The sequence below is a fragment of the Ostrinia nubilalis genome, chromosome Z (assembly GCF_963855985.1).
Source record: "Ostrinia nubilalis chromosome Z, ilOstNubi1.1, whole genome shotgun sequence".
In the NCBI taxonomy this organism is placed as follows: Eukaryota; Metazoa; Arthropoda; class Insecta; order Lepidoptera; family Crambidae; genus Ostrinia; species Ostrinia nubilalis.
In genome coordinates this window covers 1011015-1112634 of record NC_087119.1, presented here as the reverse complement: position 1 = coordinate 1112634, position 101620 = coordinate 1011015, and the positions used below count along the sequence as shown (strand labels likewise).

The 101620-nt window shown below is 38.5% G+C and overlaps 2 protein-coding genes across 8 annotated transcripts; one reads left to right on the top strand and one right to left on the bottom strand.

The window, feature by feature from the left end:
• Positions 1-7886: 7886 nt before the first annotated feature.
• On the bottom strand, positions 7887-25450 carry LOC135086898 (transcription initiation factor TFIID subunit 4). Its single transcript, XM_063981722.1, has 10 exons — positions 24635-25450; positions 23340-23504; positions 22819-22968; positions 22396-22605; positions 21881-22027; positions 15602-15951; positions 15022-15217; positions 10936-11109; positions 10278-10433; positions 7887-9281 (listed from the first exon to the last, which is right to left on the bottom strand). The coding sequence occupies exons 1-10, from the start codon at positions 25448-25450 to the stop codon at positions 9153-9155; spliced, it is 2493 nt and encodes an 830-aa protein (XP_063837792.1). The 3' UTR covers positions 7887-9152.
• A 2167-nt stretch (positions 25451-27617) lies between these two features.
• Positions 27618-101230, top strand: LOC135086820 (H(+)/Cl(-) exchange transporter 3). 7 transcript variants are annotated; one of them, XM_063981617.1, is made up of 18 exons: positions 27618-27773; positions 37771-37849; positions 58820-58979; positions 59593-59622; positions 63051-63080; positions 63764-63900; positions 68143-68346; positions 68418-68568; positions 75471-75629; positions 76344-76483; positions 77013-77195; positions 77778-77992; positions 78329-78537; positions 79096-79236; positions 79315-79525; positions 92010-92173; positions 93889-94102; positions 97501-101230. In XM_063981617.1, exons 2-18 carry the CDS (start codon positions 37781-37783, stop codon positions 97589-97591), a joined length of 2508 nt encoding a protein of 835 aa, XP_063837687.1. In that variant the 5' UTR covers positions 27618-27773; positions 37771-37780; the 3' UTR covers positions 97592-101230. The 7 variants fall into 7 exon arrangements, with proteins under 7 accessions (XP_063837687.1, XP_063837686.1, XP_063837689.1 ...); XM_063981616.1 differs by lacking the exon at positions 27618-27773 and adding an exon at positions 27827-27893; XM_063981618.1 differs by lacking the exon at positions 27618-27773 and adding an exon at positions 31471-31581.
• Positions 101231-101620: the final 390 nt, after the last annotated feature.

Below are 101620 nucleotides of genomic sequence, written 5' to 3'. Positions count from 1 at the left end.
GAATATTGCAACACTTTTATCGATTAAATCCTTGACAGTAATTTTTATGAAGTTGCATCACTACGTGTCACTTTTTTCAGTTCGACTTTTTTGTAGGAAATGGCAAGGGCATTAAACTATGCAGCCAAACCTTCAGGATTGTACAAAATAATCTTTTTTAATTATTTATCTAGCTTTTGCCCACGGCTTCATTTGTCACGGATCGTCATAAATTATACTCAGGCTTTATGTTATTCTGGGTTATGACTGTAGAGCAGTCTTTCCCAAAGTGGGCGATAACGCCCCCTTGTGGGCGCTGCAGGCTCAAACGGGGGCGGTAAGAGACCCAAAAAAAATCGGAACGTTGTGTAGAGGCTTGGGAGGCGTCATCTGCTAGGAGGACTCTTAGACACCGACTGATCTCGACTCTTGACTACAAAAATGGCTAAAAAATAATTTATTCTCAAAGTGGGCAGTAGACTAAATAAGTTTGGGAACCGCTGCTGTAGAGCAAAGTAATACTTTTGCTACAACCGCAAAATTATTTTTATATAAATGAGTAATAAAGATGTTGTACTGTACCTATAAAGGTCAAAAGACCTTTATTACTCCTTTAAAAAAATATTTTCGAACAATTAATGGAATTATCCTATCTCTGTATTTTTGTTTGGCTTAACTTTTCTGTGGGTATTTAGGATTGTCTATGCTTAGGCCCATATCTCCAGGGTCAGTGTGACGCACTCATATTGGGACACCCTGTATACATAATAAGTTTCAAAAAAAATGGGTTTCAAAGGTATTAATAGGTACTTAACTTGACCTGTGATATAATCAAAACCATGTAAGGACTATACTCCAATATAAATAAAAACCAAACTTTCCCATACACTTTATTTGTTCATGTCAATAAGAAAAGAAATTAAATTACAATAAAAACTTAATAATGTACAAACTTGATTGGTAATAATAACCTATAATAAAAAAATTACAGACGTTTCACAATATCGGCGTTAATAATATAATAAATAAAACATGTTCTCTATCCATACAATGTGTGGAAAATATAATTTATTTCCTAAGGCATGAATGATGTTCATAGAACGAACGGGGTGACTCAAGGGCCATTATTATCTCCTTAACTTTTTGGTCTCAATGTGTTAGTAAGGGCGTGTGTCGACGAGCCGGTTACTGGCCAAGACATCGATCCGGACCGCGACTTACCCGACTGGGTAGAAAGAAACCGGCTCGTCAACACACACCCTAAAAGATCGTGTCACTTGCATATTTGAGACAAAAACTTATGGAGTGGTATTTACAATTTACATAATAACAATTTATTTATGAATAACCTAAAGTAAACATTATTTCTACAGAAGCTCAATTTTCGTGGCGATTATGAACAGAAAATTTCACTTATTTCAAGTGATAATCAAATTAGTCTTAGCAGGGCAATGGTAGTTTCCTTGACGTAATTTATTAATTTTTATGCATTTTGTTATTCTGCACGGTAGGCTAGGAGCCCGATGTAGAAATTAATTATCTACCCGCCAGCGGGCTCGGATATGCGCTACTTTCATTGCACGGACTCTATACAGGGTGTTTGGTAAATGGGTATATGAGCCGACACTAGCCCATGTTAACATGGGCATATAAATGGTATGGTGAAGTCAGAAAATTGATATCTTCATTTTAATTATTTTAATTTTCATACAAATCGGAATTTATAAAATTTATTTTGTATTAAAATTAAAAAAAAAAAAATGATGAAATCAAATTTCTGACTTCACCATACCATTTATATGCCCATGTTAACATGGGCTAGTGTCGGCTCATATACCCATTTACCAAACACCCTGTAGATAGTTTTATTTTGTCTTTTTTATCTATGCCGTGATGGGAGAGCGATCCGCTTCTTCTATAATCTTCGCGATAAATATTGTCTATGCAGGGATGACTCCCAATTATGAACAAAAAATGAAAACATTTGAACATAACGGACTTTTCAGTACACCTGCCTCTTTATTGCACATTGACAGCACACATTTGTTAATTAATCAATGTGTTTCAATTAATTACGTGACTGATGAACTCACATAAAGCAATTAACATTTCTTAATTAGATAACTTAATCCTGTTCTAAAAAATAACCAGAAAAAATGGAAAAAAGCTAGCTAGTCTGAATCAGAACTTTGACTATTGGGTAGTTGAACCTCGCAACAAAGAATATGCTCATTACTACATAGTACTATGTATTTCCATAAAAGCCCTTCGTTAGCAAAAATAGACATGGTTTAAGCTTTTCTAAGATTTTAATTTTAATGAAACTACATAATATTCATTAACCAAAAAAAATCATAACACACCATTTCTTCACGCGGTCCTACCGTCTCAATAGTTTAGGAATATTTACTTAACTTCTATTCATTTCAATTTTCAAAAATATAGCTTTTGTTTTTGTTAAATATACAATTGTATGCAAAATTTAACCACTAATTAGAATGAGGATAACCATTAACATTATAAAATTAAGACTAATAAATGAACGGACAACTCTTTATATACAATTTCCTACGAAACACTGAACAATGTAATAACACAATTTCTGTGATATATTCAGTTTCAAAGTTGGTCTACTATGCATTTATAAATACCTCATGATTATAATAAAATTATCCAAAGGTCTCCGAGTAGTATTAGCGCAGGGCCTCACACATGTGCGATCCGACCTTGTATTCAAAACTAATAGCATAAAGTCCGGTCACCGAGCAGATAGAATTTCATACAATGACCCCAAGCTACCCATCCTTATCGCTCGCGCGTAATTATATTGCTGTCCCGCTCGCAGATTCACTACGGCCGCCCGTCGCACAGTGAGTGTGCAAGGCAATAGCAATATAATTACGCGCGAGCGGTAAGGATGGGTGGCTTGGGGTCATTGTACGAAATTCTATCTGCTCGGCGACCGGACTTTAGGTTTAATTATGTTTTATGTCTCTATTTGTGTATTGTTGTTGTCACCTATAATGAAGCTTACACTTAGCATGAAACCAAATGTTATTGTTTCTCATATTATTATCTAGTTTAGTGTAATGTGTTGGTGAGCATTTTAATTAAATAAATAAATTATGACGTTGTGCTTAATGTATTCTCTTTTATTTATATTTTTGCTTTTGTTGGCAATTGCTAACAAGAACAAACAAATAGGATTTTGCAAGGGAATCAGGCCATTAAAAATTTTTTGATTTTGGATAGGTAATTGTATTTAAACAATCTATAAATACATAATTTTTTAGTAATATTCCTAGCGCAGGTTTAGGTGCTTTAGTACTTTGATACTTTGCCTCTTCTTACACTCTATTGCTTCACTAAATCTAGTGATAGCCACCAATGGCCATATACTATCATAATAGTTTCATACATTTGATACAGTCGTATTACATACACTTCTTAATCTAATTCAGCAAAATCCATAAAAGGATCTCAGATCACACACATATATCATATGCTTAACAATTATACTATTCGCTCAGTTATCATATCTATAATATATGAAAAATAAAGAATTTAAACAGGACAACTAAAGTTAATATAACAATGGAATAATAGTTTAGTGCATAATGTAGTTACGATAGTTAATTATTTTCTTTTATGTATTCTAGAAGTTAGAAGAAGATTGTTTGTGAGTTAATTTAGTCCTAAAGAAGGTTAATAATTACTTTGAGATCAACCAATTTTTTTAGATAACAGAAGGAGAAAACATCTACTTTGTTAATCATGACATTCCACTGATAAGGCATAATTCAGTAATAACATGTCGTTTTAACATTAAATCTTAGTGCTAATGCATTATACTAAATACCTTCACTTAAGGCACGCACATAATTACTATTCAACTACCCCTCGTATCTAACAGCTAGATTGATCAAAAGTAATTTTCAAATCGCAGAATTGGTGCCATAATTTAAGTTTTGGAGGAGGCCTTTGTCCAGCAGAGGACGTCATTTGGCTGAAACGAACGAATGTTAAAATTATGGCACCAATATAATAATGGCACCAAAATATTTAACAAATGTTTTGTTACATATTTTGTCAGTAAAAAAAATTTACATTTTGCATAAAAAGCATGCAAACAAAAAAATAACAAATAACTATCAATCGACTATGTTGGGAATGTATTAGTCTTGGCTACGTGGCTTTTTATTATATTAATTTAACTATTATAATAATAATATAGCTTTGGTTCAATTGAGGCTTCTTGACAGGAAAGTGAAGCATCATGTTGAGCAGTTTTGTTATATTTCCTAGTAAATAACTGACTCTTAATATGTAATATTATAGGATAACCATTAAACATGTGTTAACATAATGTAAGTGCAGGCAAATAAAACAAAACAATGGGATATCACTTAACATTCTCTCAAGAAGTCAGCATGAGATATCTGAAATGTTTTTTTTATGCATAACAAGGCAAGTATTTGACCACACGCAGCTGGTGTTAAGTGGGATGCAGCCTAGGATGGTACATTTTTACTGAAACTCAAGAGAAAGATGGGATTATCCTTAATTTGACACTGGTTTTATTTGCAAACTGCACAGCCACAATTGAAAAAAAAAGAACAAAAAAACTTTGGTAATAGTACGCACTGCATACCAAGTCAACAAAGGACATTGTCAGAAACCGCCTAAAAAACCGCCCAAAAACATTAACCCATCATAATTATTTTCTATTTTTTTTAATACATTAAGCACCCTTTCATTCTAATGGACACTTAAGCATTGAAAAATTAAATAAATAAGTCTTTTAACGTTTATTCTATAATACTATTACAACTTCCGGACGTTTTGGTGCGTGGCATGGTCTAAAACCTATCAAGTTCCATAATTTTTGCCGATAAAATCTGTACGAGGCATTACCGTACTTTATTGCTGGGAGTCCATGTATAGTGATGTTCCTGCGGCCATCATAGACAATAAAATATCGATTTTGAAAATAAAATAAATCGATTAAACTGCTTTGAAGACTAGATTTGCGTTAAAAGCTAAAAAGATATTGACAGTTTGACACTATTACAAGAAGATATCTAAAGTGTCCAACTGGTCGAAGGTCGTAAATAAAATAAAAATAATTAGGACCATAAACTGATATTCATGGTATCATAACTGTAAAAGTGTCAGAATCCGATGTTGAATCCAATGCCAGTTGAAGTGTGAGAAACATATATATTTTTTTTTTGTGACAGGAGGCAAATGAGCAGACGGATCACCTGATATCAACCTAGTATAGTTGCCAGTCTCTCATAATCTATGCCAATGAGGGTTTTCGCGATTGAAAAATCCGCCAGATGGCAATACGTAGACGTGAGGTCCAAATGCTGCATGATTGGTTATTTTTGACATGACATTGACAGATATCCACCAATCATGCAGCATTTGGACCTCGCGTCTACGTATTGCCATCTCGCGGATTTTTCAATCGCGAAAACCCTCATTCATAGCACATGTATAATAATAGACCAAATGAACTTTTATAGATTGTGAAAGAGAAGATAAAGATTTTATTATTTTATTAAAATCTTGCCACGAGGTAGTTTTTCAGTAGAAACCAGGATTGGATAATCGCTACAGGCAAGTATCAGAACATTTTATAAATATTTTTAATCGATTATATCCATGTGAATCGTTTTAATAAATTGTCATTTTACTTTTTCAATTAAAACTTTTTCAATCCCTAGTCTTGTCAAACTGTCATAATGTCAACAAATTATAAATGTCACGTCAGTTGACTCAATTTCAGTCTTCTGTGCGTTTATATTTTTATTTCAATGAAATAGTGCTAAAGGGTTAGTACTAAAACTGAAAGCCTTTTTTCAGAAAGAAAACCAATGTGGTGCCCTTATTATTCATGCTGTTTGAAAGTTACAAGTCAGTGATACAGAGTTGCCGACATTATAACTCCGTAGTGATACCATACCAAAGAAGAAGTTTTCCTAAACACTTGTTGTTTTTAATATGTGATCGAATAAAAAGGATTAATTCTACTGCTCAAATGGAATAACTTATCCCAAGAGACCGAATATAAAAAAAACCTCTCCATAGAAATTATCACCATCACGAGGATGTGAATTTTTTTGAGAATTTGATATTGGTCCTGTAAGAAAAGTAGTTGTATTTCAGTAGTAGAATCAACCCTTCTTGTTTCATCAGCAAGAGTAACTATAAAAACGCCCTGTAGGTAGGTATTATTAAGCTGAAGAGTTTGTTTAGTGTCAAAGACTGTCACACAGTGTAACTTAAATTGGCATATTATGATAATGAACATAAAAACTTAAATAAATATTTATGTTAATATTTTTTCTATTTATTTATTTTCCCAAAGCTTCACAGTGACAGCTGAAACAGCAATACTGTTAACAAAACAGTAAAACTAAACTTGGAACAAACTGTTACAAATATGAGGGGTTTAATATTTTACAAATTAAAATAAAACCGCATGTTGCTTTACTTTCTAGTATAGGTAATAAATGTAATTAATGGCTAGATTATTAATGTTACTTTGTTACCCTCAATAGTGAGGAAATCTTATAAAATGGTAACCCTGATTTTTATTGTCATTCAAGTGCTCTTTCTTCGCATAGGCTTCTGTGATTTGGCCAAGGGCCACACACATTGCGATAACATTATGCGACATTGATTTGACAGCAGCGGAGTGAAGTCTTGCGACTATGCAAAATGATACCCTGTAATCGTAGCGCATACAGACATAGACGGGGCGGGGCACATAGCTCGTAGAGCTGATGGCCGCTGGGGCAGGAAAGTTCTTGAGTGGCGACCACGAGCCGAAAGACGTAGCGTGGGCAGGCCTCCCACTAGGTGGACCGACGATCTGGTGAAGGTCGCGGGAGGTGCCTGTATGCGAGCGGTGCAGGATCGGTCTTCGTGGAAATCCTTGGGGGAGGCCTTTGTCCAGCAGTGGACGTCTTTTCGGCTGAAACGAACGAACGAACGATACGTATTACCACTATTTACCAGACATTACTATTTATTGCATACTCGCCGGATTACACGTAGGAGCACGCGCGTAACAGCTTCGGCCTTGCATTATTATAAGATCTTGTTCCGCCTTTTTACGAACTTCCTCCGTGAGGATATCCCCGCCGAATTCTATGATGAACCTATCAAAAGTCATATTCTGCAATGTCAACCCACCACAAGGTGGACCGACGACCTGATAAAGGTAGCGGGAAGGCGCTGGATGCAGGCCGCTACCAACCGTGCGATGTGGAAGTCATTGGGGGAGGCCTATGTTCAGTAGTGGACGTCCTGTGGCTGAAATGATGATGATGATGAAGAAATGAATGAAAATGACAAATCTTCGAACGTGTATAATACCGTGCCAAAGTAATCATATAATTTTGGCACCTTAATAACTATTGCCGTTTTTGTTGTAAAGATCATGCAGCGCTACTTGCGGATATTATTGGAAAGAAAACTATGTGGGCTCTAGATCTGAAGCCGCTTTAACGAACACGAAGTGCTCATACAATGCGGCGTATTTTCTTCCAGTCTTTAGTCAGGACTTTAGTCGAATTAAAACCCCGGTTGAACGTGATATAGCCGCACTAGAATACGATGCTTTTTTGCATAATCGCAAGACTTCGTTCCGGTGTCGACCGAATGTTATCATGATGTATGTGGCCCAGGGGTTACCGTAGCCGCTAAGGTTTGAAACTTCTTGCTTAAAATATTGTAGTCTTTGGCATAGACTACGATGGTAGTCATGGAGATAGGAGTTTGTTATCTCGTGTCAGATGTAAATGGTGAAAAGAAAACTCATGATTCGTGGTATTTTTATGTAATATGTAGGTATTTTATAAAAGTGGAACCCCGAGTGATCTCCAAAACCCATTCTATTATTATATACGATTCGGCTTCGATATCTATAATACAATAGGAGTTTATTTCATGTGTCAGATGACAAGGGTGGAAACAACCTACGATTCATGTTGTTTATTTACGTGCAATATGTGGGCATATTGTAAAAGTGGAATGCCGAGTTGTATTTCTAAAACTTGTTCTATTATTTTATACTATTTGGCTGCGACTCGGCGTGACGACAATACAAAACATTTTTCGCGAATCGGTGTTCATACATTCACACAATACATTAGACGCCATGTTGTCATAAACGACATATTATAAAATCGCTGTGATTTAATATTCTTAATCATTAATTTTATGGCAAGTGTCCATCAGGAATCATTGTTCTTACACACAGAATCGTATTATTTCGCTTTCGGGTAGTAATATGTCAAAATTGTTGGTTCTTTAGGCGAACAATGTATGGAGAACGAACATTGTCCTTTATCAAAACAATACCTAACATGGAATTGATTTTTAACATCACTTACCAAAAAAAGGACACAGTCCTAAGCTAGTAGAGAAAAACAATTATTTACACATACAACTACACGATATGTACAATGTACATAGGCAATACAATAACAATGTATGTCTTATAAAATACTGATTTATATACATATCTAGTTATTCTAGATATTTTTTTTTTCCTAATTTTATGTTATTTTTAATCATGTTTTTAGTTTAAGATTTCCAAATTTTTTGTTGCATTTAGTCGTGCTTCAACTTTATAATAAGCTAATAATCACTTATGATATTGCACATCAGTTAATGCAGCTATACTTACCTACCATATATGAATATTTATAGTTTATATTATAATAGCAGGATTTGTATGTATACTTGTAATTGGAGATAAAAATATTATCCGTTCTTCTACATGATTTAACTAATCATTTTCTAGCCTGAGCTAGGATAAGTATATGGTGCCCAAAAATTACTTTTGATACAAAACACACTGTCTATTGTATATTTGCTAAATACAACTATAATATTGAAAAATATTATTATTTATATACAATAACACTGCCTATTGTGTACATATTTCCTAAATAACTAAAATATTGAAAAATATATATAATATACAATCTGTTCTCTACATAAATATTTCATGAAATCCTGTTCACTTACTCACATTCTGTTCAATCACAATGTTTAATTGGTTACTTAGATCACTTTTCACAGTTATAGCACGTGTTCAATCACTTAGGCTTGCCGCCCTTGGCCGGGTGCCGCGTGGCCCGCGCTGCCGGGCCTCACTTGAGGTAGCTGCGGTACAGCATGGTCGAGTGGGCGGTGTCCCTCTCCTGTTCCAGCAGGAATATCATGTCGCGGTGGTTGATGCGCTTGAGGCGAGTCCGCAGCGCGAGCTGGCTTCGGCCCGTCTGGAAAGTCACAAGTTATTTATTTCTTGCAAGTTGTTTTTAGATCGTTTTACCCACGAAGATGCGCCCGACCATTCTTCCGCTAATGTTTGAGTGTTACCGGTACACGCTAATGACGCTCGGATTGCTCGGATCAAACTGCTCGCACCCCGCGCTTCTCTCGACCAAAAAATGGTGGGGTGCGTCTTCGTGGATGAAACAATCTATACTACCTGCTTGTAAAGTTCACCGCTGATAGTAATGATCCGCAGCAGTTCATTCGTTAAAAGTTCGGACAAAGATATCCCCAAGGATTTTCAGAATGACTGGTCTTGGACTTGGTCTGCTCGCATCCAGGTACTTCCGGCTACCTTCACTAGATCGTCGGTCCATCGCGGAGGATGACGTCTTTCGAGTCCGTGCTCGAACTAGAGAACTTTTGTTCCAACGGCCCCATCGGCCTTAGCAGGGTACGATTATAACCAGTTGTACTCGGTTACAAGTTAAAGTTACATTCAAATATAGCTATCATAATTAACTTTAAAAAAAAAACCGACTTCAAATGCGTGAACACAAAAAAAACTAAAAATTAAAAATATAGCGTATAAAAAAGTTCATCCCCAATTTTCCACCCTTGGGGGTGAAATATTTTCTTCAAATTCGCATGAAAACACCCTTTTGATAATACCTATTCAACAAAAAAATAATCGTTCAAATTGATTAATAATCGGTGGAGATATTGCGTATAAAAAAGTTCATACCCAATTTTCCACCCTTGGGGGTTGTTTTTTCTATTATTAAATTTAAATGGGACCACCCTTGAGGTATTACCTATACGCCGAAAAAAGATTTGTTCAAATCGGTTCATAATTGGCGGAGTTATCGCGTAACAAACATAGAAAAAAAAAAAACATACGGGTCGAATTGAGAACCTCCTCCTTTTTTGAAGTCGGTTGAAAACATACAATGTATGTACAGCCAGTTCTGGTTACTTAAAAAGCAGGTTTTTACACTTACGATGCCTCCGCTGCCGTGCGCACTGGTACCGGAGTCGCCGGCGCCCCCGGGGCCGTCCAGGCGGGGCTTCTTGCGAGGCCCGATGGCCTGCAGCGCCGTCAGATTCGCCTCGCGCTGCCGAAGCTCTTCAAGTTCTGCTCGCTGCATCTCCTTAGCCTGGCGGATTATGGGACCATTCATTTCCGATTCTAGTCTTATTTGGTCCTTATTTTCTTCGGTAAGAAAATAATAAGGACAGCAAACAGGCATCAAACAAAATATACAGTTCAAGGTAAAAATACTGAAAAATTCTAGTCTCTTGTTTAATTTGAAGAAAATTAGGAATCTTATCTAAGCACAAGAGTTAAGATTGATCAATATGCAGGTATATTACAAATCAAGTGCTTGTGGCAAATAAGCAATTATTACTTTATGTAAATAGTCTTACAGAGAAAAATACTTGAGTAAAGTTGGCGTTATATTGATAATCCAATGGCGGATTTACACTATGCGGAAATTAGCAGAGTCAAGTAAAAAAAACAGAGGAGTGGGGACGAAATTCATTCATTTTTCATCCCCACCCCACTTTTTTTTTGACTTGACTTGGCTAATTTCCGCGCAGTGTAAAAGCAGCATAACATCACTGTTTTAAAAATCGACTGTACTGCATTAAACTTACCTTTGCCTTCAGCTTAGCCTGCTCGGGATCCTCGTTCTTGGAGCGGGACTTGGCAGCGCGAAGGAGGATCTCCCTTTCAGAATCCTCTCGTCGTTTCTTGTCCACGCGGTCCAACTCCTCAAGGAACTTGAGTTGCCCTTTCACGTCCTGAGTCACTTCGTACCGGGAATCAGACTGTGGACAAGGATAAAGGTCCTGTTAATATTGAGGATTTGTTTCTATTTGGACGATGAAATCAGGGAGATTCTTTTGACACGCAAGGTGTATATCATTCCAGTTCCAAGAGAAATTGTGAATGTATCAAGCTCATCATCCCTACTAATATTATAAATGCGAAAGTAACTCTGTATGTCTGTTTCGCTTTCAAGCCTAAACCACTGAACCGATTATAATAAAATTTGGCATAGAGATAATTTGAGTCTCGGGAAACGACATATGATAGTTTTTATCCCGGTTTTTGAATCAGGGACGCGCGGGATAAAGTTTTTCTGTGTCCAACGAAATTTCACGAGGGCGGAAAGCTAGTTTCATTATAACTTAAGAAATGCTGTAATAAAACTGACTGCAGCACTGCACAGGTCTTGATCGAATCGAAAGCCTTCTCAAAGTCAACGAAGGACAAGCATAGTGGCTAGTAACTATCCTCGGTCTTCTGTAAAACCTGCCGCAGAAACTGGCTTGTTCGGGACTCCCAAACACGTATGCGAACGCGTAGGTTCGCGAAGAACCAGCGCATTCGAAAACAGCTTGTAGACAGAAGCGAAGTGATGGGTCTGCAATTCTTTAGTAAGAAGAGCACCATCATGCTTCTGTCTATTCCTCTGGCGTTATTCTCTTACGTAGTATGGAGTTCAAAAGTTTCTGAAGGACTTTCGGTATCGATTTTTTGCAGAAGCTATTCCGTCTGGTTACATTGCATTCCTGATCCTCAGAGTAGCCAAATGGTACTCGGTGAAGGTGATTCAGGTGTAGCAATGTGTAGACGACACATTCAGATGAAGAAGTAGAAGCCATACATACAATTGAAACTCACTTCAATGTTGTTATGGGGGACTTCAACGATGAGATTAGACTTCATCATGATGACCACAAAGCGACGAATATTTAATGTCTCCGTGATCAACAGGGTGAAAACCGGTAGTGATCACCAAATGGTTAGAGTAGAGGCATACTAAATATTAGCATTAAGCTGGAAAGGTCCGTTTGATGAAGTCTACGCTCTCCGACCCACATTTATTGCCCCGAGAGCTTTCAACTCGAGTTGTCAAATAGCTTTGCATGCCAAAAGAACTGCGAGTCAGTGGACGAGCTCTGAATTACAAATAAGTATCTAAATGGCCGTGTGGTGACGGCAGAGTAGAATACATTTGTCACCAACCCCTACTCTTCCCGCGGGTGTCGTAAGAGGCGACTTAGGGACTACACATCAAACAGAGAATGGGCAGCAGCGCTCTCTGAAAAACATCAATCTTTTAAACTGCGATCTCCAACCCGCCTGCCAAGCGTGGAGATTATGGCAAAACCCTCCACTATAGTGGAGGAGGCTCATAGTCCAGCAGTGGACTGTAAAGGGCTGTTGATGATGATCTAAATGGGTCGGTTTGTAAAGCAATTAAGTTCACTACCTACCGATATTTTACGTGGCAAAACACAGCTTCATTGGTGTTCATGGCATTGACGTAATTCGACATTTACATATCATTCGCAACGGATACGTGATAAATTATTTAACTCAATACTTCATGGAACAGTAATCGGAATTCGTTACGTATTAAACCATTTCGACCTTATTTCAGCATTCATTTTTCACATTTCAGCATTTATTTCAATGGAACGGTAGTTTCTTGTATATTTGATCGTTCGTTTCAGCCGAAAGACGTCCACTGCTGGACAACGGCCAAGGATTTCCACAAAGACCGGCCCTGCGCCGCTCGTATTCAGGCACCTGCCGCGACCTTCACCAGATCGTCGGTCCACCTAGTGGAAGGCCTGCCCACGCTACGTATTCCGGCTCGTGGTCGCCACTCAAGAACTTTCCTGCCACAACGGCCATCAGCTCTACGAGCTATGTGTCCCGCCGCCTGCCATTTGTTAATTTTAGCGATTCTGCGGGCTATGTCAGCCACTTTGGGGCCCATATTAAGCGACCACGTCTCAGATCCGTATACTCAGATCACTGGCAACCCACACTGGTCAAAGACTTCTGTCTTGAGACACTGCGGTATTTCGGACGTGAGAATATCGCGAAGCTTTCCGAATCCCCCCATGGTTACTACTAAATTGAAATAGTTCTAATAAGCTATAGCTTATTCTTTTTCTCTGTCCGACGTGGCTTAATCTGACTAATACTGCTTGGCGTACCCTCTGAAGCTCAGTATTTTTGTGGACAATCAATTCGTTTCAGAATAGGCTGCAATGTTATTGCAGAAATGTAAATACCCCGGGACCCGACTCTTCACAAAGACATTGACTTTCATGCTACTGAAGATATACGTATCGCTCGCACTTTATTATGAGCAGATACGAAAACCTATGAATGTATGATAGTATTTCCTTCGTTTTGAGTATAACCTCACCTAATGCACAAAACAACAGAGCAATTTCGCATCACGTCAAAGGCAAAAACAGTCATTATACATGCATAGATCTTGGCTGATACTCGCAGTAGTCTCTTGTTTGCTTTCATGGCTTTGGCTGAAATCCTTCGCACAGTGCTTTCGAATTACGCGTATAGCATCTGCTAAATAGATTTTGAATATTTTGCATCCACACTTCATGTTCTATTCGAATTAAGAAACTTATAATTTATATTCTAGGATTCGAACCCAGAACACAAAGAATTGAGTGTAACTTCGCAACTTTTGACTAGATGTCTGAATACTTTTGGCAACTTCGCTATAGCTTTGTTCAAAATTTCGCTATCAGATTTAATTCGCTCGTGCGGATCACGACATTGCATAATATCTTTTCGCCTGGGAAATATTCTTTGCATTAGAATTAATCGTTTCAGAGATAACCTTTCGTTTCAATTGACCTAAACGCGCATTGACTCTTTCGTTCCATTTCATCAACAGATTTCATTTAAAATATTCTCATAAACATATCGTTTCGCATTAGCATGTTCGTATTCGCATTAGTTTCGAACACAGCAGAAAGAAAGCAGCATACTGAATGAAAGCTTACATAAATAATTGAATTCAGGAGACCTATTTGTTTACAAGGTTGTCTAATATCAGTTATTATATCCCATACAAAGAAGGACAAGAAAAGAGACCCGAACAAAAATTATATTAAATGCTTGAAGAAAACGGTCAAGGGTTTCCTCGGGCAAATTAGGCATAACTCTGAAAATGACTGACCTTTACTGAAGGATAAGACCGACCAAACAAATGATACATGGAATAGTCGATATGCGTGGCTCAGTCATACTTGGCTACATTGCATGAAGGCTTATAGTGTTTAAAAACAAGTTTCAGAAAATATAAATTAACACAAATAGATTAATACGTTTAAAAAGAGACAAGATGAACTTATTATTTTCTTTTTCTTTTCTTTTTTATTAAAAAAGATTATTAGCAATTTGTATTGCCCAAATTACTATAGTCCCGTTAGCCCCTCGTGTTAAGCTAAATGAGCTTGTGTTACGAGTGGGCTCACCACAATAGTCGAGCGGCGCGGTGGGATATTTTGCCAGTAAAGGTCTTTAAGGTAGTGATGGGTAGTTTTTTTATTTTTTATTTATTTAAGGCAACATACAGTCATGCACAATCAATAGTACTATAGTAAAGATGAATATGATTAAAGATCAAATTAGTGCCTATAACATTTATAGCTATTACAATATTGGTTACAAATGAGCCACTCTTAGGACTAAAATTTTTAACAACAAGCCAAAACCTAGTGCACAGACAACAGCATATCGAGCCAACCACTATGGAATCTTATGTAGTTGTAATAGTTACTTTTTGCAACTAAAATATATGTAGATATAGGTCCGACATGCTGTCAGTCGGAAACAAAATAAAATAAAACAGAAAAATAAATGAGGAACACAAAGATAGTGACAGATTGGAAAATTTAGTTTACCTTGATGTAGAGATCGATCCTGTGCTGCGCGATGACGGCGAGTTTTTCCGCCAAGTTCTTGAGGCGCTCGTGCACGGCGTGGCTCAGCAGCCCGGCCAGCTCCAACGCCGGCTCGTCCAGCCCGTGCCGCGCCGCCGCCGCCCGAAGCCGCGCGTGCAGCGGGCCCGTCGGCACCAGGTACTCGTCCTTGCACGACCTGGAAACCACCGGATCATCGTCCGCGTTCAAAACAGGATCCTCTTCCAAAAACGACTCGTCCGCCACGAACCCATCGTCCCCCGACTTCTCAACCTCCTTCAAAAACGAAAAATCGCTCTCACTGTCAGACATTTTACTTTTTATTTCAAATTCAACTACACGTTAGTCCGCTATGAAGAATCTATCCCGAATGGGCAAGTGGACACAAAGAAGTTAACTATTCATTTCATGCAAGATAATATTGCGCATTGCGAGTCAATGTATAAATGTATCGATTATGTGGGACACTTTAGGTGCAGGAAACTGAATAAATCTGTGTTGCATAAGCAGGCACAATTTCTAGAGGCATTTCGCATTCATGAAACCGTCGGAGCTTACATACCTAATCTGGGTGCCGATGAGCTCCGTGGAGCCCAGAATCCTTTGCGATTCCTCGGCCAAGTTGACCCCTCCCATCGCAGCCACGTCGTTGATGTCGTCATCGCCGGCCATCTTGTCGTCGGCGAAAGGCTGCGAAGAATACTGCATTTTCTTTTCCTTGTCCTTGAGAAGGGATTTCCCAGGAGTGAGGACAGTGGAGAGGGCAGCGGACGGGACCCCGGAGCGCGCGAAGTTTGCCTTGCTGTTGACGGTCATGGACTTGCCGACTTTGCCGACGTTGATTTTCGTCTGCACTGGGATGTTTTGAAGGACCGCGATCGAACTCCCCGGCTTTGACGCGGGCTTTTGTTGCTGAAAGTGTGAAAAAATGTGAACTCGTGGTAAGCACATGACTTGCCAGCGCACAGCAACAAAGTACCATTCGGCGTCTACTAAATACTAAAGTTTTGTCATGCATGTTTGATGTACAACATTGGATGCATACAACGACAAATACTTTAGGTTACTAAAATAAACTAGTTACTTTCGTCAGGTGGATCACGGAAAACATTTGAGAGAAATGAAATTGTTCAGCTAATAGGCAAGAATGAGTCATTTTAATCGTTTCATATATTAATTATAGTGCACGATTATATGTGCCTCCAGAAGACTTCAATTTTTCCCAAATATGTTCCATTGAAACTAAAATCTAAACAGTAATATTGTCTACTTAACATTAATAAGTGAGCATATTGTTTCTACTGCGGTCATGCAACATTGAATCTATTGATAACGATAAATCTATAAACGGTCCAACTGTAAAGATAACCAAGTCAGTAATAGCGCGGTTGATTCTCACGTATGTACACGTAAAATAGTGACCTCGTGACTATCTATAAGTGGCTGAAATAAAATTGTTTAAACGTATAATAAATTAGAAAAGTGTGTACAGTCCAATGGCTTTTTTCACGTTACAAAAAAAAAAAGGGTGCCAACGTGAATCTTATTTTTTTAAAGCTGTTTGTCTGTCAGACAGCTTGAATCCTAACTTGTAGATACTTGAACACAGATACTTTTATGCAAATCCGAGAGAGTTTGTATGCGTATCATTGTGAAAAGACGCATTTATAAGGTTTTGAGAGTATGCGAAGCCCGTTATTCTGTTGCGATCTTCAAACTTAACCATTAAAACTACCCATTACTGTGCGATACATACGTAAAATTAGACCGACATTGATTACTGATAACAACAAGTACTACAGAAAGCCTTAAAATCTATACTTAACCTAAAAATGTTGAACACAATAACTAAGAATTTATCTTTATGTGCATTCTCGCTACGGTATTTTGTAACAATAGGTAATAAAAATTGTAATACACCTAATAATAAAGAAAAGTGGGTTACATAAATTTATGTAGGTACTCATGCAAATTATTCTACGTTAATATGACAATAACATTCATTACACCAAATTCTGACGATTCTAGAATATAAATAATATAACATAAAAACAGTTATGGTAAATTGGTTTACAACTTCTTACTTGAATTTTCAACCTAATAGGTTATGTTCATGTTTTTAAAATTATGTTAATCATTGCGTTTTGTTACTACCTCGAACAGACGCATCAAATAGAATATGAAAACAGAATATTTTGCCTAATTTATTTAGAATTGTAGCCAAATAAATGAGTTCAATGGTATGAACGTAAGGTAAACTAGATATTAATGTCATGAACATTATTAAATATAGTCAAAATAAAAGCTTTTATTCGGTACTTAGGCCTTCCAGGGCGCTTAAACATGTCCCAAATATAGCCTGCCCTACCTTACTTCGGGACAACATATGGGTTGGTGGTGAGAAGTGACGGATGAAAAACAGTCACCTTTGTCAGCCTCTTTTTCAATTAGATTATTATAAATTAGAATGGTTCGAAATATCATTCATTTTGTACGAACATTGCTATGCATCGAGTGACTACATATTAACAACATTTAAAGATGGACGAGAAAAAATACAGCAAACGTTTTGTTTGATAAGTGTGGTGGGATATTGAATAAGTCAACTGACCACCCAAGACCAATTTGTAACCTTGTATTGCATTAAGCAATAAAAAAAGAAAACGAAACGCAAAAGAAGGCGTGCAAATCGTATACACTAGTGGACTCTGTATTGATCCGTTCGTTCCGTCTCGTTTCGGAGCCTTCCGTCACATTGTTTGTTGTCTAGTGTATACGAGGGTTTGTAATTCACCTTTGGCTGACTGAACATTGGAGTCGTGACAAAAAATCCGCCAATTTACACTCATAATCGACCAAAGATTTCATAGACAACAAAATCGTTGTGGTTGAAGTGCAAGTGTTTTATTATCAAAAGTTGCAGCGATACGTAGTAGACATGAAGGGATTTCCACTTTTTCTCCATCGTTTTCTTCGATTCTGGCCATGAACGAGGAGCATTCCCAACTAAGGCATAAGCTCGTCTTTGCAGTATTTTACGTAATAACTTTCTTGATGGAACAGAGACTATACTTCATATTCTGAAAGGGGACATAGCTCCCTTCCCCATGTCTCTCATAGTTCAAGCTCGAGTATAGACGTCAAGAATTGGCGGATTCTTGCACGCTCCTTGCAAGCGTGATGCTAAGCGTCCGTGTGAACAAACCTGCGCGGGCGCCGGAGCTTGGACTGGCATAACGTTTATGGGTTTTGGCGAGGACATCGGCGACACCAGCGTCATCGGCATGACTGGGGGCAGGAGAGGCGTGAGCGTGGGGCTCTGACTATCCTCGTCCAGCTGACAACACAACCAGCTTAGTGACCGGCCGGGGAGCGCACGCGCACACACATAGGGTTACCATACGGCAGGATTACAATGCGTATTTTTTAAATTTCGAATTTAAAATCAAATAATCATTAATGTAATACTTATTCGTGAAAACTATTTAACAATTTTGATTTTGAGTAGCCACACGGAACGATTTTGACTCCTGATCTAAAGAATCATGCACATTTTGTAACAAATTACATCAAATACTAACAACTGAGGATCCAGCCACGGTATACCGCTTTACGGTTTCTTCCAAAAGACGTCTCCGCTTGAAGATAACTCGGCAATGGATAGGCCGGTGCGTGAGTTCGATTAATAATGACTAGACCCTATTAAATCGTCTCATGTGAACTGCTCAAGTTGTATGTCCTGATTTGTAACGACATTTAAAACGTACTGCTGACACTTTTTTTGCACCGTTATGGTTACCCTACAATAATATGCGTTCGCCACGGCCCTCAAAGAATACACCAACAAACATTATAATCATCAAATTACTACAATAATGACAGAGGACAAAGCCAGATGATACAATAACGGCATTCAACAAATTAAATATAACGTAGCAGCAAATAAACAGATAACTGAACAAAAACAAAACAAGCCGAGGATGCTTGGTTTACTCAAATAATAACATTTATAGAGAGCGAGCTTCTGCTCGCGAAGGAACAACTGCTGTACGAAAACAAAACAAAAAATCAAAATGGCAGTAAAATAAAACATTGATTTCAGAGCTTAGGGAGTCTCATGCGAGATGGTACGAACATTAAGTAAGTACCAGAAGGTTTAACACACCTGAAACGGTGAGTGTACCGAAACGGCGCCAAGAGGCATGGGAGAAAATACCGGCACTGCCATCGGCATTAGGGGCGTTAGGACAGGGCTCGACGACCCATCGTCATCAGAGAGCTGATGGAAAACCAAAACACTTTAGCTATCCCCAACGTACTGAAAAACTCAAAACACATGTCGTTGTGACAATGTCGTAACACATTTATAACACATGAATATTTTTAAAAATAACGCTTTGCTCCACTTGCCTTGTAATATTCTGTGTTACATTGTGCTTGGAAATGTAAAATGCAATTAAAATTCATCGGTAATAGCTAGTATGGATTGCAACCCGGATCGATCGTCAAATATTAATTATTATTGTGATTTTAGTTCTAGATTTTTCTGATCTTCCTTCAATAAACTGTGATTATATTCACAGGTTTACTGTTATTTTTATCTTCTATAGTATTATTATGTCGATGACATTTTTTATTGTTTTGAATACTCCAGTTACCATCGAATATTACCTCAGTTTTCTTGATGATCCAGATTACACTTAATTAAAACTTAGTTAAAACTTAATTAACACATAGATCTTGGATTGCTTCCAGATATCATAAAAATTGCAATCCCTAGCTATTACGAGTATTCAGTCAATAAGTATTTTTCGGTCGATTTTTCAAACCAGTTGGCTTCTGTTATTAAACTAGTGTGTTTTGTCACTGCCAAAACTTTTTTCAATCGTCGTATAAAATAATATATTGCCAATCATATTTTTAGATTTCAAGTCACCTGGCAATAGAAAAACCGGCCCATAATCATTCAAAAAATGTATTGTTGATACCGCTAACCTTTTTTAGTGTATTCTTATTATGAATACACCACCATGGAAGCGGAGCGCTATGATAAAGTTAGCGGTTCGATTATGGGTACAGTCGCTAAAATGGTCTTTAAAACTAAAAAAAAATATCTAGTATGTTTCTTATCTCCTTAGTGCATGAATGGAATCACCCCTATTATAAAACCAGTATTCATTTAATTTAGTTTTACACAAGTTGATGACTAAATTATAAGGATAATGTGACAAGGATTATTAAAATTACTTTTTCAATTAAAAAAAAACTGATAAAATAAAAGGTCTTAGAACTAAGTTTAAAAGTGGCTGCACGGAATCGGTCCTATTGACTCTAGAGTCAGAACTTTGGATATTTCTAGGAACATTTTGAGGTGATGACACCACTCAATTCATTATGCAGTAAATAAGAGATTAATACATTACAAAACCATAGTTAATTTTCCGTACAAAGATTGTCAGCTCATTTAAAAATGCCATGGTGGTGTCATCATGCCTTTTCGTCATGAAAATGGTTTCAGTTTGGTGTTATTAACAATACAGTGTTAAAACTATTTTAATGTTAAATCGAGTTATTCTAGGGCTAGGGCTGCCATATACCATGGTGATAAGGGGTTTCAATATTGTCTAACTGGTCTTTTGTTTCTAATAAAAAAAAGTACCATACATAATAAGATGGCAAATTCATGGTCATTTCATTTGCAAATGGCAGTTTATTTAGTAGTTCCTGTAGCTTTAGCCGTTTTTTAAAAGAACGGGATGAAAAATACCACTCTAATTGGACAGGGACTTATGGCAGCCCTGGTCTATGCGCATCACTAAACTTATAGTTGGATATAAATATTTATATTCTCCAGTTTGTCTATATCTAACCTAAAGGTTGGGCCTCAACAATACAAACGTTTGGGCGTCCCTCAAGCAATTAGGGAACATAATACAATCAGGAACAAAAGATACTTCTACTGATAAACCATTGTAAAAATAAGACCACGTTAACCTAATCAAGAAAACGCGTGATCTTATTTTTTAAACGTGGTCTTATTTTTTAAACGTGGTCTTATTTTTTAAACGTGGTCTTATTTTTTAAACGTGGTCTTATTTTTTAAACGTGGTCTTATTTTTAAAATAAAACCACGTTTTAAAGGTTAATCCGATCAGGAAAATGTGATCTTTTTTAAGGGATAGTCTTTTTTTAAGGGATAGATTTATTTACAGTGTCAGCAAGATATTTGAGACTTAACGATTGTGGAACGTGCCCCTATTGTATGGTTGAGAAACGCCCGACAGACGCCTGTATGATCGGGGTTCTTAAATACTTTACATCAGAGCCAGTGTACCCTAGCGCGTTATGGAAGCTATAAAAAGGATTGTACTAAATGTTGCAAGTAGACAGATGGTAGTCTGTCATTATTAGCTTCTACTCTAAGGGCGCTAGTGTAAACGTTATGGAAAAAGGAAGGCTCAGATTATCCGTACTTGCAGAATATATACTATGCCTGCATCAGATACTTAAGATTTTACGACAGAACCTTTCATATGGACTTATGACACTTTTCATAAGAATTTATTTTATTATAGTGTATCATATGAGCGCTTTACGATAATATAGCTGCGCGTGTAATGCACGCACACTAATTTTTATACAGCAAACTAGTAATCACACTAAGGTGTCTCTGACACTCGTGGCATTATTGCAGACATTTTAAAGTATGTTTTAATCGGATTGTAAATCTATCTTCTGGAAAATTTCCAGATAATCTAAGCCTTTCTTTACAGACCTGTAATGTAAATGGTTAGTTAGATTAGCCACGTACACACTACAGTTGGTTTCTAGTTCGACTTACCATGACGTTGGGCGTTGCAAGGACCGGCTGCGGTGGCGTAGGCAGGGAAGGGATCGTGGAGAACGCCACGTGAGCTGGCGGTGGATTGATCCCCTCAATCACCAATTCTTTTGTGACTAAGGATTGTCTCAGTAGTGGTAGACTCCTCTGAAAATTACAGACATTGAAAATTGTAATCAAGAAAACTGCTAAGAGATTCTTTTTGGAATCGAAGTGGATGAAGTATCAGTTCACCACTAGAGAATATCATACATTATAGGAATCATGACAAGTGGCATGATACATAATAATATATCATAACCTTTTTAATATCAACGAAGAACTATAGTTTAAATTGACATTTAGTATGAAAATGATATTGTAAACAAGTGTTCATCCCGGGTTAAATTTTTTTGTAATAAAGCCCTTGGTGTATTTTTTGGTGTATAGAGTAGGGTTGCTTGAATCTATACTCAAGAAATGATTCTAACTTGTGATAGGTTTTAATACTTGAGTATTACCGTCGTGACGCATACCTTTAGGAAGCCGATGAGGCACGGCTGTGGACTAGCATTGAGCAGTCTTTCGAGTCTGTCGCAGAACTTCTCGGGCTCCACTTGAGCGTCGATCAGCTCCTGGATGAGATTTCGCACGTTCTCCTCTACCGACTTGGGCTCCTTGCTCGACAAATCCAGCAGGTTCGCGAGAAAGTTCCTGCACTTCTCCTTGGTGTTATCGTTTGGTTTCTAAGGAAAATACGGTACATATTAGGGAAGTGTAAGCTTTTCCTTAGCAACATTGATTTGTAGCTCATTTCTTCCGCAATTTCCCCAAAGCCAAAGGTATATTAGGTACCTACATCTGAAGTATTATTTTATATAACACTTTATCAAATAAGATTTATGTTTGCTAAGCATAAAGTTGCATTTCACACAGTTCAATGAATATGAAATGCTCACTTGTGTGGTGACGGTAGGCGGCTGCGGCGCGGCGCCTGCCACGTTGACGGGCGCAGGGGCCACGACGGGCGTCGCCACCGGCCCCTGCGGCATCTGCGGCATCGGCCCCGGCTGCGCCATGCTCGTCGACACCGTCGCTACGCCCGGGTGCTGCGCAACAAACACACGCCTTCAAACAACCGCCGACAACACACCTGCCACTGATCAAGCACATTCTCAAGCCAACACGGACCAACTACTTTAGCTTCGCATATTCATGTTACACGCATTACACATTTACTCCGAAAATGCAAATCATTTATCAGTCTCGATGCACTCACAATTAACAATGATGCAAACAGAATTAATCAGGGTTAATGGATACACAATGACACTGAAAGTTCCGATTAGTTCTTACCTTGTTAATTACCTTAGGACATGCACCTTCACCACAATAGTACATGCATGATTGATTATTTGAAACCGGACAATGAACGGTTGTCCGGCTTCAGTGTTGTGGGTGTGTGGCTGTGCCTACTTACTGCCGGCACGGTCGACAGCCGGATGGTCTGAGCCTGCGGCGCCGCGAGCGAGTTGGGCGCGGGCGCTGGGCCCACCCTCAGAAGCTGGTACTGACCCGTCTCAGTCTTTAACAACAAATGACCCTGCTGCCCCGGTTGTAGACTTTGCAGGGTTTGCAGCGTTATCTAAAAATGAACGCCTTGTTTCAATTTTATTTGACTCGCAGAAATCCAAGTGATTTATGTGATTTTACATACTTCGTGATACAATGACTTTGATAAAACCGAGAGTATGATTTTAAAGCAGGTCATTTGTTAGATATAACTTGGTGAGGATTAACTAACATTTAGGTGCAACATCAAGTGAAACGGTGCAGGCAGGGTATTATGCACTGTTTATATTAGCATAGACAAGCTCAAGGATACATAGATAAAGACAGCAGATGCCAACAACATTGTAAATTCTTTTATCGACAACATAAAAAGTTTGGATAATAATTGCCACATGTTATCCAGCCAGATCAATTAACTTATTAGATACTTAATATATTTTAGGTGATTAGTGAAAGTTGTCTAATGACTTTAAACTTGAAGTAGGTAATTAACAATTATTAATTAACTAATATTTTCCTGAGTCATTAAATATTTAAAGAATTCGCATAAATTAATAAATGCTAAGTATGTAGAAAATGTTCAGAAATTATTCTTAATCATTTCATTGAACAATTAACAACTAATGTTAAAATAATATGTACAAATTATTTTTGCTAGCACTTTAAGAATACATTAAAATTACCATATAAAAGTAGTAATAAAGGCATGGTATTATTATTAAACCAGAATAATGATCTTCAATAACAACATAGTCCCAATCCTAACAAGCTGTTTTAAGTGAAATGAGAGATGTAGGATGAAATAATACCACTCATGCAACATGAATCATAGAAATCCAGCACTCGTGGTCCATCCAATGGTGATGTTGAAATACCAGACACTAAACAGATAAGAGGATTACTGTATAATGCAGTATTTACAAGCTGTATTACACATTCATTTCACTGGATTCTTGCTATTATACAAAAGCATGTCACGGTGAAAAAGCAGGGTTCTCAACTTGAGAAGTAAATGTGTTAGATTTACAATAATTGTGGATAAAAATGTATATGAATTGAGTCGTCTAATAAATACCACTCTCAAGAAAAGACCCTGAATAATGATAATAATATTACTTATATGGGAGTTAAATGATGGTTTAGTGACTTATTCTAACAGCAACTTTAGAGATTCATTTGAGTGGTCGAATAAATTTAACTCACACCAGGAGCAGCGGCCCTCGCACCAACCACTTGCGGAGCACCAATCACCACACGCGGTGACACTGTTGCCACAGACTTTTGAGCTGCTACATTAGGGGCACCAGGCCTCATATTCAGTATCTGCACATTAGGCATGATGGTGGGCTGAGCTGATCCCAGATTCTGGGTTGTCACTACGACATTCTGCCCTCCTGGCTTGTTTAATGTCATCACGTTGGAGATCGCGCCAGGCATGCTGGAGTTGACAGACATGGGGACTGTTACCATTCCAGGCTGCATACTGACTTGACCGCCCGACGACCCTGGCTTAATCACTAAAGGTGGCTGCATAGCAACACCCTTGTTTACTGACTGGACCAGCTGCGCCTGACCAGATGCCAATATACAACCGTTGGCGATAGACTGAGCGGGAAACGTCACACGGTTGCTGGGGTTACACAAACCCTGAGTCTGCGAATATATCACTTTCAACGATTCCCCCGAATTAGACGTTAGCGTTTGAGACACGTATGAAGACGGGACACATTGCACATTGTTGTACGAGCCACTGCTGTTTACAATCGCAGATTGAATTCCAGTCACTACACCACTGCCACTGATTTGGTCCGTGTTATATTTTTGTACACCGATAATAGAATTTCCTCCCGATACTATATTAGAAAGCTGACTTTGAACACCGTTTAAAATATTACTATGTGAAGACGGGGCCGAAACAGATGTAACTAGCTGATTTTCAAGGGAGCCCACAATCGCGTTCACTGCGTTCTCATCAACGTCTGTAGACAAAGCTTGCTCTAAAAACTCGGCTGACGCCATTTTATACAAATCGACGAGACATCACCTACGATTTCAGTAACCGGTGAGAGTATTAAAAACCGATACCGCGTGGTATTTATTTTTTTTACCAATGTGATAATTAATTTTCAAACTAAAACAAAATAAATTAAAATTAATTAAAGTAATTTTACTATAATGTTATTTTTACGAAACAAATAAATACATTAAATAAACTTTATTTTGGTGGACCGATAGTGATGTGCTGTACGGACAGTCTCTGAAGCACTGCAGTCATACAATGAAGTGCAAGCTGAAATTCATAGATGGCGTTCTATAGATATGCGTTTCAAAAATTCATGACAAATGTTTTATTCAATTTTTCATCTTAGGAAATTGTCCGAACACTGGCAAAGATGGCATCTTAGGAAAACATCATATAATTTTGAGACTGTATTGAAAAAAATCATCGACGGCACTAATGTAATGTCAGTAAGGATCGGAAAATGATGCCGAATGCTTTTACTGGCTAATAAATAACTGTTATCTAACAATACCCATCTCTACAGCTTTTATCAAGTACGAACGGCTTTAAACACTATTAAAGCACATCCAGTGGGTCTAGACAAAGTGCAAATTAATAATCGCAAACCAGTCGAAAAGTGGTCGAAAAGCCCACTGGGGGGCTGCCCCCTAGACAAAGAGCACTTTTTGATCGAATCGAAAATCAAATCCGTCAAAACTCCATACAAAAAAGGGGCTTTTCGACCACTTTTCGACTGGTTTGCGATTATAATTTGCACTTTGTCTAGACCCACTGATCTTTCTCATGTCTTTCTCAAACCAAATTTTTCACGTGTAGGTAAAAAAATTCCAAGCGAATAAATTACCTACTCCAATTCAATAAAGTGTAAACCGACATTCAGAAAAGACTTACCTACCTACATTTTACTCATATTATCTACATAATGCTGAATGCCTTTTTTAGGGTTCCGTAGCCAAATAGCAAAAAAAAAACCTTATAAATTCGTCACGTCAAGATTGTCCGTCCGTATGTCCCAGCCACTTTTTTCCGAAACTATAAGAGCTATTAGTATTGAAACTTGGTAAGTAGATGTATATTGTGAACCACATTAAGATTTTTACACAAAATAGAAAAAAATATGGGGGTCCCCATACTTAGTAGAACAGCCCCCCTAGACAAAACGCACTTTTTGATCGAATCGAAAATCGAATCCGTCAAAACTCCATACAAAAAAGGAGCTTTTCGACCACTTTTCGACTGGTTTGCGATTATAATTTGCACTTTGTCTAGACCCACTGGTAGAACTGAAACTCATTTTTTTTTTCATCAAATCCATACGTGTGAGGTATCTATGGATAGGTCTTCAAAAATGATATAGATGAACCACGCTGAACTGTCCCACCAAACTCAATGACAGGGGGGCGCTACCATCGTTCAACTATATGGTTTCCAACATGGCTAAAATCTGAACCAGCGATCCGGTATTGACGGTGGCGCCCCACTGTCAATGTCATCGACAGGACAGTCCAGTATTTTGGAACTATATTGAGGTTTCTAATGTTATTTTTTTTCTAAACTGTTTGTAAATAGTTTGTATTTTTTTTCTAAATAGTTTGCGCGAGAGCCTACTTACTCAGTTCTATAGTTAGTGCCTTTAAGCTGTAGCAAAATCATAACTTACTTACAGGTTTGTACGGAACCCTCGGTGCGCAAGTCCGACTCGCGCCATTACTTTATGTACTTACTAACTTGATACTCAGTCCGCAACCTCTTAATATTTTAAATGTACTTTTTAAAGAACATGACGTATCTATTCCTCAGCATCCACTTTCAAATCATGCAAACTTACAACCCCCTTTTTACCCTTAAGGGAGTTAATTTCTAAAGATAAATTATTTTCTTACCCCCTTTAGTACAAAACCGATTTGGATGATTTTTTGTGCGTGGCAGTGAGTGCTAAAGAAAACTTTAATGAAATATTGAATAAAAATCACAAGAGCGTCGGCACCTGCGTTAAAATAATAAAAAATCGATTGAAATTAGCAATAAGTATTAGTAGATTATAAATTAAAATAATTATTTTGATTTGTTAAAAAAATTAAACTGTATTACACAATTCCCATGCCAACGTTTCCGAACGAATCATCGTCGTCCCGATTGCTTGGTTGAGTTGAGTGAGCGAGCTGTCACTTTCAATGAAATGAAAACTTGTTTGATTTTCTACGTATTTGTGTTCTTATTTATTGTAATTTATTAACCTAATTTGTAAAAGTCAACGAAAACACGTGAATATTTATTTGCACCCTCGTTTGCCAACCAAAAATGTTCGAGTATTGCTAGGTTTGTAAAATTTTACTATTATTTCATCCTGATTTCGCTATGTGGACATTTTAGTCAATTCACAGCTGTCCTTTTTAGTTCCTGTTGTGCTTATGCCGAAAATATCTCATCCTTTATGTGGTAAGTGATTTGTATCTGTGTTTACCGTCTAATTCTTGGGGTGATTGTGGGGGCGCAGCGACGACATTCATGGTGGCTACGTATAAGTATCCGATTGAATGAGCAATTATTTCGTTTACCAGCTATCAATAATATTTGTATCACACGCTGTCTGTGTGATAAACCATTTGAATGCGAGATACTTCTGTGTATCCAATACTTTTAATAGCGCGCGATTTAGGATGTTTGCTTGTGTTATTGCAAATTCACTGATAAGGCGGCCGCTAGCTCGTATTCATTCATCCATGTAATAGCTGGAATTATATTGGATTTATAATGTTCAGTTGCTTTGTACCAAGATGGTAGGTGTTTGCATCCGTAAATCTACCTAAGTTTGTCTTCTAATTAATAATCAGGGTTTCTTAATGAAGTATTAATAAAGTAGTATTTTCAGCAGCAAAATCGTACTTATAGATGCAAAAAAAAATACCATTTTCTAGAAAATCTCATATAGAAGCTACATTATAATAAAAACACAATGAGGCATTGATAAATAATTCTTTAATGTCCTCATTTTGATATTTTTCTAACAGCATTGTTCTATTGTTAGTATGATGCCGCTGACAAGCCTTTGTTAGGTGCAGGTGTCTAGTTTCAAGACTAAAAGCCTCCTATCATGTTACTTAAGCCACTTGAGTAAATGCTCAAATATTTCTAGACAAATTTTCTCAGTGAAATATAATATTGGCTATCAGAAACATCAGTTTATTATTAGAACAGTAATCCTCTTCAATAACATTTTGTTATGAACTGATTTTCAATATTGCCCACTCATTGTTAAACAATTAAATTTTAAGTATTGGTACATATCAGATAATAATTGTTTTCCAAAGCTTATTAGGTAAGTTAGGTGTTTCAAGGAGTTCTTTGTATTAGTTATACTTACATGTTGTTAATTCACATCATCACTACATATTATAAAGTTGCTGCGCCATGGCTGCACTGTCTGTCTGTCCCTATGTATGCTTAGATCTTTAAAACTATGCAACTGTTTTTGATGCGGTTTTTTAAATAGATAGAGTGATTCAAGAGGAAGGTTTTTTAAGTATATTACTTTGTACCTGTGCGAAGCAGGAGCGGGTTGCTAGTGCTTGAAAATAAAGTAATCATGTAATAATGCCGTTTAAATGTCTGTTTTTTTCATTAAGTCCTTTTGAAGTGAAACAGTTCTGGCTGAATGATGTTATGTTGTTATTATGTAAATACATATTTTACCCAAAAAGTATAATTTTACACTGGGATTTCTGCGTTTTAATCCTTAGTGTATCTGTATGTACCAGCATTGTCCACCGACCCTCCTTTGTGACCCTAATTCATTTCACAACTTTCATTCAAAGGGATTTCATCTTTTCAATATAAGCAATGACAATATAATTTCTCCATATCAAGTATCCATTATTGTTGGTAACATTGCCGTGAAATTATAAATAATTCAATATAAGGGCCATTTTGTCCCTCAAAATTTTATTATTCAATACAGACGAACAGTAAAATGAAATTGCATTTCTGTCAAACATTTGGGCACATGTATGAATAAAATTTTGCCCCTTTTTAAGCTAATAAATGTTTATGTTCATTAAAAAATATTTAAGTATTAATAAAATAGATATTTAATCAGATATAAAGTATCCCAATTTACTTTCAATAAACTTCAAAATCAGTGTAAATAATTTGTTAAGTGGAATAAATGATGTTCAGTGCTAAGTGATTATTTTGTGCGCTTAAATAGGTACTGTGTTGTAATAAAAGTAGATCATACCGTTTGACGTTAGATGCAAGGAAATACTACTTAAACTCTGAAATATCGATCGGTGTAGCTCTTACGTAGCGTTAGTGGCTGTAAATATAGGTTGAGGATCTAACGAAGTACTGGTGGTTGTATAATGAGCGTATTGGCCTCTGCTTTCAAAAATAAATAAAAAATCAAAAGTCAAAAATATTTTATTCAATTTAGACCACAAGTGGCACTTATAAACGTCAAAATATAGTAAATAAAAAAGAAGGTAGCTCTTATGGGGCACTTTACATGTCTCCTTATCTTTTGGTGCCTACCAGCGCTTCGAGACAAACATAAAGGCAAGTGCTGAGAAGAAACGCCGGCACAAACTCAGCAGCCAATCAAGTTGCTGGTCGAGTTTAGTTAGTCTCGCAGATGTAAGACCAGCTGAGAGTTAAGTGGACTGCTGAAAAGACTAAAAACCCTGGACTTTTTGCTGTAGGCAATTTAAAAGCCATGGCAAAGGACATATTATATGTGTCTGATGATAGAAAGAATAGATTAAATCGTAGCTGAAGTGACCTATGGTTGCTTCGTGCAGTAAGAAATATCTCTTCGGTATTGGTAAACAGCATCTGGACACCACCTATCTTTGCAATTTAGGCTGTTTTATTGTTAGGAAGCGATCTCTAACTAAACAAACTAAAACAAACATGCTGCTGATTAGAAGAAGTATTAATGTATCTACATAAGGGGGCGTCCATTAATTACGTGAGACAATTTTGGCAAATTTTCAACCCCCCCGCCTCCCTTGGTGAGATTTGGTGAGATTTTTCCAGACCCCCTCCAAATCCCTCCCCACAATCTCACGTGACATTTCTTAAAATACATATTTGCAATGAAAGGGTTAGCTTAGATTAGGATTTAATATTAAAAAAAACCGTTTCTCCTAATTTCTTTATTGTTTAGATGGTTCAAAATTATAAAAAAATATTAATAATCATTCGTTATCATCTTAAAAAAAATATATTTTTTAATTTTAAATAACCCAGTTTTCTCGCAATTTGACCCTTTTTCTTGCTGAAAAAATTTACGTGATATTTGTCGAGACCCCTCCTCTCCCCTACATGAGATTTAGTAAGTTTTTTCTTGACCCCCTCCCTCCCCTAAACGTCTCACCTCATTAATGGACGCCCGCTAATACGAGTAGTAGGCCCTTCCATTTGATACGTCAGATGATTAAATTAGAATTGGAATAGTTTTTATTTATCAGATGAAATAGCAAATTATTTGTTTGTTTTAAAAACAAAAGAAAATAAAGTTCATAGTTCTCGAGAAACGGCTGCGTCTTGAGAAATTAGAAAATATTAATATCTGCATACAATCAGTTTATTTATTTTAAACGACAAAATGCGGACGATTGCTTTGTTGTTCGTATGGCTCTAGCCTGTAAACCTTCAATCAAGTAGTTTCGCTGTAAAACACTTAATCAAAATACACTAATAGAACTCGACAACTGAGGCTCATATATCGCGGCTACTTTCTGCGATTGTTTGATAATACCCGATGTAGCGTTACGTGCGTTCGCAATAAGCTGTACAGACGACGGCATAAAGCTAAACACTGCACCTTACGTGCTGGTAGTAAGTGCTAGTTTTCAACTTGTGGTCTGACTGTATATGCGCGGGCGCGGTCGCATACAATTTTCCAATTGATTTTCAACAGTGCAATATCTACCTCGCTGCACTGTTATGAATCGCGTTAGTGTTATTGTGGTTTAATAAAACCTGTGACGAACGCTGGATTATAGTTCCGCGATGAGAACAGGCCGGTCGTGTTAGTCGCAAATTATCCTCGTAGTCCCTGATATAGTGATATTAATTTTGGTGGTTCGAGTATAGTACGTTCGGTAGTTAGTCGGCTATGAAGCTGGTAGGTGGATCGCATAGTAGATGTTTCAGTATTAATGCTACCGTTTTCAATTTTAAGTTAAAAATTATATGGCATGAGTGATTTGATACTTACTAAAATTTTATCGTGAAATTGTGCTGTTACGTGATGATCACATAAAGGTTGGCCTTGAATTTACAATCGTTAAATTTTGTGTATTGAATTTCCTATTAGATAAAATTTATCATTTAGTTCACACAATTACGGAAATTGGCAACACTTGGAGAATTTACTAAAAAATGTAATATGAAAGTTTATAATATGAAATGATAAGTTAATTCTAGAACATTAATTTGTATTTGTGTGAAAATATTAATCGATATTTAGCTAAGATTTATGAAAATGATGTTGCTGTTAATAACACAGATAAAACAGACACAGAGAAAAAAGATAATAACACAGAAAAAAATATTTAAAAACTATCTTACAGGACAGTTGAGTTTTTACGAAAATTAGTGGCAAACATACAATACAACTAAAGATCATAATCATAATCATTTATTTATTGCTTCATAAGTGTACATAGGTGGTGATCTTAAACTTAGTCTCAACTTATGACCCTGTAAGGGTGTTGCAAATCTTGTATCGTAGGTACATTACTAAATATTCTACAATAGTTAGTAATAATTAATATTGATAAATTATAAAATTAATTAGTTTACATAATTTTACATTACAATTAAAATACAATAATATAAAACATGGCAATACGGTTAAACAAACATACAATATTGTGACCTTAGATCAAAAATTCTTATGACACTGCGTTGAGTTATTAAAAAACACAATAATATGTATACAATTTTCATAAAAAAGCTTTTTTCTTATACTTCTATTGTTATTTCTTCTACATTCTTCTTTACTGTCGTGCATGCACCACGCAAGTACCCCAAATAAGGAGGAATTTGCCGTGTCCATTCGGGCAAATTCGGCCTTAGGAGTAAGTGTAGTGCAAATTAAGTTATCTTCATTATTCCAGGACCTTTCCAGAAGTAACTCTGTTCTTCTACGATTCTTCCTTCTCTGGTAAACGACGCATGCACCACACAGGCTTCAATAGAACCATTTTTTGTCGGCTTTTATCAGACAAAAAAGGGTCCTATTGGAAATAGCGTAGGGCATATTTTGGTGAGCCATCTTCTTCCTTCTAAGTTCTTCGTGGCGTCTGGTCGTCACATAAAACACACATACCTTGTCGACCCCAATTTATTAGGGGCTAAGGTTACATGTAGGACGCTAACATACATTTTAGAGCATCAATCGAATTATTAGCAAAATAAATACGGTTGTTCTTTCTTCTAAGTTCTTCTTTGTCTTGATCGTTGCAATCATGACCACACAAACCCCTCTAGAACCGACTCTGCCACCTCACAAGGCAAAGCTCGGATCTACAGGGTAAATGTGATGCATGGATATGATGATGAGCACCACAATAAGTATTATTAGTTAGAAGTGTAACATAAATACAAACAATGTTTTCAAATTGAAGGTATTCTTCATTCTTCTTCTCTATCGCAGTTTTCTTGACCGCTGAAGTGTATGCACCACACACACCTCCGTAGGCCCGAATTTGTTGCGTACACATAACAACATTCGGAACTACAGGGTAGGATGTAGTGCAACATTCTTGGCGCCGTCTTAATCTCCAATTAATAGGCTATTTCTACCTTTTTCAAAGCCTTAAGTAACTGAAAAGTTTGATTACAAATAGTTTACACTACCTCAAAACATTGAGAATGTGAAAAATATTTGTTTTATTGTAAAGTAGGAGTTGAGTTATCTTCACAATTTTCCTAAGAATTCTTTGAAGTCACTGATCCGACCCGTGAGCCGATCATTAAAACAAAAGAGTCATTCAGTACAAAAATCTTTTACACAACCTTAGTATAAAAACTTGATTCCTGTACATTGTTCTTGTCTTGATTTTGCAGTACATGTTCCAAAACGTACCTTATCGACCCCGATTTTGTTAGCCTCACCGTTAACAAAATTGTGGTTGATAGGTAACGAGTTGGGCAGTGTCATTCATATGAATTAGTATACAGTATTTTCTTCATAAAGTAGGTTGCTTCTTCTTTATTTCTTCTCAGTTGTGGTCTTGCCCGACGCAGCACTTGCACCACATAAACCTCTCTAGAACCGAATTTGTTGTTTTACACTCAACAATATTCGGATTCTACAGGGTAAATGTAGCGCAATATTCTTGACGCTAGCTTATCCTTAAATTATTTACCCTATAGATACTGTTCCGAAATATTTCTGATACATATTTCTGTAAACGTGCCCCACAAGTGGCTTAGCATAACCAAATTTATGTTGGAAGAAAACAACAAACTTGGGAATGCCAAGGGACGTGGAGGGCAAATTAAACTTATACGAGACCCTTTAAAATATAATAGAGACACTTTAAATACTTCAATCTTCATTAAAATATTCTTCTTTCCTCAGTATCTTGACTGTGGCAATGCCTGCCGCACCCGAACCTCACTAGAACCGAATTTGTCGCGTCTTATCTGACAAAATTTCGTGTCTGCAGGGTAGGGGGGCGCAGGATCTCGCACTGAATCCGGGATGTGGTCTTGCCAGTTGTAGTACTTACAACACAAAAACCTGTATGAGCGAGCTTGTCGATGTACAACTCTGACAGTAGCCCGGGTCGTACAGGTAATCGTGCTGCAGTAATGTCGATGCGTGCGCGCAGCTAACTAGAGTCATTCGGGGTAACAGCACGCGGTGGGTAAAAGTACGCGGTGGTCCGATCTCCGACAGGGGTGGGGGAGCAGAGGTCTGTGTTTGTAAAATAGAGTGGAGCTACTGTCGTCGTTTAGGAGCCAAGCGCCGCGCCGACGCAATCTAAGTACTGGTCGCGACACGTCGCCGAATACTTGTAGCACGCTTATTTCGTTTAATTTTTATGCCACGGAAAAGTGTGCTGTAGTTAAATGGATAGCTCTGTGCCAGTAAGTATACTATATTTCTATTGTTCATTTAATGTAGTTTTGATCTAAGTTTATCATATTCGTAAAAAGTATTTAACGTGTGTGTTGTGACTGATTATTTGGTATATTTGCCGATTGGGGTAAGAGTACGAGATTAATAGTACGCACGCGTACGTTTACCCCCGTTGCGTACCTACTTATACCCCAAATGAAATAAAAATATCAAAAATTGTTCAATCTTTCAGAATACCTACACCAAAATGCCGAGAAATTACTAAGGAAGGCCCCTCAGCGGATCCTCATCTCATCTCAGATGACCAAATAATGAAGGCCAATTATTTTGATCTCAAAGTGTGACTATTGCCAATATAAATAATTTAAGACAAGATTCACATTATAATAGATACAGGGTGGAATTTTGTAATGCCACCTGGAGGGAAAGTACTCTTAGTAATGTAGAGCAATCGAACCAACTAAAATTTGTTAAAAATTACACCCTGTATTTTTATTGCATCGATCGTTATGGTTAAGTTTATGGATGAAATCTATCTAACAAACTTGCTTAAATTAAATGAAAGGAAAACCATGAAATCTTAAATTACCTATTTTAATTATTTACAAAAAATTGTATGGTATGATAGTGAATTTTCGTAAAATTTTCAAAAATCTTTGAATGGAGTTCTCTTTGTTTTCAAAAATTAAGGAAAGTTTTATTTGAGTAAAATTTTCTATCTACAATATTAAGAGTACTTTCCCTCCAGGTGGCATTACAAAATTCCACCCTGTATAATACAAAGAGTTCTTATTTTTTTTAATGTTAAAGTTCTTAAAATGTTATTTACAAGATTAAATAAATATTGATTATTGCCAATCTTAATTGTATTCTCTTAGAAATCTGAATGCGTACGTTTACCCCGCGTGCGTAACTTTACCCTAAGACTTGCGTAATTTTACCCACACATCGGGTCAAGAGTACGCATCGGAAAAGTTTTCAGTTAAGCCTATGTAGGGCTAAAACTAATTAATCTTGATGGAAATTTTTCTTAAATAGTGAAAATTTATTAAATATTCTACAGATTTAATATCATAACATGCCAATTATACAATTCTTTATAGGTCTGGGAGGCCATCAAAAAAAAAGTGCGTGCTCTTGACCCGAATGACTCTAAATGCCTAAGTAATTCCAATTTAAGGCTAAAAAGATATTGATGTAAAATTATGTAATTGACTAACAAAGTATAACTTTAACGGTCTTACATTTTTTTATATGAAGAAAAGTTACTGACAAAAATTACAAAAGGCAAAGTCAAACATTGAAACTTTAAAATATAAAATTGAATTGCATGAAGAATTTCCTCTTTTCAATTAAGTTGAATACATGTCAGTAGTAGTAGCAGTGGTAGAGCATGACATTCTGATGCCCCGCTGCTTGTCTTGAGAGCCATCTGAAAAAGTTCAGTTGACAAATTTAAACTCTCATTTAAAACAGGTCGAAAAAACCTAATTTATTTCAACCTCGTCGAATAATATTCTAGAAGCTAAGCAAACTTCTACGTATTGTCTCTTAAAATGCGACTAGGTAATAATATACATATTATTTTTACAATTTTGAATATAAAAAACTAAATAATATGATGTGATGGTTTTTGCTAAAATCTGAAACTAAAGCGCTGTTATTACTAAGTATAATACTACTACTGCTACTACTAGCATACTCGTATATCGTATCTATAAATAATTAAAAAGATAAATCATTCTAATAATTTACACTATTCTTATACTTAGGTGATTGTGGTATTTTCTTTATACATACTTAATGCCTAATAATATGATTAGTACTAGTATATTTCTTAATGGAGAACTGTACAGAATAAAATAGGTCGTCCAATTAATACATCAATTGCCTTTACCCCGGACCAAGTTATACAGGGTGTTAGGTAAATGGGTATATGAGCCGACACTAGCCCATGTTAACATGGCCATATAAATGGTATGGTGAAGTCAGAAAATTGATATCTTAATTTTAATTATTTTAATTTTCATACAAATCGGATTTTATAAAATTTATTTTATATGAAAATTAAAAAAAATAAAATGATGATATCAAATTTCTGACTTCACCATACCATTTATTTATATGTCCATGTTAACATGGGCTAGTGTCGGCTCATATACCCATTTACCTAACACCCTGTATAGCTACTTACTAATTAACGGACTCAATAATATTTAAGTAGATACATATTAATGTAAATATAAGTTAATAAAAAAGCAACAGCCTCTGATGGACTGGCGGTTTTTTAAGTTATCAGTAATTGGTAGAGATTTTGGGGAAAATGTTTCTATAAGTAAACCAGCCCAAAAAGAAGGGTGTTACAATTTTTGACAAGTGCATTTTGTGTATATGGCAATATAAATCTCATGCGAAAGAATCATCTTGTTAGGGGAATAAAACTTGAAAGTTAATTAAACCACTGCAGGATAGTTTATAAAGCTGTTAATTAATACGTATCTATCCCCCGACGAGAGACGCTTAGATAAGTAATATAAATATATCACTACTTAAACTAAACATGATAATGGTTATGGTGGTTAGTCTTGATTTTCCGTGGGTTTGTGAATGCACCAAATGAACCTAAGTACTTGGTTTTGTTGTCGAAACTCGCACAAAACTCGAAGTGCTTAGATAATCAGGTATTTACTAACAATGTTGTGGGTGATGCTGATGACTTAGAGACGGCAGCAATTTGTAGGCCTAGGATTCACGCCTTGATAAACTTTTGTCGCACCATTATATCGATTTTAGAGATAAGCCCATACGTTTGTCGTCTAAAATCGTCGATAAGATTTTATCACGGCGCGCATCCTAGCCCGGCTAAGCTCAATTCTCAAGTGTATTAACGGAATTTGTTGTCTTGTCGCTCCAAAGCAAAAAGCGCATCAGTAAATGCAGCACTACATCGTCGTCAGTGATGATGCGATGATTTAAAGCGCACTTGATTCCTCCGCTCCTCTTGATTTTAGGTGATTTGTGAGAGCACCTCATTTACCATAATCGCGTGACTTTGTAGTCTTAATCACAAAGTCACGCGATTTAGGGTAAATGTGGCACCTTCATTGATGATGGAGGTGTCATTGGGTCCAGTAGCCTAGGGTTAGAAAGAGGTTCGGCAGAGAAGGTTAGGGGAAACCTATGTGCATTTGTGAGTTAATAAAAGCTTGTTTGTTTCAGTGAAGAGGCCATGGAACGGTTCCCCTTAAAGTCCTCCGCACCGAAAATGAGCACAACGTACCAGTCGGTGTACAAAAAGGTGAGTTATCTTAAAGATACATTTTCATTTACATAATAATAAAATTTAATATTGTAGTTGTATACAGGGTGTTTGGTAAATGGGTATATGAGCTGACACTAGCCCATGTTAACATGGTCATATAAATGGTATGGTGAAGTCAGAAATTTGATATCGTCATTTTTTTATTTTTTATTTTCATACAAAATAAATTTTATAAAATCCGATTTATATGAAAATTAAAATGAAGATATCAATTTTCTGACTTCACCATACCATTTATATGCCCATGTTAACATGGGCTAGTGTCGGCTCATATACCCATTTACCTAACACCCTGTATAAAGTAAACAATAAATTCTTATTTACAAAAAATAAGATAAGCCAAGCTCATCTTAAATTTAAATACTTATTAAGATTCACGTACCACTCATAATAATTTGCCATAATGTAAAAAATCAGATTGTCTGGCTGGAATATATTCAACCGATTGTTCAATAGTTTATTTACACATGAAGAAATGCTTATTTTCAAGCGCGTATGTTTGCAGACCACCAAAGTCTATGTAAATGGTTAACGCCTACTCCGAGGACTAAAATAGAAAATGTAAAACATTTACTTGCGATACCACGATTGATGTTTACACATAAACATTTTCACTTACACCTATGTAACAGAACGACAATTAAAACGATACAAAGATTCAGCCGCACGTCAACCCGACGACTGAGCCACAGACTAGCGCCGAACGTCAAAAGCCCTAGCTATGGATTGAGCTGTCTAGGGCCACGATATAAACTATCGATTTTGACCCGCATCGAATAGTACTCGCGAGCGCCACGCGCTGCTATCCGAATTGCTTGTATTCGAGTCGGAGTGCTTTGTTACATCGCCCTCCGCTTCACCTGTGAGTGATATTGATTTTGCATCGTCTAGACTAAGAAATATTGGAGCAAACTCGTAGGACGCCGGCCTATCATTGTTGTGCCAATGTGACTTTGAATTTTTAATAGATACAGCCGTTGTAGTTGCAACGTGTTATACAACGTGTTATTGCAACGTCCTAAGAAGTCAATTTTCTGTGGCTTGACTGACATTTAAACTTCGACCTAGTTTAAGTAATTAGTCTGGAGTTAGTAAATTATTTCCGTGTGGGTTCTAGTGCTGCAAGGGACAAAAATATAATAATTATGTGATGGGCATGACCGCTCATAAGTAAATGTTTATTTGTTATTTTATTATTATCATCGTCCAATCTAATTATTTTTGCTAATCGGACCGTTTTCGCTGATTATTTGTGTTGCGAGATGATATCCGGGTTCCTTTTTGTTGCCAGGTTACTAATTAATTTCACCCTAAGTAAACAATTATCTGGTTATTATTGGTTGTTTTTCTCGATAATGACCCTCTTCTGATACTCTTCGAATCTGCCAATTAGCTTGATGAATTTTCCGCGAGCTTCTACCCTCCTTCCGGTGTGTCTGTGACTACCGATAAATTAGAGGACTTCGAAAATATTCATAAAATTCGAGTTTCGATTACTTATAAAATTAAACAAATTCATAAAAACCCATGGATCGTGGCTAATCGCCATTATTGTTAATAGGACACTGCTTAGAGGAACGAAAAAGTTATCAAAACCTAAACAGTGTTATACTTTAATATCAGTTATGAGGAATATTGTTATGAAGTACGATAACACAGTATAATGAAAGAAAGCACATAGAAATTTAATGGCAAGTTACTACTCGCACATTAAAGGTATTTGTATGCGAAATTGCAACCGCGTTTTAACACAATTTTCTCAATACTTCTTTTTAATTAGTGTAACAGGGGTACTAATAATGTAGACGAATTAGAATCAGCCCCTAGGGGCGAAATTTTCCACTGAATAATGAAAGTCTGAAACATCGCAGTAAATAACAGGGCTTATTTTTAAATGTCATTGGAACAAGATCCAAGGGTACCTAAAATCTCTTTTCCAGACGCTCATTATTTTTGCATTGAATAAGATATTAACTTTATTTACTAACCAAGAGACGCGACGTAAACAAGCCTACGCCGTTACCCGTTCGCACTTGAGTTGACATTTTATTCAGTGTTCAACATCGTCCCACGCTTGTGAAATTTTACCAGACACAAAGGTCTCGGAATTTTTCCAAGGAATCGTGTTCACCCGAGTTTTAATCTCGTCTGTCGACATGGCAACCTTCACGTGCGCGCGGTACGGGGTACGCCGCGTCCCTTCAGTACAGCCTTTAGCGTTAGTGCTCAAATCGTATCTATATCGGAGGAGGGGGCGCGCTGGAGGGGGAGGGAGTCAGACAGGGGGCAGGGGGGGATGGGCTGCTGCCTGTCTATTAATGTTTGCACGGCTTTATTCAGTAATCAAATCAAATAATATTTAAAATGGATCTTCAACATCGCCGAGACGTCAAAGGCTATGTAGAGATGTAGTTTTATCGAAATGAATGCAATTTAACTTGAAAAAGTCTTCAAGCCAAACTTTGTGAATTTCTTCTCTTTGAACTGTTTGTCAAAGGAATATTAAATGTATATTGGGATTTTGTTTACTTTGAAATGTAACGTGGGTGCATTCTAGACGTTTATGTTTAGTAGGTACTGTTTAATTTACTGAGTGTTTAGAGGCTTCTAGCAAAACCTATTGTATGATAGCACAAAGATGATCCTGCTAACCTCTTAGGCCGTGACAATGTGTTGTATGGCGCTTGCTTATTTAAATTTAATGCGCGATATTAATCAGCTGGTAAACCAGAATACAATGTCTAGTTTTAGCAAACGGTGTTTCGAAGAACTATGTCCTATAAAATGTAGAGTATTTCGTAAGGTAAAGCGCCATAGTTGGACACGAGTAAGCGCGCGTTATTTTATGAAAATAGACATGTTGACACCACCAATCAATTGACGTACTTTTTAAAACTGTCAAAACGAAACTCCCATAGATTTTGTATGGCACTACAAGCAAGTGACGTCACTATTTTGTCAACTCAATCAAACTACTTTTTTCAATTACAATGCGAACAAAAATCGTAAGTTACAGGTAATTTAAAATTAATTAAGTTTTTAAGACCAGAATTAAGGGTCTTTTTAAAAAAGTTGTGGTTTCAGTTTATTGGGGTTTAGTGTCAAACTGTACATATTTAATTAATTATACGAAGCAAGGCCAGCGCACGTGGCGAGGGATTTTTCTCCGTAGTTACCATGAGTCGAGGCGTGGGTGTCCTGTTTTCCTATTAAATAACAGAACAGGACCCTCTTGCCTCGGCGACTGCTCAGTGCTATGAATAGGAAACGGTTCCTTTGTCATATTCTTAGTATTGTTTCTCAAACTTTTATAAGCCTTCGCGAACACACAGGTGTGAGACGCCCTCCACCGCGAACTACTTTAAAGTTTAAAGTACACAGTTTTATAAATAGTATTCTATTCAAAGAGCTTGTGTATTCATGAATATTAATATCCTAGCGGTCCTGCTTTTTTACAGTAACCTTTTTATTGGAAAATTCCATGTTTACATAGCATAATAGGTTGTGGTTTTGATGGATGTGAAAGCTTTTAGCGGTTTATGGTTAATATCATCAAAGTTGTATTATACAGGGTGTTAGGTAAATGGGTATATGAGCCGACACTAGCCCATGTTAACATGGTTATACAGGGTGTTAGTTAAATGGGTATATGAGCCGACACTAGCCCATGTTAACATGGGCATATAAATGGTATGGTGAAGTCAGAAAATTGATATCTTCATTTTAATTATTTTAATTTTCATACAAATCGGATTTTATAAAAATTTATTTTATATGAAAATTTAAAAAAATAAAATGATGATATCAAATTTCTGACTTCACCATACCATTTATATGCCCATGTTAACATGGGCTAGTGTCGGCTCATATACCCATTTACCTAACACCCTGTATAAATGGTATGGTGAAGTCAGAAAATTGATATTATCTTCATTTTAATTATTTTACAAATCGGACTTTATAAAATTTATTTTGTATGAAAATTAAAAAAATGAAAATGATGATATCAAATTTCTGACTTCACCATACCATTTATATGACCATGTTAACATGGGCGGGCTAGTGTCGGCTCATATACCCATTTACCTAACACCCTGTATTAGCAGCTAAATAAAAGTGCTAAAGTGTTGTGGCAACTATAATTGGCTGGATATTAAATATTAATTAAGTACGATACAAGTACTGTTGTTGGCATCTACCGTCTAGAAATGAGTACATTCGGCCGTCATGCAAACGTGGCTGTTACTGAAAGTGCTCGCAATAAAAATGTGTTTAATTTAGAGAAAAAATAGTAGTAAAGTAGTTACGTAGTACGGAAAATTCACCTTCCTTGGAACCGGTGGTGCTGGTAAGAAAATTACTTAACGCGAGACGCGCAAATTTTCATAATAAAAATTAAAAATTCCACCCGCAAGCTTGGTTACCGAAACTTAATTGCAAATGCGTTTACCATTATTGGTTAATTATTTTATTTTTTCTATAATTTTAACGCTGAGCTTCATAAATTAAACCATAAAAGAAAACTCTTATTAAATTTTATGGAAAGATCAATTAACAAATAATTCAGCAGTTACTCTCGCATTAAAATTGTAGTATTTCGCATATAGCCTATTTTTAAATATTTTGAAATATATAAATTCACAAAATTATAATAATTGTATGTCGGTATACCTTTGGCCTTGGGGGAGGCCTTTGTCCAGCAGTGGACGTCATTTGGCTGAAACGATACCTTTTTCAATAAAAATTAAGTAAAATAAAATTGCGATGGTGGCTTGGACAGCACAGTGTGTCAGAACTGAATTTCGATCTAAGGTGAAGCTTAACTAGCTTTTCCAGCTTTTTTAATTGCATTTATTGTTTACAATAACAAGCAAATAACACACGTTTGCGGCAGCGCCGGCTTTAGGTACAGACACAGACGTCGCAATCAAAGTTGTCTTATTAAAACTTTGAACTCGCATCTTATCCGCACGACTTTAGTATATCGGAAGGGTACCTATATTGATTGCGTATTGTTGACTGCTTATTTTTGTTTACCGGTTTAATTTGAATATTTGATACATTGTAGCATAATTTATATTTATAGACACATTTTTATTGCCGGCACTTTCAAAACACAGCCAAAGTATATTACAATACTTAATATTAATAAAAATATTTTATAAATAGGATATCAAAAAACACTTACATTGAGTAGTTCAGGGCCCAGCAACCGCGCGCGTGTCCCCGTCTGCCGGCAGCCTTCGTTCGCGAGCGCGGCGCTCCACTGCCGACGCGAGCGTATTCTAACGAGCGCCTCCCGAATAATGCCCGGTACAGTCGCGCACAAGTGCAATGACGGCGCGCAGGGTGGCTCGGATGCAAGCGGACTGTCTAGCGTACTAACTCGTACTGGACGCCGCCATCCGTTGTCTGCCAGAAGTTCAAAACAAACTTGTTGCGCACTAGAGTTCTGCGCAGCAAAGTTTCCCGGCCCGATCGCCAGATGCACTCTCACATTTGCAAATCTGAAGGCGGACTCGATAAAAAGCCTGGAGAGGTCTGAAACTGGGAACGATTGAGTTTGTTCTCAGTTAACAGAAGCTCAGCTGTTATTAGAGAGCGCTTTATAAGCTGTTTTTGTTACGTTTGATTAATGGAAAGCTCTGCAAATCTGAAGTTGATGTTTAATTTGATAGTTTTACGCGATGGCGCTGATTGATAGTTTTATTTTATCCAATGGATCATATTATTTAAGGTTTTCTAATTTAATTAGTCTACGCCAGAAAATACTTTAATAATTTGGGGAGAGATTTCTAAATTGCTTTATAATTTATATGACAGTAAATAGTTGTTATATTTTACACTCCTAATAAATATTTCACTTGGTCAAAGGGCATATCCTGGGCAACCGAACCCGTGCCCTCCCGCTAGGGCGGCTGCGCGACCACTGAGCTCCAGATGGAGGAGCTGTTGTATTTTATCAGTTTTTCAAGCGCAAGCGCTGGAAAATCGAAGCCGACGTCTCCTCCCGGGCGAGTCCGAACACGAAACCAATAGACACTTATAGCACTTATAGCTAAAACTACTACGTTTTATATCATAGTTTCAGAATTAGAATCATAATTTTTTCTCGTCTTTCCCTCGTTCATTTCAGCCAAATGTCGTCCTCTGCTGGACAAAGGCCTCCCCCACGGTTTTCCGCCTTGTCTTATTATAATTATTTATTTCACTAGCTAACGCCCGCGGCTTCGTCGGCCATTCTGCGACAGAATTTAATACCAAACCGGATTTATTACGAAAATCAAAACGAGGTTTCATATTAACATACATGAAACATAATAGGCTTCCTCACTCACAAATTTTCATCTCCATTTTCCGTACCCTTGATTGCCTTATTTATTTTTGTGACAAAATAAAGCTCTAAGTCGAAGCTCATTAATGATTCAGAGGTTTTTCGTCCACTTAAGCGTGAAAACGTAATCGAATTGTTTTATAGCATTCGTAAAGTTCGAAGAGCTGATGGCCGCCGGGGCAGGAAAGTTCTTGAGTGGCGACCACGAGCTGGAAGACGTAGCGTGGGCAGGCCTCCCACTAGGTGGACCGACGATCTGGTGAAGGTCGCGGGAGGTGCCTGGATGCAAGCGGCGCAGGACCGGTCTTTGTGGAAATCCTTGGGGGAGGCCTTTGTCCAGCAGTGGACGTCTTTCGGCTGAAACGAACGAACGATTCGTAAAGTAAATTTTTATGAAAACTATTAAATGCGGGGTTGCTTGTGTCTGGAGTAATGCCATCAAACTGTTGAGGTGGCAATAACGTGCTCGCAAAGGCTTCTCCATTTGCCTTCGTTTCCGCCGCGCCGTGTTTACGGGAACTTAATGCATTTCGTTCGCTGACTTTGCTTGCCGTCAATAATTTTTCCAGATGCTTAGGAAATTGCTACTTTGCCCTTTTCCATTTCGACTTTGTCACGTGTGTTTTTACTTTTTAGTTTTGATTTGTCAGATTGCTCCTTTGAAAACGAATTTCACGATAAACATGTCCAACCAATATTACTTAGTAAATTGGTTTCAATTTTCAGTTTTTAATTTCCAATTTCTTAGCGTTTTTAGTCATCATCGAGGTTGCGATTGTCATAGGATTCTCAGACTTATGATTAGTTGTATTTTATAATATTCAAAGGTACTTTCAAATTTAATTTCAATTCAAATTACTATCCAGGTTCTGCTGCCTGATTATAGCCTCCCACCCCCCGTCACCTTTAGACTTCCCGCACACTGCAGACTTTGTCGGCAGGTAGTTTAGTCGGGCTGTTAATCGGTATGAACAACTCTACGAGTGTAGAAGTGCGCACATTACACCGATTTGGTTTCGGCCGATTCCTGACCAAACTATCGGCCGACTTTTTAGTCAATAGTTTATAGTCTGCGGGGACTCTTATGTCACATTACTATGACAGAATATCTTCTTCTCATTCCTCCAACATATTGCATATTGTCGTTCAAGTTGAAGCAAATAAATAAATACGTTATTGCCGTGCTCATGATCAGTCGAACTTAACATCGCAACACGTTATAGATTTTCTCTCCCCCATACTACGCCTAATTGGAATATTCAGTACGTATTACAGGTGTGCTAGTGTGCGTGTGTCTGGGCATTGCATGAACTACATACGTAATAAATCCCGTGTCTATCAACAGGACTATATTAATGTATGGGTGAATTGGCTTTTACACGGTAAGATTGCTCTTACGTCTAATGAAAGTCATTAAAGTAATTTGCTTTTTTGTAAATAGGCTTTTAAAGTGCTTTCACAATAATTTAATGAGTGTGTCGATTTCCATCAATTTAAAGTTTAAAGCATACTCATCCCTCATTATGGCTCCCCCCTCTTCTCCCGGAAGGTTTTGTTACCCGGTACAATATGTATTATGCAATATGTATGTATGTCGCCTCTGTATTCGGTCCGCTAAATCAAATTGTGTTATTGCTATTGGAGTTAGATTACAATAATTTTATTTTCAGATATTTCAGCTAGGCTAATTAAAATACTTAGGCTTTTTAAAATCGGACATTTCAGTGAGAGAGATGAGGCATTTTTCCTGTCATGCGGATATTGGCATGCGTGCGGATCTGAAAAACATGCATGAAAATGAAATAATGATATTAATGGTAATAATATGCGGGCGGCGTAGTCAGACCATATCCGCACGCGTGCTAAAATCCGCATCACAGGAAAAATTTACCAATTGTCGCATTTTGAGCTTTTTTTTGACTAATTTTAAATAGGTAATTATTTGCCTAATTTACATTTTGAAAGAAGTGATTGGTCCTTTTTCTTTTTTTTTTTAAGAATATTTTAATAGTTAGCTAGGCCGGATTCAAACATCCTGGGAATTTTTTTACTTATTTTAATCTATATCATCTATAAAAGGAGAAACTGACTGACTCACTGACATATCAACGCACAGCCTAAACGGCTAAACTTAGGCACTTGAAATTTGGAAGGGACGTAGCTTAGGTACCGTAGAGGTGCACTAAGAATGGAATTCCCGAAATTCCCACGGGAATGGGAATTAGCGGGAAAATCCTTTTGTATGAAAAATCTATACCGATTGGTCGCCGCCGCGTGTCGTCGTCGATCCGTCGTACGCATTTCCAGATTCCAGACGTACTTAGTCCTCCCGTGCAAACCCGCGCCGCCCAAAGTTGTGTGTGGATGTCATATGCATGTAGCATGTCGGGCCTGGACTGATCCGTCACCCCTCGCCCACCCATAGACCAGACTATCGGATTAATTTCACCGAGGTGCATTGTGGCTAGCTTTTACACTGATTTCCACTGTAATTTTTAATTAAAAATGCGAGAAAATGATTTTTCTTACACGAGTTGTCATTGAAGTAGGTTACGTGTATTCTGTGCTTTACATGTGTCAAATATTATACAAAAAGTTGCACAGACATAACTCTTTTGGTGAATAGATAATCGACCGAATTGAATTTTAAAGCGCCAGACACGATTATAAATGAAGTATATTTTTAGTGTCTCCTTTTAGATTTGTTGCGTCTTTATTGCTAATATTTTCGGACTTTTGTTAAACTGTATTCTATTGGGTCGACGACTTGCAGGTGCCAGCAAAAGGCAAGTTTCCTAAAAAAATTTTTTTAGTCCGTCATGTTTAATATCAAAAAATATTGGACACATATATTTTTATTTGTCAATCTAACACATAATTACATAGTTATGGTGCGTTGAAGTTCCGCACGACGCCGCGACGTCACAACGTGCGGCACTTTTATGCAAGCATTGACGTCACGGGCCTCTTACTATGAACTTTGGCGCGCTTTATCTCTTTAAATTTTCATTAGTTTGAAAAAGTGAAAAATACGTGTAGAGTATTTTTTGATAAGTTAACTGACGGACTAATTAAAACTCTTGCTTTTTGACCCAGGAAACATCCCAATGGTAGGAAAAAAGATTATTTGATAGTTATTACTAAATTAGGCAGTACTGGTGACGTAGTAGACATCATCACCATCCTTCCATTCCGTGTGCATGTAGTCCGCATAATAGAAAAAATATGTATGAAATAATGTTATGTAGACGAGATCCGCACGCATGCCGAAATCGCATCACAGGAAAATGCACTAATCTATACTTCTATACTAATATTATAAATGCGAAAGTAACTTTGTCTGTCTCACTTTCACACTTAAAAAACTGAACCGATTTTGATGAAATTTGGTATAGAGTTAGTTTGAGTCCCGGGAAAGGACATAGGATAGTTTTTATCCCGGTTTTTGAAACAGGGACGCGTGCGATAAAGTTTTTCTGTGACAGACAAAATTTCACGCGGGGGAAAGCCGCGGGCCGAAAGCTAGTTGTCAATAACTTGCACAGCTCGTGACGACATTATACGTTACTTACACAAAATATCTGTCATTCTCTAATATTAATTTAGGACCAAACTCGACCGAAGCCCACGCATGTAAACAAACCACGCGAGTAACCTAAAGCCTCAATCAAATATCAGACGCACGCGAGCACTAATTGCGCGCTTTTGCCCGATCCTTTGTGGCGGCAACTATGGCCGGTCCCCGGTTCGACCCTCGCGAGGGTCACCCTCCGGGAGGGGGCCCTCCGGCTGTTTGCCCGGTCTAATGGGTGATTTAACAATCGTCTAGGACTAGGTGCAAACATTTGTAATAGTGTGGATGTGTGTGGATTAATATACTTACGAGCAAAAGTATGGAATCACCCCCTTGTGTTTTGTTTCGAGCCATCTTAAGAACTGAATGCCTATGAATGTATCTATGGTATCAATTTAAAGTATATAATGTCACCTTTAAAATGGTACCATTTTTATTTATCTTCTATGTCATTTAGTTCTTACGATCGATCATAACAAACTGGTGATTCTATACTTTTGATCGCGAGTGTATAAGTTACTAAAAAAATATTAAGTACCTAATAGTAAGAAAATGCTAAATTCATTCTACGTTAATCTGCCTTGCTGCTTAAGTGTTAATTTATCCTTAATTTCAGTGAGTTAGATTTAGTTTTAGGACTGCCAATTCCCTAAAATTCTGAAATTTTGGAAAGGAATGTTGGTTATCGGGTCTACAAGAAGACAGTTTGAAGAAATTAGAAAAAAATACTGAGTATGCTATAAAGTTACCAACGTAACAACCTTCTCCACATTAAGTATCCAGATAAACTAGTCAGAAACCCTGAACCTGAAATAGAAAAACATTGCATTTTTCACGGAAACTTCCAAGTCATAAGGGAAAATCATGTGAAAACATATTACAGCAGTACCTATGTCACAGTCGCGAGCACGCAGCTGCCTCAATTTTATCCTTATTAGATGTGCCCGCGACTTCATACTACGTGTGAAAACAGTTTGAATAATTTTCCCTGTCCCAACATTTTAGCCTATAAGCCTTCCACGATAAATGGACGAGAATAGCGGGTCCTAACAAACTAAAAATCTTTTCAACTTCATAATATTGGTAAAATATACCTCCTTTCTGACAAGCAGGTTACCTTCCTTACTGACTTCATGGAAACCCTAATAAGGGGAATTTGTCGAATTAATTAATTAAATACATATTTTTTACCTTTTTTCCTTACTGACTCCATAGGAACCCCAATAAGTGGAATTCGTCGAATACATTTTACCTTTTTCAACCGACTTCAAAAAAGGAGGAGGTTCTCAATTTGACCCGTATGTTTTTTTTTTTTTCTATGTTTGTTACGCGATAACTCCGCCAATTATGAACCGATTTGAACAAATCTTTTTTCGGCGTATAGGTAATACCTCAAGGGTGGTCCCATTTAAATTTAATAATAGAAAAAACAACCCCCAAGGGTGGAAAATTGGGGATGAACTTTTTTATACGCAATATCTCCGCCGATTATAAATCAATTTGAACAATTATTTTTTTGTTGAATAGGTATTATCAAAAGGGTGGTTTCATGCGAATTTGAAGAAAATATTTCACCCCCAAGGGTGGAAAATTGGGGATGAACTTTTTTATACGCAATATCTCCGCCGATTATGAACCAATTTGAACGATTATTTTTTTGTTGAATAGGTATTATCAAAAGGGTGGTTTCATGCGAATTTGAAGAAAATATTTCACCCCCAAGGGTAGAACGTAAAGGGTAGAAGTAGAACTTTTTTTTGTTTTTTTAATTTTTATTTTTTTTTGTGTTCACGCATTTGAAGTCGGTTTTATTTTTTTTAAAAAGTTAATTATTTCTTCTAAGTAGCTTCTTTCAACTGTATGTAGTAAACATTTCCGAGAAATGTTTTCACGAATGGGCACATTACTTTTCAGACAATCAGGACCTCACATTTAGTCTAGGCGCAGACCACCAACTTTTAGTTGGCCGATAGTTGGGCCCGATTCTAATTTGTATGAAGAATCGGCCGATACCAAATCGGTTTAACGTGCGCACTCTCATACATCTCCATACCGATTAACAGCCCGACCCAACCCAACTTTCGGCCAACTAAAAGTCGGTGGTCTGCGCCTAGGCTTAGGTATATGAGAATGTGCGGTAGAGGTACCTTTCAAGTTTATTATTTAGTAAATATTTCCCAGCTTTTATGTTGTTTTTAAAAGCAGCATCAATCTAGATGAAAAATATTAGAAACGTTACAAAGTACCAATACCATAATTAATAACTGAAGGCGTATTATAAATATTTCAATCAGCAATTCTCAGGGCTTCTGATTGCTTCTTCCTTAATAACGTAAAGTTGAAAAGTAGAAAGAAATAAACGAAATATTGCCTCGGGCTTTGAAATCCCGATTTCATTTAGAATCGTCAAAGCTTTGATAGGAAAATTCATTGCATGCAATTGCAAAGCGCAATATTGCAGAATTGTCCCTTTGATCGAGAAGGACTTGCAGGGATGCAGACATCAAAGGTGAGGTTCATATTGCTATCGAGGTTGGAGGGGTGGACGCGCCTTATTTGTTTTGTACTTGTTATGTACCTGCCCATGTTTAATTGCACTCGCTATGTACCTGCCTGTATAATTGTGTAGGTGGCCATTTGTCCCCGGACTCGTGAGAAGTCGAGAATAATTTGCAAATTTGCGAACGGCGTCGCCTGTTTGCGAACTCCCGCTAATTGACTACACGCTCTTTGAAACGGGATCTGTCCCAAGCAAAAGTTAGCTGCAACATCGTTTTATGAAGCTTAACTAGCAAACTTATACTTCCTAGTATTTAAATGAGATGTCGGATACCAGTTTGTGCGATAGTTTGTTACGTGTTTCAGAACCAATTTACATGACGTTTGGTATAGTGTCAGATTAGACCTTGGACAAAAAGTTGTTTCTAATCTAAAGGCTGTTCTATGTCTATGCTACATATCTCTTTCACTTGTCTGCTACAAATATTGTACGAGTGCAACGCAAACAATATTGTGCCCCGGCGAAGACGGGACTAGGAAACGCGGGGCATATAGTATTATGTACTTACCTCCCTTCACTTACTTTTCTTGAAGCGTTACGTCGTACTTATACACCTTTATAGATTCTGTCTGGATAGTGCTGGAAACTAACTGCTCAGGATATGGTGTCGATAAATCGATCAATACTCATTAAAAACTAGCTGTTTGAAAAAATTGGTCGTAAAATCATTTTTAGGAAAAATTTACACTAAACGTACTGCCGCATTAAACTTAATATTACCAGGTTTATTAAAACCAGCTTTTTGGGAGTTCTGTGTGTAATATTGAGTAGGGTCTGTATGCTCTCTCTGAGCCTATTTGTACTCCCTCGATCAGATGAATAACATTTTTCCGGTATTCGCCCCCAGCAGAGTTGAAAGTGCGTTTATGAGCTTTTATTGACTATGGGTATGACTTTAGATGTCTTTGACACTTTTTTTCAATTGATCCCACCAATTTTTAATGGGATTGAGAACAGGACTCGCCACTGCACTGGTCGGGGTAAAATGAAAATATTGGCTTCAAGGCGTGCTCTCTGTGGCACGGGCCGCATATGCACTAGCATTATCTTGCATAAAAACAAATTACCTATCACCACTTTTTATGCAAAAATGGGATGCCAAGATGTCAGATTATTTACGGGACTATTCCCACCTCTCGTTCCCACCACTGCAACTCCTGGTGTAGCCAGATTATTTGTTCGATGTGATTGGCTGCAGGACCTGAGCCTTCGTTTAAATTTACCAGCTCTGTTTTGCCCAACAAACTTATACCACTCACTATTCCAACAATACTTAGATTAGACGGTGTAGTATGGTCCAGGCGGTCGCTTTGTGGCCCAGGGGCGCATTTAATCGGATGTACCGATCTGCGTGTACTTGTGGTTCGATTTCTGATTGAGCCACGTCTTCTAGCTACATTGCCTATCTCCAAAAATCCAAGGGGTCAAAAATACTTCGAAATTATTTCTTTAATATTACACACGGCTGTTGAAATATCAGTTCCTTTTTCTTTGAACGTGGCTGGGCATAGTGGGCATGCTAGCTACTAGATGTTTAGAAATACTGAGGAACAAAAAAATACTCGTAGCTTAATCTGCCTCCTGGTGATGTGAAAATTAGTTTTCTAGCCGAAATGCATGCTGAAGTATACTTTGCGGCGATCTACGCCTAAACTAGTTTATTTTTGTAGGATAAATGTTTTTTTTTTTTCAGAATATGAATAGGGAAGAAGATCTATACGAAATCGGCTATTAGTCGCAGTATTTCTAATATGGTGGCGCCCGCTGCAACGATAGGAGGTCGCAAAGTCGAAATTCGTAAAGAGCGCATCGAAATCTATATAAATACCAATTTTCATTACTCCCGGAAAGCTTTCCAGGTAACCCCATTATTTTGTACCAAATGACTGGACTTTTCCTTTGAATTTTGTTTATGTCAGCCAAGATGGTCTTAAGTTATGAGATTTTGTTTTGTCTTAAAATTTAAGTGATAGATTCCAGACTTGTTGTGTTGTAATTAGGTCACTTAACATGACAAAAAAATGTCTGGATCAGCCCAGTTGATACTTTAGATGCCACTCTTGAAAGGTCTACTTGGGTTTTTAGTTGCATTAACATTCTGGGTACCCAAATTTCCGACACCTAGTTCTTGTGTAAGTTTTTGCTTTAGATTCTATAAATACTGTCACGTAAACGTTTAATCTTTGTGTAGGTACTCATCTAAGGAACCATCTTCCTTGTTCCTTTCCTTATGGTCAGTTTTTGCCAAGTAATACCAGATCTTAAACATTTTCACATTTTTTTGGGGAAGTAAAATCTCGTAGTTTACGATGCTCATCTATTGTGGATGTTCTTGCTAAGTTTTACTTCTCGCTTGCTTCTTGTGGGATAAGTAGATTAATGGCACATTCACCCAATGTTTTAATATGTTTTTTTCCGGGCAGAAATATTTATTTTCAGTCAGGGTAACTAATAGTTACCAGTCTTGTTATATTATGGAGTCTATACTATCGTTCAAATTGGTACACAATAACAATTCCTAGACACGTGTAAAACGGATCTCTAGACATAATATTTTACGAGGTCTGTTGTAATCAGACAACCAAAGTATACGGCTCCTTATTTACCTTTTATACCTTTGAAATACAGCTCAACTTATTCTGGACGACATCGTCGTTACGTGCCAACTGTCTACTTTAAGTTGAACTCCGGCGTTTTTAGGATTTCGTAGATGCTTAGATTGCCTTAATCTGGTCCTCATATACCACCTGTTACTATCTCCAAGTTTTGCCAAACGGCGCGGCGTGGGTGTACTAATTTTTATTGGTAATTTCGTATTTCTTTGGAGTTACTTCTCCGCGATTTCGCCAAGGAGCTGCTACCTTAAATCATGGACTTCTTAATAGCTAATAATAAGTCGATAAGTCGTTTATCATAGGGATTTTTTTGGACGCGACGAATTTATTACCTGCCGATATAAATAAATCCCATCAAAAACAATACTTGTCAAAAAAACCAAGTCTCGCAACTCAGTTGTTCTACGGTAAAAAGTTGTGAGATCCATGTAATACCAAGTCCAGGCCAGGAAATCTTTAACGTTTTACATAAATTATTGACTTGGCCATCGCACTAAATAATTTAATTTACACGTGTTTTCATGCGATGGCCAAGTCAATATATTTATGTAAAACGTTAAAGATTTCCTGGCCTGGACTTGGTATTACATGGATCTCACAACTTTTTACCGTAGAACAACTGAGTTGCGAGACTTGGTTTTTTTGACAAGTATTGTTTTTGATGGGATCTCATTTCTTTTTGTATTTTGTAGACAGCAGTTATGTATCTAGAAAACTGGACCGAAATTGAAAAAATTTACTCGACTTGGCGGTTGCACTACCGTGCCCCCAAATCTCATTTCTTTTTGTATTTTGTAAACAGCAGTTATGTATCTAGAAAACTGGACCGAAATTGAAAAATTTTACTCGACTTGGCGGTTGCACTACCGTGCCCCCAAATATTTTAGTTTTTCCTTGATTCATACACCAAACACTACTTATATTCCAAATTTGAAGCTTCTAGGTCTGCTAGAAGTGCCTTAGAATTTTGATGATCGGTGAGTCAGTCAGTGAGTGACAAAATTAAGTAACTTTGACCCGTTATAATTCTTAAACTACTGGTTCAAATTGAATGAAATTTTAAATATACCGTGTCTTTACAATGCCTGCATAGCTAATGAAAATTCAGCCTTCTAGTTTTATCCACAACGAAGTTACAGGCGGTCGAAAATGGCCTGAATTGCTTCGAGAAAAGGATGGTACGGCCGTGCCGCTTTTTTGCTCGACTTGGTGGGGGCACTGCCGTGCCCCCAGATACAACGGAAGGGATAAAAGGGTGGCGGGGCCGTCTAGGGCGGTGGGAGGGGGCCGAGGGGTGTTGCACCGCCCACCGCCCGCTGCATACATTGACAAGTTAGGGGGATATGCGTACGATAATATCCCCTTTCAATTAGTGCCCCTCAATCGACCCCATCACCGCGAGCCCGGATGCAGCAAGGCCTGGCCAGTCTCCTGGCAGGCTCGCTCCGGAGCGGTCGACGTCGCGCGCTCTCGCTGCGTTATAGTGTCTGCTCGGCAGCCGCCTGAGACAGTTTGTTTTGGAGCTCCGTTGCTCCCACGCGTCTCCCATTCGCACCTTTTTTCGTTGGTTAATATTTCCAAATTAACTTGTGAGTGAAAAGTTCGTGACAAAGAAGCGGCGCTGTGCCGCCTTGCTGATGGGCAGCTTTACTCGTAAGCTGATATTCAAGTAAGTGAAAAATAAAAAAAATAACGGTAAAGGTAATAAAGGTTTTCATGGTAATGTGATTGAAATGCTGCAAAGAAGATGGCGAATCGTGTCGAAGAGCGGCTCCGCGGCGGGAAAAGGTAAGCGTTGTTTTATTAGGGCTTTTCCCTAGTTAGTGCTGGCATTTGAACGGTGGACTGTTTTCAGACGCCGCGGGCCGGAGCGGGCGCCCGGGCCCACCTGTTGTCATGGCGTCGCGTTCTCCCGGACAAACAACCATGTGCTCGATCCATACGAAGTCTACGAATTATCCTCTGCTGCTGGCTGGCTGGGTGTATTAATATAAGCTTTATTAGTTATTAAGTAGGTACATAGGTAGTTTTAGAAATAATTTAAGTTTCTATCAGAACTCAACACGAGTCTCAGAAAAATAAATATATTTCTCATGCGTATTATAGCCTCTTTTTTCCCTTTCCTGCTGTGTTTCATAATAAAGATTTTTTCTATATCAAATGTGTTTTATTTCCCTTGGTGTATCAGTTTTTTTATAAACAATTTGAAACTGTCTTCCGTTATATTTTCCATAATAAGTTTTTATACTCAGTTAAATAAGTTGATTTCTTTTGTTTTAATATTAAGATTGGCTGTTTTAATAAATAATTAATTTTCTTTGTATTTTATTAAATTATAATGAGTTATTTTGTATGAGTTTGTCCTTTTATCAGTTTTATAGTTATAATAATTAATGTAGCCATAATAATAAAATAAGTAGTATAATCAGTCCTTTGTTCTATTCTAATGTTAGCATTCTATGTAGAATTGTAGATATTTAAATTGTGTTTAAAAAGGCCGAATTTATATTATTTATTTGATAGTAAGTAAGCTAGCTTTAAGTGTTGTAAATAAAATATTAATATTTGTAATTTTTTATTTTCCCTGTCACCTCCATAAATAAAAAAACACCTTTGTTTTTTTTCCCTTCAACTTTTTTGAAATCCCTTTCAAAGAGAGGATTGTTTACGAATCCTACGACGTTTGACGTATATATTTAATGTGACCTCTTTGTCCTGGCGGGGGGTGGGCGCTCCCCCCGCCCCGCTTGCCTGGATGCGTCCCCCGCTTGCAGCGTATTGATTTGTTGGTTTACTTAGTACTTGCGCATCCAGGACCGGTGCATCCTTGGCCCGGGTCTGTTCGGCTCGCGCTCGGTCTGTGGTTAGTCGTGACAACTCGGGATCTCATCGCCATGTGAGTTGATCTACATCGATCGTTACTCTTAGCCAGAACACAATACACATTAATTACACGCACTCGCGTTTTGGAACTAGCTTATTTCGCCGTACAATATACACAATTTTTATAAAACGCTTTTTTATGCGCAATACTAGGACGATCGTATTTGAAAATCACTTTCGCACCATCTTTACTCACCTTCTCTTCACATTACTGTATCTGGTATGATCCTCTTTCTTGACCCCCGTTTATATCCAGTTCCTACTTACATTCTTTCTCTCTCGATCCTCTTCCTAGATCGTGATGTGCCCGCGATTTCGTGCGCGTGAACATTGTTTGAATACATTGCGTTTTTACACGTTTCATGTATGCTCCGCTCCTATTGATCCTAGCGTGTTATAAATTAATAGCATAACCTTCCTCGATAAATGGACAATATTTTTTAAAAACAAATCCGTACCTAGTTGCTAAAATTGTGCATTGAACACCTTGATTTTGTTTGTAATTAGTTGTACACTCATTATGTTTAAATTGAAACGTTTCTCAGGAAGTGAATTATTGTTAATTCTTATGAGAAATAAAGTTCTTAAACCGTAACAAATCGTAATCTGTTTTGCGTCTTTAATAAATTTGAAAATATTTCAACAAACAATCAAACTATATGTACTTATAATAAAAAAGTAAGAAATAATAATAAATAATAATATTACGATAATAATTTATTAGTATCTTACAATTAACCTAATTTTAATTAGCCTAATTGTACCTTGTGTGTTCCTTTTCTTCTGTTATGTTATTTGTTTGGTGTGCAATAAAGTGTATTTATTATTATTTATTATTATTAACTAGCGGCCCTCCCCGGCTTCGCACGGGTATAATAAGTATTTAACAAAAATGTTTGCAGAAGCAACTTTGGGGATGGTCTAAAGTTGGATGGGTGACCGAAAGTTAAGCAACTTTTACAATAGTCCAAAGTTGGATGGGTGACCGGAAGCTAAATAACCTTCATCATCATCATCATTTCAGACATAGGACGTCCACTGCTGAACATAGGCCTCCCTCAATGATTTCCATGTCCAATGATTTCCATGTGCAATGATTTTCATGTCCAATGATTTCCATGTCCAATGATTTCCATGTGCAATGATTTTCATGTCCAATGATTTCCATGCCCAATGATTTCCATGTCCAATGATTTCCATGTGCAATGATTTCCATGCCCAATGATTTCCATGTCCAATGATTTCCATGCCCAATGATTTCCATGTCCAATGATTTCCATGTGCAATGCTTTCCATGTGCAATGATTTCCATGCCCAATGATTTCCATGTCCAATGATTTCCATGTGCAATGCTTTCCATGTGCAATGATTTTCATGTCCAATGATTTCCATGTCCAATGATTTCCATGTGCAATGATTTCCATGTGCAATGATTTCCATGTCCAATGATTTCCATGTCCAATGATTTCCATGTACAATGATTTCCATGTCCAATGATTTCCATGTCCAATGATTTCCATGCCCAATGATTTCCATGTCCAATTATTTCCATGTGCAATGATTTCTATGCCCAATGTTTTTCATGTCCAATAATTTCCATGCTGTTCGATTGGAAGCGGCTTGCGTCCAGCGTGCAGCGTCTTCCTGCTACCTTTATGATGTCGTCGGTCTATGATAACAAAGTCTCTGATCATGTCAGAGGAACTAGAATAAAAAAAAACCTTGACCGTGATCAAAAGTTGAATGGGTGAACGAAAGTTGGAAGTTAGACAACTTTGGGAATGATCAAAGGTTGGATGTGTGATGTGACCGAGCATTAAGCAAGCTTGAGAGTGGTCAAAACATGGATGGGATGAAATTTCCAAAGGTGACTGACTGACTCACTGACTGACATAGTGATCTATCAACGCACAGCCCAAACCACTGGACGGATCGGGCTGGAATTCGGCATGTAGGTAGATGTTATGATGTCATCCGCTAAGGAAGGATTTTACGAAACCACCCCTAAGGGGGTAAAACGGGATCCACGCGTACGGAGTCGCGGGCGGGCGCTAGTTATAAATAGACCCATCGAGTGGGCATCTTACACGTGGAGGAAAAACGTGGAAATATATTATGTGAAATATTTCCCTTGGTCATCGCATCACGCGTAAACGGCTGAACTGATTTCTCTAGTTAATTCTTTTTTTGTTGTTTGTTATCGTCAAGAGAAGGTTCTTATAAAATAAATTGAGAAAGTTGTGCTTTTTTACGCATACGAAGTCGCGGGCACTGCATTTTTGTTTTACTTATTTTTTCGTACAAAATAATAGCTAAATAACCCATGTAAAAACCTAAGGTAAAAACACCTTAGTTAATAATATCAAATTCATCGTACCGTTACATGTTTTTTACTTTATCAAAATTAATTAATGTTTTCAATAATCTAAGATAACATTGCATAGAACACACTTAGAGACAATAACAGAACATATCATTTTTTTTCGTTCGGCCTGACCATCTCTTACGCCATCAGGCTAGATCGATAAAAAATGTTACGTTCAGTTATTGTCTCTAAATCTGTTCGATGTTATGTAATCTTAGAGGATTGCAAACATTAATTAATTTACAATAAAAAGTTAAGAAACATTTCTTTCAAAAATTTCAAAACGAGCACGTTGTAGATAGGAGAGAGAAAGAAAGACAAGTAAAAATATTTTAACATCCGCGTTTGTTTATATTTAGAAAAAAAATCTTATTACAAACTACACCAACTACACAAAACACAACAACATAGGAAACATCAATTCGTCATAACACAGACAATATTAAGAAACACTCTAATACTCAAATCAACTGGTCTTACATTATGGCAGTTTTACATTAAATACTCGTAGTAGTAACTAGTAACGTGGTGCCTGAATTTTAATACTCAATTGCATTTAAATCATAAAAAAAAACCTCATTTTTGCAACTGGTAACACTGAAGATATTTTACCAGGGTGGTGGGGGTGCGTCAAATGGGCGCAACATACACTCTGAAGATGACATGGTAGATATAACCCCTGGGCTGCAGCAGGCCGCCGAGACAACCCCGACCAACCACGGCACTTTTCAGCTATACGAGCACGGGGGCAGAAATTCTGCTGCCAGCGCTAACTGTAAGTAATTTTGTTTTCTTGACCTCCGCCTGCCTACTTTAAGTGCTACCATCTTTAGGTAAGTACAGTTTGCTTCTTCAGCCAACACATCAGCCTACCACATAATGACGAATTTCATCTGCAATAGATTTTCTTCTTATTTTTTTTACAAGGCTTGAAGATGTTTGTCACTTTGTGATCGGTTGATGTTCTTCTGAAACTGCAGTCATTCAGATCTGCAGCTGACACAATAATTAATAATTATGTCGCTGTATTATACGCCTTTTTCAGTCTTATTTGTAAGAGTGGCTTTCACGATGCTGTAATATCAATACAGTGAAAGTTGCTCGTGTAAAAATTAATGTTATCTAAGTATAAATAAAATTCATTAAAGGATTTTTAAAGTTACTTGTAACTTTTTTGAACGTAGCACTTATTTACTTAGCTAAATATTATTTGCACTATAGCATACATAACACATTGTTAACTTTTGTTAGTGCGCCGTTATTGCTATGAATGACAATATTAAAAATAATTAAGTTTTTTTTTATTCAATATGTATATTTACCCCAACTCTTTCGGTTTAAGTAGCAACAATATTCTATACGTAATCAATTTTTTTTTCTATTTCAAGCGTACATCGCTCAGTACTTCAGTTCTACTGGTAAGATTACATTAGTTGGGCTTCAGATAATTAATTAACCACCATAACGAAAATAACTTTATCGTACATTTAGCATTAGTATTATCATAACCATCAGTTACAGATACTTCCATTCTATTTCTAGAAGTAGAACATAGCTTAAGCAAAATAGCACATAGCGTTTCCTGTAAGGAGTCAAACCGGTGCGAGGTGAAAAGTGAGGACCGTAGCTGTCTATCTATTTAACCCTCATGTATGTTCTACGAGTTTTCGTAGTTTAGGAGTTATGATTAATTTTATATTTATTCTAATTATTTTCAACTTTTTTCTAATTTTTTAAAATCTTTGTTTCAGGTTGACTCTCATAGATTTATTTTTAAACAGAATCGCTATCAATTGTAGTTGTACCGTTACATGTTTTTTACTTTCTTAAAATTAATTAATGTTTGCAATAATCTAAGATAACATTGCATAGAACACACTTAGCGACAATAACAGAACAGATTTTTTTTTTTCGTTCGGCCTGACCATCACTTCACCATCAGGTTATATCGATAAAAAATGTTACGTTCAGTTATTGTCTCTAAACCTGTTCTATGTAATGTAATCTTAGAGGATTGCAAACATTAATTAATTTACAAAAAGTAAAAACATTTCTAATGTCCGATTTATCACTTTAGTGGGGCGAAAGAAACAGTGTCCTTAATAATTTTTTTTAGGGTTACGTACCTCGAAAGGAAAAAACCGAACCCTTTTACTATAAGGATTTAAGGCTTATAGGATCACTTTGTTGTCCGTCTGTACTCTGTTTGTCAGTCTGTCAACTTTGTCACCCTTTTTAGTGTGCCGTATTCCTGACAAGGAACGTCTGTCTGTCTGTCCGTCCGAGGTTTTGCTTGAAAACTATAAAACTATTGGCACTAGAGAGCTGTAATTTTGTGAAGGAATGTATATTAATTACGCCGACAAAGTGGTAGAATAAGTGAGGTAGCAAGCTGATATTCATCATAATATCACACCTATAAGCTGGATACTTCCAGACGATCTACAATCAATTAATTTTGGCATGAAGCAACGTTTTATAGCACACACAAAGGAAACATCACATCTAGTACATAAAATAATATGGACATTTCCCTTGGTCATCGCATCACGCGTAAACGGCTGAATCGATTTCTCGAATTTTTTTGTTGTGTTTGTTATTATTTGTAGTTTCTTATTTTAAAAAATGAGAAAGTTGTGCAGAATCTTAATTTTTTTACGCATACGAAGTCGCGGGCACACTGCTGGACAAAGGCCTCCCCCAATGACTTCCACATCACACGGTTGGCTGGCACGCACGGCTAGTTTTTCATAATTTATTAAGACACATTAAGCAAGTTATTTTTTATAAGTTGAAAATTTTATAATGTTCTACTAAAAGTATATTTTTTAAAATTTTATCTAGCACTAAAGATAGGAAAAGTCAGTATTTTGTCCCACAGCTAAAATATTGATAGCTATTTTTTTTTAAATATGCGAATATTCCAACCCGAAAACATACTAGGTACCTACACATTTAAAGCCTAAGGTCATTTATCATTTTTAAAAATATAAAATGAATGATAACTCATAAACTACGAACATCGTAGAAAATATGCACATGGCGGTTAAATCGACAGGTATGGTTCTCACCTTTCACTTCGCAACTACATGACATCCTACAGGAAACCTCCTGTATAATGCATTACTTATGCCTTCTGTAGGTAGAGCGTATTGAGTAGCGTCCTGCGTTCCCACATCATTGCCCAATACAATCAGCAATAGTAAACAATAGTTATACTGTTCCTAGTCGCAAACACGCTCTGTTCATTCATCATGGAGTTAAATTATTACTGTGATTAATGTGTACCTACTACACCTTCGATCATTATTTATTTAGTTGTATGTAGTATGTCATTAAATAAAATAATATATTTAAGGCAAAATATTAAGGTAGGATAGCTCGTGTTACAAGCAATACAATAGTGCCTCACTGAACTCGACCGTACAGGAGGTACGGTATTTTTAGTGGCAATTAATTGTGTAACATTCTATGAGAAGTACATCAGCAATGTAAAATAACAAGAATATGCTATAATTGTAAACACGAGTATGGGTATATTTGGTCTAGTTAATGAGTTGTGTGCGTTTGGAAAGAATGTACGAATAATATTATAAATTATAACATTCTTCTATAGTATTCACAACATTATTCTCAGAATTGCACCCGTTTTATATTAAAGGTCACATTTTAGGGTTATGCGTGTCTCCCTAATTAGACTTGCAAACCCTAAGGTTGCAAAACTGACCGTATCCCGTAAACATCATGTTTTTAAGGTGATGTAGGTAAATGAGAGGGAGTTAGAAGGACGGATACGGAACCAGTGTACCTACAAGTCCGACTCGCATGCCGGTTTTTCATAATCAATGTATAATAAATAATCTAAAAATCAAGTTTCTTAAAATTAAAGTGTAATTATGTTCTTTTCGGATGAGACCTACTAGGCACACATGAAAAATTCACTTTCATGCTTGTTAAAATATCAATAATAATTGTCATGTAGCAAAGATAAGATTAAAAACATGATTCAATGAATTATTAAAAATTTGTTATCAGTTTGTGTTGACTATTGAAGTAACATACAAGTGTACTAAGTTTTTAGATGATTTATTATCATGATGGTGGAAACCGATAATAGTGAAACTGAACCGTTGGTCAGCGATGTAGGTAAAATATCTTTGTACTATTAAGTTAAGCTTCCATTTCGTAATTACGCGCTACAACTTATTGTTTTATGTGTTTTAACGAGAACGTTCCATTCCATTTTGTATCTACCCACTAAGACTTTCATCACTCATTGTATGTATAGCATAGCATACAAATGAAACGGCGGCACAAAAATAAACAAGTCTAAAGCACGTGACTAGAACCGTAGACGTCACCAGCCACTCATAGCTCCAAGCGCGGTGCACTTTAGCACACTTTAGGCTGCGAAATTTGAAATTATGTACATAAAAGTTATATTTAAATTATTATTAATGTACAGTTTCACACTATTTCACGAATCCTATTTCGTAAGTATATTTTTTTACCCTGTAATAAATTTACCCTAAAACGCAATGGGTGAAATTATTATTTCATACAGGCAACACTTGAGTTGACGTTTGTGCGTCGAAAGTCGATCCTTTTTGCACCATTGATTGAGGTGTCTATTTTCCTTTGTTTTTATTAAATTTAATCCAGACTTCGTGTCTTAACAGTAAATTAGTTTATTAGTGTATAGATTTGACGACGCATTTGATGCTAACTGTGCAATATAATTAGCGTAGTGCATTATTATAGTGAAAAAAAGTCGGAACAATTTGTAGTGATGAAACTGGTTTCTTCGGATCGAATTAGTTGATACATTAGTGAAATATTGTTACAGGGGACGCAGTTATATTTTCCGGAATGCAAGGTTAGTTGAAATGCCAACAACCATTGAAGGTTATCCCCTAGCACCTTGCCATAGCCCGCTTTGTCAGACATCAATATTCATTCTCAACACTATTTTGTGTCGACATAAAAAGTCCCTGAGCATGAGAAATATCTACAAATTCAGTAAATGCTACTCAGTAATCCAATGCCTGATAACTTACACGAAAAGCCACAAAAATACCCAAGTAATTATCAACTTAGGTTTCATTGTTCAGTGTTATCTCTTGCATACTAATCAACTTACCTTCCTCCCTCCCATAAATGAATGTTTCATTTCGATTTTCAGCAGTGTTATGGCCAATCATGTCAAAACTCACGCTGAATGAAACTAATAATACTGATAATCAAGCAAGTCACACTTTGTGTTTTAAAGATGTTCCATATTCACCCATATATTTTCCTAATTGATACGCTTAATGTAATTCGCAGTTACCAAAAACGAGACTTATTTTTAATGTTTAAAGCAGTTTTAGTTGTAATTATAACGATAAGTGTGAAACATTCTTTCATTTTGACCGATTCATCATATACCAGATTATAGCATAAAAATACTAACACACTGGTTGTGGGTAAATATTAACTTACAATTTTATACAAATTCAAATGCGCTTACTTTGGGTTACATCGGACAGTATGTTGTCATTTTGAAAAAATACTTTACAGGAGACGATGACATTCCCGGAATCGGACAGTATGATGACTTTCACACAATTGATTGGCAGCGAGATATTGCTAGAGATCGGATGAGGCATCGATATATTGTTAAAAAGAGGCAGGATTCACTATGGGATTTAATAAAAGTAAGTTAAAACAAGTTAAACCTGACCATGTTTGTTACATCAAAAATGGAGTAAACTATAGTTAAACATGAATGATAGCAAACATGTATAGAAACTACTGTAATGCTGCTAGCGTCATGAATACCAGCAGTGTCATATGATGAATGGGATCATCAATTTGAAGATTTCCTGCTGCGTAACCTGTTTGCTGAACTTGGCAAATAAGTCAAGCCTCAGTCAAGAGGAGAGTTGCAGAGGTGTCAAAGGATAAAGAGTTATACCACAGAATAATAATAAGTACTACGTACAGAAGTTTTTCTTCGCGAAGGTATTCAAAAAAATGTATGCTCAATGTCATCAACAATATGGTGTAATTTAGCTTGTCTTAAGAGTCGAGCACCGTTTTGTTGACATACGTCAGTGATCGGTACTGTCTTGATGCCATAGGGCTGACTGCTACAAGAAGCTACTGTGTCGCCATCTAGCGCACCACACTTGCATTCACTGCTCTTCGCGGCAACGCGCAGCTACATGCGGCCACCAGTTATATAGTGTAAGAGCTAGCACCTAAATATTTTATAACACACATCTTTTTTTTTTTTTTTTTTTTTTTCCCTTATTCTATTGCAATCTGTCTTCTGGAGGACATTTAGCAATATTTCTGTTTATTATTTATCAGTGGAAATTGGGATGCATATCCTGTGACACACATAACTGTGACAATTTATTTCACGTGGGCGAAGCCAAAAAGCTAGTAAGAAATAAAAATTCAATTCAGTAGGTATTTCAAACCAAATTTTATTACATAAACAAACATTATACTAATTTCATTATGGGCCCTTAGTATGTGAAAACTGCAATTGACGATATTTCGCACTGTTTTCAATATCTGCCGTACCATCCTTTTCTCGAAGCAATTCAGGCCATTTTCGACCGCCTGTAACTTCGTTGTGGATAAAACTAGAAGGCTGAATTTTCATTAGCTATGCAGGCATTGTAAAGACACGGTATATTTAAAATTTCATTCAATTTGAACCAGTAGTTTAAGAATTATAATGGGTCAAAGTTACTTAATTTTGTCACTCACTGACTCACTGACTCACTGACTGACTCACCGATCATCAAAATTCTAAGGCACTTCTAGCAGACCTAGAAGCTTCAAATTTGGAATATAAGTAGTGTTTGGTGTATGAATCAAGGAAAAACTAAAATATTTGGGGGCACGGTAGTGCAACCGCCAAGTCGAGTAAAATTTTTCAATTTCGGTCCAGTTTTCTAGATACATAACTGCTGTCTACAAAATACAAAAAGAAATGAGATTTGGGGGCACGGTAGTGCAACCGCCAAGTCGAGTAAAATTTTTCAATTTCAGTCCAGTTTTCTAGATACATAACTGCTGTCTACAAAATACAAAAAGAAATGAGATCCCATCAAAAACAATACTTGTCAAAAAAACCAAGTCTCGCAACTCAGTTGTTCTACGGTAAAAAGTTGTGAGATCCATGTAATACCAAGTCCAGGCCAGGAAATCTTTAACGTTTTACATAAATATATTGACTTGGCCATCGCATGAAAACACGACTAAATTAAATTATTTAGTGCGATGGCCAAGTCAATAACTTATGTAAAACGTTAAAGATTTCCTGGCCTGGACTTGGTATTACATGGATCTCACAACTTTTTACCGTAGAACAACTGAGTTGCGAGACTTGGTTTTTTTGACAAGTATTGTTTTTGATGGGATTATGTATTACAGAACGTATGTGTGATGGGATGATATTTTCGAAAACACGATTAGAAAAAATTTTTCTCGAAAAAAAAAAACATTTACCTCTGGATTTTTTTGTAAAAGTTTAATATGACCGTGTTTTACAATAAAATTCCTATATAATCACAAAGGTATCATGTTTGCCTCTTTGATTTCCTGGCTGTTTTAGATTTCAAAAACCTAAATATATTAATTTATTAACTTTCTGATAAAAATGTGAATGGCTCTTACGATGTCCCCCCCTTAAATCAAAATGTCTTTATTTGGTCTATATGCCCATCATCACTACGTAATAATTATAAAAAAAAAAGTCGCTTTCCTGTCTGTCTGTCCCTATGTATGCTTAGATCTTTAAAACTATGCAACAGATTTTGATACGGTATTTAGGGTTCCGTAGCCAAATGGCAAAAACGGAACCCTTATAGATTCGTCATATAGTCTGTCTGAACATAGAAAGTTTTTGTGCACTTTTTAAAATGAGTTAACCAAGTATATGGCTATTAGACTTGCACACGTCCGTCCGTTTTTTGTAGGATTAATATAATTAAGTAACATTTATTTTTTGCATTCGGCTCTTGGTCTAACCCAAACGAAACACGAACAACTAATGAACTAACAATGAAAAAAGTTGATAAATTAGTAATATGTAAATAATGAATTTGTTTTACGAGCTGTCCCGGCGTACTTCGTACCGCAAATTAATATAAAGTTGAAGTGATTTATAAAATCACAATACTATTTTTTGAAAGTAGTTTGTTGCAATCTATAATGCCTAAGCAACAGTTCTACCTTAATGAAAATGTAATTTAAAAAGTAGTGAGTTCCAAAAAATTACGTAAATGCGCGGCCTTACACCGGTCACCGGTACATTGCAGAAATCATCGCGCTAGAAAAAAAACGTGCTGACAGGAAAAGTTTTTGGCACCTATGTCTAATTGATAGCATTATAAACACAATTTTAAGTGTTTATTAAACTTCTTCATACAAAATTAAATCTTAGATGACTAAGGGTCATTTTCAACAACGTATCGCCTTTTGTGGCATGGAGGTAATAGTGGAGAGGAAATATAGATCTATACAAAAATTCGACAAATTAATGACTAACAGCTGTTTATCTCTTTCTAACTTACCCCTGGTGATGTATAAAAAAAAGAAATAGATAATGTTTGGTCAGTACTCATTCTGGCAACATTTTCATGTGACGTCACTTACTACCTGACTTGTGCCGAGTAGGTACCTACATACAAGATTTAAGAAAACAACATATTTATAGGCAATCAGCTGACAACTACACGCACACACACACACACAAATACCTGTCAGCTGATTGCCTATATTGCGGCCATGTTGTTTTCTTAAATCGTGTATGTATTTATAATGCGTGTAAATGTGTGCGTAATGTACCGAGTACGTTTATTTTAAAGTTACGCCAAGTCCATGAGACATTGATAATATTGATATACGTCAGTGTTTTGCGAGCTGTCATTGCCCTTCGCGCACTGTCATCGGCGAGGCAAGGCGTTTACGTTACGGTGCGGATTGTGTGTGCGTTGCAGTATGGACTTTAGTTGACTGCCTTTATGAGCACTCGAACGACATAAAATAATATGATACATTTATGTAAGGGTATTTTAAGATCACAAAGTTTTCAACTCCGATAGTTGGACGAAAACCAGCGCAAAGACCCTATCCTGTTTGACACCTATAATAATTGACAATAGCTGGCTCGGCGAACTTCGGCAAACTAATGTGTGACGTGAAGTGCCAAATCGCGGAAAATGTCGGAAGAAATAGCTACATGAATTTGCATGAATTATCCTGAGGAATTATCATGAATAACAATAACTACTTATTTACCTCTCAGTGTCTTCAGGCAACTTAAAAAAAGTACATTGTGTGTTTTTATTATTATTTAGGCAGTAAAATACTGCACAGTATTTTTTACACAGTATTTTTTTATTTTTTTCCATAATACAAGAGTACGCGTGCGTGTGTCAATGCTCGCTCGTATCTCGTATGTGACGCCTTGTCGAATCGCCTGTAGGTGGGCTATCGTGCGTGTTTTGTTTTCGATGTGAACTCGCGGAGATGAACAGGCCTGGTTATACAACTTGTAGAGAGTCAAGAAATGCACGCGGTGGAGTGCACGCTGCCTTGCAGTCGCAAATTCCGCGTGCGTCTCTCAAGATTCGGCCAGGTTAAGGCCATGGGCTGGTGGGGGGATTTGGCACCTCTAAGGACCTTGAACTGATTCTCTTCAACATACAGATTGAATGATTGTGAATGCAATACTACCTAGATACATCTCTTCAACTTAATGACATCCCGTTTAAATGTAACCAACATGGTCATCAATATCATGCAATATGCAAGATACTTAGATTCGTTTTATGATACACATGCAGCTATCACAGCTATGAATTGGCGAATGTAAATGTTCGCATAGCTTGAGTGCTGGATCAGAGAGCAGTTTAAATCACGTGATGTGGTTGTAGGGCGCACACGACGCGTGGTCCGGATGGGTGTGCGTGCTGCTCGTGGGTGTCTGCACAGGCGTGGTGGCCGGCGTCATCGACATCGGCGCCTCCTGGATGACGGACCTCAAGTTCGGGATCTGCCCTCAAGCGTTCTGGTTCAACCGGGAGCAGTGCTGCTGGTCTAGCAACGAGACGACGTTCGACCACGGGAACTGCTCGCAGGTTTGTGGTGCACCGGAGGCGCAGGCGGGCGGCGGTTGAGAATGGTATAGTGAAGTTTGTTTATGTCCTAGTGGATGACCTGGGCGCAAGTGTTCGGGGAGTCGCGCGACGGCGCGGGCGCGTATATCATCAGCTACCTGTTCTACATAGTGTGGGCGCTGATCTTCGCGGCGCTTTCGGCGTCGCTCGTGCGAATGTTCGCGCCCTACGCGTGCGGATCGGGTAAGTCGGACACTACACACTCACCACCCTCACTAATCATAATACACGTACCTTTTGGCGTTGTGCGATTGGCTGTTAAACCACAGGTCCACTTAGCTAAGTTACTAGTTTAAGGTTAAAAGTGTTTTAAGGGATTTTTATGCTGGATAAGCGAAGTTGTTTTTAGTATTTTAAGCTGTTAGCTATTATTAATAATTTACGCGTCCTAAAATAAAACATTATACAAAAATTATAAAAAAAACTTTCAAATAATATTTAAATCAAACTTATAACATCCCGTCGTTTTTTCTTCGGGGGATAGAAAATTACAAATAAAATAAACTACATTATATTTTCTTGGAAAACACAAAAAAATAAAACATTTGTTCACTGATACTGCAATAAAATATTAAAACGTGGAAGTGACTCTCTTTAACAGATTAATGGAAAAAAAATTAGTAACCCGTTGTACAAGATTACTATAATACAGGAAATGGAAATGAAGAATGGAAACAAGCTGAGTAATAATAACATTTGATGCCACCAAAATATAGTATTTATCTTTTTGAAGTAAGGTAAGTTTGTGGGCTCCAGTAAGTAATCTTGTCATGGTAATTTTGTAGTGTAATTAATTTGTAGCATACAAAAACAAACCATTTACTTAAGTATTTTCTTTCATGGAAAATATTTTTAACCTTCTTCATATAATTTGTATAATTTTATTTATTAAATTATTTATGCATTGTTTTGTCTTTTTTCATCCCAGTTTACATTTCGTTAACAAGTGACTAAGCATTCCTTAGGTAAAGGGTGTTCTTATTTAATTACTGACAAATTAATTTGTACTGGTATGGTATGAGGATACGGTAATGGTTTAGTCAATTAATATCTTGTGTGTGTGTGTAAATGAGGCCTCAGTTCTAGCAATTGATAATGTATTTTTATTTTACAGCAAATCGAGTTATTCGTTGTGTGAGCCGTATCCCATCAAAAATATTTATTAAAGTTGCGCCAGATCGTCTAAGACGTGTCTGGACGAAATAATCATAATGTTCTCCGATTCTGATGAATTCAGACCTAATGTTAATCAAAATTAAATAGGTGTTATCATGTTATGATTGAATGTTTGTTGTTTGCTATTTTAAGTCTTATTTTAAAAAGAGAAAAAAAGAATGTGTTAGGTTAGTGCTTGTGCATGTTTGTGAATTGCGTTAACAAAAGAAAAAAGATGACAAAAAATATATACAAGCTGTCCCAAAATTAGCACGTCACACTGAACTCGAGGTAGCTGAACAAGCCTAATAATGTCAATAGAAAAGTTTCATATGATTTGAGATATGGCCAATAGACAATTTGACACCATTCCCCAAAAATTCGAAAACATAACTTTTCTTAAAGGACACTTCATTCTGGTCTTAAAAATTTAATTATTTTTAAATTACCTGTAAATTACGATTTTTGGTCGCATTTTAATTGAAAAAAGTAGTTTCATTGAGTTGACAAAATAGTGACGTCACTTGCTTGTAGTGCCATACAAAATCTATGGGAGAGTTTCGTTTTGACAGTTTTAAAAAGTACGTCAATTGATTGGTGGTGTCAACACGTCTATTTTAGTCATTGATGTCCATAGAAAAGGTTTTTTTTATTTTTTTTTTATTTGGTTGATGAGTTTTGAAATAATATGAACTACCTATATTAGTTATTTTTAAAAATGGACTCTATAGACTCGTTTAATGCGACCCAAGCATATAAGTATAGGTCTGGTGTCAGTTTGACGTGCTAGTTTTGGGACACCCTTTATGTATGTGTGTGTGTATGTGTATGTGTGTGTGTGTGTGTATTTGAGTGAGTATTTATGAAACAAAACTTTGTTTCAATACGTAATAGTCCAGTCCTTTGCTACAAAATAATAGTTTTACCTGGAAAGTTTTCCGGGAGTAATGAAAATTGGTATTTATATAGATTTCGATGTGCTCTTTACGAATTTCAACTTTGCGACCTCATATTGCTACCGCTCGCGCCGGCATATTGGAAATTTGTTGCCTAATAGCAGTTTTTTTTAAATATTTCCTTTCCAGGTAAAACTACCAAATGACTGGACTATAAATTAATGTACTTGAAGAAGAACAAAATTGTGGCAGGTTAATGTAGTTGTTAGTAACTGACCAAAGGTCAAATGAAAATGAATGTAGGTAATAGTTTCTTAACATCTTGTGAGTAAAATTATCATAATAGTAGTAATCATTGTGTTTCTATAGTTTAGGTTACGTTAGTGATAAATTGGTGTGATATTAACGAGGATTTTTATTTATTACGCTTTTTAACTGATTTCCAAAAAGAAGGTTCTTAGATTTAACTATGAGTAGTTTTGCTTAGTGTTGTTTATACTAATGATATTTTATCTTTCTTTTTCTTGGTAACCGGTAATGACGATTTTTCCTTATTTCAGCTACGCAGCAGCAGGAAGTCAACCCTCTACAGGCCATGTTCATGTATTTTGAGGATGAACCCATGGCTGAAGGATTCAGGGGCGTTAACCGATCGTATAGATATTAATCAAGCTTTATTTCATTATATTAATATTAATCAAGTAGTTGGTGGCAGTCACAGAGTGGAGGTGACAGTAAATTCAATTGCGCGTTTGTAGCACTAAGCGTGCTCCATCATTTAGATGGTACGGTCTATGCCAATAGTGTATCACTAGATAGTCCCAGGCATTGGGATAAACGTCAAAATGAATGCTAACTTAAGGTTTAATTACCTTTATGCTAACCCCCTTACTAATATATTACCTACTTTTTTCAATCTTGTGCTATAATTCCTCTAATTCTTTTTCTTTATATTTCGATTTGATTTTGTCAGTAAAAATAACCTTTGTCCTAATTTATTGTCATCTCCATAATGTGTTAGTTATTGTATGTGGTTACTATATGTATTATTATATTAATGAATACTATACTATGTATTAATAAGTACTATACTATATATCAATAATTATTACTATGCTATATATCTTATTATCTAACTGTAATTTTAGTAAAAAAAAAGAGATGTAGCGGTTCTATATAATATACATAAATCGTATTTATCTCTCTTCTAATGCATAGTAGCAATTTAGCTAAAACGTTGTTGACGTATCATTTTGCAGTAATACTGCTGTCTTAATAACATAAAATATTCATACGCAAAATGGCACAACTATCATCATGACCGCACAACTTGAGAAAATTATGATTAAACTTTTTTGTATGTTTGTCCTAAAAGCTAACGGAAAAACCATACAAAATAAGTAATAGCCGAGGCTTTTATTTATGCACTTCTTGATTAGTTGTGCATTTTGTGGCTTATCGAGAAAATAAGTGTCTGTGGTAGTGTTGTTTGTATTGTGTAACAAAATAAATTATAAATTATAGGTAAGTGTCAGAATGTATTCGTTTTTAGTGAGTAGTCTTCGTGACATTAAAGCACTTTATTGTCTATTGAATTTATTGAAGTTATACAGGGTGTTAGGTAAATGGGTATATGAGCCGACACTAGCCTATGTTAACATGGTCATATAAATGGTATGGTGAAGTCAGAAAATTGATATCTTCATTTTAATTATTTTATTTTTCATACAAATCGGATTTTATAAAATTAATTTTGTATGAAAATTAAAAAAAATAAAATGATGATATCAAATTTCTGACTGGGCTAGTGTCGGCTCATATACCCATTTACCTAACACCCTGTATATGACCTGTTTATACCTGATGTTTCTTTCACAGCAACTTGACGCGTTATTTACTATAATACTAATAAAATAAATGATAATTCTATTCGAGCACAGCTATTCTATATAAATCACTTGTGTATTGTAAAGGTAACAAGGTGGAGGTAAAGGTAATGGTTTTTCTTACAGAGACGCAATGGATCGCCCTGAAGTGCGCTACAGATACGTTAGGATGAAAAGCATAAAGGTGAGACTGCCGGGAGAGAAGCTGTGGCCCCGCGTCGTGACGATCTTCAACGGTAGCGTCTCTTTTTACTTAGTGTAGGCACACACTAGACACGCGACAGCGACAGCTCGGTGACTACACGCATGTTCTAGACAATTTCATATTAGCTTGTCGTCGCGTCTAAGTCGCCGAGCTGTCGCTGTCGCGCGTTGCCTAGTGTGCGCCTACGCTTAAAGTGGAAGATTTTTTCAACATATTTTCTGTTGCTACATATTGTTGTTCTTTGCAGAGGCATATCTCGTCGATCCCGTCGAGTTCGACGAGCCCGTCGAGCCCGTTGAGCCCGTCAAGCCCGTCGAGCCCGTCAAGCCCGTCGAGCCCGTCAAGCCCGTCGAGCCCGTCAAGCTCGTCGAGCCGCCATACCGTATTCGCCTGGTCAGCCAGCCGGGCGAGCGGACATGGCGGCGATATAAGATTTATTATTAAAAAGGGTAAGCCTTTGATATTTTAAGATTTTGCAATGACATGTTCGACTGTATCGATCTAAGCTCCTAAATAAAATAAAGAGAAAAAAAAAAAAAAAAAAGATTTTGCAATACATTTTCTATTACTCCTTTTATTTATTGTATGCTATACTAATATTATAAAGCTGAAGAGTTTGTTTGTTTGGTTGATAAATCTCAGGAACTATTAGTTTTTTTTTTGTGTCGGATAGCCCATTTTGTTTATTGGAATGCTATAGACTTTAACATCACGATACGACCAATAGGAGCAGAGAATTAATGAAAGTTGTTGCGTAAACGGAAAAAAATATTCAAACGATCTTTAGATACGCGTATGAAGTCGTGGGCACAGTTAGGTAGTATTTTTTATAATGGTAAATTGATAATACTTTAAATAATTTTAATGGACCTACCATTTACAGTCGCAGGCCTCATTCTAAGGAAGAGGCCTATGAAACAGAAACTTATTGTAATTTTTTTTTGCAGACCATACATCTGAAGCGTAGCAGAATGGTCCCTTTCCATTGCAGCAGCTTCAACCGAGTTTTATTTGGTTTTCATGATTGTGTTCTTTGTGTTGACGAGTAGGTCAAGTTATTGTAACTCTTCGGCCCTGGCATACGTAGTAGTCATGTATTATTCACGTTAGTAAGCCAAAAGCAATTAATGTCAAAGTTTAGTTGCAAATTAAAGCAGTGATAATTAAAGCGTTTTACTATCCCAGTGGTTCTCCAGATTACTTTAAAATTTGGCAGGAAATATTCGTTCATGTTCTTACATTATGTCCATGTTCCAGAATGTCTCGACGCATTTATGAAAGACCGATATGGCCTTAATCAATATACGAAAGGGTGTAAACGTTGAATTTTCTCTGGTGTCGAGATAGTCACCCCACAATCAGATTAAAATGGTACTGTCACTTACTACAACAACGGCGTTGCTGATAGTAAAATAAAATGATCGATTTATTTGTTTCAAGTTGGTTTGTTTTGTTATTTTAGTTATAAGCATAAGCGAAGGCATTTAAATAACATAGATTGTTATATTGTTTGTGGGTTTGTTATTTTCGTACTTTAATATTAGTACGATGCTAGGTTCTACAGGGTGTTAGGTAAATGGGTATATGAGCCGACACTAGCCCATGTTAACATGGTCATATAAATGGTATGGTGAAGTCAGAAAATTGATATCTTCATTTTAATTATTTTATTTTTCATACAAATCGGATTTTATAAAATTTATTTTGTATGAAAATTAAAAAAAATAAAATGATGATATCAAATTTCTGACTTCACCATACCATTTATATGCCCGTGTTAACATGGGCTAGTGTCGACTCATATACCCATTTACCTAACACCCTGTATAGTTATAAGCAAAGCGAATGTGTTTTTCTATACTGTTAGTATTAGTAGTTGATTAGCTATAGCTTTTAGTATTTGATTAAACTGCATCGTAGCAATCACCATTTCATTTCCTCATTTGGCCAAGGGCGGGTCCTTTGGTTTGTCGTCAGGTCTGCCGCTGGTAATAAGGTAATATGTTATCAGGGAACTTTTTATGGGGAGAATCACCCATTTGGCCCGGTCTCCGTCAAAGCGGAGGCGAGCGGAGAGGAGAGGTGGTAACTGGTATGGCATCAATTTGCAGAGGAGATGTTCGTGGAACAGCGGTGTAACGGGTGGGATGCCCAGCGCCCAGCCAGGGCGGGGTGGGGTTGGCAGATTCCTGAGGGTCTTGTCGAGGGGTGGGCGCCGGGCATACGCTTCGAATGGTAAGACATCGTCGAGCTCCGCTTGAGTGCTGGCCGCGGGAGCTCCGCACAGGGAGATGTGGCAATAACTGTTGGGCTAAATCCTCTCCTCTCCGCTCTCCTCCGCACTGGCGGAGACCGGGCCTCGGTCGTTATTGCCACATGTCTGCGTAGCGTCGGCGGGCAGTATTCGAGCGGAGAGGTGTCGCGGTGTTCCGGGCGTATGTCTGGCGGAGCCTCCACGCCCTACCTGGGTCTCGGGGGCTCTGGAGCAGCTGTGTCCGGGACTTGACCCACCGCTCTGGCAGAGACATCTCACCCGCTGCGTTGCTTTCCCCGTTAGTTTTAAGGTTGATTAGAGATTAGATTTAGAATCACCCACCATAAGAAGATAGATTGTAAGTTAGGACCTTGTAATTAAAATGTGTTCACACTAAACCGTTGTTGTCATTTGATCATAAAATGTAACAATACAAATACCTGTGGTTTAACAGCTGTGTACGTACACCCACCGTCCACCGCCCATTTCATACTGTACATTTTCCATTGTTTATTGATAGTGCATAAGTTTGCATTGAGGGTTAAAAGTTCGCATTCCACCTTAATGCAGTCCTGTGCACTAATATCATAGTACTGACTAACTTTATTTTAATATTAACATGGTAAAGTAGATTGCTTTGCGTTGTCAGGTAAGGTAAAATGGGTTTTAAGGTAAGGTTATTCTCACAGGTATCCCTGAGATCAAGACCATCCTGAGCGGGTTCATCATCCGCGGGTACCTGGGCAAGTGGACGCTGATCATCAAGGTCGTCGGGCTCATCCTGTCCGTGTCCTCCGGCCTCTCCCTGGGCAAGGAGGGGCCTATGGTCCATATTGCTAGCTGTCTAGGTGAGTCTTTCTAGCTTTGCTGCTTTTTACAAACTCTTTATAATGTACTTCGTTTTATGCTAAAGCCTGGTTCGTGAGCACGTAGAATTTTGTCCAATGACCCCAAGCTACCCATCCTTATCGCTCGCCCGTAATTCTGTTGCTGTCGCGCTCGCACACTCACTGCGGGCGCCCGTCGCACAGTCGCGACAGCAATTTAATTACGCGCGAGCGATAAGGATGGGTAGCTAGGGGTCATTGGACAAAATTCTACGTGCTCACGGACCAGGCTTTACTCAATTTGGCACCTAACAGTGCCATCTACCATCATCGCTACGAGTCGATCAAGTTCTACCAAGGAAACGTAAGTGAGTTCTGTACTGTTGCCAAAATTTTTATTATGGTATTCTTACATTATGTATATTTTCCTTGAATTGTTCGTTAGTGGTTCCTCCCGTTTTGAATGATGCAGCATTAGCCCCAGAACAGACGGTGAAACGCGATTACAACGAAACTGCAACTGCTTGTTACTTTTGAGTTGCATCTAAGTTTCTGCCATAGCGTCCGTTGAGAGACCACACATGACGCGACCAGTTTGAAACTTTCATTTTCAGTTTCATTCATCAGAATCATCAGAAAGTTGCAGTTTCGTTGCAGTTGCGTTTCACCGTCTGTTCTGGGCCTTAGTGTAAGTTGCCAACAAAGCCGCAGTACTGACAGGCAGTGTTTCCCCAGGGAATATCTTGTCGTACCTGTTTCCGAAATACGGCCGCAACGAAGCCAAGAAGCGTGAGATCTTGTCGGCAGCCGCCGCGGCCGGAGTCTCAGTCGCCTTCGGAGCGCCCATCGGAGGAGTCCTCTTCAGCTTAGAGGAGGTAAGTCACATTCAGTTCACCTCTCATTGGAAGTAGAGAAACCATAAGGCCTCAGCCTCGAGTTTAGCGGGCAGCGGGGCGGGAGCGGCGGCGGCGCGGGAGCGGCAGGATCTTATGCGTAAAATCAAATAGACCGGTTCTCGAAAACAGCGGGGCGGGAGCGGGCAACGAGCGGGCAGCGGCGCTTGAGCGGGCAACGAGCGGGCAGCGCACTCCTTCTTTTGCCCACAATAAATCGAGCGTTAGAAATAATTTGAATCGAAATAAAATTGTCGCCGTTGTTCAGACATTTCGTTTGCGAATAAAAACAAATATCTCGACAACACAACCCCGAACACAACACTTCGCCGCTAAAGCGCCGCGCGAGCTGCCCGCTGGTTTCGAGAACGGGTCTGCGTTGCCCGCCCCGCTCCCGCGCCGCCGCCGCTCCCCGCGGCCCCGCTGCCCGCTAAACTCGAGGCTGAGGCCTAAGTAACAGTTCTGCATTTTATTGACGCTTCGTGATTTTAACTGAATCCTGTATTTTTAGGTATCGTACTACTTCCCTTTGAAGACACTATGGCGTTCGTTTTTCTGCGCTCTGATAGCCGCGTTCATCCTGCGGTCAATCAACCCGTTTGGCAACGAACACTCCGTCCTGTTCTTCGTGGAGTACAACAAACCGTGGATATTCTTCGAACTTATTCCGTTTGTGGGGTTGGGGATAATAGGGGTAAGTGCTTTACAATCTTAGCTATTTAAAGTCTGTTCGCCGAGAGTTGATAAATATTATGAAATGTTTTGCAATAGCGACTGTCGCTTAATTATCGCATTCTGTATGGCGGGCGTCGTTTGTCACAACGCGCACTGAGTACCATGGTACGAGCCACGCAGCTGTCGTCAAGCGCCCCAGCCGGCGGGTCGCAATGTGTGAAACGGAATAGATTTATTTTACATAAGACCGAAATGAATGGTATGACAGTGGGTAGGGCTTTGCCCAACATTGGGATACACTATAAGCCACTTGATAATAATGAAATACTTTTTATCCAACACATGGACGCCACGTGTTTGATCCGTATCCCCACGAATGCCCTAACCGGAATAATTCCCGTAAATTCAAAAGAGATAATAATGATAATCTACCAACTTTTTCATTATATCGACAAAAATAATTAGCGGGCCGCAATTTATAATGAGTTTAGAACCTCTGATATTTAATTTTTTTTATTAACTCTCGGCGAACAGACTATAGAAAATCTTTTCTGTTTTCGGACGGTGTATTGACTTATGAACTGTGTATTTTCCCAACCAGGGGTGTATAGCCACCATATTTATAAAAGCGAACATATGGTGGTGTCGGTACCGCAAGTACTCGAAGCTTGGTCAGTACCCGGTCACGGAGGTTCTGGTGGTGACCCTGGTCACAGCGGTGGTGGCCTATCCCAACCCGTATACACGCATGAACACCAGCCAGCTGATCTATCTGCTTTTCAACCAGTGCGGGATATCCAATTCGGATCCTCTATGGTGAGTCAAGAATCTTTTAGCTTAAGGCCCGGTTTCTACCAAAGAGAGAGGAGACTAATGCCGGCTGCAGACCAAGAGCTAAGCTAAGTTAGTTTCGTTTAGCTCGCATAGCTGACGCAGTTTCCCATAGAATTGGCATAGTTTTCAGTCTACACACGACTATGGGAAACTGCGTCAGCTATGCGAGCTAAACGAAACTAACTTAGCTTAGCTCTTGGTCTGCAACCGGTATAAAGATGTGAGCTCTCCGCTTTGGTATTAACCGGACCTTAACCTTGACTGTCTTATCATTTTTTATGAAGGTCACGTGTATCTGACTGTCAATATTTTGTGCAGTGACTACGATCGGAACTTCACGGACGTGAGTTCAGCAATAACTCGAGCTCCAGCCAAGCCCGGGGTGTACAACGCGATAGGACTGCTGTTTCTGGCGCTGGTGCTCAAACTCGTGATGACAGTGTTCACCTTCGGCATCAAAGTACCGTGCGGCCTGTTCATCCCGAGCCTGGCCCTCGGGGCCATAGCGGGCAGGATAGTGGGAATAGGTCAGTATCAGTACCTGTACAGCTTACAGCAGTGAATCACAGTTACGGTCCGGTATCTGGTGCCGCTTCAACTTGTGCATCGCTGGAAAAATCTATAAAATCAAAATCAAAAATATTTATTCAGTTTAGACCACAAGTGGCACTTATGAACGTCAAATATAAAAAAGGTAGCTGCCCTTATGGGGCACTTTACATGTCTCCTTATCTTTTGGGCCCTACCAGCGCTTCGAGACAAACAATGGCAAGTGCTGATGAGAAGATATTGATGATGACGATTGATGGTTATTGATATAGAATTATCAATAACCATCTTTCAGTCAATAGCAGCAACAATAACCCACAGTTGGTGACCGGTGGTGACTGGTGGGTCCAGGTTCCAGTTTCGTCTTAAATTCGGTGCCACTGAGGGTTCTGCGGCACTTGCCACAGTCATGATGTGTGGATCTGACCTCCAGTCCTGCCCAAGATTTTTTTAAATATTATATTAGCCTTCGTTCTTGTCCTGACATAGCTTTATTGTTCTGTCACCATTTAATCTAATACGATTGTTTGTAACAGGCGTGGAACAGCTAGCGTTCCACCACTCGAAGATTTGGATCTTTTCTGGGGAATGCTCAACGGGAGACGACTGCATAACGCCCGGCCTGTATGCCATGGTTGGAGCCGCGGCCGTGCTCGGCGGCGTGACTCGCATGACGGGTAATAATAATATAATAAAGACCTGTACTACAATGCTTTTCTGTCGGACCGTTTGACATAGTATGCTCTCTCCCGCAGTGTCCCTAGTGGTGATAATGTTCGAGCTGACGGGCGGAGTGCGGTACATAGTCCCGCTGATGGCTGCCGCGATGGCGTCCAAATGGGTGGGCGACGCGCTGGGCCGCCAGGGCATATACGATGCCCACATTGCTCTCAATGGATATCCTTTCCTGGACAGCAAAGATGAGTTTCAGCATACGTCCCTCGCGGCGGACGTAATGCAGCCCAAGTGAGTACAACCAGGCCTGTTCATCTTCGCGAGTTCACATCGAAAACAAAACACGCACGATAGCCCACCTACAGGAGGCGAATGGACAAGGCGTCACATACGAGATACGAGCGAGCATTGACACACGCACGCATACTCTTGTATTATGGAAAAAAAAAAAAATCTGTGTAAAAAATACTGTGCAGTATTTAACTGTCTAAATAATAATAAAAACAAACAATGTACTTTTTTTAAGTTGCCTGAAGACACTGAGAGGTAAATAAGTGGTTATTGTTATTCATGATAATTCATGTATTTCTTCCGACATTTTCCGCGATTTGGCACTTCACGTCACACATTAGTTTGCCGAAGTTCGCCGAGCCAGCTATTGTCAATTATTATAGGTGTCAAACAGGATAGGGTCTTTGCGCTGGTTTTCGTCCAACTATCGGAGTTGCCAACTTTGTGATCTTAAAATACCCTTACAATCTGATGAAATGTATCATATTATTTTATGTCGTTCGAGTGCTCATAAAGGCAGTCAACTAAAGTCCATACTGCAACGCACACACAATCCTCACCGTAACGTAAACGCCTTGCCTCGCCGATGACAGTGCGCGAAGGGCAATGACAGCTCGCAAAACACTGTCGTATATCAATGTCTCATGGACTTGGCGTAACTTTAAAATAAACGTACTCGGTACATTACGCACACATTTACACGCATTATAAATACATACACGATTTAAGAAAACAACATGGCCGCAATATAGGCAATCAGCTGACAGGTATTTGTGTGTGTGTGTGTGCGTGTAGTTGTCAGCTGATTGCCTATAAATATGTTGTTTTCTTAAATCTTGTATGTAGGTACCTACTTGGCACAAGTCAGGTAGTTAGTGACGTCACATGAAAATGTTGCCAGAATGAGTACTGACCAAACATTATCTATTTCTTTTTTTTATACATCACCAGGGGTAAGTTAGAAAGAGATAAACAGCTGTTTGTCATTAATTTGTCGAATTTTTGTATAGATCTATATTTCCTCTCCACTATTACCTCCATGCCACAAAAGGCGATACGTTGTTGATCCCTTCCCGAGTTGATTTGCCTGCTATATGACCTGAGCTTTGCTTTAAAAAAATGACCCTTAGTCATCTAAGATTTAATTTTGTATGAAGAAGTTTAATAAACACTTAAAATTGTGTTTATAATGCTATCAATTAGACATACGTGCCAAAAACTTTTCCTGTCAGCACGTTTTTTTTCTAGCGCGATGATTTCTGCAATGTACCGGTGACCGGTGTATGGCCGCGCATTTACGTAATTTTTTGGAACTCACTACTTTTTAAATTACATTTTCATTTAGGTAGAACTGTTGCTTAGGCATTATAGATTGCAACAAAACTAGCGCGGGATGGCTACTGCCTTCTGTGAATACAATACTTTGTATTCAAATTTTACGCATGTGTTTATGGCAGCTCAGTGAAATGGACGAAAACCGAAGTTAGATAGAAAACCAGCACAATGACCCTACTTTCAAAAATTAATATTGCGATTTTCTTAGATTAATAAATCTAAGGCGATTTTATAAAAAATCACTTATACAACTTTATATTAATTTGCGGGTACGCCGGGACAGCTCGTAAAACAAATTCATTATTTACATATTACTAATTTATCAACTTTGTTCATTGTTAGTTCATTAGTTGTTCGTGTTTCGTTTGGGTTAGACCAAGAGCCGAATGCAAAAAATTAATGTTACTTAATTATATTAATCCTATAAAAAACGGACGGACGTGTGCAAGTCTAATAGCCATATACTTGGTTAACTCATTTTAAAAAGTGCACAAAACGTTCTATGTTCAGACAGACTATATGACGAATCTATAAGGGTTCCGTTTTTGCCATTTGGCTACGGAACCCTAAATACCGTATCAAAATCTGTTGCATAGTTTTAAAGATCTAGTCAGTCAGTCAGTCAAAATTTCTTTATTTGTTTGGACTACTAAATAGTTCTTACAAATCGTCATTTTGCTCTTAAGGAGCCTCTACATGTCTCATAATCTTTTTACCCTACCAGCGCTTCGAGACCAACATTTGGCAAGTGCTGAGAAGAAGCGCCGCAACAAACTCAGTCACCACTGTCTGCCGGTTAATATAAATAAATAGAAATAGTAGTAGTAGGTACATTCGATTCAGGAGCAGTTCACTGAATTTACCATGCATTCTTGTATGGTGAATCTTATAAGAATGGGTATACAAGATTGCGTGGTATATTAAACAAGGTAGTGACGTGCTAATATCTAGACTTACATATTAAGATACTAGTAGAAATGACTCGCATACATAAATTTGAATAACTCTAAGCATACATAGGGACAGACAGACAGGAAAGCGACTTTTTTTTATAATTATTACGTAGTGATGATGGGCATATAGACCAAATAAAGACATTTTGATTTAAGGGGGGGACATCGTAAGAGCCATTCACATTTTTATCAGAAAGTTAATAAATTAATATATTTAGGTTTTTGAAATCTAAAACAGCCAGGAAATCAAAGAGGCAAACATGATACCTTTGTGATTTTATAGGAATTTTATTGTAAAACACGGTGTAAATTTTTTTTTCTAATCGTGTTTTCGAAAATATCATCCCATCACACATACGTTCTGTAATACATAATATTGAAAACAGTGCGAAATATCGTCAATTGCAGTTTTCACATACTAAGGGCCCATAATGAAATTAGTATTATGTTTGTTTATGTAATAAAATTTGGTTTGAAATACCTACTGAATTGAATTTTTATTTCTTACTAGCTTTTTGGCTTCGCCCACGTGAAATAAATTGTCACAGTTATGTGTGTTATAAAATATTTAGGTGCTAGCTCTTACACTATATAACTGGCGGCCGCATGTAGCTGCGCGTTGCCGCGAAGAGCAGTGAATGCAAGTGTGGTGCGCTAGATGGCGACACAGTAGCTTCTTGTAGCAGTCAGCCCTATGGCATCAAGACAGTACCGATCACTGACGTATGTCAACAAAACGGTGCTCGACTCTAAGACAAGCTAAATTACACCATATTGTTGATGACATTGAGCATACATTTTTTTGAATACCTTCGCGAAGAAAAACTTCTGTACGTAGTACTTATTATTATTCTGTGGTACAACCTCCTATTAACTAACTAAAGCCTGGTCCGTGAGCACGTAGAATCCCGTCCAATGACCCCAAGCTGCCCATCCTTGTCGCTCTCACGTAATTATGTTGCTGTCGCGCTCGCACACTCACTGCGGGCGCCCGTCGCACAGTCGCGACAGCAACATAATTACGCGCGAGCGATAAGGATGGGTAGCTTGGGGTCATTGGACGGGATTCTACGTGCTCACGGACCAGGCTTTAGTTTTATTTTTAGCCTACGTCATTTGCCCCACCGCAGACGAACACTGTAGTATTTTCTTGCCCGAGTAATGTACAATAGTAGTCCAGTAGAATTAGCTTTTAAATCGGAAATAATTCCTACAAAATATTTTTATGGTTTAATGGCTTCATTGGTTGCCCATTAAGACTCTCCTAAGTTTTCGACTTCGACGGAGTTGTGCTTAAGTGGTGGGGGCCCCCGAAAGAGGCATTTTTTCGGTTTTCCGGTTATACCGCGTAAAGTACTTACCCTATCAAAGTCAGTCAGTGGTCTTCATGACGGTTGAAGGGCACTTAATCCTGCATTGAATAAGACCAAATTCATATGTTTTGGACAAACCGTTCTGGCGCTAAAGTTCGGCAAAGTAGAAAATATACGTATAATTAATGACCCTCTCCACGTCCAATGGTTTGTTACCCACAGGCTTCCAAGTCTTGAAAAGGGCCACCTCAACCAGTGTAACCCTATCAAGGCTTACGAGCTTGATGCGCCTATCCTTGTTCGTCCCAGCCGTTCCTTAACTGCGGTTGCTGCACCTCTTCCTGGCACTCACCTGAACGACTCTGTGTTACCTACTGTGGCTGCCCCTCTTCCTTGTATCCTCCTGCATGACTACGTTGCCTAGCCGTATGCCTGGTCTAAGGTTCGACGCCAAAAATCAACAACAACAAGTTCATATTAAAACGCTGAAGAGTTTTTTGTTTGTTTGTTTGAACGCGCTAATCTTAAGAATTACTAGTTTGATTGAAATCATTATTTTTGTGTTGAATAGCTCATATATTGAGGAAGGCTATAGGATATATACAATCACTCTACGACTAATAGAGGCGAAGCAGTAAAGAAAAATGTTGCAAGCACGGAAAATAGTATTTAAACTATTTTCACGCGTACAAAGTTGATTTTGTGGCGTCGAACCTTGGACCAGGCATATAGCTAAGCAATGCAATCGTACAGGAGGGTACAAGGAAGAGAGGCAGCCACATTAGGTAACACAGAGTCGTTCAGGAGAGTGTCAGGAAGAGGTGCAGCAACCGCAGTTAAGGAACGGCTGGGACGAACAAGGATAAGCGAATCAAACTCGTGAGCCTTGTTAGGGTTACACTGGTTAAGGCGACCCTTTACAAGGCTTGGAAGCATGTGGGTAACAAGCCATTGGACGTGGAGAGGGTCATTAATTATATTATTATTATTATTGGTTTTTGGGCCTTTATTTGCGCCAACTCGACCAGGTTTGATCTATTGTGGCAGCCCTTGTCTTTAAAGTTCACTGCTTAGTCCCGTTGAGTCTATAAATTTCCAGATTCTTTGGAGCGTGATATCTGCTATCTCATCCGGGTGCATAATGTGTCGCCCGAGATGGATACTTCTTTTGCTCATAAGCGGGAAGCATGAGCAAAGAACATGCATGGCCGTTTCTTCTTCTGTATGGCAGAATCTGCACAGAGTTTCCTCGGTCATGTTCATGTTCGATTTATGTTTGTTTAGTTTGCAGTGGCCGGTCAGTATTCTAGTCACTGCACAGGCTTTGTATCTTTTGAACTTTAGCAGTTCCTTAGTTACTTTATTGCTATATCCCTGAATGAGTGCTTTTGAGTGTTTTTGTCCCGATGTAGACTTCCACCACTCAATAGCCTCTTGTTTGCAGAGGGCGGTTAGTAGCGTGGTGGCTCGTTGTTTGGTAATGCCACAGAACGGTTCTACGCCGATTTGAGGGTTATCGGCTCCATCTCTGGCGAGTTCATCTGCTACTTCGTTTCCTTCTATATTCGAATGTCCTGGTACCCATGTAAGCGTTACTTTGTTGGTATTTCCCAGTGCATTCAGTGTCTCGGTGCATGTTTGCACCAATTTTGACGTGTATTCGAAGGATGTTAAGGCCAGCAGTGCTGCTTGGCTGTCTGAGTTGATGTAGATGTGTTGATCCTGGAGCTTCCTTTCCAAGTTTATCTCTGCACATTTGTTTATGGCAAAGACCTCGGCTTGGAAGATTGAGGCTTCAGTCCCCATGTTTAGGCTAACTTTGAGCTTAGGCCTCTCTCCGTAGATCCCGCAACCTACATTATTTTCCTTTTTGGATCCGTCCGTGTACCAGACGTGACTACCTTCCTTAAATGACATTTGGCCTTCTAGCCATTTGTCTCTAGGAGGTATGTTTACGGAATATAGTTTGGTGAAGTTACATTCCGTATGCATGTCGTCACTGGGCATGCACAGAAGTTTGTTTTCAAGTACTGATTCCTTGAGTCTTATCAGATTTTGAGAAGCCCATCTGACTTTCGTGCGGGTGCAGATTCTATATGTGCTCTGCTTGGCTTCTTTTTGCACATGCATATGCAGTGGTATAAGATCAAGCAGAGCATTTAATGCAGCCCCTGGTGTCGTTGATAGTGCTCCGGTTGCTGTGATGCAGGCTAGCCGTTGTAGGCTGCTCAATTTCTGTATTGTTGTCATTTGGTTGACCTTGCCGCACCAGACGGCAGAGGCATAGGTTATTATCGGTCTCACGACCGCTGTGTACAGCCATAGGGCAATTGCGGGTTTTAGTCCCCATCTTGACCCTGCCATTCGACAACAACTCCACAGAGCCATTTTGGCTTTTTGAATGATGTTGTTTAGGTGCGAATTCCAAGTAAGCTTTTGGTCAAAAGTTACCCCTAGATACTTGGTTTCGCTTGAGAAAGGAAGAGTTTTTCCGTTTAATTTCAGATTTACCAGTTTTTCCAGTTTTCTCTTCCTCGTGAATGGTATTATCACTGTATTATCCGCATTAATAGATAATTCGTTTTCTCTACACCACCTACTTATGGTGTTGAGAGCGCCTTGCATTAGACTTGAAATTGTGCTCAGGCAGGGACCTCTGATGATAACCACTAGGTCATCAGCATAGCCTTGAGTATCATAGTCTTTTTCTGCCATCTTAGCAAGAAGTTGATCTACTGCTAGTGTCCATAAAAGTGGGGATAGTACGCCTCCTTGTGGACATCCTCTTGTGGCAAGAAATTCAAGCTTTGCAGCATTGAGGGTTATGTTTACTACTCGGTTGGAGAGCATGTTTTTTACCCATCTGATGGTGCTTATATCAATCTCTTTTGCCTCCATTCCTTTTAGAATGGTTTCTATAGGGGTGTTGTCAAATGCACCTTCAACATCGAGAAAAGCACATAGGGCCGTTTGCTTATCCTCTAGGGATTTTTGCACCTTATCGACCAGATCGAGCAGGGCTGTTTCAGTAGATTTTCCCTTTTGGTATGCATGTTGGTTGATGCTTAGTGGTCTTTTCACTAAGTATTTGGCTCTAATGTGCTGGTCTATTATCCTTTCCATGGCCTTCATCAGGAAGGATGTTAGACTTATGGGTCTGAAGGATTTGGGTTGTGAGTAGTCCCTTTTCCCCGTTTTGGGTATAAAACGAACTTTGACCCAATTCCATGGTTCTGGTATAATACCCCAGGCGTAACTTGCTCTGAATATTTTTACCAGATGCGGGAGAAGTAAGTTATTACCTTTTTGTAGAAGAGCAGGAAAGATGCCATCTTCTCCCGCTGATTTAAATGGTTTAAACTTTTCCAAAGCCCATCTAATCTGGTTAGGCCTAAAGATATTGGAGGCCTTATTCCAGTCTGAGCATTTAGCCCTATGGAGTTCATCATTCCTTTGGGTATTGCTTTGTGTATTGATTTGGTACGAACCCGGAAAGTGTGAAGACCTAAGGAGATCCAGAGTCTCCATCTCGGTGTTCGTAAATGAGTTATCTGGCTTCTTTAGTAGTCCAAGATAGTTGTTTGGGGTCTTAGCGAGGATTTTGTGAATTCTTGCTCCTTTGTTAGTTTGTGCAATTTCTTCACAGAAGCGTCGCCAAGAGGCTCTTTTGGCTTTTCTGATTTGTTTGTTATATTCTGTTAGGGCCTTTCCGTACTTGTCCCAGTCGCACGGTTTGGCACGGTTGAATATACGACGTGTGATGGCTCTGAGCTTTTCTAGCTTCTTGTTCCACCACATTGGTGATTTGTTAGATTTTACTTCTTTTTCGGGGCAGCTTCGTTCGTAGGCATTGATTATGCCATTATTGAGCATTTTGACCGCGGCATTAAGAGAGTCCGGTGTTTTGATAGTTTTGGGTATATCCTTTAGATTCTCACTGAGCAGGGTTATATACATATCCCAGGAGGTGTCTTTTGGATTTCTTACTCTTGGATATTGAGCTTCTACCAGCCCTGAAATATCAAAACGTATATGTCTATGATCAGACATTGAGTTCTCGCTGCTGACGTGCCATTTTGTTATACATTTTGACACATTTTCTGTTGCGAATGTTATATCTATTACTTCCTGTCTGGTTTTTGTTACGAATGTTGGCGTGTGGCCATTGTTCAGCACCTGTAGACAGTTAGATAGAAGAAAATCGGATAGTAACTCACCTCTCATGTTGGTATCCGAGCTTCCCCAGATGGTATGGTGGGCGTTAGCATCGCATCCCACTATCAGTTCCGACTTTTGTCTTCTAGAGTATTCCAGGACGTTAGTCAGTTCTTCAGTGGGATCTTGCTTATCTCCAGGAAGATATGCCGAGCAGAAGAGTACTTTGGACCTGTTCGGCCCTTTGACTTCTACGTACGCGGTGACAGTATCTTCGCTGCAAAGTTCTGGAACAGGTAAGAAGTTAGTATTTTTGTTAAACACGATACAAGCCCTAGGTTTGCGGCCTTTTTCGCATACAAGAATCTTACCAGCGTTGTTCAGACCGGCTACCATGGAGTCGGCGTTTATCCATGGTTCTTGAATGAGGGCGATGTCCAGGCCACCTTCGCTGAAGATCTTTTCTATGACCGCAGAGGCTGCGATAGCGTGGTGTAGGTTGGCCTGTAGTATCGCCATCCCCTTTGGGCGTTGAGGTTGGTGGGGACTATTGTGCTTGGGAGCCGCGGCGCCCTTGTGTGCCCCGCCGCCCTCGGTACGGTCCTCTGTGCTGCCCCCTTCCTCTGGGCTGATGTGCGCCCCTTGTGGTCCCCCTGTTGGGGGGAAACCGCGTTCCCCTTCCCCTGTTTGGGAATGTGGAAGTGGAGGTTGAGGGGGTGGAAGGAGGGTTGACCCGTTGTGGTCCTGTGCGGACCTGCACGGTACCCTCAGGGGGGGTGGTTAAGGATGCGGGTACGGGGGTAGAGGTGGTGGTGGTTGCGGCGGTGGTCGGGGGTTCAGCGGAGGGTTTGGAGTCCTGTATGGGGCCCTTAATTCTGAACTGGACCTTTTTGAAGCCAATGTTGGCCTTTAGGTCCATCATCTTCAGGGCCTCAAACGAGTGGTCGTCTAGGGATACGGTCAGAGTTAGACCTCCCTTGTCAACCTTCGTATTGAGGACCTTCCAGTGCTCGGTGTTCAGACCCTCATTCTGAGCACCGAAGAATTCTAAGGCCCGCGTTGCGCTGCTGGCTTCAGAGATAGGAATATATACCACCCCCACATTAGGTTTTCGGATTTCAGACTCGCTCAAGAGAACGAGGCTTGCTTCCGGCCACGGTTTGAGGGGGGGGACTATATTCTCAAGCCAGGTTTTTGAGCGCTCGTCCTCACACGTGATGAGGAGCCAGCCTGGCTTAAAGGAGCAGCCCACGAATTTAGGCCCTTCGCCCCTTCCGGATTTGGCAATGCTTTGCAGGATGGTGTTGCGCAGCGACTCCAGTTGTGTGTTAGTCATCAAGGACTTGGAGTCTTTTATGCCGACCCGGATTGAGCGTACGGCCTCGCTGTAGGCTACGGTGGTTGAGGTGTTTAAGGTCTCACTCACCTTTGGGACTTTGGTAATATGTCCCTTTGGCGATTCCTCCTCCGAGCGAACCCGTTTTACCGGTTTGCGCCCAGATTCAGGTTGCGAGGCCTTAAACTTGTACCCCATCTGCTTCAGCTCAGCGAAGCTCTTGACCGCCAGTGTTGAAGCCATATTCGGCTCCACTCCCAGCTGCCTCAGAGCTCCGAAGCGCTTTTTTGCCGCACTTGACATTTTCCTGCCAGTGGGTTTGGAGGCGGTGTATTCATCAGTCAGCGAGTGTGAGCCGCAAGCAGCCCTTTCTGCCGTGCTGATGGATTCCTCTGTCTCCATACTGAGTTGCTCTGATATTTGGGTCGGTTGTTCTACTCCTTCTATCAGTGGCATAAGTTCCTGGCATAGGTCTTCCAGGTTACCGTTACTTTTTTTGGGAGAGCATTTATTCATGTTGGTCCCACGAGTAGCTAGGGAAAGTAGGTCCACTCCAGCAGAGCCCCGCATGCCGGAGTAAGGCTATATACACCTCGAGGTCGCCTGGTATCGAGGGCCCACCGTTAGCGACTGAGCTCCCCCTCAGCCACGCATCTCTCGGCACGGTACGGATAACACCTTAGATTGGGTATCGAGTCTTCGGCCGCCAGGTACCGCGTCATTGAGATCCCATTATGAGATTTCAATGCAGCACTATCTGACGTTGCCCAGGATGAACCGCAACAGGCGCTACTATATCCCTTCCGACATGTCAGAGTGGATTCAGTAACAACCCAGTTTTACGTGGAGGTAACTCGAACTGACACCCCTCATTAATTATACGTATATTTTCTACTTTGCCGAACTTTAGCGCGAGAACGGTTTGTCCAAAACATATGAATTTGGTCTTATTCAATGCAGGATTAAGTGCCCTTTAACCGTCATGAAGACCACTTTTCGATAGGGTAAGTCCTTTACGCGGTATAACCGGAAAACCGAAAAAACGCCACTTTCGGGGGCCCCCACCACTTAAGCACAACTCCGTCGAAGTCGAAAACTTAGGAGAGTCTTAATGTGCAACCAATGAAGCCATTAAAGCAAAAAAATCTTTTGTAGGAATTATTTCCGATTTAATCAATTTTTGTGTTTAATTCTACTGGCCTATAGATGAAGATATAGCAGTCAAGAAATGAGATGCATTTATTAACAGTTAGGCCCAGAACAGACGGTGAAACGCAATTGCAACGAAACTGCAACTTCTAATTACTTTTGAGTTGCATCTAAGCTTCTGCCATAGATTCCGTTGAGAGCACACATGACGCGACCATTTCAAACCGGTTTCAAACTGGTTTTAATCGGTTACTTCACATTGCCGGCGAGAACTCTTTTCCTCTAATTTGTAGCAGTGATAAAAACTGACGAATATAATAGCCGAGCGATGCACGCTCGCTGCTAGATCACTCGCCGAGAGATAGTACAGCGACAAAACTAGGGAACAAATTTCCACCAACTCTTATAAATAGTATCTAGCATCACTCGTTACGTTCATCGTCCGCGGTGGGAGAAGTTTACAGGAGTCTTGAAGTTTTTCCAGATTGCCCTTTACTATGTAATTACGTCGTAATTTACGACAGTTTGACTGGCTAACCAGAACCAGAAGCGACAATAATTGTTATGATTTATTAACTCATTTTTGTTGTCTCTTTTACGAGAGAGCTACTATTATATGCTCTTATTTGTGTTGATAAGAGCACAAGAAGATATTGAGTAGTCACACTAATCCTATGTCAGATAGTGCGTCAGAGTTAACACTTTTATGAGTTTTTTTTGTTCTTTATCATTGTTATTTTATTTGCTGTTTGTATCTGTATTTCCTTGCGAGTTTGTTTTGTTTCTTTTAGTATTTTATTTTTGCTGTGCGATTACCTTTTGTTTTTTTTTGTGGGTGCTAAGCTCAATGCAGTGCGATACTAATGAACCGTGTTATTGCGCCGCATTTAAGCTGACGCGGAACTAATTGTTGCTAATCTTTGCATCGCCAATTGATGTTTTTTATAAAATTTTCAAACACCATGGCATATGGCGGATGGTCCTTGACACGGTCTAATTAGCGTAAGCGGTAGCATGGGGTGGCACTGCAAGGGGCCGCATTCGTTCTTCATTATCCTGCCTGCATTGTTTTCTTTTTTGTTACAATTACATTTTCTGTTACTTTAATATTTTGTTTTAATATTGTTTAGGCCTTTGTTCAGTTGTGGACGTCATTTGGCTGAAACGAAATCTCTTTCTTGAAATGTAAACATGAAAGTCATTTAATGAGACTTCGATGTCTAAAATGCAATTAGGTCACAGAATGTATGCACGGGTAAATCGATACAGCCTACATATTTGATGCAGCGCTGGCCTGTTACCCACTTTGTGCAGTTGATGAAGTACTTTCATGTAACTAGCTGCTATTAAAATGTCAGGATTATTGATTTTCCAATGTTGAGTCCTATTTTGAACTACAAGGTCTTGTGGGCATTTGTGTTGTTTAATATTCTAAACAGTGCCTTTTACTGATATTGCATTTTAAACACGGCTTGCTGCATTCGAGCGCCATAAATTAATCAATAAGTATTGCCTTATTAGTCATGCGCAGCGAAGAGGATTGGTTGGGCGGTAGTTACAATAATTCAGCTATTGAAGTAATTATTACGTGCTCACGCGATTTGCCCGCACCGTAATGTATGACGTGTGGTTGGGTTCGATCCCCACCACAATATTGCATTACGAAGGGTTGTTTGATTTGTTTCGAGTTTACTTTATTTTTGCAAATTAATTAGTGCGAACTTTTTTTCTTTTGTTTTATTAGACATTTTAGTTAGGCAAGCTATTTACTTATTGGCAATACTTGTTGTTTTTTTTTGTTTTCTTGCGAATTGTTTTTTATAATTTCTTATGTTTTTTTTTATTTTAGTTTTTTTTGTTGTGTGTAAGTGTGCAAATACATTTAACATAGTGCGATGCCAAGCAATGTTGCACGAAGTTTGATTACCAAACTTGTAGGATTCAAGAAAAATGTTTTGCGTTATTTATCTCTGATTTATTTTCTCAATCTGACGTGCTATCTGGTTAGGATTGAACATACACGATTGAAGCTTTTGCAGTTGTTAGATCCAGTACGATCTCATAGTATTTGTGAACTATATTGTCCAGGACTGCCAATTAGGTTTGAGGCAATTCTGGCACTATTTCTGCTCTTAACGAGCTCCAATTCCGCTTGTTCAGACAAAACGACACCCATATCCTTAACAGCCAATTAATTGGCAACCCTGCCCCTATCTTAACTAACAAGGTCCGTTTCCGTTCAGACGCAACGACACCCTGGCGGTAATCACGCAAGACTCGATGACGGTGGACGACGTAGAGACGCTCCTCAAGGAGACGGAGCACAACGGGTACCCCGTAGTGGTGTCCAAGGAGTCTCAGTACCTGGTGGGATTCGTGCTCCGCCGCGACCTCAATTTGGCCATAGGTGAGTCATGAAGTGTCTTTCAAGCCCGTTTTCCGAACTGACTCGTATGTAATTTCAGTTTAGCCACGTGTCTTGTCTGTCTTCCATCATCGGGGAGCCAGACGCAGGTTAGCGTACCATCCCTATATTGTTGATATTCCACCAGCTCGCACTAAGCGTTTCGATGACTCTTATAATGCGAACAGCTAGGGACTGGAATTCGTTGCCTGCTGATGTCTTTCCCGAAGACTACAATCCGGGAATTTTTAAGGCGAGAGTGAATAGGCACTTACAGGGCAGATATGCACCATCCTAGACTACATCCCACTTAACATCAGGTGCGATTGTGGCCAAATACTGCCTTGTTATGCATAAAACAATGTTTATAGTTTAGCTGTAAGCTTGCATGGGTGCTATGTGGCGTGCGCCCGCGCCAGTGCCGGATTAAGACCTGTGTGCCTACGTAGCACGAACTATCTTACTGATCAAGGATATCAGTGGTCAGAGCGCGGTAGTTTGAGGTTCAGGTTATATTTATTCTGCGGCAGTAACTCATGAACGTAATTCAATATCACTCGGCGAATGCCCGCCGGATCATCGAAGACTTCAATGACTGTAAAAATGGTGCGATAATTTTAGGTTTCATCAGCCACAGGATATCCACTGCTGAACATAGGCCTCTCCCAATGATTTCCATATTGCCCAGTTGGTGGCGGCCTGCATCCAGTACCTTCCTGCTACTTTTATAAGGTCATCGGTCCACATTGTGGGTGGACGTCACACGCTGCGTTTTCCAGTTCTTGGCCTCTACTCTGGAACCATGCTGCCCGGCTGTCAGTTCACTATGTGCCTTGCCCATTGACACTTTAGCTTGCTAATCCGTCGGGTTATCTACGACCAGCCCCCAATCATAAAGGATTTGTCACACTGTCTGACCATCTGTAGTCAGGTCAAAGTGAATGCAGCTGACACAATGTGTGAATACTTTTGACCTGCCAGCTGGCCGTCCTTGACTCATTCCCGTTAGCCAATTCCCGCCACACCACCGAAGGCACCAGTGGGCAGAGCGCGGTGGTTTTAGGTTACATCTATTCAACGACAACTACCAATCATAAAGGATTTGTCACACTGTTTGATGGTAAATGCAGTCTGCATAATGTGTGAATACTTTTGACAGTTGGGCTGGCCCCCCACTGGGTGGACGAACGATCCGGTGAAGGTCGCGGGAAGTATCTGGGTGTGGGCAATGCAGGTCCGGTCGTTATGGATATTCTTGGTGGAGGCTTTTTCTAAAGCCCGGTCTCCGAGCACGTAGGATTTTGTCCAATGACCACAATCTACCCATCCTTATCGCTCGCGCGTAATTATATTGCTGTCGCGCTCACACTCTCACTGTGGGCGCCCGTCGCACAGTCGCGACAGCAATATAATTACGCGCGAGCGATAAGGATGGGTAGCTTGGGGTCATTGGATGAAATTCTACGTGCTTAGCGACCAGACTATAGTAGTAGAAGTCTTTTGGCTGAAATAAACAAACTTAGAGAATGTGGCAAATCCTTAAACTCAACACTATTCCCGCTAGCGAACGCCCGGCGTACCATCGAGGGCATCAGTGGTCAGAGCGCAGTGGTGTTCGCTGGCAGCGGGGCTCATAGTCCAGCAGTGGATTGTAAAGGGCTGTTGATGAGACAAAATTTGAGAGTGGCAAATCCTTAAACGTAATTAATTCCCGCTAGCGAACGCCCGGCGTACCATCGAGGGCATCAGTGGTCAGAGCGCGGTGGTGTTCGCGGGCAGCGGGCCCGCGCCGGCCGGCCCGCCGCCGCCGCTGGCCCTACACCGCATCCTCGACATGGCGCCCATCACCGTCACCGACCAGACGCCCATGGAGACCGTCGTCGACATGTTCCGCAAGCTGGGCCTGCGCCAGACGCTCGTCACGCACAATGGGTGAGTAAACTGTGACTTGTGCACTGGCCCGTCATTAAGGCTTGGTATTTCTGCTAAAGTAGGTATTTCGCGCTGTCAAAATCTGCGCGCGCAATACTTCGCCGAAGACAGCGCGCCAAAGAGCTCTCGCGGCTACACAGTATAGAAATACGCAGTTTAGAAATACGCAGTTGGTTAGGTTAGGTTGACTTCCTTCCGTTCAAGCGTCACACTCACAGCACTTTCTAATACAAATCATATCCAAGTGATACAAATTAAAACAACTTTCAAAATTTTTGGGAATATATTTTAGAATCGAATAAATATAGAATATAACTGCCAAAGTAAACACGGTTCAAAGAGGCGTGGCGTCACCCGACCTTCCGGAAGTTCCGCGCCGGCTAAAAGAATTTCAAGATTACGTCACCCGACCTATCGGTAGATCCTCGGGAGCTTGAGCGATTGGAAAAACATTTTATGATCAGTTACTCGTAGTAGCGATTATTTAGAGCTTGGATAATAAATTATTCACAAAGCTTTGTTCAGTCTATTTGTTTAATAATAAATAAAAATATCATACTAAAATTGCATGCATACATATTTGTTTGTATTGGTCTGGGTGTTTTCTTTCCATAATTTATGTATAACGTATGTACGGGGCTCTGTATCGAAAATCACTATGAGCAATGAGCATCACATAAACTGTTACCTGGAGTGCATTACCGCAGCAAAATTTTTATAAATGTTGTGCTTTAGAGAGTCGAGAGTATAGCAGATAATTAGTCCATCGTGAGCAGAAATTTGTCCACTAATAGCAAAATTCGTTCAAATTATAGTTTTAAAGTTATTGGCTAGAAGATTATTTTATCTTGCAGCTTAGACCTTTAGCTACAGACCTTAGACAGTATTTTTGAAACATTCTTATGCATGGTGGAGGAAGGGACGCTCTAGAGCAGTGGTTCTTAACCGGTGGTCTGCGGACCACTGGTGGTCCCTGGAGGCATTCCAAGTGGTCCACGATGTGCACTTGCACACCTTGGTCAAAACCACTTTTAACTGATTTTTGCAGTCAAACTGGTTTTGACCGATTATGAGGTGGTCCCTGACAAGACATAAATTTGGTAAAATGGTCCCTCATGACTTAAAGGTTAAGAACCACTGCTCTAGAGACTCAAAACTACAAGGATACACATGAACTCCAGTTTTAAATCCGTTGATATCTGCTGCATCTGCCATGTTTTTGGCTATAAGATTCTTCTATCTTACGGCTTAGACCTTTAGCTACAGACCTTAGACAGTATTTTTGTGAAAATTCTTACGCATGGTGGAGGAAGGGACGCTCTAGACACTCAAGTCTACAAGCAGTCACATCAACTCCAGTTTTAAATCCGTTGACATCTGCTGCATCTGCCATCTTTTTGGGTAGAAGATTCTTCCATCTTGCAGCGTAGACCTTTAGCTACAGACCTTAGACAGTATTTTTGTGAAAATTCTTACGCATGGTGGAGGAAGGGACGCTCTAGACACTCAAGTCTACAAGCAGTCACATCAACTCCAGTTTTAAATCCGTTGACATCTGCTGCATCTGCCATCTTTTTGGGTAGAAGATTCTTCCATCTTGCAGCGTAGACCTTTAGCTACAGACCTTAGACAGTATTTTTTTGAAAATTCTTACGCATGGTGGAGGAAGGGACGCTCTAGACACTCAAGTCTACAAGGAGTCACATGAACTCCAGTTTTAAATCCGTTGACATCTGCTGCATCTGCCATCTTTTTGGCTAGAAGATTCTTCTATCTTGCAGCTTAGACCTTTAGCTACAGACCTTAGACAGTATTTTTGAAACATTCTTACGCATGGTGGAGGAAGGGACGCTCTAGAGACTCAAGTCTACAAGGAGTCATATGAACTCCAGTTTTAAATCCGTTGACATCTGCTGCATCTGCCATCTTTTTGGCTAGAAGATTCTTCTATCTTACAGCTTAGACCTTTAGCTACAGACCTTAGACAGTATTTTTTATTATTTATTTGTGTCAGTGTGCTCTTCTAAAGAGTGTAAGACGATTGTATGTAGGTACTATTAAAATGTAATTTTAACTCATTGGTTTTGTCTCATATTTGAGGAATGTACTATACTATGTATCATGAGTAGAGTCTTCGTTTAAAAGGATGCGAACTATTTAAATTTCAATAGGTAGACAAAATTGATAATTCTTAATTATCAAAAATTTAAGCTTTCTCCAGTAACACTGATATTATTATACTGTGACTCATCAAAGTCATCATTGTCAAAAATATTGACAAATCGCGAACTGTCACGGCTATAAAACTGACACGCGTCCGTCCTCCGTAAGCGCCACCGCGCGACTGATTGAGATTGTCCAAGCCGTCATGGACGATTTTTTCCACATTTTTTAACATAGTAACTAAATAAGACGCAATATAAAAATTTCATCCGTTAAAAGCCCTCAAGTTATTTCTGAACTTTAGTTTAGTAAAAGATTTAGAATCTCAAATCGCTTATTTTAAAAATAAAACCATAAATAGAAAACGAATAGAGGTAACTTTGGGAACATATTCTATCGAGTCAACTTCATCAAATCGTGTTTCCATCCGTTAATAGCCCTAGAAAATATCCTCAACTATGCCCAATAAAAATCTTAGCCTTTAATTTTACTGTTTAGTACCTCAAAAATGAAAAATGAAAACCTCATTTTCGCCATTTTCTCTGCTACCCGGCCTTAAAATTTGTTGCATAATCGTCGTTTGGCTGGGCGTCATTCGCACCGCCTTCTGATTGGAACCCTGAGCGTGATACGACCAGTTAACCAGTCACTAAAGCCTGGTCCGTGAGCACGTAGAATCCCGTCCAACGACCCCAAGCTACCCATCCTTATCGCTCGCGCGTAATTATATTGCTGTCGCGACTGTGCGACGCGCGCCCGCAGTGAGTGTGCAAGCGCGACAGCAACATAATTACGTGCGAGCGACAAAGATGGGCAGCTTGGGGTCATTGGACGGGATTCTACGTGCTCACGGACCAGGCTTTAGTTGATTTCCCCTTACTTTGTAATATATGCTTACACTGGGCTGAAGAAGACGTTGTTAAACATTTAAACTCTTCGATTTTGTGATATTATTATTTATCGAACCAGCGGACTTTGAAGAAGACGTTGTTAACCATTTAAACTCTTCGATTTTGTGATATTATTTATCAAACCAGCGGACTTTGGCCCAGTCCCAACATGTTTTGTCAGCAAGTGATGATCATCTCTACTTGATACTGGTTTGACTTTGAATTAATTTCAACTTAGTCTTAATTGCCAGTCAAATTAACTTCATAAACCAACAGCCGCAGTCAAGATTTATTTCGCGATAGGCTTACTTTAAGGGCAGTAGCTCACAAGCGTGTTGTTTGCAGACGCCTGCTTGGGGTCATCACGAAGAAGGACGTGCTACGTCACGTCAAGCAGATGGACAACGAGGACCCCAACTCGGTCCTGTTCAACTAGCGGCCGCCGCGCGCGCGCGCCACCCCCGCCCCTACCCTCACCCCCGCTGAACTCGTCTCCTGCTACTTCTAAACCTCGCCCCACCCCGCACCAGCTCACACCACCTCACCCCCTCAACACTAGAGATGGGTTATACTAGGTAAATTTGATACTAGGTGCACCTATTCCAAGTATTTATTAATACTTGATCCAAATACCTATTCCACCTAGTACGTAGTAATTTACCATACTTGACGCGACTAGTGCGGACTAATCCACGTATTATGACTTTAAAATACAATTTTCTTTGAAAAGATACAACCGTAGTATTAATAATGCAATTTGAAATTGAATAATAATGTTTTTGCTGGCTGTTGATTTATTGATATCCTCCCTTCATACTTCAACAGGCTATTCCTATGTCACACCTGCCTGCGCTCAAATTTGTTTGTCAGACAGAGACGGAGTGAATCTCTACGTTCGCACATAAGCTTAGCGAGAAATACGCGGTGCGCGTAATACACGACTACGGATTATGCAATAATAACCTCTATTACTTTGATGGTAGGGTCGGAAATCGTGTAAATTAAAAAATACTAGGTGGATCAAGTATTTTAAAAATTGGAATAGGTGCCACTTAGTACTGTAAAATACCTAGTGTGTGGATCTGTTCTAGTAAATACGTCTCATCTCTACTCAACACCCCACTATCCTTCCCGCGACAGCACAGTGGCGTCAGTGCGAATACATCGGAACTCATGTGGTTAACAGTTTCAATTTTAAAATAGCAGTTATAATAACACGTATTACTGAATAACGTAGTCTATATGTTACTTGGTGTGTCATCTCTGTACGATCCCTGCGATGCGTCGCCGACGATATTTAGAATAAGACGATCGACTCATGACGGTCTTGTAAATACAAGTCACTCGCTTGAGGAACGCTAAATCTAAGAGCAGTCGTGTTTATTGATGTTATTGTATTTAATATAATGTGTACATGTTGTATCGAGATTATTTATCGCGTCCATCGCGTTTTAATTAGGATTATTATAAAATGCAACGTTCGCCCGACGTCTCACGCAAGAATGATTACCCTGATATGCAGCTCGTAACTAATAATATTGTACAAAGTGCTTTGTTATTTATCAGCTATTTTATAGTGTAGGCGAACTTGCTACTATTTATTTTAGATCAATTTACTATCCGACTACATCAGGACATAGTATAGTGAAATATTTCCTGTGTAGCACGAACTATCCTACTTAAGTGAGCTATAGTATTATAGCGTATAATAGCCGATGCAGCGAGTGAGCTCGCGTGGACTCCACGCGCCACTAGAATAATAGATTATTAGGATTTTAGCATTTGGAATGTGAGGCAATGTTATTATAATAAATATTGCTATTTAAAACTGAATGTATATCTTGTATGTGTAAATGCATAATATTTTACCCCCATCACTTTATTTTTTACACACTGTAGATTTTATTATACTTTTTAATGGAATTTGAACAAAGTTTGTAGCTGATACGTAATTCAGAATCACAAGAGATCGGAATTATTACTATCGAAAATTAGGACTGCATTTTATTGAGAATTTTATCATAAAATGAAAGATCACCATAATTTAGTAAATATGTATCAATACTGTACTAAAGATTTATATGTTATATCTCATTTTTAATAGGTTTTAGTGAATTTTATTTTTATAATTACTTTTCTTTTAACTACATAACACTATATTATACAATTTTATTAAAAGTATGTGTACGAATAATTTTAATTCTTGGACATGATCTTAGTCTGCTGCTTGTCAAATATAATAATTTCATGCGAATTAGAGCAAATAGCAATTACAGAAACATTGAATATAAGTTTTCGAAGCTTCCGTCATTTCTACCTCGGAAGGCAGCGTTTAATAAATAGTGTAGCGTCGATAAGTGTAGACCAGATGATAGTGTATAGGTGTTGACACATTCGCGAACCAAAAATGTTTTGTGTTAAATAAATCTCTATGTTCAAAGTAGATAACAATGCCGCGGACAGCATCATAGTTCAGCATCGACCTGTGTTCAGAGTCCCACCTTCTGATACAATCGAACATCCGTTGCGAAGTCATCTTCAGTAGTGTGCTGTAGTACGTAATCATGGTTAGCTAGCGTCAGGAGCTGTAGTTTGGTAGCCAAGTCGCGTTGCTTACGCGCACCGAATACTGTAATGGGTTAGTACTAGTAGAAGTCGTATATACTAGGAAGGCATAGTGTAAACTTGAAAGTCATAATTGGTAAAGTGCAATGTAATCTTATAAGTGAGGTTTAATATAAGAATCTGTCATCTACCGCGTGTCTTTCATGAAAGTAGTGTTGTAAAGTTTTCGTAAATCTAGATGTGACGTGTATATATTGTAAATAATGTGGTAATAACACAAAACGTGGTATTGTAGGGTCGGGCGGGGATAAGGTTCGTTCGGCAGCATCTTCGCCGTCATGATGTGCAAGTATTGTCAGAGTTAGATATAAATATTGCGTATTCTTTTGAATCATGACCTTTTATTTATTGTTGTCTTATACATCGTTCTAATAATTATAGTTTCACGATTTTAATGATTCCTATTATTATACACACTATGTATTTTTATTATGATTTTAATATCCTGTCATGCAAGTAAGTTGAATTAGTTGTTGAAGTTAAATTTTAGAGAGAGGTTACGGTTTACGCCACTACTTGTGTTATTACTATTGTTTTTAATATTGGATGTTTATATTTATGAGATTTAAAGGTCTACTGTGTATTGAGGCTCTAATCCATATAAATGTATTTGTTTATTGGTTAACACAATCATAGTCATAAGTGTCATGAAATTGTAATTCTTATTTGCCTTCACTTTACGATCATATCGTTTGTAGCAATACATCAATCAATGTGTATGATAAATTATTTGCAATCGCTCGGGCGTTGCTGACGACCACCATAGTTTACAAATGTTTATATTGTTCTTGATGTTCTACAGTATACCTGTCACTGTATTTTATATAAACGGACTGATATTTATCGATATTAAGTGTTTGTAAATATTACACTAGGTGTACCTGCTCTACTGTGACTTTTTGTAAATTGTACTTTTGTTCTGGGCAGCGCTTGTCTATTTCAATAGTAAAGGCAATAGTATGCCTGCATAACACACCACAGGCCGACCGAAAGTCAGTTTTTTTACTTCTGAAACCTAAATTTGACAAAAATTGGTCAGATCTATTCTGTTCGTTTTGTGTTTTACTCGCTATCGAGTGTTTTGTCGGTCCTTCTGGAGCAGAGGCGTGGTATAGGTAGGAAGTCAGTCTGTGTAGGTTTCTCGATGTCGATCCGCGGCTTGACAGCTCTAGGTTCAATTGGATGTTAACTACTTACAACTAGCCGGTTAGTCTCCTATCCTGTACAATGTGATCACTCCTTGAGTGTAAGTACGTACATTTTATTGGATATCGTCGTTGTATACATGTTTTACTATCTTAATGTATAAATAAAATGAAGTTACACTTATAGGAAGCATGTAATGGTTTATGTTTACGCTGTATAATTTATTTATATTTAAAATGTTTTATTTCTAGATGTTTTGAGTTTAGAATAATTTATTGAATAAATAAGATTTGCAGACATTTAAGGAGAGTTTTATTTAATTTGTTTTTTACACATACTCTTTGATTTGCCCCTTATACTCCTATTTTATTATAATACACTCTTGTGATGGTTGTATTCACTTTATTAATCTAAAGTTCTAACTAATAACAATCATCAGCACAGAAGAAGAGGTGTGGGACACGGAAGATATTAATTATTCGCGAAAACGACGCGTAGTCGGCGCGTGATAGCCTGCGACTGGGCGACCGCGGGGCGCGGGCGGCGTGGAGAGCCGAGCGAGTACGAAGTGCCGCGGAATACCACGAGTGGCCTAGAGTTCGCGCGGTTGTAGCGCGATTATTCGACTTCGTTTCGCCTTACATCCTCCCCCTCTAACCCAGGCGTTGCGTCCCCGAAGCCGGGTTAGCCTTAC

Bases quoted from the DNA above. Each gene is read 5' to 3' on its own strand.
- LOC135086898 (XM_063981722.1), bottom strand. From the start codon at position 25,450: ATGGCGTCAGCCGAGTTTTTAGAGCAAGCTTTGTCTACAGACGTTGAT. The intron at 15,218-15,601 runs GTATGTAAGCTC...GGTGGTTTCCAG, and splicing joins CTCATCGGCACCCAGATTAG to GTCGTGCAAGGACGAGTACC. The intron at 9,282-10,277 runs GTAAGTGTAAAA...GTGACTTTCCAG, and splicing joins CGCACGGCAGCGGAGGCATC to ACGGGCCGAAGCCAGCTCGC.
- LOC135086820 (XM_063981616.1), top strand. The intron at 77,196-77,777 runs GTAAGTGCTTTA...TTTCCCAACCAG, and splicing joins TGGGGTTGGGGATAATAGGG to GGGTGTATAGCCACCATATT. The intron at 92,174-93,888 runs GTGAGTCATGAA...AATTCCCGCTAG, and splicing joins CGACCTCAATTTGGCCATAG to CGAACGCCCGGCGTACCATC.